The following is a 144,179-nucleotide window of genomic DNA, read 5'->3' on the forward strand; positions in this document are numbered from 1 at the left end:
AATTATAAGTTTCAGAGTCCATTTCCTTGTTTTTATAAATGTTCTGTAGGCCTCCATCATCTAATTGTAAACGTCAACTCTTCCCCTGCTCATATTATACTTTGTAACAACTGATGGACAAGAAACACCGACATACTATTTTTTTTTCCTTTTTGCTCCACTGTTCTACGTTTGTCACTGGATTGTATCCAAAACAGTTGATGCCAATGACTGTTCCTGTTACATACATTCCTTTTTCTCCAGGGCTACCAACATTAGAGTGACTGTAAAATATCTGTCAAAGAACAGATAAGAATCTCTCTTTGGTGTGTCAATCAACTGAAGCACAATACTAGGCCATGGGCCATTGTTGCTTTCATGCAATCTCAAAATCTAGGATTAATCCCTTACTCATTGCTAAAACAAAATTTTTAAGGCTCTTGGGTGTAGTTAGTTTGGTTCATATTGCTTTAAGGAACAACAACCAATAAAAGGTATCATCTGCTCATCGATAGAGAAATGGCCTCCACTGGGGGCAGGCAATATAACACAGGTATTGCTCACGAAATCTGTTTTAGGTTGAACTTTCCAGAGAGCACCCTTCACGTTCCCTTCTGGCAAACGATTTGTATCGACAACATGCAACGACTTTCGTACAGAAAAGAAACGATCCCTTGTGATTTTGTCTGCTATTAATGGAAGGCGAAATCCACATTGTCAATACATTCTCATGCGTTGGTATTTGGTACTGGCCATTAGAAAGAGAGCTTCAAGACTTTTTTACTTCCTGTGTGGCAACTCCCAAAATGTGCCCCATCTTAGATAAATGATACATGTTTGTGTATATGGACGCAAGCTCAAATATTCGTCAGGAAAGTATGTTTGAAAGTACTCCACAGGAGTCATTGGTGATTCATGGATAATAACAGAATTGGAGAGCCTCATGAAGAAAATCGACGTTTCCTCCAAAAAAGTTTTCTCGCTGTCACTAAATTCAGTTGTGCACACTGTGAAACCTGCTCATTTTGCATTTGCTCTTGTCTTTCATTTAAATTTGCTAGCTGCTGGTTCTGAAGGAGACTTTTTTACTTCCTGTGTGGCAACTCCCAAAATGTGCCCCATCTTAGATAAATGATACATGTTTGTGTATGTGGACGCAAGCTCAAATATTCGTCAGTAAAGTATGTTTGAAAGTACTCCACAGGAGTCATTGGTGATTCATGGATAATATCAGAATTGGAGAGCCTCATGAAGAAAATCGACGTTTCCTCCACAAATGTTTTCTCGCTGTCACTAAATTCAGTTGTGCACACTGTGAAACCTGCTCATTTTGCATTTGCTCTTGTCTTTCATTTAAATTTGCTAGCTGCTGGTTCTGAAGGAGACTTTTTTACTTCCTGTGTGGCAACTCCCAAAATGTGCCCCATCTTAGATAAATGATACATGTTTGTGTATGTGGACGCAAGCTCAAATATTCGTCAGTAAAGTATGTTTGAAAGTACTCCACAGGAGTCATTGGTGATTCATGGATAATATCAGAATTGGAGAGCCTCATGAAGAAAATCGACGTTTCCTCCACAAATGTTTTCTCGCTGTCACTAAATTCAGTTGTGCACACTGTGAAACCTGCTCATTTTGCATTTGCTCTTGTCTTTCATTTAAATTTGCTAGCTGCTGGTTCTGAAGGAGACTTTTTTACTTCCTGTGTGGCAACTCCCAAAATGTGCCCCATCTTAGATAAATGATACATGTTTGTGTATGTGGACGCAAGCTCAAATATTCGTCAGGAAAGGACGTTTGAAAGTACTCCACAGGAGTCATTGGTGATTCATGGATAATATCAGAATTGGAGAGCCTCATGAAGAAAATCGACATTTCCTCCACAAATGTTTTCTCGCTGTCACTAAATTCAGTTGTGCACACTGTGAAACCTGCTCATTTTGCATTTGCTCTTGTCTTTCATTTAAATTTGCTAGCTGCTGGTTCTGAAGGAGGGGCTGCTCCTAGGAGTCATCAGATCCATCAGATAAACTGCTACTATCAGCAATTTTCTTCTTAAGTGATGGCATCGAAGATTCGTCAACAATGTTGTTATCACTGCTAATGTCCTCCGCATCTGACTGAACGAGAAGGTATTCAATTTCTGCATCTGCCAGCGTATCTTGAAAGAGGGACACCTATTAACCACAAGAGCTGAAATTGTTAAAAAAAAAGACAACCTAACCCACACAATTGTGTTCTTTCATTATCGAAGCATCTAATGTGGAAATAGTGTTGAACAAATAATCTTTTTGCACTGCATTTGATTCATTCATCATCCAACTATTCTTCTAAATTTTAATACGCTTTCAACGCAAGTAGAACGCAATAAAAATTAACAATTCCTCCGTGATGTTGTCTCAAGGCCGCCATTGTCAGAGAAATTGAAACGACCTGGCTCACAGCGCAGCGGTGCGGACGAAATACCTACTAAAATTGACTGTAGCGTAGTCTCTGATAGTTGCACTATTGTATGAGCCAGGTCTCAACGTTCGCGCCTTAACCATGTCACTGTAATTTGCCAAAAAACGTAAGAGAACAATTGTGAATATACGGCCTAAAAGGGTTAATCACGAATGTGTAACTTGATGCGCATTCCATTAATTTCCCCAACAAATATATACTGTATAACGTATATTTGGTAAAATCTTATGCCTGGGGAAAAATTCCCCATTGTTTACGAATGATATTCGTGTTTGCATTGTGCTTCATACAAACGATAAAATTCTTGTATTCGTACAAGAATTCTTGTACCTATCACAACTCTGGGATTAACAAGACAGAAATACTGATGTGACACAACAAATTACGGCGGAAAGAGTATGGTCGTGACTGAAAGAAAATATATTATTGAGTTCATAATACATATTGGCGGTGTTTTTAAACATGTATTGTGGCAGCTTATTGCACAGGTCGATATTTTGTGAAGGTGCTACAGCTGTTTCTTGGACATCTGTGCTAGATGAGACGTACAGACATGGATGTGTGCTACAAAGGTGTTGCTACAAAGCTTACAATACTGGTGTTAGGATCCCATCCACGATTTCAAGTCTAGTAGCTTACACAGATGGTGGTGGTAACTGTTACCTGCAGGAAAACATTAAAGGAGGAAATTAGTAGCCCACACCTCTAACTGCAAAATAAAAGTGGCGCCACAAACTATAATTATTGTCACTCACAGAATAACTTACATTATGATCGAAAGTCGCGCTGTTTGGAATCCTCTGTTCAGTATTTTTCTTTGATTTTTAGCAGTTGAGGTTATGTCTTTTTGTGTGACACTTTCTTCCAAGTTATACAAACACCGAATCTTGGATAGTAGTATTTCCACTGTAAAGCCGTGTTCACACACGCAACGAAAGTATCGCCACAAGTCTAGTCATTTTGAAGTGGCGCTGTGAGCTACCGTTCACAAAGGACGCCACAAATTCTTCGTAAGTACACAGTTTGCAAAATGGCGTCACCTGTATCAGCTGATTAAACGTCTGTACATACTACTAAATAAGATGTTTTGGAAACATAATAAATGTAAAATATTACTTAACAAAGTGTTTCTCGTCTCTCTTGTCTCGACGAAATGTTTTAAGAACCGGTCTGCAGCTTCAAACCAAGCAAGGCTGGGTTTATAAATACCGTCTGTAAACGTACCACTCTTAAGTGATTTCAGTACTTTTTTATGTTCATTCATGTAAGCATTTCGAATGCTTCGAATTTTTAACTTTGTTGTAGCTACATCAATTCCAGGTACATATTAACGCATACTGTTTACTATTTCAATTAATGCAGCATCTCTCAAATTTGTTTGTATGATTCGCTTTTGTGGTTCCAAAGGCATTCTCGTTCTTCATACACATCCAAGAATCTCATAATTGTCGCTGTTGACCACTTTTTCGACATATTAATAGCAAACGCATAAACAAAAGAACTATCTGCGAACAAATACGCACTAGAAAGGTTTGAATCCAGCCGCGAGGTAGCAATCGAATGACGTTATTCGATTGTGGAGAAGGCAAAATGGCGCAACAAAGTAGAACCAAGTTCAACTTCTTGTGGCGTGACAAAAGTTGCGCTTCTTAAATGGCGCCACGGAAAACTAGGACTTCACGCATGTAACTACAAAGCAACTGCAGTTCGCCATTCGCAGTGGCGATACTTTTGTTGCCTGTGTGAACCTGGCTTAATGTAATTGTATCGTTTTCTCTACCCTTGTCATAAATCGATAGTCGATTGCGACCGCTTGAGAAAATCAACTGCATTTAGAACAGGAGTCAGGAAGGCTCTTTACTCATCAGATGTAAAATTCGACTACAAAGTGTAAACATTATTGGGTACCATGTCAGACTGCTTGAAAAGATCCGTTTCTGTACGTAAGTGCCCCAAGAACGACCAGAGACTTATTAGGACGACTTAGGTGTTTCGCGCAACTATTAGAGTACAATAATTTCAGATAAGAAGTGCAGGAAGGGCGCGTTGTTGGTCAAAGAAACGATTATATTCCAGTCGTGAACAGTAACTTCGTATCGTAATTAGTTTATGATGCACCCATTTTTAAGTTATTTCTAGTTTTCCGATCAACAGGCTAAGACTAGTAATACGTTCCTTCGTGTATGTATCGAGTTACATTTATTGTAGTCATTATTATAATGCAGTTTCAAACGAAAAGTTATTTCAATGATCGTAGGAAGATTTTGCTTTGTATTAACAGCCTGCACTGGATAGAATATCCTCTGATTCTACATTGAAGTCTGGAACATCCAAATTCACAATGGCTGATGTAAGGTTAATTGTTTGCAACAAACGGCTCAAGTATTTGGAAGCACAGTCTTGTACACACTAAAACTTTTGAATGTTAAAATTACAAAATTAGCTGTCTGTATATATGCAAATAGAGATGTGATCATTCTGGGACGCTTTGCACTGCTCCATGCAGTACTGAATGATAAATGCAGAGTATGTTTGGAAGGTACCGTTACTATTGCCTCCATAATATTTGAGGCTATACACTGAAGAGAAAAAGAAACTGGTACACCTACCTAACTAATATCGTGTATGGCCCCCATGAGCACACAGAAGTGCCGTGACACGACGTGGCATGGGCTCGACTATCGTCTGAAGTAGTGCTGGCTACCACGAATCCTGCGGGGCTCTCCATAAATCCGCAAGAGTACGACGAAGTGGAGTTCTCTTCTGAACAGCACGTAGCAAGGCATCCCAGATATGCTTGATAATGTTCAGGTCTGGGGAGTTTCGTGGCCAGCAGAAGTGTTTAAACTCAGAAGAGAGTTCCTGGAGCCACCACGTAGCAATTCTGGACGTCTGGGGTGTTACATTGCCCTGCTGGAATTGCTCAAGTCCTTCGGAATGCACAATGGAAGGATGCTTATGTACGTGTCACTTGTCAGAGTCATATCTAGACGTATCTGGGGGTCCCCTATCACTCCAACTGCGCAAGCACCACACCATTACAAAGCCTCTATCAGCTTGGTCAGTCTCCTGCTGACATGTAAGGTCCACAGATTCATGCTAACATTTCAGGTCCATGGATTCATGAGGTTGTCTCCATACCCGTACACATCCATCTGCTCAGTACAATTTGAAACAAGACTCCTCTGACCGGGAAACATGTTTCCAGTCATCAACAGTCTAATGTTGGTGTTGACAAGTCCCAGTTGAGGCCTAAAGCTTTGAGTTGTGCAGTCATCACGGTTACACTAGTGGGCCTTTGGCTTCGAAAGCCCATACTGATGATGTTTTGTTGAATGGTTTGCATGCTGACACTTGCTGATGGACCAGGATTGAAATCTGCAGCATTTGCGGAAGGGTTGCACTTCTGTCACATTAAACGATTCTCTTCAGTTGTCATGGGTCCTGTTCATGCAGCACATTTTTCTGGCCCAAGTGATGTTGGAGATTTCATGTTTTACCGGATTCCAGATATTTGCGGTACACTTGTGAAATGGTGATATCGGGAAATACCCACTTCATCGCCACATTGTAGGTGCTGTGTTCCATTTCTCATGTGCAGATTGTAACACCACATTCAGACTTGATAACCTGCTATTGTAACAGCAGTAATGGATCTAAGAGCTGCGTCAGAAACTTGTTATGTTATATAGGTGTTTCCAACTGCAGTGTCCTATTCTGCCTGTGTACATATCTCTGTTTTTGAATATGCATGCCTATACCAATTTCTTTGGCGCTTTAGTGTTTAAAGTGGTCTGAATGAAACTGGGATGGAAAATATTTGAGGCAGAAATGAAATAAAATGAGTGATCAAATGCAGAGGAATCCTTCAGCTCGTGAAACAGGAGGATAATTGTACTGAAGCCTCAGGTGATTACTTGTGAATAAAGGCGTCAGTTATACCAACATTGTTGTTTTGTTTAGTACATTTTCTTTCGTACAACCCTCATGCATTGATGTAAGTTAATGAACAGAATATACCAGAAGTTATTGCTGTTGGTATGACTGTTATACTTCTGTCACAAAATGTTTGTCTCAGAACAGTTTTATTTTGACCAACCTGTAATCATTTCCAACCCCCCCCCCCCCCCTCTCCTCTGGGACCATACATCTGTTCTGACTATTATTCCACTATAGCAGTCTAAGTATATTACTCCAGTATGTGTTCTCTGTACACAGTTTTCTGCTAACGTAAATTCTCTTTATTCATGTTACACATTGAACACACCCAAACAAATAAGTGCTATCTTTCTTCTGTGGGTTTAGAGTAAAAATACAAATGTCATTTAGTTCTGTAAACTAAACTAAAACACCACTCATGCATTAGGTCTTGGGTGTGTTCCAACTGGCTGATGATGCATGCATGGCAGTACAAGGAGGAGTTTAGTGTGGACTGCAAAACAGACTCATACTGATTTAAGTATGCAGAAATTGTGTGTTTAACATAGCAAAATGTGACCAGCTCCCTCAGGCCATTATTGCCAATAGATGAAGCCTAATTTTGCAGCTACTTCTTTATTCAAGCAGCTCCTCATTTGGCCTCATGAAGCTGAGTGGACTCTATTCCAGACATCCCTGCCACGTGAAATATCTGAAGAGGTATTGGGCATTGAACCCAGGCCCTTCCACACTGTGGAAATGTCTCTTAACTATTTGGCCACGCAGCTGGTCACATTTTGCTTTGTTAAACACATAATTTTTGCATACTTAAATTAATACGAGCCTGTTTTGCAGTCCTCGCTAAACTGCAATAGTTTATACCCTGCAGCAATTACATATTGTGTTAGCTGTTCATGCTAAATGATGCCACCCAGGACTCAGTGTGACAGAATTATATAGAATAAAACCTCCATGAACAGTTTTTAGTGATATGTTTATAGCTTAGCTAACAACTGAAATGTTACAGATAGTCATAGAAGGTGTAAGTTTGCTGAGAATAGTGGATTGTGTGACAAGGCCTCTACCCATACTGAAGTTGAGAGGATGCCCCTTATTAATCATCAGAACATCATGAGGGATTTTGGCATCAGCGATAATCAACACCTGACAGGGAAATACGGACTGCTTTTTCACTCTGATCATACATACTCTACGAATTAACTTGATCTAATCGTGATTCTTGTGCATGTGTATGAGCACATCACAATTTATAAACTTGTTGCAAAACTCACCAGGTAAGAAAATGGAGTTAGCCCTAACACATCAGGGTTGGTACACTTGACAACACAATAATTGACCATAAGATACACATTCTTCTAATTCAATGATCTGTTTATTAAGCCCTCTGTTTTATTATATGAAACACATTTTGATGAAGTACAGCTACGAGATAAAAAATCTACTCACCAAGTGGTGGCAAAACACACACACAAAAGAAAGTTTAAGTAGGCAAGCTTTCGGAACTAGTGGCTCCTTGTTCAGGCAGAAGGGTTGAAGGAAGGGACAAGGGGTGAAGGAAAAGGACTGGAGAGGTCTAGGAATAGATTTCTGGAAAGTCACCCAGAACCACACGGGATAAGGAAAGATTCTTTCTTTCCCTCTCATCCCGTGCAATGTCTCTCCTGACCCACAGTTCTGGGTGACTTGCCTGAAGTCTACCCCCTTTCCAGACTTGTTACAGTAACCATGGGGGTGCGGCTCTTGACACTCGCATTCCAGGAAGGTGGATGTGCAATGCTGACCCAATACCTTGGCCACCATGAAGCCCAGACTTAATCCCATAAAAGATCAGATACATCAATTATTTATGGGAAAGGATCATCGTGGCCGCTGGGACAGTTACACCTGAAATGTTGGTGAATACGTGGCGAGAAGTGGAATATCCTCTTGATGTGATGCAGGGCAATAAATGGAGCCCATGTTGAAGTCCACTGACAATAAACAAAACTTGATGGAATTCTCTTTCATGATATGTGTTCATTGATGTAATTTGTTATTAATTTCCCCATTAAATTTACATTTAAAACTAGGGACTTCCTTTTCAAACACCCTGTACTGATTAAAGAAATTAAAGAGTGACACAATATTGCTCTAAGCCAGACACAAACCAAATGTTGTTGCCAGGCAATTACCTTGTAGGCCACAGATTATGCCATTGAACTATGAATGCCGTATGCTACAGCTGCTAACATTTGGATATGTCTTACTGTTTTTGACTCTGCATCAAGAAATGGAGTGCCTTTATTAGGTCTGCAGTGCTACAAACAAAATGACAGTTTTACTATGTGTTTTTATAGGGTGCATCCATATGCTATATGACAAAAAAGTGTTAATCCTACTAGTAATTCACAATTACAAGGGATCTTTACTTTTATGAGCATATCTGTACACCTTCTTATGTTATTCGCTCATGCGTAACATAGTGAGTAATTCAAATTTCAGCCACAGACATTTTTTGTGCTGTCACGTGTACATCTGTGGTCATGTAGGAGACAAAGTGTTGTTAATAAAGAAAATGAATAATTTCTATGAATGTTTCTGTTCACACCTTTATCCCATTACATATAGCTAACATGTTTTAAGTGAAATATCCATTTGATTATTTCAATGTCAGTTAGTTTATAAGTATATTCTTTCTGCAAGTACCAGTAATCACTGAAGTCCTGTAAACATTACAAGTACATTGGTAAACACTGTGATACACTATCAGTAGTCATTTGTAGGTCTACATGACATACTGAAATCTTTACAATTCTATCTTTACTTATTTATTATTCAGTTGTCGCAACAGAAAAAGAAATTGCATTTGAATTGCTTAAAACATTACAGTATTCCTCGAGATTATATTTTGGTGGATTTACTTATCTAGTTTTCCAAATTTAACTAGGTCTGTAGAAACCCTGAGTCTAAAATACATGCATTTGTAACATTATTAACAAAGCACAGGCAGAAAATGCTAATTTCGCTATGAGGGATTATCCTGAATGTCTTGCTTCCTACATTGAAATATACAGGGTGTAAATAATAACTGTTTAAACATACAGTGGTGTAGGGGCAGTCACGATGAACGAATTGATGCAGGACACTTGTGATCTATGAAGTCCTCCAAAAGCCACCTAAGCTACAAGGCATGAATGTCATATGAGATTTTCAATATCCCCACACAAGCTTAGGCTGTTTTATTAACTTTATCAATTAAAACTTTCACAAAAGAGTAATAGAAGAATTTTTTTAAATGTTACGCATAAACTAATTATGTTTACAATTCAATCTAAACTTAAGCCTTACAAGCACACTAGTTTTTTGTAAGGAGAGCAGATAGATGAAATGATTTAATTTTATGCTGTTAAAATTCACAATAATCTGAAGTAAAATTTACACAAATGGCAATTACATGTTATGAAAGTGGCGAAACAACAGGTTCTTAATATCCAAGGAGGATTTTACCCAAAATCTCATGTGGCACACATGCTGCAATTGGGTGGCTTTTATACAACAACTTCACGCTTTTCCTTGGCTTAATAGACTACAAGTGTCCTATATCAATTTATTCATCTCGATTTCACCTACACTACTATGGTACATTGAAAACAGTTATCATTTACACATCTATATCTACATGATTATGCTCCAATTCAGTCCGCAGCTAAGTGTCTGGTGGAAGGTTCATCAAAACACTTAAGCTATTACTCTACTCTTCCACTCTCGAACAGGTAGCAGGAAATCTTTCCATGCAAAATCTGATTTCTCTTATTTTATTATGATGTATCATTTCTCTCTGTCTAGATGGGCAGCAACAAAATATTTTTACATTTGAGGAGAAAGTTGGTGATTGAAATTTCACAAGAAGAGACTGATTCAATGAAAAACACCTTTGTTTTAATGATTGCCACTACAATTCACATATCACATTGTGGCACTCTCTCCACAACTTCATGATAATACAAAATGACCTGCCCTTCTTTGGACTTTTTTGATGTCTTCCATCAGTTCTAACTGATGGGCATCCCACAGCGTGGAGCAATACTTCAGAAGAGGACGGACAAACGTAGTGTAAGAATCTCTTCAGTATATTACTGCACCCAGTATATCAAACACTTTATTTTTGTGGAAAGGAAATTTCTGCTCATTTCAGTTGTTCTAAAACAGCCAATTTTTGAATCAGTTATTTTGTAACATTGAAATAAAAAGTACTGCAAACCTAAAAATCTGCTAGGAGAAGTAGGTAATATTAGAGAGCAAGACTAAATATTAGGAGCTCAGAATTATTAAAATTTATTTTGTATTTAATGTTATGGCGTAAAATGCTGAAGTCTGCAAGCAACAAATTGCACTAATAAAGCAGCACAAGACACTTTCACTCTGGTTTCCTTCGGTCAGGACACAATTAAAATGAAATTACAATATTTTCTTCAACATGCTGGTACCGTATTATAAATGGCTTTTGCACTCCTGAATCTGTGAAAGGTTGTTTGACAATATATATTGCAACTGTGAATTGGTAAGCGAATGTAATAAAGATCCACAAGAAGTAAACCTGTCAATTAATAACACACATTGCCATGAAGATCACTCATAGTTACATGCATCAGCTGTAGTTTTAAGTAATTTACTCTGAATACTTCATTCATTTTATCATAAAGCACACTGCTTTACAGGCAGTTATGTAACAGATACAATGTGTGTATGAGATACACCTGTATATGCAAGAAATTGTTTCACTCAGATGCATAAACTTTGGCATTACATTCACTGTAATAGTATCCTTTGAGCGTAACACGCTTTTGAGAGCCAGTGTGGGAGAGGACAGCTGACATTTAAATAGTGTAGGCTCAATGAATCTTAAACTGCTTTAAACATTTGTAAAATAAGGAAATGCAAGAGAAATAACTGGGTGAAGAACCAAAAGTAGCAACTGAAAGTAAAAAAGTATAACTGAAATAAAACTGTATTGCAAATCACAAAGAGTAAATTATATTTCTCACTGCATTGGAATATAAATCAAGAAATTACAAAGTGTTCTCAAAATTTTGTTTCCATTGGACAGCAATTCACCTGTGAACTATTCAGTAATGAATTACACTGGGACAAGTTGAAGAATCACATCACATACTACGTCTATGGGGAAGAGAAGTATCACAGCATGAAAGGACCAGACAAGCTGCACTACTGAAGGAGCCTTCTGCTGAGTGCCTTGTCATTCCTTATGAGATGCCATGAAGAACGTGTGGTGCTGAACTTAACCAAGGTCTTGCATCACGTTGACTCAGGCCAAAGATTCAAGATGTGCTAGCCTAGCCTTTGTATGGTAGAGTGTATGCTCTACTTGCTGGTGCCTGGATCTGACCAATGAAGAACTACCGAATTTATATCTACAGCTGGACAATCTGTTCAGTTCCTGGATGTGGGAATGGATTGATAGAGTCACCTGAGACACAGTAGAACCTCCACAGAGAAAGGCCACCAGGTATCAAACACCAAAATTCTAGTGTATATCAGAGAGAATACCTTCTGATGCTCCCTGCACAGCCATTATCAATCATGTGGCCAAGCAACTGGATGAGGATGCAGTTTCACTTCTTAAGAAGGGGCTAAATCTTGTGCCAACTCCTAAAGTTGCTTATCACTGACATCATCAGTGTAATGGAGCAAGCAGCTGTATGACTATCGCTCGAAGCAGTTGAAAAAATACATTGCAAAGCCTGCTGTGCTCTCATATGAACTAAAGCTATGAAACCAGACATCTCTAGCAGGGAGGGGGTGGCGATATGGGAGCTAAGAGAAGACCCAGGTATAATTGTTTTACCAGCGAAGGCAACACAACTGTGATCCTAATCAACCACAATTACACTGAGAAGATGCAGTCTGCTGCAAGACAGTGCATACTGGAAGATTGACATTGATCCTAACCAGAGAGTTGAGAGGAAAACCACAGCATTTTTTCTTGAAGAGTCCAGCCTGCCAGAGAAAGTTGTTAAGCAGCTATGTCAGAAAGCACCTGTTCAACCAAGACTTATGAACTTCCTAAGGTTCACTAAGGGGAGGGGGAGGGGGGGTTCCTTTACACTCAATCGCTAGCAACATTGGTGCCCCAACATACTCATCCCAATATTCTCACTTCCTAAATAGCTGAAGGATATGCTCAGCCCTTGGTCAGAAAATGTCTTCATCATATTCCATGGATTCTATTGGGTCCCTAAGCAACTTCATTCTTAATGATTCTGACATCCTTGGGAGCTCCGACATTGTCTTGCTTTTCACCAGAGTGCGTTTGCAAGACTCTTTGGAACTTACTGTCCAGACATTTGACATGGAGACAACCAACCTTTTTCAGGAATGTCTTTATGTTGATGTACTTTCTATTCAATGCTGGTTACTACAAGCTAACAGAAGTACCAGTTGTTGCCACCATCTTCGAAGATGAAGTCCTAGAATCAGCTCAATGCAAAGCTACCTGTTTCTTCTGGTATGTCAATGACACTTTCATCTTTTGGCTACATGGAAGGGACAAACTGGTTGGTTGGTTGGTTTGGAGTGGAAGGACAAAACTGCAAGATCATCAGTCCCTTCATCCATTAAGTGGCAAACCAGGAGTGGTCGTCAAAGGAAGAAGGTGAAACCTTAATGTAACTAACACACTAACACAAAAAACAACAAAAAAAGACCAGAAAAAAGACGGGACAAGTCATTAAAATAACAGTCAGGACAAAGAATTATTGTCATGAAATCTAAAAGAATAAAGAGAATAAAAAGGTGGAAAGAGTGGAGGCCAGGCTGGGTCACCAAGCTAGGGTTCCCTACCATGGTTCTCACATGCTCGTTCCACTTCATATCACTTTGGAACCTTATGCACGGATATTAAAACGATTTGACTGCATCAAGCAGGACACTAGTAATACTATACCTGAACATTACAGGTTCGACCTTTTTGCATTAACTTACATTTTTCACATTTAGGGCTGGCTGCCATTCATCAAACCAAGTGGAACTTTTGTCTAAGTCAACTTGTATCTTACTACAGTCATTCAACTTTGACACATTACTGTACACCATGGCATCATTAGCAATCAACCACAGATTGCTGCCCACACTGTCCACCAAATCATTTATGTATATAGAGAACAACAGTGGTCCAATCACTTAGTGATAGGAGTGTCTGGCCTTCATTTCAACAACTTGTACGGGCCACTGTACGGAGGGTGGAGGGCGGGTTTGACAGCATAGTCCTGAGAACGATGTGTGTACACGATTGGAAGTCCTTGCGCACAAAGATGGTCTGTTTGACGTGGTGGGATGGCGCTGGGATGCAGACTTGTTGGATGTGGTCCCTGACCCGTTATACAAAGTTGCTGTCCAAGGGGTCAGGGTTTTGTGGTACGAACTCTGCTAGAAGGGTGATCGGTTTCCTGTAGAGCACATCTGCCAGTGAGGGGTCCATATCTTCTTTGTAGGCAGCTTGTATGCCCAGCAGCACCAAGGCGAGGGCCTCTGTCCACTCCTGGTCGTAGCATACGAGTGGTCGTGCAGGTGTGCTGCCGCCATCCACAAGTCCGTTGGATTGAGGATGGTAGGCTGTCGTGTGCCCACAGAGGTGGCAGAGCTCAGAGAACAGGGCTGACTCAAAATGCCAGACCTAGTCAGTTGTCAGAGACTCTGGGCAGCTCAAACGTGCAATCCATGGTGTGATGAAATCTTGGGCGACGGTGTCGGCCGAGATATCAGTAGGAGGTGTGGCCTTCACCCATCAAGTTCTCCTGTCTAAGGCTAACAAGAAGTACTTGTATCCATTTGAATCGGGGAGTGACCACACCAGGTCCATGTGGACATGTCTGAAATGGCCCTTCGGGATGAGAAATTTCCCAAAGGGCGGTGGGGTGTAACGTTCTATCTTAGCCCATTGGCATTGGATGCAGGATCTCATCCACACAGTGCAGTTCCATTTAATGTTAGTCCAATCGAAATGTTCTGTTATGTGTTTCCGTGGTGGGCATGCTCTGGGGTGAAACAAGTTGTGGAGGAGGTCAAAAACTGACGTTCCGTGTGACGACTGGTCATTGCCTACCGTGGGATACATCACACCAAACTACTTTGGTTGCACCTGCAATGGTGTGCTGCTCGAGTTGGAGGCCTGTTGTGTGTCCAGATAGCAGGTTTTGAAGGTCAGTGTCAGTTGCTTGTGCCTCTGCTAGTTGGTCAAAGTCAAGGTGCAAATGTGGTGGCAAGTCATGAGAGGTAGTCAGCCATCAGTTTTTCTACTCCCTGTACATGGCAGACGTCCATAGCATATTGTGAAATCAAGTCCAGGTGGCGGAATCGTCGAGGGGTGGTATTGTCTGACAGGTTTTTAATAGTGTCAGCCAAACGGCAGTGGTCCGGCCCTCATTGCCATCTCGGAAGTACCAAACCGATTTGTGTATCACCAAAAGCTCACGGTCAAAGCATTACCACATTTTCTGGGAGTCAGTAAGTTTTGCAAGAAAAACTGTAGGGGCTGGGTTTCGCCAGGGACTTCCTGTTGTAGTATCGATCCAATTGCTTGGTCACTAGCGTCGGCCATTATAACCATATGGGCATCCGGCAATGGGAGTGCCTGGGTGGTGGTAGTCTGAGCGAGCTTAGTTCTGATGTTCTCGAAAGCTGCTTGCATGTCAGGAGTCCAAGTAAGCTTACATTTGCCAAACATGTCCTTGCCGAGAAGTGGCTCTGTGAGTGATGGTAGTGTTCCTGCAGCATGAAGGAGGTGGTGTCTGTAAAAATTAATTACCTCTTAAAAATGGTGCAACTCTTGTAGTCTGTTGGGGGTGATATGGATTTGGTCTATCTTTTATGGGGTAGGGCAGATGCCCAAAGTGTCAATGAGGTGGCCTATGAATGAAACACGTTTTTGCTGGAGTTGGCATTTTTCCTTGTTGACCACAACACCATGCTCTGCTAGTTTGTCAAATACCACTCAGACATGTTTCTCATGATCTTGAGCTGTTTGTGTGAAGAAAATTACAACATCCAAGTAACATTAGCAAAAGTGCGTGGTAAAAAACAAGCCATCAATGAACCTATGCCAAGGCGGGGCTGCATTCTTTAGTCCAAAGGGCATAAAGAGGAATTCAAATGGGCCAAACGGTGTAATTATTTCTGTCTTTGGGATGTCCTCCATAACCACTGGGATCTGCGAATAAGCTCTCCTGCAGTCGATCATTCTAAAGATGGTTGCACCAGAGCCAGTTCCTGGGAGAAGTTCTGAATATTGGGGTCAGGGTAACTATCAACGACGGTGTATGCAATCAAATGCCTGTAGTATCCACTTAGGCACCACGTTTTATCTTTTGTCATTCTCATAGTAATCAGTGAGGCCGACACACTCTTCCTTAACAGTTCCTCGATCGCTGCCTTGGCTGTCTTTAGTTTGTGTTGGGCGAGGCGGTGGGGCTGGCGTCAGACTGGCGGACCAGAGGTAGTTTTAATTCTGTGTACAGTACCTTCATGTATGATATTAATCTTTTTATGGGGCAGATGTGGAGTAGCACGTGAGGCACACGATACACTCACAGAGGTTATATCACTGTTTACACCCTACCTATTTGTGAGGGCAATATCACTATTTTTGTACGGTGCGCTCGTGGGAGCATTATCACCAGAGGTAAGAGGCACTAGATTGACCTGTGGTTCTGAAGCCCTGGAGGTATCTCGCACACGCGGCTCTCTTTGTCGCTGGTGTGACGACAGCTGTTGCTATGTGATATGCAGTTGTGCTGTAGGCTCGGAGTAGCGGTTGCACAGGTGTTGGTTAGCTGTTCATGAGGTGGCATTGGTGCATTGGAGGTCGATGTATGCAGCAGGCGCAGTTTTAAGCTCCCCGAACAATGCCTAGCAGTTTAGCGTGAGGTCCAGTACATTTATAGAGGTAGAAGGAGACGGCGGAGTCTCGTCCTTCGGTAGATGGTCACTGTTTGCTCCACTGATCGGCGTGCAGTCGTCGCGATGTAGTAGTAAGGTCCTACCCAGGTCTGGCAGAAGTTTATAATGCTTCAAAAATTTGTGTCCAACACTGGCTCTACGCAGTCAGCCACGAAAAATGGGCAAGGGGTGTGGTTGTCCAGTTGAACTGTGATAGAGGCCATGCCTATCACGGGAATCACTGAATCGTTTGCAGCACATAGTTGTATAGTGGACGGTGTACGTTTCTCAGGTGGCAGCATGCTAACGTCGGCGCCCATGTCGACAAGGAGGTATGCTCTAAGATGGATGTCGTAGACAAAGAGCCGCCTGTTGTTACAATGTAGATGCGGTATATGATGAGTGTTGTCATGTTTCATAGCGAGGCAGCTTGAAGTAGAGGAGTGACCTGATGCACCTGTGTCAGGCCGCTATTCTAGTTTGGGTAGCTTCAAGGTGGACGACAGTGGTGCGCATTGGCACTGAAGCTAGCATGGCTGGTGCGGCCAAGTAGGCGCAGCGTTCTGGTCGGGTGAGTTTTCACGGTTAGGCATGGGTCGACGTCCGGTGATAAATGCAGTGGGTGGCTGCTTACATTTCGCAACAAATACAGCACCTGGGTCTGTCATGGCATCTGATTGTTGGTGCCTCGCCACAGTGGAGACTTGCGGGGCTGCTGTTGGCGTGGCATGGAAGGGCTCGGCTAGGGTTGGAGCAGCTTAGCGACTGTTGGTTGGCCATAGTAAATGCTGCGCCGTGGTCTCCCTGGGTGCGGCCATTGTGCAGGCTGACCACAGCTGCCTGTAGATGTAAATGGTGTTTATGTCAGATTCGGAGCTGATGCAAGTGTTTATCAATGTATTATGTTGCGGGGCAAAAGTTTGGTTCGCAAGGCATAACCGGGTTTCCAGTGGTCTGTTGTCATGCATTAGCATGGCCGTCTGTATGTTTTTAGGCAGCTTGAGAAGCCATAGTGACCAGAGAGCATGATCTGTTAGGTTTGTGTCGATTCGGAGGCGTATCAATTCGGAGGCGTAACCTGCACCAGAACGCTAACCAGGTATCGTGGCCAACGACGTTTTAGCGAAGGCTAGGTGGAGTTGTTGAGGTGAACATGACAGGTGCTGTAGTATGAGCATCTTTGCTGTCTTGTATCTGTCAGTGGTTAGTGCATGCAGTAGGAGGTGTCTGATAAGATCGGTGTTGGTTTGGAGGTGGATCAAAAGCACTAAAAACTTGTCATGGTCGTCTGTGATCCTGGCCAACTGCATCATGCCCTCGCAAAATGCGAATCATGCTTGTGGAGAATCAACTTGTAGAGGTGGCAGTTGTAGCTCAGTGTGTGCCTGGCGGTAATCTGCCTGGTGGCGAGGGGGCAGGACCTGCTTGAGGTTGTTGTAATCATGCAAAGTACATGCTGCGGGTTCATGAACACCATCTGGTGGTGCTGGTAGAGGCGGCAGGTGGCTCTGCGGCACTGTAGTCATGGTAGGCGTGTTGCTCATACGGGTGGACAGGTCCTGGTTGGTGACAATCATGGCGGATGGCGCATCAGTGTAGGTCACCCAACGTGGTGGCTGTTGTAGGTACTCCTCGTGTTCCCACGGTACGTGGGTCATAGTTGCAGTCAGGCTGTATAAGTATACTGTGGTCACGAGGTGTGAAAACCCTGCACTGTTGCAGGTACACATGGTGTGCCTGTTTCTTGAGTGACATCACGCGGCAGACGTGGCCCAGAGTGCACTCAGTCGTTGTCGGTGTGACGTTTTGTGATGAAGTGACGCGGGTCACGACGTGACCATAACAAGTGTGACGTCCCCTGGGTGACATACAAAATGCACAGAATGTAAAGTTCAGGCGGAGCCCATGGAAAGAGCATGGTCTGGCACAGGAAGGTCATTTGTAAAACGGATATGTCCACAATAACCCGTAAATATTGGTTGTCTGCAGTGGAAGGCGGTCACATATGTTGGTGATTGATTGTCAAAAATTGTGGTACTCTGGAGGGTGTCTGTAATTTCGTACGATGCATACGGTATGTTGCTATGCCCTGAGTCATTAGAATGAAAATGAGTGAGGCATACTTCATTAACACTGTCACTGACAGGTATATTAGTAGCACAGGTTAGGTGGGAGGTAGAGACGGTGGTAGGCATCCATTGTTGTCTGTGTATGGTCACTGCTGATGTAGCACAGTTAATTAACACTTCCACTGCCATGTGCATCATATTTGATGCACATCGGTTTTGCCTTTTTGCCTTGTGCATCATATTGGATCATGCGAGGGTTTGTGAGTATTTACCTGTGGTGCATAGACCATCACACCTGCATTGAAATCAAATGGGCGTCACATTGTGATGTTGGTTTTGTAGTGGCAGCAATGGATGACAGGCAATTGTTACCTGTTTACAGTGTAACAACAGTATGTGTTCCCTGCTGGCACCGACATTTTGTTTACATGTGTGACATTGTGTAGTGCTTGTTTGCAATAAGATTTTTGTGAATCTTCAGTGACAAATGGATTCAAAAGAGGAGAGAATTCGAAAATGATTGGAGGAAACAAAGTTTATCTGATGAATCACTGGAAGTGGTAGTGATTCCAACCCAGATTAGCGTGCTCATTCCTCGAGCGAGAGTAGTAGTGAAGACGAGTAATTCCTTTGAAGAAAAAAAGAGGTACATGTGCAAGTTACAAATAATAAGTCTACAAATGGGGAAACAAACTTTTATCTTTCACTGATGATGGCAGTGAAAATGAGTCATCACCTGAATAGATCTCTCATGCTGATGGGCTTCCTATTTCACGAATAAAGTGGTCTGATGTACAGGGAAACTTTAACAGAGAAAGTGTAACAGGTCAGGTGTATCAGAACGTCATTTTGCACCAGTCCACCTTTTCAGGGGTGCAGTGGTTCCCACCTTCCTCCTGATGGATGATAATACATGGCCCCACCGAGCTGACATCATGGAGGAGCACCTTGAAACAGAAGATATCAGGCGAATGGAGTGGACTGCCTGTTCTCCAGACCTAAACCCCATCGAACACGTCTGTGATGCCCTTGGTCGACGTATTGCTGCACGTCTTCAAACCCCTAGGACACGTCAGGAGCTCCAACAGGCACTGGTGCTAGAATTGGAGGTTGTACCTCAGCAACTGCTCGAGCACCTGATCCAGAGTATGCCAACCCATTGTATGGCCCATGTGCATGGTGATAATATCCCATATTGATGTCGGGGTAGATGCGCAGGAAACAGTGGCATTTTGTAGCACATGTGTTTTGGGATGGTTTTCTCAACTTATCACCAATACTGCGGACTTACAGATCTGTGTTGTGTGTGTTCCCTATGTGCCTATGTTAATAGTGCCAGTTTTGTGTAGTGCCATGTTGTGCGGCATAACATTCTGCAATTATCCTTAATTTATGAGCACAAGTGTAGATACACACAAACACATATGAAAACAATACTCAGAGAACCGTTACAAATTCACACACTGCCCATTCTTGATGTATGGCAGTTTAGGTTGACCCTTTTTTCATCCTTGCCTCATATTGGGAAGTCCTTTTCACTGTCCACATAGTATTTCAGGCAGTTCTCAGTCTCATCATTATTGCCATTTATTATTTTATTTATTTATTTTTCTTCACTACCAAGCAATACATTTCCTGGCAGTCCTCATTTTGTTACATCTGGTAGTTACACATTTGGTACAATATATTTCATTATTTTAAATCTGAAACTTATAAACAGGTATTAGCATTTGGTAACAAAAACCATTTCTTTTCAACATGCCATCAGGTAGTGTAAACATTATAGATATTCAAATTAGGCATCATATTCATGATAAATTCATTATTACGAGTTTACAAGAGAAGATGTATGCATTAAGAGCCCCAAATTTGTAATTTTCTCTCCCTACTTTCTCATCCAGCAAAATTTTCCCTCCACAGTTACTAAAAAAATGGTTCAAATGGTTCTGAGCACTATGGCACTTAACAGCTGTAGTCATCAGTCCCCTAGAACTTAGAACTACTTAAACCTAACTAACCTAAGAACATCACACACATCCATGCCCGAGGCAGGATCTGAACCTGTGACCGTAGCAGTCGCGCGGTTCCGGACTGCGCGCCTAGAACCTCTAGACCACCGTGGCTGGCTCCACTGTTACTACTCAAACTTCATGACTTTATACAAAGTTAAGTTATCACATACATTAAGATCAACACAACATTATTAAATACATTGCAAGTTATTTCTGCCAATGTCTGAGGCACTAAAAAAACAGCTCACATTTATTTTATATACATTTAGCAGGCCCATTTCCCCTGCCTCTATCACAAACTTTTTTTAACACCATATCTAACCCTTTCAAACACTTCTAAAACTAGACATATTATAGCATTCTTTTCATCTTATTTTCATTACTGTTCCAACCATATCATAGGTTCTACTCATTTACTTTCAACATTTGTCTTCATGTTACCTCCTTTACTACTGTACCCACTTTTCTTACTCTTGCCTCTCTATTCTAACAGGGAAGAAGGAAAGATGATAGATTCAGTTCATAGTGACAGAAGAGGAAGATTGACAACACAAAAAGAAAAGGAAGTAGTATTGTCAATAACTCAAACACCTGGTGTTCGTCAGACACGTAGCATTGCATAGATTACAATGCCCTCTGAGGGTTTCAGATCATTCATTTATATTAAGATATAGTTTTAAGCCTACACTATTGTGCATCCCTAACACTTTCTTCGACTTTGGGTACACTAGGAAGTAAGCATTGGCATGTAGAGTTCCTTGAACTTTGAATGGGCCACTGTAAACATATTTAAATTCTTAAATTTCATTATTAATCTCACTGGTTTTTTCGTGAGTTTTCACTAAAACTAAGTCAGCAATTTTGAATTTAGTTGTCTTAAGTCCCTTATAATGTCTTTTGGATCTGGCATCCGCCTTTTCTTTCATTCTTTTTCTAACCAACTCTTTTAGGTCAATAACTACAATAGGTGGAAACTGCGAAGTTGCTTCAATAACACATTTACTTTTGCAATTTAACAGGATTTCTTCAGGTGCGAAACCTGCAGTTTCATGATGAAGTGTATTCATGGTTTTCTCAAAATCTATAATAAACCTGACCCAGGCCTTGTGATTATGATAGCAGTAGGTTCTAAATAACCTGCCTAACTCACACATGTTCTTTCTACAGGGTTACTCACTGGGTGATAGGCTGAAATATATTTTACTTGTACATCATTCTGTTCCATGCCTTCTTTCCATACTTAAGACATAAATTTATTTATTGTAATTTTTTTGCATGGAGACACCAACTAGATTCTTTTGCTAACGTCATAGGATTTTTTTTTTCAAGCTTAGTACAGTCATATATACATATGTGATTACATATACATGATACAAATGTACCATTGTACCTAATAAGGCACAATATATATATATATATATATATATATATATATATATATATATATATATATATATATATATTAAAAACAAAGATTCCAAGACTTACCAAGCGGGAAAGCGCCGGCAGACAGGCACATGAACAAAACACACACACAGAATTACTGTCTGTGTATGTGCGGATGGATATGTGTTTGTGTGCGAGTGTACACCTGTCCTTTTTTTCCCCTAAGGGAAGTCTTTCCGCTCCCGGGATTGGAATGACTCCTTACCCTCTCCCTTAAAACCCACATCCTTTCGTCTTTCCCTCTCCTTCCTGAAGAAGCAACCATCGGTTGCGAAAGCTAGTAATTCTGTGTGTGTGTTTGTGTGTTTTGTTCATGTGCCTGTCTGCCGGCGCTTTCCCGCTTGGTAAGTCTTGGAATCTTTGTTTTTAATATATTTTTCCCATGTGGAAGTTTCTTTCTATTTTATTTACATCAACATATATATATATATATATATATATACAATAATTTATTTTAGTTTAATATTAATATTCACTTAAAGGATATAAACACTTGTCAATCAAGAAATATTTCAGTTTCACTTTGAATGAGTTCCCTTTGTGGCACCTTACAGAGCTCGGTAATCTGTTGTACCATATTTGACCACTAATGCATGGACTATGGTCTGTTGTTTTTAATTTTGTTCTTTGTCTGTAGTAGAAGTCTTTATTTCTTGTATTATAGGCATGCATATCAGAGCACTTTGTTGCTTTGTTTTGATGTGTCACAAAAAATTAATTTGTAAAGATACAGTGAGTAGACTGTGAAATATTTATGATGAACAAAGATTTCTCTGCATGAATCTCTTATACCCTAATCCATGGATAATTCTGATTGCTCTTTTCTGTAGTGTTAATATTTTGTTCATATGTTTGTCGGCAGCACAACCCCATATCTCTATCCCGTAATTAATCTGTGCAAAAATGGTTCCATAATAAATTGTTTTTAATGTCTGATGTGGAACTACTTTTGATAACTGGCTGATTAGATGTAATGAACTGCTGATTTTATTGCATAAAAATTTGATATGGTTTACCCATCTTAGATTTTCTTCTAGGTGAATACCTAGAAATCTGCATCCTTCTGTGTCCACTACTTCAATTCCACCTATGTTACTGATAGAGGTTTGGTATGAGTTCGTAAGTTTAAATGGCAATAACTGAGATTTACTGATATTAACTATCAAACCTTGACCTTGGAAATAAGTAGTTATTTGACGTAGTCCCTCAGTAGCTACCAACATTAACTCATCATTTTGTTTCCCAAGACATAACAGTGAGGTATTGTCTGCATAGGTTACCAATTGGGAGTTGAAAGGTTGCTCTATATCATTTATGTACACTAGGAAAAGGAAAGGCCTAAAATTGAGCCCTGGGGTACATGGATGCACCATTTACATTGTATGACTCAAGTTTACTTAAGAGTAACTCATGGTTTACCGAGTCAAAGGCTTTAGTAAGGTCTAGAAATATGCCAGCTGCTTGCATTCCTTGATCAAGGGCACCATATGTTTTGTTAAGAAATTCCGAAATTGCTGTGATAGTACTATGATCTTTTCGGAATCCATGTTGTGTCTCTGTTAGTAACTTATTTTTCAAGAAATAGTCACTAAGTTGTTTCAGCAGCACAACTTCAAATACTTTGCTGAAGACAGGTATTAATGATATGGGCGTGAAATTTGAAACCTCTTTCTTGGATCCTTTTTTATGCACTGGTTTAACTGTACTCCATTTCAATACATTTGGAAATGTATGTTCTCTGGTACCGCAGTTAACCAGTTGGGTGATTATTTTAACTAATTCCTTATTACCTTTTTTAATCACAATACTACTCAAACCATCCCGTCCAGATAAGAACTTATTCTTTAGGTTATTTATTATCCTGCCTGTTTCTTTTTCACTTACTTGTTTGAATTCAAAAGCTGGCTCTTCAAAAGGGCAGAGCTTTACCTCACTACTCACAATTGTGTTATTAACTGGTCTAACAGCTGCAGATATAAAGTATTTATTGAAAACATTGCAGACTTTATTCGGGTCTTTAATTGTGTTTCCTTCATGTCTTATATTTACAATTTCAGTTTCTGGCTTCGGTGTGCCATTGCGAAATTGATTTACAATTCTCTATGAGGTCTTTGCTATATTGTCTGATTGAGCTATTTCACTGCTGTATATCTGTTTTCTTAGATTTGAGAGCTCTTTCTTAAAGATTTTCTTGGCTTTGTTGTACTTGACCTTAAAAACCTGCAGGTTTGTTGACTTGTGTAACATGTACAGGTCCTGGATGTTTTGCCTGAGTTTTATCATGTTTGTTGGAAGTATCAGTCTGTTGGTTTTTGCACTTTGGTTATGGGTGAACACACTTTGTATTTTCTTAACAGGGCAGCACCTGTCAAAGTGTCTTAACATAGTATCATAGAATTTGGCCCATTTGTTTTCAGATCCTTCAGTCTGGTAAACCAGATCCCAGTCCTCGATAGCTAATTTATTTCTTAGGGCAAGGATGTTACCCTCTTTCAGGATTCTTTTATTTTCGATAACTTTTGCCATTTTTGGGATGCTTGTGTTTACATACTCTACAAGCTGGCATTTGTGGTCAGAGTAGTGAAAATCCATATTCCAGCACCTGTCTTTAATATGCTTACATAGTATAACGTAATAAATTCTGCTAGATGTGGACTTTGTTACCCTGGTATCACTATTTACTACATTTATGAGATTATATGAGTTAAGAGTGTCTATTAACCTAGGCGAGGTTTAATATTGGTCTTTGGTTGAGTTTGATTGGGCGGGTTGGTGGCGAAAAGTGTTTCCACTGTAGGGACCGGGAGAAGGAGAGAAGGTCTTTAACTAGTCCTGCATGATTGAATTTGGGAGTGAGGTAAAAGGTGAGGCCTTTGGAAAGGACTGACGTTTCTGTGGGACTAAAGCCTTTGGAGGAAAGGTATTTCTCTCCTTTCCGTTACTTACGCCCCCCCCCCCCTCCCCACCTCCTCTCCATCTAACCTGCAGCACTTCACTGTCCGTCACCCACACCATACTATCCCTCCCCCTCCCTGTACCAGCCTCCTCCTTAACCCCACCCAGTTGCCACTCCCATCATGCACTGGTGCTGCTGCTCACAGAGTGGTTTCAGTTGTCTGGTTGAAGGGAACAAACAGCAAGGTCATCAGCCCCTTGTTTCAAATGTGGTCCATTCGGACAGTTTGACATCTTAGAAAGACAAAAGGTAAAAGGCTAAAAATGTAAAAGTTCAGTTGTGTTGACAATGTGTGTGTGTGTGTGTGTGTGTGTGTGTGTGTGTGTGTGTGGGTGTGTGTGTGTGTGTGTGTGTGTGTGTGTGTGTGTGTGGGTGTGCGCGCGCGTCTATTGCTGACAAAGGCCTTAATAGCCACAAGCTAAAATTTTTGTTGTGCCTATCACGACTCAGCAACTCCGCTATATGGTGAGTAGCAACTTTCCTTCTCTGATATTGTTACATTCCATCCTGGATTTTCCCCATTGTTTGATATTCCTCTTGAGTCAGCTGCAACCTCCCACCCCCCACCCCTCCCAACCATCCAATGCCCTCGGCACTTAGCTACTAGGCAGCAGTACCAGTGAAACAATGTCTGCAGAGTTCTGTGTAGTCAGGTCAGGTCTATACTTATTGAATTGAAAAGAAATTCCCAGTCCAACAGTGAGCCACACAGCCTCCAGGGAAATGTTGAATTAAATGTCTCACGGGTGGTGCACCACATACAGCCACACCCAGGGTTTCACATGACACATGGCAACACTATAGTCAGTGCCACAGTATACAATTACCACCACAGCTTCAAGCTGCAGTTTTGTCTGCATTTCTATCACTACTACATTATTGTCTCGCTACCAAGGACGATACGACTCAATTTATTTACTCTCTGATCTTGTATGGCCTCTTAGAATGATTTGACTTTTCTTTATGACAACAATGTATCGTGTCCCTGGACTTGAGTGTGTATACAGTTTCGGACTTTTATTATTTTGAGCTGACAACCAATGCATTAAAGTTATCAGTCTGTCCAATATCTGAATCTGAATGTACACTGTGTTGCTAAGGAGTTTTCTTAAAGTCACAGGCAGCCCTTGCTTAGTAGTGTGCAGCAGCTACTCAATACAGGGAGCAGCCAACCAGACAGTAATGTCTAATTACTTCTGGAATATATATTGCTTACTTACTATGGTTGCAGTTTTCACGACCAACTGCACCTCTGTAACCAGTTATGTCATCTCAGCACATAGTGCACCTAGTTCAGAGTTTTGGATTTTTTGTTCTTCTCTTGCCAGATATGACAGCAACAGCTACATCGATTACTGCCAGGAGCCATGTGTGCCAAAAGTTCACAGGTGGTTGCATGTCTCATGGACCCTACCTAGTATCGACACGCTTGCCAAGACCTTAGACAGACTGGCCCCTGTCCACAAACAGGCAGTCCTGTATTGGAGATCTCTCCATGCATCCCACAGGCATGAATAAATTTCTATATGGGAAGTTCAAATGGAAGTATTAGATCATTTGCTGATTGCCCACCCTCTCATCCATCATTGACATAGATTCTCTGAATTAGCACTTGAAGGGTATAACAAACATGTTTCTGAGAACACAACGTAAGATTAGTGTAGATTAGATTAGCTGTACTTTTTGTTCTAATAGATTTATAGTGAGGAAATCCTGTAGAATGTAGAACATGTAAAAAAAAAACAAGAATACACAGTAAATATTTACAAATAAGAAAACATATACTAATGTTACTTCCACAGGTCCCAACTAAAATTGTCCTCATGGATGCATAATAAGTAAAACAACCTTAAACATTTTTCATTTAAAAGGTAATAGTACATTTATCACAAGAAAATGTAAATGTTCTATACACTGAGATGCACATGAGTACTATTAAGACTATTGTAGCCATGCATCCTCAAATAGGAAAATCATTTTACATCACTTATTTACATTAATCGCATTAACACACTGAATTCTTAGGTTATAGCAGCCATGTATCATCAAACAGGAATATAATTTTACAACACTTTTTTAAATTCATCACATTACTACACTGAATTTGTACAGAAATCAGACCGTACATTAATATTTGCATTATTTGATATTATTAACACATCTACACATGTCAGGTTCTGCTAAGTAGTTCTTCCGTGGATTAGTAGGCATTGGCCACCAATAAATCCTTTAGGCTCCTTGAACTTTATTAGTAGTTAAACTATTATGACCGCTGGCAAGTTATTGAAAATGGGCGTTTCTCAATAATGGACAACTTTCTGGGCCACAGTAAGTGACTATAATGTTTGTGGTGGAACAAATATAATGGGAAGCAGTATACTTAAACAGGCCTTTGCAGGACATTCTTGACTTCACACCACCAATAATTATTATTACAAATAAAACTTTAGTTTGCCTTAATGAGTTGCCCCAAAAAATAATCTCATATAATATTATGGAATGAAAGTAAGCAAAGCATCTGCACTGCAAATAGAGGTTTATTTGGGCACTTCAGTAGTTCTGTGGTATGCTTCTCCAATTTGGATTTATTATGAAACTATAAATCCCAAGAATTTAACACATATCAAATTCTACTATCTGCTTGTCATGATATTTTAGACATGTAAAAGGGTGGAGTTCTCACAAGTTCTAACCTGCATATAGTGTGTTTTTTCAACGTTTAATGACAAAGAATTGACTAGGAACTGTTTGTTAATGTCCATGAAAATTTTATTAACCAATCTTTCTAAGACCCCACCTGTTGTGCTATTTACAGCAATGTTTATATCATCTGCAAATAAAACAAACTTGGCATTTGGTATTGTTACTGATGTAGACAAGTTAAAGTTAGAGCACTAAGACAGAACCTTGAAAGGGGTCAATTGTAATTACTGTACTGGTCCAAAAAATAAGATGCACTTGATTTTCACTCTCAAAAAGGTAGGGTGCGGCTTATATCTGCTACACAGTTGTTTTGTTTTTTAAAGTTTGTTTGTGTGTGTTAGCTTATAATTCAGTTTCAGATGAACACTGGTAAGAAAGCTGATCTATGCCAATGCGAGTGACTGTTCAGACCTAAAAGCATCTTCAAGCCAAGGAATTCAGTGCTACTGTGCCAAAACCACAACCAACAGAGATGCTGTAAGAAAGTATGGACTGCACAAATCTAACATAAGACATTGCAATGCTTCAGAAGGCAATTGAGAGAAGGGTGTTTCACCAAGAAAATCATTCAAAGGACTGAAATGTGGCAAATATTTGGAACTTGAAGAAGGTTCTGTCCTACATGCAAAATAAGAAGAAAGATGGGGTACGTATCTCATGAGAAATAGCCCAACTGAAGGCCTTAGAAATTGCAAGTTATAAATGTGCCACAAGCTTGGTTTATGTAGAGAAATGGCCCTGCTCTCCAATGAAGTACCTTACTAGCACAGAAAATACCAACAGAATTCGATGAGAAACTGGTTAATTTCCAGAAATGTGTCATCAAGTTGCCAAAATGTCTCACAGTCCCTTTTTATCAAGTTGGCAATGCTGACAAAAAATGCCAGTATTTTCTGACATGCTGAGAAACACAACAGCATACATGAAAGGGACAAAAAATATCCCATTAAGAGGGACTGGGAGTAACTGTGATATTAGCTGTTATGACCAATGGGGAAAAGTTATCTCCTTAAATCATTACAAAGAGGAACACTGCACACACAGCAAACTTTCTTAAGGAGTTGGTGATTTGCTGCCAGGAAGAGGACTGTATGATAATGCAATAGGTTGTTGACTGGCTCTCTACTGTTTGGAATCCCAGACCTGGGAACTGCTTTCGCAGATAGCTATGTTAGGTTTTGATGCTTTGAAAGGACATCTAGCTGATGAATGCGGCCATAAACAATCCAATCAAGGACAACCTATGAAAAATGTATTCCTGGAAGAAGATCATGTACTTACACTGACTGGTAAGATTAAGAAGCTATCAGTAACCCTTCTGTGTGAGTGGATTCTTGCTTCATGGTCCCTCATATTATCGGAGTCCATCATCAAGAGGTTAAAAAAATGCTGGATACTGAATGCACTGGGTGGCACTGAGGATAATGTGACATATTGTAGGAAGAGAATGAAGAAAATGATGAGAGTGAGAGTTAGAGTGAAGAGATGAATACCAATACTTATAGTGATGAGACAGAATAATACAAAATATGCTACTGGTATGTGAAGCACCAATATATTGTCCCATATGTCAGAACAAATGTTGATGGTACGTATCTATGCCTTACATGTAACTATGAGTAAATTTCTGGTAATATCTCTCTTCTCAACCAGAGTACTGCTTATTTTCACAAAAAAATATTTTTTAAAATTTATTCTTCAAAATTTAGTTGGGAGAGGGGGGCAGATTATTTGTGTTGATAGCTTATTATTGGGTCAATATGGTAGTTCCCAGTCAGATAATGCCTAATATTTAATACATGTCTGTTTCCTATGGACACACACTGTTTCCTTTCAGAGATATAAGATTTTAACCATTTTGCAGCATTCTAATATTCTATTTTACTTAAAAGGATGTAGTGATTTATCAGTCAACTGCCTCTAAAAGATCACAAAATATACCAGTAGCTTTTAATTTATTGTCCAATGAATTAAATACATTCTTGCTGTATGTGTAGATAGTCGATATTGAAACCCTTTAGAAATCTGAACCGTGGCTTTGACAACATATTATTTGTTACCAGATAGTTAAAAAGCCTTTTATAAAATTTTCAAAAATTCTGGCAAAATTGAAACTGGACAGAAATCTGATGGTGTTTCTTTATTTCCTTTCTAAAACAGTGGCTTAACTTCAGAATATTTCAACCACACAGGAAATGTTCCATTGATAAATGGCTGGTTACACAAACAACATGTTACTAAACTCAGGAGCGTACTCTCAGATTACCTTTGTTGATATTTTAGCACATTCACTAGACTTTTTTATTCCAAAGATTTTATGGTGCACAATACTTCTGACGGTGTAGAGAGGGTCTATTCATATTACTGAATTATTTGTAATGACATGTCTGAGACATTCCATGACAGCATATACTGAACCTGACAATCCATCTTTTCAGTAACACTTATGAAATGCTTCTCAAAAAGTATTGCAACACAGCATTAATCTGTTACCCACATATCATTTATTCTTAATGCTACCTGCTCCTCTTCCTCTCTGGTTCTGTCAGTCTTCTCCTTCACTATACCCCAATTGTGTTAATGTTGCTATAGGATGTGCCAATCTTATTCTCATAATGTATTTGTTTTGATGTCTGTATTACAAACTTCAAAACTGTTTTCAAATAAGGTATAAACTTTATTAATGAAATTCTTGTTCTTTCATTCATGCCATAAGCATGTTATATGTCACTCCATATCTTGTTTTGGAGGAGATTCCTAGATTAATCAACTTTTGGCTTCCTGACTACTCTCCTGAATTCATATTTATTAGATTTTATATCTTGACCAGTATTAACTTGTAACAAAAGGAACAGCACGTCACGGGGTGAGAGGACATTGACAATTAGATCACAATATAATTTTGTTCATTAGACCTTTCTGTAATGATAGTATTATTGGCTGTTTTTGACCAATTAGGTACCCTAGTTGGGAAGTTCAGAGTAACAGTTAAGTTGAATGATAATGTTACTGACTATAATTAATTCTCCTAGGAAAAATTTTCAGTAAAAATCTACATTAAAAAAAAATCTTCATTTTTTGCTATTAAATAGTCCAACAGAGCTTAAGGTGATTCATGAACAGATTTAAACTACTTGCCGGTGATCAACATACACTTGCTATTGTGAAGGATTTATTATGGAACTCCAATTCTTTCACACATGCCTCCATATGCAGCTCTAGGCAAAATATATGAATGTCAAGGTTCTTAAATTTATGACAACTCATGATGGATGTGGCAATTACTCCTTTCTCCATTACTGTTCTACAAAAATGAGATGGTAACTTCAATCCTATAACACTTAACAACCTACATCAGTTGTCACATGATATGAATATGGGGGCAAGTTATATAAACTGGGTTTAATGACTAATTCATTGAAGCAGACATCATCATCATCTGCTCTGCCCAAAGGCAGGTGTTCACATGGCAACTCAGTGCTCTCCTGCCTTTCAACATACATTTCAGATCCAGGTAATTTTCACTTCTCTTAATATGTTGTCTATATCTTGTGTGTCCTCCTCCTCTTCTTCAACCTCCTCCCAGAAACCACACCTTCCAAAGTGTCTGTTATCAAGCACTCCCTTCTCAACATCTCATCCAGTATTTCTTCCTTTCTCTTAAAACTTGCAGCCCTCTTTTACTCTCACCAGCCTTTTCCAACACTATTTTCCTACTCAGTCTTTCCATCCAGCTTATCTTCTCCATTCTCCTCCATATCCACATCTCAAATACTTGAGCTTTTTTTCCCATCTTCTCATCTTATGTACATGTTTCTGCCCCACAGAGTGCCACATTCAAGGCAAAACACTTGCCAAGCCTTTTCCTTGCACCTTTATCTAGTTTACCACATAACAATCTCCTCTCTTTGGAGAATGTCTCCTTCACAACTGCAATGCGAATTTTCACCTGCTGGTGGCTTCTCAGGTCCTCAGTGATTGTACTTCCAAGATGTGTAATTACTCTTACTTGGCTAGTAATAATCTGTCCTATCTTAATATTTGCAATCTCCTTTCTGTGTTGATCATTATATTATTTATTTTTGCAATATTGATTCTCATCTCATGCTCCACACAAGCTTCACTCAAACCTTTTAGCATTCTCTTTGCAGTTTCTTCACTTTTTGCCAATAATACCATGTCACCAGCAAATGTTATACATTTTATTATCTTCCCACCAAGACATATTCTCTTTTTCCATCTAAGCCGTACTCTGAATTGTTCCTCCACAATCCATCTGTCCAACTTAGTATATAGCCTTCTGTTCAGTAATCTGAACAATACTTTTGTTGCACGAGAAATTAGACCAATAGCCCTATGCTTTTCACCTGTTTCAGCATTTCTCTCGTCTCACTTGGTATCATCACCATAGCAAAAAAGTTATCAGACCACTCCCCTTTGTTGTTATCTCATTACAGGTGTAGACTAGTTCCTTTCTTCCCCCGTTTTCCAAACTCTTCAACACTTCTGCTGCAAATTATTGATTCCACATACCTTCCAATTCTTCATCTCAATGCAAATAAGTAGTTTATTAATTTTACTTTTTAGTTCTTAAATATTTTGATACCATAAAGACAGCCAGCATTTCACACTGAATTTGGAGAAAACAATACTGCTGACTGCTACAAATATTTAATAAACAACTGTTTGTGCTGATATTGCACCAGGAAGGGGATCTCACCACCAACTATCCCTAAAACTGCCAAGTCCGGTATAATAATGCCGACCTCATAGCAAAACATGAAAATGCAATGAATGAGAGGAAGAATTAGAAGAAGAAGAAGAAGGAGGAGGAGGAGGAGGAGGAGGAGGAGGAGTGGGATGTGGAGAGAAAATTCTCAAAATGAAGATCTATTTCAATCCTATCCTCTCTTAAAGCTTTATTTATTTCTGTCCTCCCTACCCTAAAACAGGTTTTCCTCTGATACTTGTAACTACTAGTACTTTGTCATTCATGTCACTGCCTACCCCCATTAGGTTTCTTCTATTGGCCCAGCCAGTTTAAAGTTCTTGCCCTGTTGAGGTAAAGGCTATGCCTAGTACAATCCCATCTACTGACAGATATAACTTCATTGGTGTGGAAAGAACTATTTCATAATTAATCTGTAGTACACATAATAATCATCTATAGTGCAAAGCAAGCTTTGTAATTGCAGAAATTGAAAATATTTTATGAAACGTAGTAGTCTGTTGTTATTGTTGTGGTTGTGGTCTGCATTCTCAAGATTGGTTTGATGCAACTCTTCCATTAATCTAACTGTGCAAGCCTCTTCATCTCAGCACAATTACTGCAGCCTAGAACCATTTGAACCTGCTTATTGGCCTGTATTTTCTATCCACTCCAGTCATTATCAGTTATTTTTCTGCCCAAGCATCAAAACTCTTCTACTACTCTTGAGTGTCTCATTGCCTAAAATAATTCTCTCAGCATAATTTGCCATAATTAGAGTAATATAATATAATCCTCAAATTTGTTTCCCTTATATAGACTCCCTACATATTCCCTCTACCTTTCATCTTCATCATCTCTGTTTAGTACTGGCCTGCCATCTGAACTCTTGATATTCACACAGTTGCATAGACAATATCTATCTTTCCCTTAGTCATGCATGCTTTTACAGCCTTGCATTTGTCCTCTACTCATTCCTGCTTAGCCATTTTGCACTTTCTGTCAATCTTATTTTCTTTGATGTCTTTGTCCATTTCACCTACTTCATGTGCTGTATTTTTATGTTTTCTCCTTTCGTCAATCAAATACAGTATCTACTGTGTTATGTAAAGATTTCTACTAGGCCTTGTCTTTTTACCTATTTGATCGTCTGCTACCTTCCCTAGCTCATTTCCCAAAGCCATCCATTCATCTTCCACATCATCATGATTTATCTTGCAAATGTTCCATGCAACGTGAATCAAACTAACTAAATAAGTAAATAACTTGATTTTCCCCAGTTCCAGTGAACCATTGCCTAATGCTATCTTTGAAACTCTCAGCAACTTCCAGTACTTTCAATTTCTCCAGGTTCCATATCCTTAATTTCCTCCCTCTCTGCCATTGCTTCAGTTTCAGTCTAGTCCACGTGTCCCTGGAAATATTTGGTAGTTTAAAATCTGGTTCTGAAATTTCTGTCTTTATCATTACAAAATCAATCTTAAACCTTCTGGAATCTCCTTAACACTAATATTAGGATGGAAATATGAAGAATTTTTAAAAAAATATCACACAAATAATAACAATAATTTATGCTGATAACAGTCAAAGTTGTTTACAATAGCACAATTAAAAAGACGCATATCACTGTTTCATTTTCTTTTGTGTGGGTCCCAAATCTTCTTCCTCCATGTTCACTTCCTGGTCACACATGTTTGTTATTGACACTTCATTACTTCTTCCTGGTGATGTATCACTTTGTATACATGCAATGATCTTGCCACAACGTCGGCCATCTGTAAAATAAAATCAAGGAAACTATGTTAAATACAGTAAAAATCACTGCCAAATATTGCTGCAGTCAGAAAGGAAGGGAGGAACATTAGGGTTTGGCATGGCACTGACAGTGAAATCCTTATACAGGGTGTTACAAAAAGGTATGGCCAAACTTTCAGGAAACATTCCTCACACACAAATAAAGAAAAGATGTTATGTGGACATGTATCCGGAAAGGCTTAATTTCCATGCTAGAGCTCATTTTAGTTTTGTCAGTGTGTACTGTACTTCCTCGATTCACCGCCAGGTAATGTTGACTTCGGTGCTTGTGTTGAAATGCGACTCATTGCTCTACAGTTTGAGCAGGCATTGTTGGTGATGTCTTGATTGGGCCCCATGTTCTTCCACCTACGCTCAATGGAGCATGTTATCATGATTTCATACGGGATACTCTACCAGTGCTGCTAGAACATGTGCCTTTACAAGTACGACACAACATATGGTTCATGCACGATGGAGTTCCTGCACGTTTCAGTCGAAGTGTTCGTACGCTTCTCAACAACAGATTCACTGACCGATGGATTGGTAGAGGCGGATCAATTCCATGGCCTCCACGCTCTCCTGACCTCAACCTTCTTGACTTTCATTTATGGGGGCATTTGAAAGCTCTTGTCTACGTAACCCCGGTACCAAATGTAGAGGCTCTTCGTGCTCGTATTGTGGACGGCTGTGATACAATACGCCATTCTCCCAGGGCTGCATCAGCGCATCACAGATTCCATGCGACGGAGGGTGGATGCATGTATCCTCGCTAATGGAGAACATTTTGAACATTTCCTGTAACAAAGTGTTTGAAGTCAGGCTGGTACGTTCTGTTGTTGTGTGTTTCCATTCCATGATTAATGTGATATGAAGAGAAGTAATAAAATGAGCTCTAACATGGAAAGTAAGTGTTTCTGTACACATGTCCACATAACATATTTTCTTTCTTTGTGTGTGAAGAATGTTTCCTGAAAGTTTGGCCGTTCATTTTTGTAGCACCCTGTATATGAAGCACGAGTTCTGTTAGGTGGAGGACAATGAACAGAATTTGCAGTTTTAACCCATATGGAATCACTGGCCTTAAGTGATTCTGTCACTAAACAGAATACCTAAATCTGTATGGTTGGATTCGAATTTAAACCCCAGTCTTCCCATGTAGGTGTACAGAGTCTTGTTAATTGCACCATCTAACTCAGTACTGCTGAAGCAACAGTGTCCTGGTGACATACGAAAGAACAGTCTGTACCACATATGCTATTTCCCCCGCTACAGGTGGGAGGTAACAGGATAACGTGACAAAAAACAGTGCACAAAAGCTTCCCAACCTTAAGCAAGATAATCCATATAGTCCAAAAACTGATGTATTTTGATTTTTATTCATACATTAAACCAAAATGAATGAATAGTAGTTAAAGATTCACAGTGTTTAGAAATCAATACAGTTTCCACTTCTTGTGAAAGCAGCATGGTCCATTTCCCATTCTCTTGTTCAACAAGGAATACAGCAGATGTGCAAGCAGTATTTGTGGCAATAATATAAAAGTATATTGTACTTCATACCCTGTTGATGAAAGATATTTTTATTGTGTACATAAACACAACAGTGGTTGGCTGGTTGATTTGGTAGAGGGAACCGAACAGTGAGGCCATCAGTCTCATTGGATTAGGAAGGATGGGGAAGAAGTCGGCTGTGCCCTTTCAAATGAACCAGCCCAGCATTTGCTTGAAGTGATGTAGGCGAATCACAGAAAACCTAAATTGTGATGGCTGAACATGGGTTTGAACCGTCGTCCTCCCAAATGCGAGTTCAGTGTGCTAACCAATGCAATGCACCACCACACTCAATGTAAAGAAAAGGTTGCTTGTTCTATAATCTCGAATAACTATGCCTTTTATCAATTATATAAAAGTTGCAAGACATCTTGAGTTCATAAGATACTGTTGGGAGCAAGGTAAGTGACAAAGCACTTGTTTATTTAGACAAGAAAGAAGACGAAAATCATCTGTGGCATTTCAGATGAAAAATCTGGACACAGCCCTGAAGTGGGTTAAGGAAGCAATGGAAAACTAAAATCTAGATGGGTGTTTATAATTTTATGCCTACTATTTTCATAGCAAAAACAGTGGTTCAACAGACATACACCAGTAGGATCAGCTATGGTTTTTATTAAGAAACTATTCCATGACTCACTTGACACAATTCAAGTACATAAAACATAACAAACAGGGAAGTAACACTGGAAGTGAAACTAAGGGTATGCAATGTATAGAATATCTATCCCACTATCTTGCCTGAATATCCTTTTAAACAAATAATTATACCTTGCATAGGCAACAGTAACAGCATTATTGACACAAAGTAAGACAATGAATGTATTTAGGAGAATATATACTTACCCAATGACAAAACATGAACAACTAAACCAGGTCGGATCACACTTTAAAAATATTGATGACTATCAATATCATATATGAGTCAGCCTCCATAATCCCATACCAATAATCCATGCCGAATTTGAAAACCTAATTCAATAACCTCATCCCAAGGCTTAACTTATTTCTGCTTTAGTTGGTCAGCATCTAGTGGAGCAGGTTAGTACCCAGGACGTTGTGTAACATTTGCTCAATGAAGTAACACAGTTGCGTCTTAAAGAGATAGTGAAACTGAATGAAGAAGAGAAGGTGAAAATTTTGATAAGACTTGATCTTGAGGTCTTATCCCTGGTGTGTAGTGCTATAACTTTATCACCTTACTTTCTGAAAAACCTGCAGGCTGCATACATCACAATGTTTTTCAAGAACTGAAAACAGTAACAGCTCCAGGACAGTAGAGTGAGGAAAAGTTGTTAAGGGAAACACATTGTAAATCAGTGGGTACGGCATACAAATTTATGAGACGGTATGAAAAACTGAGGGATGTACTATGTTATTGGAAAAGAAGTCCGTATTACAGGGAACAATAGAACAATATCACACAGAAGAGCAGTGAAGGTCTTAAGCAGTTTATGGATTGGATTAGGAGAATAAATGCTCAGACCTGTGAGTTCAGGAGAAATGGAAGTGTGAATGAGGCAATAACCTACAAGGCACAGCCGTGTTCTTTATACATTATCCAGAGGGTTACCAGGTCATAGCTAACTGTTTTACTGGATGGACAGCAGAAGTGCCCTCTAGGTGCTAAAGCAGAGATAACCACACTGTCATAAGCAATTTCCGAAGGCCCAGGAAGCCAGCTAAACATGTGTGGAAGCTAGCCACAAAGGGTGTATGGTCCCTCTAGTTAAGATTTCCTGGATAAGATTCCACAGGAATGGGGAAGGTACTCTGGATTGCTGCTGGCACAAAAATGCCAGTGCACACATAATTTATGCTAGAGACCCTGCCAGAGAATGAAGAACTGGACAGGAGGAAATGTTTTATGGAGCAGAGTATATCATGTGCTGTAGAAGGGCATTCAGGTTTTATAATGCCTGTTGCCACTGACAATTTTGGTGAAGAGAAAGGATTGCTATAATGTGATAACCTAATAGACAGTTTGGAAGTAGTAGAAGTGGATGAATTCAGATGGGAGCTAGATGCACAAAGCTCATACCAGGGAAACCACTCCATCACATTATGAGAAAATCTGTATGCTTACAGAAAAGGGAGAGGAAATAATTTGTTGATTTATTAACATAATGTGCTGCACTGTTTGATATGGAAGACCCAGTACTGGCCACCTCTATAATGTACCACTGTATACTGACTAGGATTGCATTGCCTTTTTATAGGAAGCAGTACCACTACCAAAAATAGGTGGTGGAGGAGAGTCACAGCCTGCAGTTGCATGACAATGTCATAGACAAATGCACCAGCTCACAGGTCTCTCCAACTGTGCATGTGCCTAAAAGGTGCTGAGACAGAGCCAGACCTTATTGGTTCTGTTATGATTACTGTCACTTGTACCAGTGCACAACAAATCACAAAGATGCTACACAAACTGCGGCAATGTAGTTACTTCAACACTGTGACTTTACAAAATATATACCATCAACTACAATTAATGCCATAATATTGGAATAAAACATCTCCGCAGGCTATTATCAGTGTCATTGATTGCCTTCCAGGTTGGAGCACACTCCAGAGGCATTCTACAATATTTGAAGCCTGATAAGTGCATTGTGTACCTGGATGACATAATAGCATCTTTCAGTGACATTTAGGAACATACTAACCATTTGTGTCACTTACTGGAAAGACTAAAACATGTCTGACTGAAATGAAGCTTAGTGAAATGCCACTTTCTCAATGAAATCAGTTATCTACAGCATGTCATCAGCCACAAATCTGCCCTGACCCTTGGTTACTAAAAGCAGTGCAAGGATCAAGAATTACCTGCTCCTCTGAACTGTATGCTCCAACATACCACAGATACAGATATTGTGCAGTGCCCTAACAGCCTGCATGTAGCTTTTCTGTAGTATAATTTACCCTTGCAACCATTAAGGAATGGAAACAATAACCAAATGGGACAGGTGTAACTAAGCATAACCTTAGATTTGCATCAGGACTGTTGTTAGGCACAACTAAGAATACATGTCTTGTGCTTAACATTGAGAGATGCTCAACTAAATAACTATGTACTACTTCTGTGAGTTATAAACTACAATTTATTGATTTTGTGTAGAATGATGACACACAAGCAAGTTTAGCATGTGAGTTCGGTGTACATAAAGAAATAATTAGGAATGGATTAAAGAAGAAAATAACCTTTCAGGTTTTGTAAATTCAGTTGAAAGTGATGTGGGAATGGACAGGAAAAGAATGGAAATAGCAAAAGACAGTGAACTTGATGAACATCTTAATAGATGGGTTTTAATAAAGTAAAATGAAGGTGTCCTACTTTATGAGCCAACTGATACAGCCCAAACTACAAATTTTCACTTTGATTTACATGGCAATTTGAATCTGCTTCACACTGTCCTGAAATTCTATATAAAGCAATCGTAGCTTTGATCCCTGCCTATATAATAGTGACGAAAGAGCACTTTATTATTAACTGCTTCCTATCAGACCTTTCAGTGTAAAATGTTCAGGAAATAAGACAAGTTTTAAAATGAATAAAAACAGTACTGTCTTCTTTGCCATAAATAAATCAGATACCCATAAGTTAAAAACACTTTCTGCAGGCAACAGGAAAAGTCTGAGATACTTAATATGTAAACATGTCATCAATACAGTTCAATTATATGCAAAGAATGCTTGAATGACATGTGAAATCTTTGTAGAGAAGATTCAAGAGTTAGTTCCATCAGTCAGAAAGCACCGCTCATCACTCAAGCTGAGAAAAGAAGCTTACTGATCTTGGATCAATGTCTAGTTCATCCACCTGCTCATGTATTGCAGTCAGAAGATAGAAAAATAAAACTTTGTGTTTGCAAAACACACACACACACACACACACACACACACACACACACACACACACACACACACACACACACACACACACCATGTGAGTATATAAGGCTCATTATCACGTTGACTGCTCACTTCAGCAGATAAAAAAATGGAAATGTTCTTGAAATTTGTAAATCTGATGACTTGCTTATTCAGTAAGTGTGCTGTGGAAAAGAATCAGTCTGACCAGTATTAGGAATTGCTGGAACAAGTGTTTCATTGAACAATACACAGCAGATGAATAATATACTGACACAGGTTTCAACAACAATGACATCCAGTCTGCACATGAAGTTCTGTAGTATTGTACTGATCTTGAAGTCTTGAACTCTTGAGCAGTCATCAATGAGAAACTGAATTTAGAGATCACAGACGACAAATACATTACTGATGCTGTAATAAATTATGCTGCCAGTGCAGTCAAAAATAAGGAGGAGAAGGATGAAAGCATAGAAGATGTTCTCAGTAAATGTGAAATATTGAATAATATAAACAAAATAATTATGTGGATGGAAAGGCAAGGCAATATAAACTATACTCAGTTGCTTTACCTAATGAACATAAGATAATACCCATAAAAGAAAATTCATGAAGTGACTATCTGAAAAAAGTTAGTGGTCTTCTTTACAGCAGTAGAAAAATAAAACTACACAGCTTACTGACAGTGTTGTAAAAAGTCTGTATATTGAGTGTATTTTTTACATGGTAGTGCTGTACAATATTTTATTTGGAACTACTGTTGTGTTACAGTTCGGTCACCATTTGAGTGAAGTTTATTTAACTTGTGTATTTAGTAAATTTTTTAAATGTTTTATTTCTAATGCTCTTTAAATTTAAATACTGTAGAAAATACAGAAGCATATAACACTGCATTGTGTCCAAACTTTCCATACTATTTTTGTCATTCCACAGCTCACTCTTTATATATAGCAATTATGCTATAACGAGGGGGTTTAGCAAGTCCCCAACGCTTGTGTTATATAGGACTTCTACTGTATTACCAATAGTTCATAAGGAGGCTTTCATATAGCTGAAGAGTCATCTGGCGCCACAGACTGTTCTTATATAACCCAGCTACTAAAAGCCATTCATCTTGTCAAGTGGTGCAAGCAAATACACTTATACACGGCATTCCATATTTTAATGCTACCTTTCAGGGCATCATTTAAAAGTGCTTACAGGCCATGCTACACTTAAACGGCTATGAAGGATCCCAACAACTATTTAATGATGAGGTGCTGAAATCGAGCGAGTCTGAGACTGAAGTGGTACACTGCCTTAAAAAAAATGGCAAATGCAGAGGTGTTGAGTAACACACAAAACTCCAGTATTCATCTTCTCCATCACAGCACGACTTCATGACCTGAAGTTAAATCATTAATGGCTAAAATCCTACCTGCACAAAGAATTAAAGTTCTTTTATCAATGTTGCAAAAAACATTTAAAAATAGAGACAGTGATAAATTGGATTCATGCTTTGTCAGAAGGCACATGATCATCTAACAATAGCATGGAGGCACCGAGATATATCAATGCATATCTCAAGCACGCAGTCCCACAGGTTCACCAGGAAGATGGGTCAGTTGTTTTCTGGCTAGTATCACAACTATGGGTGAGTTGAGGGCTGTGCAGTATTTGGTCAGGGACCTCAATGTATCCTCTAGCAATACAGCCAACATTTTCACAATGGATTCATATATCACCCACCTCTTGAACATTTTACTCCAGTATGTAGGGATCTATAAAAGAAATTATTCAGATAGTGAAGGGAGACGAAAATTTAACAGTAATGGGTGACTGGAATTCGAGTGTAGGAAAAGGGAGAGAAGGAAACATAGTAGGTGAATATGGATTGGGGCTAAGAAATGAAAGAGGAAGCCGCCTAGTAGAATTTTGCACAGAGCACAACTTAATCATAGCTAACACTTGGTTTAAGAATCATGAAAGAAGGTTGTATACGTGGAAGAACCCTGGAGATACTAAAAGGTATCAGATAGATTATATAATGGTAAGACAGAGATTCAGGAACCAGGTTTTAAGTTGTAAGACATTTCCAGGGGCAGATGTGGACTCTGACCACAATCTATTGGTTATGACCTGTAGATTAAAACTGAAGAAACTGCAAAAATGTGAGAAATTAAGGAGATGGGACCTGGATAAACTGAAAGAACCAGAGGTTGTACAGAGTTTCAGAGAGAGCATTAGGGAACAATTGACAGGAATAGGGGAAAGAAATACAGTAGAAGAAGAATGGGTAGCTCTGAGGGATGTAGTAGTGAAGGCAGCAGAGGATAAAGTAGGTACAAAGATGAGCGCTGCTAGAAATCCTTGGGTAACAGAAGAAATATTGAATTTAATTGATGAAAGGAGAAAATATAAAAATGCAGTAAATGAAGCAGGCAAAAAGGAATACAAACGTCTCAAAAATGAGATCGACAGGAAGTGCAAAATGGCTAAACAGGGATGGCTAGAGGACAAATGTAAGGATGTAGAAGCTTATCTCACTAGGGGTAAGATAGATACTGCCTACAGGAAAATTAAAGAGACCTTTGGAGAGAAGAGAACCACGTGTATGAATATCAAGAGGTCAGATGGCAGCCCAGTTCTAAGCAAAGAAGGGAAGGCAGAAAGGTGTAAGGAGTATATAGAAGGCTTATACAAGGGTGATGTACTTGAGGACAATATTATGGAAATAGAAGAGGATGTAGATGAAGACGAAATGGGAGATACGATACTGCGTGAAGAGTTTGACAGAGCACTGAAAGACCTGAGTCGAAACAAGGCCCCCGGAGTAGACAACATTCCATTAGAACTACTGACGGCCTTGGGAGAGCCAGTCATGACAAAACTCTACCAGCTGGTGAGCAAGATGTATGTGACAGGCGAAATACCCTCAGACTTCAAGAAGAATATAATAATTCCAATCCCAAAGAAAGCAGGTGCTGACAGATGTGAAAATTACCGAACTATCAGTTTAATAAGCCACGGCTGCAAAATACTAATGCGAATTCTTTACAGACGAATGGAAAAACTGGTAGATGCAGACCTCGGGGAGGATCAGTTTGGATTCCGTCGAAATGTTGGAACACGTGAGGCAATACTGACCTTACGACTTATCTTAGAAGAAAGATTAAGAAAAGGCAAACCTACGTTTCTAGCATTTGTAGACTTAGAGAAAGCTTTTGACAATGTTGACTGGAATACTCTTTTTCAAATTCTGAAGGTGGCAGGGGTAAAATACAGGGAGCGAAAGGTTATTTATAATTTGTACAGAAACCAGATGGCAGTCATAAGAGTCGAGGGGCATGAAAGGGAAGCAGTGGTTGGGAAAGGAGTGAGACAGGGTTGTAGCCTCTCCCCGATGTTATTCAATCTGTACATTGAGCAAGCAGTAAAGGAAACAAAAGAAAAATTTGGAGTAGGTATTAAAATTCATGGAGACGAAGTAAAAACTTTGAGGTTCGCCGATGACATTGTAATTCTGTCAGAGACGGCAAAGGACTTGGAAGAGCAGTTGAACGGAATGGACAGTGTCTTGAAAGGAGGATATAAGATGAACATTAACAAAAGCAAAACGAGGATAATGGAATGTAGTCAAATTAAATCGGGTGATGCTGAGGGAATTAGATTAGGAAATGAGACACTTAAAGTAGTAAAGGAGTTTTGCTATTTAGGAAGTAAAATAACTGATGATGGTCGAAGTAGAGAGGATATAAAATGTAGACTGGCAATGCCAAGGAAAGCGTTTCTGAAGAAGAGAAATTTGTTAACATCGAATATAGATTTATGTATCAGGAAGTCGTTTCTGAAAGTATTTGTTTGGAGTGTAGCCATGTATGGAAGTGAAACATGGACGATAACTAGTTTGGACAAGAAGAGAATAGAAGCTTTCGAAACGTGGTGCTACAGAAGAATACTGAAGATAAGGTGGATAGATCACGTAACTAATGAGGAGATATTGAATAGGATTGGGGAGAAGAGAAGTTTGTGGCACAACTTGACTAGAAGAAGGGATCGGTTGGTAGGACATGTTTTGAGGCATCAAGGGATCACAAATTTAGCATTGGAGGGCAGCGTGGAGGGTAAAAATCGTAGAGGGAGACCGAGAGATGAGTACACTAAGCAGATTCAGAAGGATGTAGGTTGCAGTAGGTACTGTGAGATGAAGCAGCTTGCACAGGATAGAGTAGCATGGAGAGCTGCATCAAACCAGTCTCAGGACTGAAGACAACAACAACAAACAACAATGTAGGGATCTAGAGACTGAAATGGCTTGTGGTTACCTTCTGACATGAAACTGACTGAGCAGGCTTGGGGTCAGTCAAGGCTTCCTCAGTATCATCACTGGAACCCTCTTCACATACTGGGTGACATCAGAAGGGCTACTGTTCAAGAGTGGGACAATCTTGAGCCGCAATGTCTCGACATAATTGTGGACAGCAAGCCATGGACGATTCAAGCATGTTCCACCACATTGGAACAATATGGTGTTGAATGTCACCAAGAAGCCAGGTTTTGTTTCACAGATACGAACTTTCAAAACATTGTCTTTATTTACTTCTCTTGTTTTTATTTCACAGCGAAGTTATTTCTTTACATAAATAAGGCTTATTCTCTCATTCCCCAGATGCCTTGAGTCACACACACACACACACACACACACACACACACACAGAGAGAGAGAGAGAGAGAGAGAGAGAGAGAGAGAGAGAGAGAGAGAGAGAGCTCTCCTGATTTATTTGTAGCAAATCATTTTCAACATGATTACAACACCAGAAATCAAAACAATTTTATGCTGCCCACCCACCGTTTGAAGCTTTATGCTCAAACTCCACATTATATGGGTTTTAAAATTTATAACAAAGTGAAAGGAAGAGAACTTCTCAGCAAAAATTTAGAAACACTGAAAATGAATCCTTATATGAGAAATTAATGCAGAAATGTTACTATTCAGTAGAAGAATTAGGACTGTTATTCTTAAAAGTCTGTTACTTTTGAAGAAAAATTATTAATTGCTTAATTAAGTAATTATTCAGTACTGCATATTCTATTACTGGTATTATAAGAAAAAATGTAAACCAGTTTTTGTGTTTTGATGAGTCTCCTGTACTTCAAGTCAATGGCTCGAAATTGTATGTTACGAGACAATGAACTTCTATTTCTGAGTGATGGAGAGAAGGAGGATGCTGGGATGGCGAGGGGGAAGGAGAGGGATAACAGGATAGAGGCGGGGCACAGTAAAGGTTGCTTGTGGGAGTGTGCAGGGATGCGGTGGAGAAGAGGGTAGGGCAGCTAGGTGCAATCGGCAATTTAGGAGAAGGAACGGGGGTGCACGGGTGATGGGGCAAAGTAAAAAGACTGTGGGTGTGTTGGTGGAATAGAGGGTTGTGTAATGCTGAAATGGAAACAGGGAAGGGTCTAGATGGGTAAGGACAATGACTAATGAAGGTTGAGACCAGGAGGGTTACAGGAATGTAGGATATTGCACGGAAAGGTCCGACTTATGCAGTTAAGAAAAGCTCTTGTTGGTGGGAAGGATCCAGATGGAACAGGCTGCGAAGCAGTCACTGAAATGAGGAACGTCCTGTTGAGCAGTCCGCTCAGCAGCAGGGTGGTCCTTGTTTCTTGGCCACAGTTTGTCAGTGACCACTCATGTGGACAGACAACTTGTTGGTTATAATGGCCATGTAGAATGCAGCACAGTGGTTGCAGCTTAGCTTATCGATCACATGACTGGCTTCACAGATAGCCCTGCATTTGATGGGACAGATGACGCTTGGGTAGGACTGAGGTAGGTGGTGGTGGGACAATATATGGAATAGGTCTTGCATCTAGGTCTGTTACAGGGATATGAGCCCAGAGGCATGTGGTTGGTAGCAGGGAGGGGTAGGGATGAACAAGGACAATGTGTAGGAAGGATAGTGAATACGACATTCCTCATTTCAGGGTACATGAAAGGTAGTCAAAACCCTGGTGGAGAACATAATTCAGTTGCTCCAGTCCTAGGTGGTACTGAGTCATGAGGGGAATCCTCCTCTGTGGCCAGATGATGGGACTTTGGGAAATGGAGGTAGGTGAGAGGAGATATAATGAATTGGAGATCTGTTTTTGTACAAAGTTGTCACCCAGTACTTATGGTCTGTGAAGGCCTCACTGACACCCTTGGTATATTTTGAGAGGGACCACCCAGGACTTCTTGGTATGGAGTGGGTGGTAGCTGTCGAAGTGGACATATTGCTTGTGGGCACTGGGTTTGATATGGATGGAGGTACTGATGTAGCCATCTTTGAGGTGGAGGTCAACATCCAGGAAGGTGGCTTGTTGGGCTGAGTAGGACTAGGTGAAGCAAATGGCAGAGAAGGTGTTGAGGTTCTGGAGAAATGTGGATAGGGTGTTCCCTCAATCCACATCACGAAGAAGTCATCAATGAATCGGAACCAGGAGAGGAGTTTGGGATTCTGGGCGTTTATGAAGGATTCCTCTAGATGGCCCATGAATAGGTCAGCATACGATGGTGCCATATAGGAGCCCACAGCCATACCCCGGAATTGTTTGTAGGTAATGCCTTCAAAGGAAAAGTAATTGCGGGTGAGGATATTGTTAGTCTTGGAGATTAGGAAGGAGGTTTTAGGTTTGGAATCTGTTCGGCATTGGGAATGGCAGTGTTCTGTACCAGTAAGAATGTAAAGTGTAAAGGGAGATGGCATCAACAGTGCCGAGCAAGGCACCTTGTGGTAAAGGAACAGGAACTGTGGAGAACTGATGGAAGAAATGGTTGGTATCTTTTATATAGGAGGGTAGGTTGCGGGTAATAGGCTTAAGGTGTTGGTGTATGACAGCAGAGATTCCTCTGTTGGGACACAGAAACTGGTCACAATGGGGCATACGAGTGGTTGGGTTTACAGACTTTAGGAATCATGCAGAAGGTAAGAGTGCAGGGAGTGGTAGGGGTGAAGAGAGTGATGGACTTATGGAAGAGGTTCTAGAATGGGCCTAAGGATTTGAAGAGACTGGAGACCCTGTTAGATTTCTGGAGTAGGGTCCCTGTGGTAGGGTTTGTAGCTGAATGAATCTGGTAGCTGACGAGTCCTTCTGCCAGGTATTCCTTGCAGTTCAAAAGAACAATGGTGGAGCCTTTGTCAGCATGTAATATTATAAGGTCGGGGTCAGTTTTTAGGTGGTGGATTGTGATTGTTTCTGTGAATGTAAGGTTAGTTTGCATGTTGAAGGATTTGGGAAATGATGGTGAGGCCAGGTTCGAGGTTAAGAAATTCTGAAAAGTTAACAGGTGTGATGTGGGGGCAGTGAGGGTGGATCAGAGTTGGATGGAGGAATGAACTAATTTGGGCAGGGTTCAACATTGTCCTTTGGTTGAGTCTGATTGGTAGTGTTGGTGGCAAGAAAATGTTTCCACTGTGAGGCTGCAGGAAAGAAAGAATGTCTTTAACAAGTCCTGCATGACTGAATTTGGGAGTGGGTAACATGTGAAGCCTTTGGAAAAGATTGATACTTCTGCAGCACTAAGGCTTTTGGAGGAAAGGCTCATGACTGTATTCCAGATCCATTTGGATTCTGGATTCTGTATTCTGTATGGTGGTAGGAGGGAATTTTTGAGGGTAGGGTACATGTAGTAGGTCTGCGAATGGGGTTTCTCAGCTATGAGGAAATGTGAGGGAGGTTGTAGAGGTGGTGGATATTGGCAATCCAAGGCAGGACTAGAAAGTGAACAGAGTGGAGAGTTTTTTGAGGTGGCGTTGTGGATTTTGCTCTAGGTCCTGGGGGGGGGGGGGGGGGGCAATAGTTTCAACATGTGATACGAGATACTGGAATTTGGGAATGAAGGGCAGGATAATTTTGCTGATAGAGAGAGCTACTGCAAGGAAGTTTGGGCCTGATCGATATGGTTTTATAGGACTATGTTGGTGAGGGCTAAGAACTGGTGGAATCTGAACAGATGGAGATCACTGTGGAAGGATAGGTGGCAGCAGGAGATTGGTAATTTGATAGTAAGGCCATTTGGGGTGATTCCATGAGCCAAGCAACACTGCAGGAATAGTATGTGGAACTGGGTTCTGGCTAGGGATAAGGAAACGTTTCTGTACTGATGCATATAGAAGGAACAAGGATCATGGTGATGGATACAAATACATAAAAATATGTAAATAACATAGAAATATGCCTGAACAAATTCATAAAAACACCCAAAACGTGCGAAAAATCTTGAAAAGGATGAAACAGATTAAATAAGGCGAAACTAGATGAAATCAGAAGAAGTAAGCCGATAACAAAAGGAAAAAACCAACTGAAATTGGCTTGAATGCACAAAGAGATCAAAGAAAAAATAAAATAAAAAGATTGTAATTTGGGTGGATAAGTGTGAAAAAGAGGAACAGATGTGACTAGATTAGGCGAATTTAAATACTGGAACAGAGAGGAGAAAGAGTGGGGGGGGGGGGGGGGGGGGCTTGGTGGATGGGGCACAAGTTCATGTGGCATAGGAAGGTACAACAAATAATATGCAAAAATACTCAGAGTGACATGGGAAGAGTGATCAATTTGAAGGTACTGGTATAGGATATATGATATCGGCAGGAGTGATGTGGTCTTGTTGCTGTCTGTTATGCATGGCCAAGATGGTTCATATGGTGTGGCTTGTAAGCAGAGCATGCAGTTCAGTTTGCAAGGTAACAAGAAAAAAAACATGAAAGAAGAGAAAGAATGATGGACACTGAGTATAGTAATGCATTAGAAAATAGTAACAAAGGGAAACAGTACTGGGTTACAGGATGGGAAAAAAAAAAAAAAAAAAAAAAAAAAAAAAAAAACCTACAGGCACAATCAAACAATGGAAAATCCAGCATTGAATGTAAACACTATTATGAAAAGGATAGTTGCTACTGACCACGTAGCAGAGATGCTGAGTCGCAGATAGGTACAACAAAAAGACTGTCAGAAAGTGAGTTTTCGGCCAATTAGGCCTTCGTCAGAAATACATCACACACACACACACACACACACACACACACACACACACACACACACACACACACACATGGCCACAGTCGCTGGCTGCTGAAGCCAAACAGTGAGCAGCAGCGCATGATGGGAGAAGCAACTGAGTGGTGGGGATAAGGAGGTTGGGATGGGGAGGGATAGCAGGATAGGGGCAAGGGATGGTAAAGTGCAGCATGTGGATAGTACAGGGACGAGGTGGAGAGAGGGTAGAACAGCAAAGTGCAATCAGAAGGTTAATAGGAGGGGCATGAGAGGGGGGAGGGGAGTAATGGAAAAGGAGAGAAGTAAAAAGACTGAGTGTGTTGGTGGGATAGAGGATTGTCTAGTGCTGGAATGTGAATAGAGAAGGTTCTAGACGAGTAAGGACAATGACTAGCAAATATATATAGGAAGATGGTATCGTACTGTCTTCCTACAGATAAGGCTTACCAACAAATGATCTTCAGTGTGAATGCACTCACATTGCTCAAACTCTTACAAGAATCGGTAGCTTGATGGCCACAAGTAATGAATATAGCGAGCAGTGCCACTACAATGTAGTGTGTGGACAGTAAATTGGAAATGTGGGTCTCGTGGGGAGCGTGCTGGAGATAAATCCCTGTAGCTGCATTATCCTGTGTGTCCTCGTTGGCTCAGTCGGACAGAGCATCTGCATGTAAGCAGGAGATCCCGGGTTCGAGTCCTGGTCGGGGCACACATTTTCAACTGTCCCCGTTGATATTTATCAATGCCCGTAAGCAGCTAATGGTCTGTATTTCATTGTAATTTCATGACTAACAAAGGTTGAGGCCAGGGGGGTTATGGGAACATAGGATATTAATTTTAAGGGTTCCCCTGAAGATACTTCCCAAGGGAGTAGGAGCAACTGACCAACAGAAAGTTCTTTACATCAGTCTTGAATTCCAATACATTATGCACAAGACATTTGAATATCTTACTCCTGCATATCAAACACGTTATGGTGCCCCGTATCTACCTTATATCAAATTTTTGTGATTAATTTTAATAGGGTTCTATAGGTGGCATCAAAAGACTTAATGTCTCATGAATTTCCATTTACACAAGAGAACTTTTTTGGACATTAGTTTCTGAAAGTGAGTTAGGAAATACTGGTTACTTAATAAGGTTAGTTTTTTGCAGCTTTCAAGAAGCACATTTGTAGAATGAAAAACTGCATTCTTTACCTATTCAAAGAAGTTGTTGAAGTTGCAAAAAGCTAACACTGTCGTGAAAATTCAACAGAATCCAAAAGTTTGTCAGTAAGTGCACCTAGAGAAAACATGCATACTTGGAAGTAAACTCTAAATTAGTTTAGAACAAAACACTATATACTGGTACCTGCATGTGTAAGTAAGGATCTGCATGTAGAGCTAACTGCTTTCTTTGTCTGTTCCTCACTCAGGCCAAAAATTAACCCTCTGAGTCAGTGTTAAGGCAAAATATTAAACGAAAAATAAACTAAAAAAATTTCATATTTTAATTTTTGAGGTCATGAGATACAGATGTGCACCTACAAAAGTATGATAAAATTCTAGGCCTCAGACACTGCACTTCAGTTACAAACAACAAAAAAACACACACACACACACACACACGAGCAAGAGAAGGGGAAAGAGAGGGAGAGAGAGGGAGAGAGAGGGAGAGAGAGGGAGAGAGAGAGAGAGAGAGAGAATGTGCCCATGTACCAGCTCGTTTGTGCTAATAATTCTTTTCTACATGTCTCTCTGCTAATCAGTACATTTTCTATTTTGTGAGCAGTGATCTATCATCATACACATGATTATATGCTATTGTAGAGAACTGGTTGTTTTTCACTTTATTTCAGTTTCTTGGTAGAATTATGTTAAAAGAAGATACCTGTTTAACATAATACTATTTGCACACTCAAATAAACTCATTACAGTGCAGATATATAACTCAAGCATTCGAAATAAATATATGTAAATTAACAAAATGGAAAGAAACAGTAACGATAAGTTAAACAATATAGCCACCTAAAAAGTCTATGGTATTTTCTGTATCCGGAGAAAAATATTCACTCAATGCAGCTAAAAAAACATTTTCAAAACAAATTTTTAGAAAATACTATTTTCAGTAACAAAGAACCATAATAAACAGCACAATGACAGGGAGGTAATCAACCACAGCTTTCTGATGCTAAAAGTACTTAGAGGCCCACCACAAGACTTCTTACCAGTAGGTTCGATCAATACATGGGTATTATATAGATATTCTGTGAACTCAAATGGAAATCCCTGGGAAGAAGACATTCTTTTTGCAAAATACTATTGAGAAACTATAGAGAATCAGCATTTATGACAGAATGCAGAATGGTTATCCCATCACCAATGTTTATCTCACGTAGGGACCACGAAGAAGAATAAGAGAAATCAAACATTGTACAGAAGTTTACAATCATTTACGCCCCTTACTCCACTTATGAGTGGAACAGGAAAGGGAACGACTAGCAGTGGTACTAGATATCCTTGCCATACACCATATGGTGGCTTACAGAATATGTATGTAGAGCTACACTGATCAGCTGGTATGTCTGCCTTCGGCACATACAACAGCAGCGATGTGTTGTGGCTTGGAGGCAATGAGGCCTTGGTAGGTCACTGGAGGGAATTGGCACAGCATCTACACACACAAGTCACCTAATTACTGTAAGTTCCAGTTAGGGGGGTGATGAGCTTTGACACCACATTCAATCACATCCCAGATGTGTGTGATGGGGTTCAGATCTGGTGAGCTGGAGGAGAGCACATCAAGTGCAACTTACCGCTGTGTTCTTGAACCACTCCATCACACTCATGACCTTGTGACATGGTGTATTATATTGTTGAAAAATACCACTGCTATCGGGAAACACTATCTTCTTGAAGGGATGTAAGTCATCTGCAAGCAGTGTATGATACTCCTTGGCCGTCATGGTGCCTTGCATGAGCTCCACTGGACCTATGGATGCCCACATGAATGTTCCCCAGAGCATAACGGAGCTGCCGCCAGCTAGTCTCTGGGCCGCAGTGGCAGGTGTAAAGCAGTTGTTCCCCTGCAAGACTCATGCCTACCCATCAGCATCTCTACTCTGCATACCAGACTATGCAATGCTCTGCCGCTGTGTCAATGGTCACATGCTCATTTCAGTCGTAGTTGCCAATGTCACAGTGTTAAGGATGGTACATGCACGGGTCATCGGCTGTGGAGGCCCATTGTTAGGAGTGATCGGTGCACTGTGTGTTCGGAAACTTTTTGCACTCTGCTCACCATTAAAGTCCGATTTTAATTCCGCCAGAGTTCACCACCTGTCCTGTTTTACCAGTCTGCCCAGTCAACAATGTCTGACACCTGTAATGAGGGGTGGCTGCCCAACCCCATGATGTATGGATGTGGTTTCACCATATACTGAAGACGCTCCCCACAGCACTCCTCAAACACCCGAAAAGTTGTGCAGTTTCTGAAGTGTTTGTGCTAAACCTCTGGGCCATCACAATCTGTCCTTGGGCTAACTCAGATATATTGCGCACCTTCTCCTTTCTACACACAGACAGTACGCTAACTGATACTAAATGCACTGTGCATGTGTCTGACTAGCAGCCCTTCCTTCCCACATGATGCTGCTATTGCCTGGATGGGTTTATATCGATTGCAGGTCGGGGGGTCATAATGTTCTGACTGATCAGTATATATTCCATGGACAATTAGTGTCATGTTGTAACAAGATATCATTAAATATCAATCTACATTATTCCATTTGATAGTAAGCAGTAGTGAGTTTCGAGAAGTCTGACTAAGAAGCACTAGTGACAGCTGTTCTCTTTACCAACGGTGTCCTATGATCATGGGTCATAGCTTGTTGATACCAAACAACTTACTTTTTTACAGTTATCATAACCACCCATAAACATAAACCTCTTTAGTTATAATGAAGAGATGTTGCATCTATCCTTCATCACTTTCTTAATTTTCAGTTGATGGAAATGATTCCCAGTTTTTCAGAGTTCTATAGATTCTGTTAAATATAAATGCACACGCACAAACCTACCCACACAGATGTATGTTAATGCAAAAAGAAATATAAATTATATAATAAAAACAACAAAACAAGATACCCCATTCCATGCTAGAACTGAGCCATGAACTACAAAAACTTAATGCTACGTTTGCTGGACTTTTAAAAAGAAATGCAAAAGGATACAAGTTCACTATATCATATGGCCCTCTAATATATTTTGATTCTCGTGCACCACTTGAAATTATGACATTCTGAAATAAAAGAAAATAATTGTAAGTACGGCTTTCATACCAACTTTGAAAACTTGATTCCACCATAGTCTCCATGTTATATGCTAATAAGATGAACTGCTCTTGACTGCTACACAATTAGCAGAGTAGTTAATAATCTCTACTCTGCCCTTCTTGTTTTTACTTTAAGAATATAGAGGAACTCTGAGAGTAAAAGGATTACATATGGCTCAATCATAAAACAGTAATTTGTACAGCAGCATTCAGTGACATAATATAATGTAAATGCAGCTGATAAATTAGTATTCCTAGTACTTGTGTTAGAATAAAAATTACACCATTAAACTGTTAATTACCACAAGCTGACTTTTCAATAATCACTCAACATGAATAGATGTTTCCAGTTATTTGTCTTACATGAACAGATCAATATACACTTTAATTCACTGACAATAAAATGTTTTAATTTCTAATTGTATTCTTCATTTAACACAAAAACTGAAACAAAAAAATATACCTACCATGTAAAGTGGCTAATAATTAGAAACAGTTCAGTTAAAAAACCAAAATGGACTAAGCAACATGAATTGGGTTGCACATGTTTTTAAGGAGCGATCTGCCATTGGTGAATAGGAAAATCTTTTGCAGCCAAGATATCTCGGTGTTTTATTTTATTTAAAAATGACTGGTTTCGACAGAATCATGCTGAGTTTTTCCTGTGACATGCTTCCGTCACAAACGGGCCTTCTATGTGTGCACCTCCACTGCTGGGCACGCAAACGGTGCAATGCATATTTTATAAGTTTGACGAGCCAACATGATATCATTTCCTATGAGTGGGAAGTGTTCTCATTGTAATGGTGACATATATGCATGTTGATAAGAATTTTCCGAAGATGCAATGATAGCAGCAAGATTTTGATGAACCAATCACTGTGAAATAAACTAAAATACCAAGTGATCTTGGCCACAGAAAATTTTCCTATTCAAATGGTTTCCATTTTTACAAACTCATTTCATATGAATGGTGGGTTGTTTTTTCTGATTATACCACTACTGAGAGAACATTAAACCCTACACTGCAACTGTTCAGCAACCAAAACTAGTACAGTCACCTAAGTACCTTCTTTAGCTTTTACATACTGAATAATCTGTAATTAAACTTTGAGTTTTTACATCCAAGGCCACTTTATAACCTTTATGTATCAAAAAATATTTTCAGAAAATTAAATGTCTTTAATCCATTGTAAAAGACTTAAAACATTAACAAATTAATGCATGCAACTCAAAATTAATTTATTTATTTTGTTTACATCCCTCTGACTATGCCGTTTTATTCTGGGGAAAAAATTTCAAGCTTGTGAGGGGTTATTACTTTGGGTGGGAAGAAATATCAGAGCGACCATCCAAATTTAATGTTTATATTCAGTAAATCAGCTTATTCCTTCCCTATTTCACTCACTGGGAAAAGAAATCTGGTATGATTCAGCAAGTGTACTATTATTCTCTTTCTACCAATGTTATTTTTTTACTGGATGAAACTGGCAACTGTGTGTTCAAAAACTTTTTTTGTGATAAGTTTTTCTCTGAATTTTAAGAGTTCTTTATATGGCACATGGCATCTCTCTTATAATGCCTCTTGGGGCTTGACTGGCCCTCTCTACAATGGGACACCCGCCAGCTACACAAACCAGTCACAAAATCTACAGCCCTTCTCTGTGAAATACCAGAAACTACCACCAGTAATCCAACTGGCAGTTGGCAGTCCGTCACTCTCTCTAAACACTTTGAGATCAACACCATCAGTTTGGAATGCTAAGTGTTGTTTTGCATACATTACAGTGCTTTTCATAATTTTGGCATTGTGTCCATTTAATATTGTTGTTAATAATATGCTTTAGTCAGCTTTCATTCATTTCTGTCTTCTTCAATTTAAAACTTACAGTCAGTGAATATTTATGGGGTGTTCACATTTTTGTGTTTACGTCTGCCAGCCGTCCAATCATTGTGTGTGTGTTTCAATACATCCATATTTTCCTGATACCATTTGTATAAGATAGTTCTTAAAAATCACATTCTTTAGTTTCCATTTATTTCATGTATTCTGCAATCTTAAACTTACGCTCACAGAATATCAGTCTGGTGCGTATCGATCGCACACTTTTACTTGGCCCCTGACCAGAGGATGCTGACAGTGGAAGCTTTTGGTCAGCTCGTAGCACATTGGCTGCTGAGACAAGCAGCACCTTCTTCTCCCAGAGTAGCCAGCTTGCAGTTTATAAAGAAAACAAAAACGTAACAGGTTAATATGTTAAGGGACACAAAAGTAGATGGCAAGTTGATAGAAGGATCAGGTACAAGGTGCAGCCTTTTTGCTCATTTTGGCAAATAATATTATCAATCAATATGCACAACAGCACACATGGATCAACACTATATTTATAATGGCTACTTATTGTTCTAGTGCACAATACCACTACAAAGCTAATGTTGTAATGACTATATACACTGAAGAGGAGCCCGAAGTCAGCCTAATTCCACCGATCACAGAGAGGCCAAGTTCAAGTGCTGAGTTAGTGCAGTGTCATGTTTACATCTGCGATCTGGAAGTTACCTATGCAACTCATCAGAAGGTAAGTATTAACTAGTTCTTACTTTACTGCATTTCAAATGTATGTTAGCCTTTTGTGGTAGCATCACATGTGATAAATGTGGATGTTGTTGTAAGATAGTGACTATGGGAGAAACATGTTGGCACTTCACTGGAGCTGTTGTACTAGGGAGACCAGTAAAGTATCAGATAGGGCTCTTCCACAGAGTTGGATTATGCAGTCGAGACAAGAGAATCATGGAACAGTGAAGAAAGATTTGTGTCCTTCAGGCAGACTGAATTAATTTAAATTTTTTATTGAACTAATTGGTACAAATCCTTAGTATTCCTCGAAGTAGCACCCTTGTGTTTCAACAAAACACATATAACTTGATTCCTACTGCATGTATGCCTTCTGGAACTCACTTTCCATGATCCTCCTTAGAGACGCCGTCACGACATCTTGGACACCTTCTACAGAGCTGAATCGATTTCGCTTGAGGTTCTGCTTGAGCCAGGGAAAGAGGAAGAAACGTGACCGCACTACTGAATGAAGGATCACAAAAATTGATGTGCTCTCTCTTTGCTTCCCTGCAGGTGACTGGAAAAAATATCGGTCTCTCCGGAAGGCTCCACACTATCACATCCAAGCAGTCCAACTCTCTCCATTGCTCCGTTCGTGCTACAGAAATTCAGCCCTGCTACTTATTGATCACACCCTGTAGATACGGTGTTATTGTGGATTAGATAGGATGTAGAGGGAAAGAGACAATAAGAAATGGAAAAAGATAACAGGTAATATGCAAAAGGAGAAAACAACAGAAATCACATTTCAGATTCTGGTTACAAGTCAATTGGACTTATTACCTGAAATAGGAGAGGAGCCTCCAACAGTTTTTGAACAAAGTAGAGTACCACAGACTCTTAGCAACAAGTTTAAGGTTAGGTTGGTAGAAAATTCAAGTAGAAAGAAGAGAGTCCTGCTGCTAGCAGCTGTCATGGAGAGGTGCAGGCCAAATGCTACTGTTAAAGCTAGGTGTAGACTACCAGGTCACAAGCATAATGAAACCTAGTGCCAAACTTAGCCAGGTGACAGAACATATGATGTTTTGTGTAGAGATTTTGATGAAGAAGCAGAAGGTGGAGCAGAAAACAGCCTGGCTAGCGATTTACAGAGTACAGTATCAAGGCTCACCTGAAGAAAATAAGAGCATCAACAGCACACGCTCAAGCATGGTCTGTGAAGGTTTTACAGTGTCTTGGCCAGCACTGGGTTAACACAGCTGTCAGCAGCATAAACAAAGAGCTGAGTGGATTGCTTCTGACTGAAACAAAGTCTTGTAATTGTACCACATCTGTTGCTGCAGTTGGGAGATAAGGATAAACAAATCACGGTGTGCACCTGCACAGGCTGGGGAAGGCTAGCTTAACTGAGTATCTTGCAGAAATGTAAGAGAGACCATAAGCACACAAGGCAAAATACCTGTGATTAATGGAGTCAGAGGCGCACATTTGTTTAGGTTAGAGTCCGGCTACAGACAAAAATGTCTTTAAAGAGATTAGAACAGAAATGACCATAATATATGAAACAGTTTCCAGAAAAGTAAAATGATTGGTTTCATCAAACATTGAGAGGCTGAAAAACAAGATACAAGAGCGTCTTGTATGTCTAGATGAAGTGGAAAATTCTGAAGTGTCTTTCTGAACACCGTGTAACCACAAATATAGAAAAGTTAAATATCCGGGATTATAGAGTAGTGTCATTTTTGTGCAGTGTGAACATGGAAAAAGGAGGAGTTGCGACATATGTAAAAGTTGGACACAACCTCAAAAAACATTGAAACAAGCAGCTGTGGTGTAGATCAGCAACTACTAGAATGTACTTTTGAGTTGTTATTGCAGAACACTTCTTGTGTACTTGTAACAATCTATAGATACCATCTAGGAAACTTCTAGCTATTTATGTTAATGACTTTCCACTTAACATTCAACAAGCAGAATTGGTAGTTTTTGCACATGATACTAGTGTTGCAATAAAACCTCTTAATGAGAAAAAAAAAAATAAAAGAAGAGATTGCAAAGAATTAGTAAGTGGTTCTCAGGAAATGGACTCTCCCTAAATTTTGGAAAAAATACACTGTATTCAGTTCTGTACAACAATTACAATCATACCAATAATTGGTGTAGCATATGAGCAGGAGTCAGTAAATGGGGTAGAATGCTCCAAGTTTTTAGGTTCACATACTGACAAAAACTTGAAGTGAAAGGAGCATATTACTAAGCTTCTCAAACAATTAAGTTCAGCCACTTTTGCCCTTTGTATAATCACTGATCTTAGAAACAAATGAATTAATCTCCTGTATGATGTATGTGAGAGTTTGATGTATGTGTGAGTTGCGTTTGCACGTGTGTGTGTGTGTGTGTGTGTGTGTGTGTGTGTGTGTGTGTGTGTGTCGCCAAATTTTTACAAGGTCTTATTGGCCGAAAACTATATTTGAGACAGTCTTTTTGTTGTGCCTATCTGCAACTCAGCTTTTCCGCTATATGGTGAGTAGCAACTCTCCTTTTCAAAATACTGTTAAATTCCATCCTGGATTTTCCATTCTTTGAATTAACCTCCTTTCATATTTTGCATCCTTCCCCTCAATAATATCTTACAGAGTAATTTTCTGGGTTAACTCAGAAAGAAAGTATTGATTGTACAAACATGAGCAGTAATAGAAATATGTGATGTTCACCCACGAACATTATAAAGGTACCTTTTCAAGGGGAGAGGCTTTGAACTGCACTATCACAATACCTATATTTACTAATGAAATTCATCATAAATAATCTATCACAATTTGAGGAGAACGGTGATATCCATACCTACAACACTAAAGGAAGAAGTGACATTTATTACTCATTGTTAAAGCTGTCAGCACCTCAGAAGGAATCAATATACAGAAATAAAAATTTTTGATCACTTGCCTAATACCATAAAATGTCTGACAGGTAGCAAATCAAGTACACATATCATGTAAACTGACTGCTCCACTTCATAACTACTGAGCTATTTGTAGTATCGTTCCCAGAACCGATCACGGTCCTCTGGTTTGGAGACGAATAGAAGGCTTAAACCAGAGGTTCAGACGTTTCTGCAGAGATCTGGGGTGCAAATTTCTCGACCTCCGCTAGCGGGTAGAGAAATGTAGGGTCCCCCTGAATAGATCAGGCGTGCACTACAGGCAGGAAGCGGCAACAAGGGTAGCGGAGTACGTGTGGAGTGCACATGTGGGTTTTTTAGGTTAGAGAATTCCCTCCCTAGGCCCGACAAGACACCTCCTGAGACAGGTAGGAGTAGGCAAAATGCAACAGGGAATAACAATATTAATGTGCTAATAGAAAACTGCAGGAGCGTCAATAGAAAGGTCCCAGAACTGCTCTCATTAATAAACAGTCACAATGCCCACATAGTACTAGGGACAGAAAGTTGGCTGAAACCAGACATAAACAGTAATGAAATCCTAAACTCAGACTGGAATGTATATCGCAGAGACAGGCTCGACAGAGAAGGGGGAGGCGTGTTTATAATGATAAGAAGTGCAATAGTATTGAAGGAAATTGACGGAGATCCGAAATGTGAAATAATTTGGGTGAAGGTCACGTTTAAAGCAGGCTCAGACATGGTAATTGGATGTCTCTATAGGCCTCCTGGCTCAACAGCTTTTGTGGCTGAGCACCTGGAGGATAATTTGGAAAATATTTTGAGTAGATTTCCCCACCATGTTATAGTTGTGGGTGGAGATTTTAATTTGCCGAATATAGACTGGGAGACTCAAACATTCATAATGGGGTGGCAGGGACAAAGAATCTAGTGATTTTTTTTTTTTTTAAGTGCTTTATCTGAAAACTACCTTGAGCAGTTAAACAAAGAACCCACTCGTTGTGATAACATATTAGACCTTCTGGTGCCAAATAGAACTGAACTATTTGAAACAGTTAACGCAGAACAGGTAATCAGCAATCATAAAGCGGTTACTGCATCGATGATTTCAGGCGTAAACAGAAATATTAAAAAAGGTAGGAAGATTTTTCTGTTTAGCAAAAGTGACAAAAAGCAGATTTCAGATTATCTGACGGCTCAACACAAAAGTTTTGTCTCAAGTAGAGATAGTGTTGAGGATCAGTGGACAAAGTTCAGAGCCATCGTACAATATGCGTTAGATGAGTATGTGGCAAGCAACATTGTAAGAGATGGAAAAGAGCCACTGTGGTACAACAACCAAGTTAGAAAACTGTTGTGGAAGCAAAGGGAACTTCACAGCAAACATAAACATAGCCAAAGCCTTGCAGACAAACAAAAATTACGTAAGCGAAATGTCGTGTGAGGAGGGCTATGCGTGAGGCGTTCAATGAATTCGAAAGTAAAGTTCTATGTACTGACTTGGCAGAAAATCCTAAGAAATTTTGGTCTTATGTCAAAGTGGTAGGTGGATCAAAACTAAATGTCCAGACACTCTGGCCAAAATGGTACTGAAACAGAAGATGACAGACTAAAGGCTGAAAACCTAATTGTCTTTTTTCAAAGCTGTTTCACAAAGGAAGACTGCACTGTAGTTCATTCTCTAGATTGTCACACAGATTACAAAATGGTAGATATCAAAATAGACGACAGAGGGTTAGAGAAACAATTAAAATCACTCAAAAGATGAAAGGCCGCTGGACCTCATGTGATACCAGTTCGATTTTACACAGAGTATGCGAAGGAACTTGCCCCCCTCCTTGCAGCAGTGTACCGTAGGTCCAAAGGATTGGAAAAGGGCACAGGCCATCCCCGTTTTCAAGAAGGGACGTCGAACAGACGTGCAGAACTATAGACCTATATCTCTAACGTTGATCAGTTGTAGAATTTTGGAACACGTATTATGTTAGAATATAATGACTTTTCTAGAGACTAGAAATCTACTCTGTAGGAATCAGCATGGGTTTCAAAAAAGATGGTTGTGTGAAATCCAGCTCATGCTATTCGTCCACGAGACTCAGAGGGCCATAGACACGGGTTCACAGGTAGATGCCGTGTTCCCTGACTTCCGCAAGGCATTCGATACAGTTCCCCACAGTCATTTAATTAACAAAGTAAGAGCATATGGACTATCAGACCAATTCTGTGATTGGATTGAAGAGTTCCTAGATAACAGAACACAGCATGTCATTCTGAATGGAGATAAGTCTTCTGAACTGAGAGTGATTTCAGGTGTGCCACAGGAGAGTGTCGTAGGACCATTGCTATTCACAATATACATAAATGACCTTGTAGATGACATCGGAAGTTCACTGAGGCTTTTTGAGGATGATGCTGTGGTATATCAAGAGGTTGTAACAATGGAAAATTGTACTGAAATGCAGGAGGATCTGCAGTGAACTGACGCATGGTGCAGGGAATGGCAATTGAATCTCAATGTTGACAAGTGTAATGTGCTACGAATACATAAAAAGAAAGATCCCTATCATTTAGCTACAATATAGCAGGTCAGCAACTGGAAACAGTTAATTCCATAAATTATCTGGGAGTACGCATTAGGGGTGATTTAAAATGGAATGATCATATAAAGTCGATCGTCGGTAAAGCAGATGCCAGACTGAGATTCATTGGAAGAATCCTAAGGAAATGCAATTCGAAAACAAAGGAAGTAGCTTACAGTACGCTTGTTCACCCACTGCTCAGCAGTGTGAGGTCCATACCAGATAGGGTTGATAGAAGAGATAGAGAAGATCCAACAGAGAGCAGTACGCTTCATTACAGGATCATTTAGTAATCGCAAAAGCGTTACAGAGATGATAAACTCCACTGCAAGACTCTGCAGGAGAGACGCTCAGTTGCTCAGTAAGGGCTTTTGTTGAAGTTTCGAGAACATACCTTCACTGAAGAGTCAAGCAGTATATTGCTCCCTCCTACGTATATCTCGCAGAGAGACCATGAGGATAAAATCAGAGATATTAGAGCCCACACAGAGGTATACTGACAATCCTACTTTCCACAAACAATACGAAACTGGAATAGAAGGGAGAACCGATAGAGGTACTCAAGGTATCCTCCACCACACACCGTCAAGTGGCTTGCGAAGTATGGATGTAGATGTAGATAACTACGAGAACTCCATATACATTATTGAGCTACGTATCACACAAGAAAAAACAGTTAGTAGTTTGTGGAGATTTCAATATACATTCCTTAAAAGATTCTTACAGGAAAAATTAACTGAATTAGTAATTGGTCATTTCATTCTTCCAACTTATGTGCAGCAAGATAACTGGTAACACTTTTTATAGACAGTACTCAGGATGAAACAATTAGTGTGTATCAAGTACAAGAGGCCGAAAATATTATATGTACAAAAATACCAGAACAAAGCATGGATGACTACTACACATTGTACCAACAAACTTATGATATACAGGAGAGTAAGTGGATGTATCATGGGAGCTGAAGTTGGGAGGTGCACAGCTGTGTCAGGTGAAGCTTAAGACTGTACAGTAAATGTACACCAAAGCCCTCAGGTAGGGTCAAAACATACTGCTGTGTGTCACTAAACATTTCATTTATAAAAAGAGAGTGTATGTACGCTTTTATAAAACATGAAGAAGTAACAAAATCTAATGTAAAACTTACAACAATATGGAAAGGACAGACTGTTACTCTTTACACAAAGCAGACATCCAGTCACATGCAGGCAACCTGAAAAAGTATGCTAGAACTGTTCAGCTTACAGACTATGTCCCTCACCAAAAAGAGAAAACACGCACGCACGCACGCACGCACACCCACACCCACACACACGCGCGCCCACACACACACACACACACACACACACACACACACACACACACACACACACACAGTCATCCCCCAGTGCTAAGGCCCGACTGCAACTCCATCTCATGTGAACAGCATTCTAGCTGATTAGACAGATGGGATATGGAAGAGGTGTGTGGCAGGGAAGGGGAAGGATAGCAAGGGGTGGGAGAAGATGCTAGTGCGGTCTGTGGGAGTGTGCAGGGACATGGTGAGGACAGGATTGGGCTGTTAGGTGCAGCACAGGGAAGCTGTGCTGCCAGAGGAGGGGGATTTTTTGTTTTGTTTTGTTTAGGATGCAAAAACAACTAAGGTTATATGCACCCATGTCAGAACACTAAGAGAAAAAAGGATAAAAGCAACTACACCTTAAGCCCAACTGACAAAAGGAAAGACAGCTAAAAAAAGGGACTTCCCCTCAGAAAAAGGTCCATAAAATACGCTTTAGAGACAGTGGATGTTCTGAACTAAGGATTAAATGTCCTTTGCCATTACTATGAATAAAAAGTAAAGCATCGTCAACAGCCCGTGCATCATTCATTAAAATGGCCAATAACTGTGACGGCAAACATAAATTAGAATGAAACTTCCTGGCCAGATTAAAACTGTGTGCCTGATTGAGACTCGAACTCGGGACCTTTGCCTTTCGCGGGCAAGTGCTCTACCATCTGAGCTACCGAAGCACGACTCACGCCTGGTCCTCACAGCTTTACTTCTGCCAGTATCTCGTCTCCTACCTTCCAAACTTTACAGAAGCTCTCTTGAGAACCTTGCAGAACTAGCACACCTGAAAGAAAGGATACTGCAGAGACATGGCTTAGCCACAGCCCGGGGGATGTTTCCAGAATGAGATTTTCACTCTGCAGCGGAGTGTACACTGATATGAAACTTCCTGGCAGATATCAGCACACACTCCACTGCAGAGTGAAAATCTCATTGTGGAAACATCCCCCAGGCTGTGGCTAAGCCATGTCTCCACAGTATCCTTTCTTTCAGGTGTGCTAGTTCTGCAAGGTTCGCAGGAGAGCTTCTGTAAAGTTTGGAAGGTAGGAGACGAGATAATGGCAGAAGTAAAGCTGTGAGGACCGGGCGTGAGTTGTGCTTCAGTAGCTCAGATGGTAGAGCACTTGCTCGCGAAAGGCAAAGGTCCCAAGTTAGAGTCTCGGTCGGGCACACAGTTTTAATCTGCCAGGAAGTTTCATATCAGCGCACACTCCGCTGCAGAGTGAAAATCTCATTCTGGATAAATTAGAATGTAAGTCGTTAAAAAGGGGCATTCGGTCAGGAAATGGCAAACCGTTAAAGGTTGATGACAATGAGCCAAAGTGGTGGGTATCACCACTTACCAAATAGCAATGGTTAAAATGACAGTAGCCAATATGCAACCTAGCTAAAATAATTTAGTCGCAGCGAGAGGGCCAAGAGGAGGTCGGACAAGCCGCCAGGAGAAGTTCAGTTCCTTGGAGCTCATTTCCATGAAGGGAACACCAGTGGTGTTGCCAAAGTGACACCATCTGCTGACAGATGGCAACATGGAAGATCATCAGAAGGAATGGAGAACTAGGGCACTGAGGTAGGAGGACTGCAGCCTTGGCAACAGTGTCAGCAGCCTTGTTTCCCATCAGACCGACATGATGAAGGGCCACATAAACATCACAGTGGCTCCATCAAGAGTGAGCAAGTGGAAGCTTTCTTGGACCCACTGCATTGCGGGATGGACTGTGTACAGCAAACAGATGCTCCGAAGGGCACTGAGAGAGTCAGAGCAAATTACACAATCTGAAAGCCTGTGTTGCCAGATGTATTGTGTGGCCTGAGAGAGAGCAAAGAGCTCCACTGTAAATACTGAGCAGTGTTCCAAAAACCGATACTGAAATGACAAAAGCATACCTGACACCACGGTCAGTCTAAGAACCAGCACTGTACTCAAAGGTACAATCACGAATTCCTGTGTGAAAGTCAAGAGACTTATGGCAATAGATCAAGTCTGTAGTAGTGTCCTTAGGAAGCAAATGAAGTCTAAGCTGAACACGGACCACTGCATGAAGCCAAGTTGGTGAAGGGCTCATACCCATCGGGTAAGTGACAGGTAACATCAAGTTAACCCTTTCACAGAAGCATTTTTTGTAGCAACTCAGTGATGATAATTTTTTTGCTATCCTATTAGAATTGTGAACAATTTACATGTTAATTGTTTGATAGTTTTATTTTTGTGATTTAGGATAAAAAAACTATGGTAGTACATACATCACCATAGCACCTTTGTGAGGTATTAAAACTGTGGTGGTAAATTGATTTCCACTTCCATTTTGTGACTTTTTATGTGTTGTAATTACACATTAAAAAATAATGAACAGTGTTTTCTGATTTTATTGTATATTTTCTTTTACTTTATTTAAAAAAATATTTGTTACCAATATTAAAGTTTACTTACCAAAATGTGAAAACAATCCTAGAAACTTTATCAAACAAAGATATGAGCTGATACAGATAACAATGATGTATATGGCAGAAGCGAAGCAATGTATTCTGATGACAGAAGTGATCACATGACAAACAGAAATTGATTGATTAATTTTTGTAGCAGTTTTCACACACCTGGTGCGGTGTACTACCAACAGATGTCGGGCGTTGACAGAGGTGGTAAGATCTATTCCCAAAAGCTTTGGGACGCACCTAATTTGGTTGTTTAAGTGCTTCCCAAGGACTGCAAATGAGAGATTAATTTTGTGGTAAAAATACTTCCCAAGCCCATTCCAGAAGCTACTTTGATGGTAACCATAGTATACTTCCCAAGCCCCTCCCAGAAACTACTTTGGTGGTAGCCACACTTCCCACTAACCATTAAAATACCATTGTTTGGTGAGATATATGCTTTCCACAGTCCTGAAGGCTATATTTCACAACAAACAGAAACTATAGCTGGTGCAGTGGACTGCCATTAAATGCCAGTAGTGTACAAAAGTGGTAACACATATTTCCATAAATGCTGTACAGAAATACATATAGTGGCAAGTATATCCCCTACAGCTCATGAATGGGTTTAGCTGCCAGAACAATAACCAAAAGTGAACCAGAAGGTAACAGGGAAGAGGTATGTGCCCCATATTGGCGGTTAAAGGAGTTGTTGAAGAAGGATGCATACGATGGATGGCCAGGCATGGCAGACAAATGGCATGCGTTTCCACTGAGGAAAACATCACATCGGCATGACAACGGTAGTTTGGCAGCTTCTGCATACAGACTCTCAACCAGGCTACTGTAAAAATCACCAGTGGCCGAACATATGCCACAATGGTGGATTGTATTTAGATGTCATAAGATGGACAGATGTCTAGATGGGTAAACGAAACACCCATAGTCTAGTTTCCATCACACAAGGGATTGGTACTGTTAGGTGTCGCTCATACTAAGGTGACATAATATAAGTGATATGTAGTAAGAAATATATTGTGACGATACATTGCTAGGAAGGTTCATGACAGCAGGCGATAAACCGGTGTGACATGGGCAATAAAAATGTGGTGTGAACACAAGTCTCATTACTTTAGTTACAAATATGAGCTCAAGTGAGGAAGACATTGTAGTGGCTTATTGGCTTAGGCATAGGATGAGAAAAAGAAATACTGAGCACATCCCTACAATCTTACAAACGTGCACCACAGTTCGGCTTTTGTTTTTCGACCTGTCACAAAATGAATCAAAATTCAGTGAGATTTATCGAATGAATCCTGAAAACTTCCATATTCTGAAGTGCCTAGTATCACAAACCCTTGAAAAGAAAAAAGATACACACTTCAGGAAGGCTATTTCTCCAGATGAAAAACTTCTGATTACTATAAGGTAAACAGAAATAAATGTAAACAGTAGTATTAATGAAATTGAGCAGTTTTATTTTTATAGTGATTAAATAATATTTTACAAATTGTACCAATTAGTTTCACTTTCTTGCGGCACTGGGGTAATTAGATTGAATCCCAAAGTCAATGCAATATTGCTCATGTCAGCCTGAGTTTGTGAGATGTCATGATGGGATGACGAACTCAAAGTAGAAGGACTGCAACCAACTGTAACACTGGATTCCACATTCTATTGTTTTTGTCTTCTTCCAACAACTTATGTAAAAAGATACATTGTTTTTATTTTGAAAATCCTCCTCTGACAGATGCTAAGGTTTTTCAGATCATGTAAAAGAGAAAGTAGGAAATGCTGATCAGTATCTTTGTCACCTTTATTAGCAGATTTTTTCATTTTCATCCATTCTATAAAAGCATCGTCGACTTGGTCTTTTCCCTTTTGTTTTTTGTGTGTTTCACTTGAGCTTTTACAAGAGGGTTTTTCAAGTAATTGTGCGGAAGAAGCTTTGTCAGGCATTTTCTCTTCAACAAATGTGTTGCTTTTATCGTTTTGAGTAATATTGGACTCATCTACTCCTGTATGTTCAACACGAAGATTGCTGGACATATTTCCTCCTTTCAAATATGGTTGCAGAAAAGCTCAATGCTCAGTCAAATAATAAGTTTTCTTTGAATTCTGGTTAGCGCCAGACTTTGGTGGTCTCACCGAATGCACATATGCTGTTCTGACATTCTTCCATTGCTCTTGACAGTTCTTTTCTGAGACAAGATTTTAAAAAGTAGACATCAGTAGGAATTATTTAAAAATTTTGTTTAATAAAATGAAAACACAGTGACACTTATGCAACAATTTATGATTTAAAACCCTCAATTTAGTTAACATATACGTTATAGCTCTAATTTTGTTTTTATTGTTGTATCAAACTTGTTGAAAACAAAAAAAAATTTTGTAACTTTTTCTGGTATCTAGCTACTGGAAGCAGTTTTCAGGATCTTTCCTTGCAATTTTACAGAGGTAAATCAACTGTCAGTTACATTGTTCATTTGACTTGTGCTGCTATATGGTCTCACAACTGCTGATATGCCACAACCAATGGAGGAAACTTGGAGGCAAATACCAAACATTTTTATGAGTAATAGAATTTACCAAACTGTATTGGTTCTCTCGATGGCAAATATTTCCGCATTCAGTGTTCCCCAAATACTGGGTCCACAGATTATAATTATAAAGGATTCTTTTCAATAGTTCTAATGGCTTTGTCTGACACAGATGGAATGTTCACCGCAACAGAGGTTGGAGACTACGGTCAGAATAGTGACAGTGCTGTGTTCCACAAATCAACACTTGGAGAATTATTGCACAGTAATAAATTGAGAAAAGCCGAAGCAACTCCCTTGCCGGGTGAAGCAAATTACAATCCTTTTCCGTTCTGGTTTGTAGCAGATGAATCATTCCCTCTCCAGCATTATAGAATGTGGCCCTTTCAAAAAAGAGTTTTAAATGATGCCAGAAGAATATTCAACTTTCGACTATCGAGAGGCAGAAAAAGTGTGGAATTCAGGTTTTGAATGCTAACCTCAAAATTTGGTCTATTTGACCAATCAATTTATACCAACAGTAATGCTGTGCAAACTATTAAGGCAGAATGTGTGCTTCATAATTTTATATGCAGACGAGAAGGCCAATCGTATGTTCCACAACAATTTAGTAAGTGTTCTGTGATACCAGCATTACCAGATAAAAGTGCATTCAGTCAAAGCAATAATTTGAATAAAGCAAATCGCTTATGAAATAAACTGGTGAATACTTTCTGAAACCAACTGGTGGAATCCCTACACAATGGAGATGTGCAGGTTTACAAGACCAAGTCATTTAGTACAACAAATTCTTTATATACCTGTAAACAGTTAAAAATGAAATTTAAAAAATGTGAAAATATAAAATAAAACAGTTGGGCATACTTTATTATTTGTTAATTTCAAATAACGTTAAGTTCTTAAATTTATCATGTTAATGAAAATTTAATTTGAAGCAACATTTTTGTAAATGAATTATAATTAATCTTTGAAATATAATGAATTACTTATTTCGTGTGAGGATTTCAAAATATTTACAGTATGAGTTAATAATATTACAATTTAATTACTTATTTGTCTTTTACATAATAAATAAATAAATAAATAATGCACTTACCTGTGTCTTTTATTTCTGATGAAATTTCCCTCCATGTGGCACTCATCATATCTGTCTTACTGTATGTGGCAATGGAATAATTCCAGATGCACTAATGAAATGAAGTACAGATTGTCGTCTCTTCTTCCTGTCATGTTAACAGCTCGAAATATCGTACACTACTAATCGCCGCAGAGACCAGCAAGCGGCACTGGGAGAGACATGTCACTTACGATATGTCACACAATTGCGCCGCTGTGAACATTTTCTATCGCCACCTTTTAGATTTCAAGTATCTGTCCATTCGTGTCATGTATTGTATGCCACTTATGATATATCGCTTATCTTATATCACCTTAGTATGAACGGTGCCTTACAGCGTAAAGTCAAGAGCTGGCATGCCAGTCAGGAATGACAGAATAGAGAAGGCTGTGAGAGGAAGTCAGCCAATCGCACGCTGACCAGACCTCCCTCAAGATGACAATGCGACGGCAGCAGCCCCTAGGTGAAGAGGACATAAGTGTGCCCATGACTGGTTGCAGCCCAGTTCAGGAGTAGCTTTAAGACTAGTGACTTGTACAGCAGCGATAGGACTGTTCATACTGCAAAACATTGCTTATTTTGCATGTCACCCTTTGCTTGAGACACATCTGTGTAACACAAGTTAAGTATTATAACTGCTCCTTTTGTAGTAAAACTCATTAATACGATTTGCTTGAATTGTTGTCTAGTGATCGGAGAAGGCGTTTCCTAGACACCTCATATTTGAGGACTAGGCAGGATTTAACATTTGGTGACGAGAGTTCAACAGATCCCATAGCGGCAACCCAGTGTCTTATAGTGTTTTTGCTAATCAGGGTTTTCAGGTAGGTGTTGCACAAATTTTCTTTGCTTTTGTGCTTATTTTTATTGCTTGCATTTTCTGTTTATTGCATTTGTCTATTACAAGATGAAAAACCCACCCCCTGCTCAGGCACTGCCTTTTCGCCAGTTTAATGAACAAGAAGAGGAATGGCTCGAGTGGTTAGTATGAAGCCCATGTAATTGCTCACAACGTACCAGGTACTGTGAATCTACGTTACTTTTTGTCCATGGTAGGAAGTGCAGTATTTCGCCTCATTCAGAAATTATTCCCTAACACCATTCCACATGAACTTTCCTATGATCACATTGTAGATTTGCTGACTAACTATTATGACCAACGAGTGAATGTGGTGGCAGCTAGGACCAATTATTTTGTTGAAAGAAAAAGCCAGAACAAACTTATCGTGAGTGGGTAACAGATTTGCAGGGTATGGCAAGGAAATGCAAATTCAAATGCCCTTGTGGTGCTTTATACTCAGATATTATGCTGCATGATGCGATCATGGACAATGCACCTGATGTCAGACTTGGAGAACAGATTTTGAAACAATCAGATTTATCATTTCAGCACAAAGTGCAAATTCTAGATCAGTATTATTCAGATGCTACAGGCACTGATAAATATGAGTGAGCACCGATTTGTCGGGTTGAGTCGGCCCTTACTTAAAACTGGCCCAATAGGCAGCAACAGCCCGACTTGCCACGCCACGTAAACAGTTCTCTACACAGGCGAATAGAATTAAGTTGTGCCCTCAGTGCTATTCATGGCACAAACACCAAGACTACCCATCCCAACAAGCACAGTGTTACACTTGTGGCAAGAAAGGTCACGTACAATCCATTTGTTTTCAACAGAACTAACACAAGAATCCTACCCACTCACAAAAATCTAGTCACAGGACCCATGTAATTAATGCAGTGTATTCAAAGCCTGCTGCAGGCATTAGCAAAACTAGCAAGTGAACAGTTTCTTCAGTGATACGCCAATCTAACAATTTTTTTGTTCATTTGCATATTAGTGGAAAACATATGAAATTGAAACTGGACATGGGTGCCCCTGTTACATTGCTGAACAGTAACACACATGAACTGTCAGGCTCCCCATGCCCATCTAAAACTAGCACGCACCTCACAGCTTATAAAGGACAAGACATTCCCGTTCTCAGAAAATGTACTTTGCACGCCATGTATCGCTTGCATATGCAAACTGTGACTTTCACTGTGCTACAATCATGCGATTGTGAGAATTTGGCCTTGATTTGTTTGGATTTAACATTCAGGACAATGTGTTGTCAGTGACTGCGTTCAATGCTAAAGACAGTGAACTCTTTTCTGATGGTTTAGGCACACATATCACTATAAAAGACAATGCTCGGTTGAAATTTTGCCGGGCCACAACTGTTCCCATTGCATTATGGAACAAAGTCGCTGCTGAACTTAAAGAATTGCAAGACAGCAGGGCTATTGCGCCTATACAAGCTAGTCAATGGGCAAGTCCACTGGTTTTGTTCCCCAAACATTCAGGTCACATTCACCTTTGTGTTGACTTTACGTCTACAGTCAACCCACAAACTGCCACGCCCAAAGTATCTCAGGGACAGATTAGACGCTGGTCTCTACTATTCAAAAACTGATTGTGTGGTGCATATCTTCACGTACTACAAGATGAAAAATCTCATAGCGTGTGTGTTGTGAACAATCATTTGGGCTTGTCTGAATATTTGTTTTTGCCTTTTGGCAGTACTTCCGCAGCCACCATTTTTCAATTTTTCAATGGTATTTAGAACAACTGACTCCTCAAGTACCAAAATGATCCAACTATTTTGAGGATATTGCCGTAACAGGTCTTACAACTGAAAACACATTGCAAATTTGCTTTGTTTCATGTGTTATCTGATGTAAGACTAAAGTGCAGACTGGACAAGTGTGATTTTTTTAAACCCAAGTTACAGCATCTTGGTCAGGCTATAAACAGTCAAGGTGTACATCCTCTTCAGTCAATTTGTTAGCCATATGTGACCTCCCAGTTCCTTGCAACGTCATAGAATTGCTGTCAGTCTTGGGCAAAATGAACTATTATATTTGGTTAATACCAAATGCTGCACAAATCACTGCTCCATTGCATTGCTTGCATCCCAAGAATGTTCCCTTTGTTTAGACAGATGAGTGCAAAGAAACTTTTTAAAAACTTAAAGATGCATTGCTCAGTGATTGATGCTTGGTTCACTTTGATCCTGACAAACTAGTTGTGTTGCAAGTTGACACTTCCTCACATGGAATTGGTGCAGTGATTTCGCAGATTTGGTGATAAGACCGGCCTACTTCTTTTGCATGAAAAGTGTGTCCAAAGCTCTGTGCAGCTATTCACAAACAGAGAAAGAGGCATTGGTTATTGTGTATGGTGCCACCAAATTCCACCACGATTTGTATGACAGAAAATTCTACAGTAATGGATCAAAAGTCATTGCAGTCCTCGTTTCATCCAACGAAGCCATTTCCTGTACGAACTGCCCAAAAATTGCAAAGAAGGGCTTTGTTATAGTTTCAATAACAGTACAAGATTGTGTATCGTCCGACAGCTCAACATAGTAATGCAGACACACTATCCTGTCTTCCAACTGTCCCTGATACAGACTTTGACACTTCTGTTGTATTTTGTTGTCACATCGATGCTCACGATTCTGAATTGCTTCGATCCTTTCCTCTGAACTATAGGAAAATTGTACAGGCCATGGAAGCTGATTCAGATTTGAACATTTTGCTAAAACACCTTCACACAATTTGACCTCGCTCATTGCATAGCGTAAAGAACTCTGTAATGCATCACTATTTTGCACATCGACATAGCCTCGCTATATAGGAAGGTGTGATTCTTGTTCAACATGCCAGTGGATAGTCACATGTGCTGATCCCCAAAGTTTTGCAGAAGTAAGTGTTGCAGTTACTTCACCAAGGACACTGAGGGATTGCTTGTGCAAAACAGCACGTCGACACTGTATTTGGTAGGGTATGGACACTCAAATAGAACAAATGACGTCACAGTGTCACGCTTGATCCAAGTCGCAATCACCTTGGCAATGTGTGCACATAGACTTTGCGGGATTTGTTTGGAACACTCGTTGGTTAATTTGTGGTAGACTCTTACAGCAAGTTTCCTTTTGCTGTGCCAATGAGCCCAACAATGTCACATAGCACAAATCAGGCATTGTTCTCTATTTTTTGCCTTGAAGGTCTGTGTGAAGCCCTAGTGTCGGACAATGGCCCTCAGTTCACGTCAAATGAATTTAAAACATTTTGTGAACGCTGTGGCATACAGCATCTAACTAGTGCACTGTTCCATCCACAGTCGACCCAAAGCAGAACATTTTGTGAGAACCTTCATGCAGCAGATGGCCAAACTTCACACCACACACACCAGTGATCAAGCACTGCAACTGTTTCTCACCTCTTATCGTTCGCATCCAGGAGATAGACCATCGGTGGCGGAATTGCTTCACGGCCGCCGCCATCAGACACTGTTCCACCTTCCTCAGCAACCAGTGCTGAAGGAAGGCCGCAAGTATCATTTTGTGTCACATGATATTGTGTTTTACATGGTTTTTAGTGGCAGCAGATGGTGAGCAAGAGGCAAAAATCCTTCATTGACTTGGCGCATGCGTGTATCTCATTTCAGGCCCAGTCGGATTGCAGTGCCTATATCACAATCAAATTTGCCACTGTCATGTGCACGGTGATCCTTCTGTATCTCTTCCACCAGATTCACGGATACTGAGGACAGCACAGCCACAGCAGCTGCCAGAGGGTGGCAGCACGACACGCAGGATGAAGCCATGGAGACAGAGCCTTTGTCTCTTCCACCTCCTCTCATCCTACTGATGGAGCTGGACCCGCCCGTGCCAAAGCAGCCAAAACCTTCTACATCTTGTTAGAAGCCTCAGGAGGTGGACATGTACCCTTCTGGATGTTTTCCATAGGATGTTTCCACCAGAGCGAAGGCCGGATGGTGGAGTACGACTGGAAGTCTGACATCCCCTGCAGCCACAGATTCCAGTCCATTACGGCATCCACACTCCTGCCTCCCCTCCTGTTGTCGTGCTCTTTATATGATGATGATCTGTCACTATGGGGGGGGAGAGGGGGGTTATGGCATAAAGTCGAGCATCAGCACACCAGTACACCAGCCAGGAACGAGAGAACAGAGAAGGCTGTGAGAAGAAGTCAGCCAATCGCACGCTGATCGGACCTCCCTCCAGGACGACAATGTGACAGCAACGCCCATAGGTGAAGAGGAGATAAGCGCCACAGCCGACTGGTTGCGGCCCAGTTCAAGAGCAGCTTCAAGAATAGTGACTTGTATAGCAGCAACTTAGGATTTTTATATTGAAGAATATTGCTTATTTTGCATGTCGCCCTTTTCTTGTGACAAATGTGTAAAGCAAAGTTAAATATTGTAATTGCTCATTTTGTAATAAAACTCATTAATATGATTTGCTTGAATTGTTGGCTAGCGATCCGAGAAAGCGGGTTTCCTAAACACCTCATATTTGACAGCTATCAAGCTTAGAAAGCTACCAATTGTGTTTACGTGTAGGTGGGGTAGGGGTCAGCAAATGTATAGTACACAAGTTATGGTTGCTCGAGCATGTGTCAGAGAGAACAAACCACTTGAGATGATGGGCAAACTGGGCAGTGCATAAAGATAGGTCCAAATGGGAATAGGAGTCCGAAAGGAATGTGGGTGCTTCTCTTAAGGCAGATGGGGTGAAGTTGGTTGAGAAGGTCGGCCAAGAGGATACCTCTGTGAAAGATGCTGGGAGAGAGCCAAAGGAGATAGTGTGCATGGAAGTCTGTCCTGTGACACTGAATGATGGAAGGATGTAGGTGGTACAAAGAGAAAAGGTGAAGAGAGGAAGGAAAATATGGACTGCAACAGCTTTCAGCTAGGTGTTCATGAGATGGTTTGACTATGAACGTAATTCTGGATGAGCAGCATGACTTCCACATGAGATGGAATGTCATCCTTGGGGTGGAAGTGTCAAAGTGTATCAGAAAGAAACGTGAAATGTCAAAGTGGTCATGAATGCAATTTAGGTTCCTGGAGGCGGAGATCAAGTGGATGCTATCATTCCAAGAGCAGCCGTAATTCCTCCTTGTTGGATCTAAGGCTGTGAGAGTGGGGGTGGGGAGTCATGATGGGGAAAGGGGAGGAGGGAAAAAATGAAGGGGTGTCACCTCAGCAGTTGCCAAGTGCCAACTTTTAAAGACACTCTGCTAAAGGAGGCAGAGGCTGGAGGATCCTACTCCATGGGATCTACAGAGGCATCTGTGTTCTCTCTCGGCTGGTCTGTAGATTCCACGTGTGCACCAGCGACATGGAGGTCGGCTGGATGAGGGTATCACATGGCGACATCACTGAAGAGGATATCCAAGTTGAGGGCATAAAATGCGTTCGCATGAGTATTATTTCCATCCTGTCAGACCTGCTGGATGCGTAGCAGATGATTTTGCTGTGTGAGGTGAAAATTTGGTGGCTTATTGCACAGCTGGAGGAGAAATAGACAGTGATGCTACCAGGACACAGGGCAATTTTACAAGTGTGGTGGTGAATTTAAGGCCGCAAGTCTGCAAGGCCATGTCGGAGCATAGTCTGCTTTGATCCTTGATGGAAGCACTACTCCATCAAACATGAGAAAAAGAGTGCATGTGAGCACTAAGGATGCATTAACCTCTTTATCACTCAATGGACTGCAGTGGTGCCCTGATCAGAAAGGTAAGTTTCGGTTTCTGCCATGGTCGCACCATTGAGCAGCTTAGTGTAAATAACATCATGTGAAGAATTCAGCGTTGGATGGGCCTCGACATGAGCGGGGTTGTAGTACATTCCTACTAAAGCCAGTTTTTGAAATTTTGTTCAGTCTTTCTCAGGATAGTTTGTGTCTATCTTCAGAGAGTGCCAGTTCAGTTCCTTCAGTATCTCTGTGATACTCTCGCAAGGAGAAAAGAAACCTTTGACCAGTTTTGATGCCCTTCTCCGAATACATTCAATATCCCCTGTTAATTCTATTTGGTAGAGATCGTACACACTTGATCAATATTCTAGAATCTTTGTGGAGTGAGTTTGTAGCAAGAATGGTACTGTAAGTGCCACATGGTAAAACGCATGGCTTCCAACTAGCCAACAACTTGCGAATAATAGGGTAACCCATTTTTCCTTCACCTGGATCTCCTGAATGGCCTGCTCATCGAGATACACAGAACATTCTTGGAAGGATGCTACACTGTCATACTGTAATTGATACAGTGGGGAGAAGAAGGCAGGCATCGTCCTCGTGAGCATCCCTTCCAAAGAAACACTTTTGGCCAGGTTTCAACAGAACATTTGAGAGTGGCTGTAGTGGTGACACTGGTAGCAGTGCATTGGGTTCGGGAAGTATGGTCGGAGCATAGTCTGCTTTGATCCTTGATGGAAGCACTACTCCATCAAACATGAGAAAAAGAGTGCATGTGAGCACTAAGGATGCATTAACCTCTTTATCACTCAATGGACTGCAGTGGTGCCCTGATCAGAAAGGTAAGTTTCGGTTTCTGCCATGGTCGCACCATTGAGCAGCTTAGTGTAAACAACATCATGTGAAGAATTCAGCGTTGGATGGGCCTCGACATGAACAGGATAGCCGTGGAGAAGCTAAGTTGCAAGCAGTTGTTGTGCTTGAGAATCACAATTAGTCTTCAAAAGCAAAGCGTCATTTCATAAATGAGAGGAGAATTTCACAGGGCAATTGCATCAATACCTTTCTGAATAATAAGTGGATTAACTGTAGCGAAGCCGCATGGGATTAGTCGAGCAGTCTAAGGCGCTGCAGTCATGGACTGTGCGGCTGGTCCCGGTGAAGGTTCGAGTCCTCCCTCAGGCATGGACATGTGTCTTTGTCCTTAGGATAATTTAGCTTAAGCTTAGGGACTGATGACCTTAGCAGTTAAGTCCCATAAGGTTTCACACACATTTGAACATTTTTGAATTGTAGCGAAGGACTGACCGTCTTCAGTATGTGAAACCACGAGGAACCAAGGTGCAGCTGGGAGGGGGTCTTTGAATCATTAGTCTCATTCCATTTATGTTTAGTACATGTAGACTGAGAAGAAGGTGACTGGCTCATTGCGAGAAAATCCCCCATGATTGCCAGCATCTCCAATGACACATTACTTCTAACTGCCCCCCCCCCCCCTTTCCCTTTCAGAGGGGGGCTTACCCGTCTTAGGTTATTGCTCACACCCCCCGCACTCCTGACAGAGGGACCAATTGGCAATTTGGGAAGGTAAAAGCTTGGCAATCACCTCTCCCTGGGCCTGGCCTGTACCAGGGATACATGTGAACCCTACCTGTCGACCCGGGCTGGGAATTACATGTTACACAGTCACCTGTTATGTGTCAGACATGTGAGCAGGCCTTCAGGAGCACACAAAGAGGAAAAAACGGAACCTCAAATGCTGAAGTAGAGGAAAGATAGGAGAAGAGGAATGAGGAAATGGAAATAAAAAGGAACGAAAAAACAGTGGAGGGACTGTTCTGGTGCCAGGCCCCAAGGGAGGGGAAAGGGTAGCAGAAGGATAGACATGCAGCACAGAAGGGAAAAGTGGTGAAAAGGCTGCAGGTCCATGATGCCAAGCACGAATTCACCAAAGGGTGATGAGCCCCCTTGTGAGAGGAGACGGGGAGAACAGAGGGGAGAAAGTGGGGGGAAAGGACTACATACATGCATCAGCATGATATAAGGCGTGTGTAGTACTGGAATGGGAGCAGGGAAGGGGATATCCCAAACCTACAAGCTCCTTCTTGGTCCCCAAAACTAACTATATCCTCACATACAACTACTTATCCTCTGAAGGCATCACTTACAAACAAATACTTGATATAGCAATGGGCACATGCATGGTACCATACTATGCAAGCGTGTTCATATGCCATCTAGAGGAATCCTTCATAACCACCCAGAATCCCAAATCTCTTACCTCATTTAGATTAACTTATGGCATCTTTTATGATCTGGAATGAGGATGAGGGCACCATACCTACATTCCTCCAGAACCTCAATACCTTCCCCCCCCATTCACTTCACTTGGTCCTCCTTAGTCCAACAAACCACCTTCCTAGGTGTCAACCTCCACCTCAAGGATGGTACAGCAGCACCTCAGTCCACATCAAACCTAATATCACTAACAACAACTACACTTTGACATTTACCACCCATTCCAAAGCAAGTGTCCACAAACAGATCTCTGGTGCCTTGTCTCTGCAGCCACCTACCAACCCCCACATGCCAACTGTCTGATCACAATGGAGCACTCCCCGTGTGACTCAGAAACACCCAAGACTGGAACAACAGAATCACATTCTCTGCCAGGGTTTCATGTCCTGAAATGAGAAAAATCCTCCTGACCTCTCAAGCAGTGGTATTCTGCCATCTAGCCAAACCACACAATGTCCTTGTCTGTTCCTACTCTAACCCTGCTTCCAATGCCTTGCCTCATGGCTCGTATCCCTGAATTAGACAGAGTATGCAAGACATATACCACTGTCTTCCCACGGCCATCCAATCCAGTCCCATCACAGGCATCACCTATACAGTAAAAAATGGGCCATCTATGAAAGCAGCCATGGATCTACAAAATTGGCTGTAACCACTGTGGCAAGACCACTAGTAAGCTGTCTGTCTGCATGAATGGACTTCATCAAACTGTTGCTGAGAGACAAGGTGGACCACCCAGCTGCTGACCACACTGCTTCAGTTTGATGACTGCTTCACTGCCTGTGTCACCAAGGTTGCTTTTCATAACAACACACATGGTAACTCTTGCTGCAACATATCCTTCATTCCTGTAACCCAGCTGACCTCAACCTGATCTATTCCTTGTCATCCACCTGCCTATCCCCTTCCCTACTCCCCCTCCAGTATTACACACACCTTCTATCCCGTCAATGTGAGTACATAGTCCTTATACCTCCTCCCCACCCCCTCCCCAACTCTGCAGCAAAACATTCTGATACCCATCCAGCAGCCCTATCCTGTCCCCACTACATTCCTACATGCTCTTATAGGCCATCCTCTCCCTCTTACCCTGCCCCACCACTATTTATCCCAGGTAGATTGCTACTCACCATACATGCAGTTACATTCAGGCCTTAGTGTCCTGAGATGACTGTACCTTGTGTGTGTGTTGGTATTGTCTGTGTGAATGTGTGTGTGTTCTCTCTTATCCAAAAGCTGAACAGTGCTAAAATGCTTTTTACTGTGCCTGTCTGTGACACAATGCCTCCTCTATGTTGTGAACAGCGTCTGTCCTTTCCATATTGTTGTTATTCCTTCCAGGACTTTCCACTATTTAATAAATAAGACTTACCTTAGACTTCCCAAATGTGTGATACATATGTGCCACATATATAGTGTTTCTTCTGGCTGTTGAATCAAGTATGGCAGGTGCATACGTTATTTCAAAGAAAGTTCCTCTTTCCACTGCTAGGTTATACATTTTCCGGTTAATTCGTATAGAAGTTCGGGTTTCACAATCTAGAGATATAATATCAATATCCAGATTACTGCAGGCAGTCTGAAATGTTTGAGATACTTTCAGTTAAGTCAACTAATACGATTAATTTTGATATTTAATTCATTCACACACTACTTTCTATGACAATGAATGATATAAGCACAATTCAAAAAATTGCCTCCAAAATTATTTATGGATGAATGAGTTATGGTGGGTCAATGTTAGAGAAATTATTTCTTTGGCACCATTCCATACTGTATTGGTATAAATACTTAACTCATTCAAGCATTTACAATAGTACAGAATGCTGTACATAGTGTGATTGCACAAAAGAGCTTACAGTCCATTCAACCAATGCTTCATGATGGTTAAATATTGGATATGGTTTTCCCCTTTTAAAAAGCAGGTAAATGTCCAATGCCATGTTATCATACAGATAGCATGAAGCAATTTCCCATTGTTAGCATGTTGTTTATGTTATAAAAATAAGGTAGCATACCCATAGATCAAGTAATAAAGGGTACAAAATGTACAAGGAGAATATCTTATACATCAAATGATGTTAAGCTCGGCAAAACATATAGACTGTTTTAAAGCCAAGGTTGCATAATGTGAGAATGTGACAGAAAAATTCCTCATGCATCTACTAATTTCTCTTAATACTACTAATTTCTCTTCTAATACTACTAATTTCTCTTAATAGTAGGTATCACAGCCATGAACATTAGGACACAGACTTTTCAGCCAAAGCTAGATAGATAGATATTCAGCGATCACAGGCCCTGCAGACCATGTGCTGCTTCCACAAACTGCCTCCATTCCTTCCTGTTTTGTGCCTGGTTCCACTAGGTGTCTTCAATTCCCAGGGCTGCTAGGTCCTTCGCCAGGTCATCCATCCAGTGCTGCCTTGGTCGTCCAATGGGGCGTTGGTTTTTGGTTCCTCCGCTAGTGCCACCTTTGCCTGTCTTCCATCTGGCATACGGGCTATGTGGCCCACCATTGTATTCTTTTGCTCTTTATCTTCTGTAGAATAGTTGGTTGTCGCATCAGAAGGTAGATTTCTTCATTTTTCCTCCTTCTCCATTCTCCATTATTTAAAACTGGTCCCCATATCTTTCTCATTACTCTTTTTTCAAATATTAATAGTTTTTCGCTTTCTCGCTTAGTCATGCTCCATGTTTCTGAACCATACATTACTGCTGGGCATATCACTGTGTTGTAGATTTTCATCTTCTTGTTCACTGAGATCGATTTAGAGCCAAGTGTCTCTCTGAGGTTATGCATGCATTTTGTTCCCACTGCTATTCTTTCCTTGATGTCCATTTTATGTTGTTGTCCGTGGTAAACCATGATCCCAAGTATTTGAATTGGTCTACTCTCTTGAACCTCTTGCCATCTATCTCAAGAAATTCTATCTGCTCTTGTCTTCTTCCTAATTACATGAACTCTGTTTTGTCTCGATTCACTTTGAGCCCTACCTTCTGTGCATAATTGTCCATTTGCTGGTACATTTTTTTCAACACGTGCTTTGATTTACTTAATAGAACTATGTCATCTGCTTTTTTTGAGACAATTGAAGTTACCGTCCATCTCTACTCCAGCCCACTCCTGTTGCCTGCACTCTTTTATTACTTTCTCTACGATGACACTGAACAGAACACATGAGAAAGCATCCCCTTGTCTGACGCCTGTCTCAATCTCGAATGTTTCTAATTGTGTCTCCTCGGAAACGTACTGCTGCCTTTGACTCTTCCATACAAGCTTGCACCATTCTCACTAGCTTCTCAGGGATTTTGAAGTCCCGCATTGGATTGTATACACTATTCCTGTAGATGCTGTCATATGCACTTTGAAAATCGATGAACAGGCTGTGGATATCTTTATCAAACAATTGTCATAGTGTGAAAATGTGTGTTATGTCCGTACTATAACACAACAAATATTCCATGATAACCAAATTTATTTGACGTTTCTGTCACTCAAAACAAAACTTAAGTTCGACTATATAACACTTCGCTGGCTGTAGCGTCAAGGAGAAATCAGAGTCACTAGTAGAGAATAAAAGTCCAAACCACTGCCAACCAGTCAATACCGATGCGTCGCAAGTTTCCAGCCAGGGAGGCCACAGTACGGTTCGGTCGTCGTGAATCCAGCAGCCAGCTAGTATACAGACATTGGCGAAGATTGAACTGGTTCAACGGGCTCAGCAAACTCGCTTAAATCCGCAGGTCCGGCCAATCAGAGTGTTGGTAGATGGCGCCCTTATACGGTTGCTCACTCTGGTGGCAAGGGCAGTGCCGCCAGGGTAATCCGTATCGACAGTGGTGTGTACGCTGCTGCTAACCCTGCAACGACACTTTCACTTGCGCCAGTTGTTGACATCGTGTGCGGCACCAGCGGTACTCACTGTGTGCCGCGCGTGTTGTAGCACGCTGCGCCGAGTTCACGGTGGCTGTGCGGCGCCCGATACGACAATGTGATCTATTGTCAATCTGTTTGGTCGAAAGCCAGCTTGGTACTCCTGTATGTCATTCTCTATGAATGGTTGCAATTTTCTGAGGATAATGATGGACAGCACCTTCTACATTTCATTCAACAAGCTGATTCCTCTGTAGTTACCGCATTCCATTTTGCTTCCCTTCTTGTACAAAGCTAGTTGAGTAAATAAGAAGAGGTCTTAACACACAAGGCTCTATCCAAAATATCCAAGAATTTCATTGTACTGGTCAAACTAGTGGCAGTACAACATCCTTCTGCTAGATGTCTCTAAGTACATGGCTTTGCTACTGTGTAATAAATTTATGTCATCTTCGGTGCCCACAGTTGTGAGTTGTAGTGGTGCATGTCAGGACATGTTTCAGTGCTTCTACAATTGTCAAATGGATAACGTAAAGCAGCAATGGATTTGCATAAAATTCTGTTTCAAGTTGATGAAAATTGCATCCAAAACCCACCGCATGCTGACAGAGGCATTTGGTAAGAATGCACTGAGTCAAGCAAGATCATGTGAGTAGTTCAAGTGCTTCCAGGAAGGCCGAGAATCTGTGGAAGATGACAAACATTCTGGTCAACTGTCATGATGCACAACATCAGAAACAAACATGAAAGTGCATGATGTGAATCACGAAGACCGAAGGCAGACAATTAACAATTTCTGTAACACACTTAACCTGTTCTATGGTACATGTCAATTAATTCTAGCCATCGAACTAAACATGATACAAATTGTACTCAAGTTTGTCCCTCGCCTTCTCAGTGTCAACAAATGAAACCCCAGGATTCATACACGCACTGAGCTACACTAAAGAGTTTGAGAGTGTCCAAAATTCGTATCCAGAACCACAATAGATAATGTATCTTGGGTCTACAGTTATGACTCTGAAACAAAGCAGCAATCATAACATTAGAAAATGCCAGTTTCTCCAAGGCCAAAAAAAGCTCAACAAGTTCACAGCAACATGAAGTCAATGCTGATATCCCAACCCCCCCTCGATGTTTGGGGAATAGTGCAAAAGGAGTTTGTTTCACGTAGTCAGACTTTCAATGGACAGTTTTACTGCGAGATTTTGAGGTGACTGAAGGAGAATGTTTGTTGTAAATGTACAGAGTTGTCCAAATAGAAAGACTGGTTGACACACCATGATAACACATCTGTGCAAACCTCACTCGCTGTGAAGGAATTCCTGGTCAAAAACAATATGGCGATGGTCTTCCACCCTCCCTACCTGCCAGACCTAGCCCCGAGCAATTTCTATCTGCTGCCCAAGATGAAAATTGAATTGAAACAGGTGATTTTTTTACTCGATTGAAGACATCCAAGTGAAATTGCAACAGGTCCTGAACACCCTTCACCCTGCAGACTTCCAAGAGTACTTCCAAAAATGGGACAAATGCTGGAATCATTGGACACATATCCGAGATTAGTACTCTGAAGGTGATGGAGGACATAAGTACAGTTTTCTAATTTTTAAAATGAAATTCTAAGATATTTTGGGTAGCACCTCATATATACAGTACGAGTGGAAAAATGTTGCCTTCATTCATCTACTAAATGCGTCATCAGCACATTCTATCCCACTGCTACTATCACAAATCAATATACTCAATATCAATATATCAATATACTCATATATTATATTTAGTGCAGCTGTTGCTCAGCACAGTGTGTGTGCACAATTAAAAACTTTTATAAGGAGCCATAGTGGTTGCCTTCTAGTGGGCGAGCTTGCTACACACAACAAGGTGAGAAATTTCAATAACTGTTGATTTCCAAAAGTGTCATTTGGTTTCATGTCTTCTCAACACAGGCTCCTCTATGATTGGCCACTAGAAATCATCTTCATTCATCCTCTTCTTCTGCATCCTTTCTGGCCAAAATCTATACTAGGATCCTGTATTTGCCCCTCACTGTCTGGACTTTATCCTACTTCATTTCATTACATTACACCCCTCCTTCCCTCCCTTTTCCTTTCCCTTGTTTATTTCTTCTATTGTTACTCTTCTTGTACATAACCCAGTTCCTTTCTCGGCCTATTATGGCTTCTCTACCTCTTTCCACAATTATTTCTTAATAGTCTTCCAATATTTTAATAGTCTCCCCCTGCCCTGCTACTCACAACCCCAAACCCCACAGTCTTGTGGATGACCTAACACTTTCCACTTGCGAATGTAAGAGCTTCCCCACCTTAGATGAGATGATTATTCAGCCACCCAAGTCACAGCACTGCCCCCCTTTAACATAAAGTATAGAATTTTCTTGGTTCATCTCTCATCCATTCACCTGGTTACATATGCCAGTCACCTCCATTTCATTTCCATTCCATTCACCTGGTTACATGTCCCGTGTCTCCATTTCATTTTCATTACCGTCATAACATCTTCCAGCGTAGCCTGTTCCCTAAACCATTCGTTTGTTTTCCTGCCTTTCTTGATAGTTCCCAATATGCATACTTCCATTGATCATTGAGCACCCCTTGATTTTTGAATGGTTTTCACATTAAAAGTCTATGTCTCACACTGATAACTCAAATATACACTGTGTAACATTACAGGACATATTGGGACATATTGAAGTATTCGATACTGTAGACTTTTAGGGGATGTTGATACAGATATGCAAAATGTAAAGGGAAACTTTGGTGATGTTTAAATATTGTGTGTCAATATTAGGACATTTTGCACAGAAAGAACGAAAATAGAATTAATGTAAATATATATTATTGTTAGTAACCTATTTCCATTCAATTTTGTAATTATATTTCATTTTGTAAAAGAAAGACTCACTGTTTGCTGTAGCTCTGATTAATTGTATAAATTATCAGTTTTGAGCTAAATTATTTCGTATAATATGGACAAGATACTTTTAAAAACTCACCAGCTAAAGAGAAAGTCTGTGAATGATCGTTTAATGCACACTTCTGGAACTTTCTATGGAGAAATTCTATATTATGATCGCAAAAATACGAAAACTTGTGAAAACTGTTTCATAACCTAATTTCGAAAGACGATTTGTATCAAGAAATATTGCTAAAAAAGATTTATTTACGTTTTGAAACACGATTTAAATTATTTTACATATAAATAGTTGTTCTAAATCACTCAAGAAATATCCAGAATCAAATGTCAAGATATTTCTGGAAATATCGGTACAAATCTGGTGAAGGTTATCCAGAAGCTGGTAGAAAAATGTTATAAAATCTATTTGGAAATTATGCTTGTAAGAATTTATGTGTACTGATCCTTTTACTTACTTTAATCTGTACTAAAATTCTGTAATGTATAATTTAGTTTTAAGTCGTGAATTGCTATCGTATTGTAAACAAAACATTGTCAAAGACTCTCATTGTTTGGAAAGATATTAATACACCTAGGAGTTGTCAGTTGCCAGTTCAGTTCGGATATGCAGTGCGGTTAGCTCTGAGAGTCAGTTGTTGAGTCTGTGAAGTCTGTCAGTTCTGTTTGTAAATAAACGTCTGTAATGAAGAATTACTTGTTGTCGTCAATATGAACTCAAGACCTTTTGCACGAAGCAGACACCTCCTAATGCAACGTTTTAATTTGGTGTTGAGGAGCTGAAATGTTATAATTTGGTTGAGGAAGCTGGGATGTTTTAACTGACAATAGACTTTTTCTGACACTAAGGAATTGCCAATTCTGACAATTCTACTTAATTTTAAAAAAGTGCTCTGCATTATTACTATTCTTTGTTTACTTCTTTTTCTGGTGATCCCATCATTCTCTTTAACTATCTTAAATACAAAAACTCATCAACTTGTTCTATGACTTCACTGTCAATGTGTACTTTTTTCTGTGTGTTTTTAATGTTTTGTATATTATCTATCACAGTTAAAGATGCTTACCAAAATTACAGATTGATTTGGTAATGGGCCACACTTAGATTGTTGTCAGGCTGTGATTTGTAAATGAATTACCAGTAACGATCCTGAATTGTATCTACATGAATTTTATTTCAGTTGCCAGAGAGTGCCTATGGGCTGGTCTACTTAGTTTGTTGACAAAGGAGGTTGACAATATCTGCACCACATTTTCTGGCTGTGTGGGTAGGTCAATTTTCATCTGGTACTGCACAGTATTTGTACTGTGAAACATACCCCTGTCTTCTTGTTGAAGGATAGTGTATGCATCATATGTTTCACTTAGTCATAGAGAGTGCCCACTTGTATTTTTATCTGAGCAAAGTATCTCATACTTTTATGTGAAGATTTTTGTAATATAAATCAGTTGCATAGCACATTCTGGATGCTACCATATTTCTACATCTGCGTCTACATCTATACTCCACAAACCACCATGAAGTGAATGGCAGATGGTATGTCCCATTGTACCAGTTATTAGGGTTTCTTGCCATTCCAGTAATGTATGGAGTGTGGAAAAATGATTGTTTGAATGTCTCTGTGCATTCTGTAATTATTCTAATATTGTCCTCACGATCCTATGTGTGCGATAAGGAGCGGGGTTGTAGTACATTCCTACAGTCATCATTTAAAGCCAGTTTTTGAAATTTTGTTCAGAGTCTTTCTCAGGATAGTTTGTGTCTATCTTCAGAGAGTGCCAGTTCAGTTCCTTCAGTATCTCTGTGATACTCTCGCAAGGAGAAAAGAAACCTTTGACCAGTTTTGATGCCCTTCTCCGAATACATTCAATATCCCCTGTTAATTCTATTTGGTAGAGATCGTACACACTTGATCAATATTCTAGAATGGGTCACAAGAGTGATTTTTAGGCAATCTCCTTTGTAGACTGATTGCTCTTCCCCAGTATTCTACCAACAAATGGAAGTCTACCATCTGCTTTACCCACGACTAAGCCTATGTGATCATTCCATTTCATATCCCCACAAAGTGTTACACCCAGGAATTTTTATGAGTTGGCCAATTCCAACAGTAACTCATTGATATTATAGTCCTTGTATACCATTTTCTTTCATTTTGTGAAACTTGGTGCACAATTTTACATTTATGAACTTTTGTAGCAAGTTGCCAATTTCTGCACCACTTTGAAATCTTATCAAGATCTGACTAAATATTTACGCAGCTTCTTTCAGACAGTAAATCATTATGGATAACTTCATTATCAACAAAGCATCATTAATATACAACATGAACAACAAGGTTCCTAACACACTTCCCCGGGGCACACCTGAAGTTACTACCACATATGAAAATTACTCTCCATCCTAGATAACATACTGTGTTCTTCCTACCAAAAAGTCCTCAATCTAGACGCAAATTTCACTTGATATCTCATATGATCATACTTTTGACAATATGCATAGGTGTAGTACTGAGTCACATGTTTATCCAGGATCAAGAAACACTCCATCTACCTTACTGCTGAGATCCAGCACTTCCAGTATGTCATGTGAGAAAAGTAAGAGTTGGGTTTCACATGATTGATGTTTTCGGAATCCATGCTGGTTGGCATTGAGGAGGTCATTCTGCTCAAGACACCTCATTATGTTGTCAGGTTGGAATATGTTCTAATAATCTACAACAAATCAATGTCAAGGACATGGATGGTAGTTTTGAGAATCATTTTACTACCCTTCTTCTAGATGGGTGTGACTGTGCTTTTTTCCATGAACTGGGTATGGTTTTTCGTTCAAGGGATCTAGGATGGATTACAGTTAAAAAAAAAAAAAAAAAAAAAGGGGGGGCAGGGGGCTAACTCAATTTCAAATTCAATAAAGAATCCCATAAAGATTCTATCAGGTCCTGGAGCTTTGTTCAGTTTTAACAATTTCAGCTGTTTCTCAACACTTCTGACACTAATACTTCACTTATCTTTTCAGTGGCACGAATTTAAACTGGGGCAATTCTCCTAGGACTTCCTCTGTAAAGGAACATTTGAAAACGGAGTTAACCATTTCAGTTTTTGCTTTGCTACCCTCAATTTCAGTTCCTATCTCATTCACTAGGAACTGGATGCTAACTTTGGTGCCACTAACAGCCTTTAGATACAACCACAATTTCTTTGGGTTTTGTGGAAGATCAATTGACAAGAATCTGCTATGGACTGAATGCTTCAAGCATTGCTCTCTTGGCAGGCATACACAGAGTGCATATTGTGTCCTTTCATGTCCATTACTGCCATTTCCCCAAGGGGTACCACAATTTGCCATGTGTTTCAACTGACAAGCAGTATTATAGTGAAAAGTGATTAACCTTTGAAAAATAGGCAATTGAAATGGAACTGCCACTGGTTATTGACTACAATGCCATCTATATTAGCGAAGTAAGTAAAATAATTTATATTTCGACATATTTTGCCAGACAGCTATCACTCAAGATGATACATCAAAAATTTTTTATTTACCTTCTTGTCAGCTGACACACACTCATTCGCTAAAGTCATTTCACTCCTACCGCTGGACTGTGGCAGACCTTATATAATGCATACCTAGACTCCTCCCTATCCTCCTCTGTGAACTTCTGTCTTGTAACTGCTACAAAGCAGGCAAGCTTTAGCAGTGCACAATGCACTGGATTTCCTAGGACACTGTCAAACAGTTGGCTGTGCTTTTCAGTCCTGCCCAGAACATCCCTACCAATTTACCCACCAAAATTCCCCATGCATCATTCGTTATATAAAATCTTCCTTACAATAAACCACAAGCATAAAGCTGTCAGCACCAGCATTCAGCTATACTGCGTCACAGATGTCTGTTTCACATTGCCTTTCCTTCCTCTCCAGTCTGTAATACTGACGATTGAGCCTTACACTGTAGTATTTCAGATTATAAATGCCAGTTTTGATTTCTCATGAGAACCAGGATTTACTCCTCTTAGTAACAGACATCTGTTCTTAGTGCATGTACCATTAATCATTACCCTACTCTGTTTTGGTCATGTGCTTGTCCCTGAAGCCCCATGTTACTCTGGTAGCGATTTGCTGTTTAACAGCTCCCATTGTGGTATCATCACACCCACTCTTAAACTAAATTACCCTTGGTGGTACACTCTCGATGCCACTCAGTTTTACTGATGACCATCTGTTACAAACATTTGACAACCACATCACTTATGATTCTGATTCTTATTGGATGTTAAGCTGACCAAACAGCTAAGGTTGTCAGTTTCCTGTTCACCCCCAAGAACAGAAGCAGTGTTTGATTTGATTTGGTTTGGTTTGGTTTGGTTTGGTTTGGTTTGTGGGGTGCTCAACTCCACTGTCATCAGCACCCGTACAAAGTCCCAATTTTTACACAGTCCAATTCTTACACAATCCAATGTAGCCACTGTCACGAATGATGATGATGATGAAATGATGAGGATAACACAATCACCCAGTCCCCAGGCAGAGAAAATCCCCAACCTGGCTGGGAATCAAACCCAGGACCTGATAATCCAGAGGCAACAATGCTAGCTACTAGACCAGGGGCGGGCAGGAATCCTGCACGTGTGCGGTGCACTTGCACGTGTGCAGTAAACAGGTGTTCTGCGTGCACACAGGGGCAATCTGACCACCCGCTTCTCTCCACTCCCCACCATACCGTCTCTTCACTTCTTTCTCTGTAATGCGTTTTGTTTCCTGGCCTGCTTTATTGAATGAAGGAATAAGGTTAGTACAAGTGCTTGAAAGAAATCATGGTTTGAAAGAGTACCTATTACCTATGATACGTTGTATTTAATTATCACTGGTGGAGTTTACAATACGTTTAATGTCTGGAACAAAATTTCTACATACAGACAAACGGAAACAGTAACATAAATTTTCATTAATGATGTTTGCTCTTAACCGAGACTTATTAATTTTCATAACAGAAAAAAATCTCTTGCAAACGTATGTCGAGCCAAACAAATTATCTTCGCGGCTTCACGATGGAGACAAGGAAACTCTTGCTGTGGAAAGCTGTGATAAAAATCTATTACACGTCTTGCCAAAAGGAACTTGTCTCTCATACGAGAATTATGCTATAGAATCTACAGTGTAGATCTATTAATTCCATTTGCAAACTGGGATGAATATCATCTACAAAAACAGCAAATTGTCTCGAGAACTATTCAAAACCTTGGGATAAGTATGATATATTCCCAAATCGCTTGAGAATTTCCTCTTTTATTACACTAAGTACGGGAACATATTGAAATTTATTATAATGGCGTTCAATATTAAACTTCCGCTGACCGGTGAGAATACTGTCACATACTATACATTTCGAATTTTCACGTTTTTGCACAAAGAAAAAATGATTCACCCATTCCTTTTTAAAAGATAGCAAATCTCCACTTCTCCATTTCCTTGATTCACTCTGCATTTTCCGGTTCTTGAAATACAACATTCCCTACATAGTGGTCGCTTTGCTTCAACGTCCACAGCTTAGCCTGGTACTACACTGCCGCAACCTGTCAGCTGTCACCACTGTCCCATTCGACGATTGCACACGAGCAACACACGTGCAGCGCTGTGTGCTCATGAGCCGCATGCAATGTTTGCCCACCCCTGCACTAGACCATGAGCTGAGGCCCAGAAGCAGAAGCAGTGTACCCAATCTCTTTGTGTACGGAGTACATTGTGTGTGCAAGTGTGAGAAAATATTCTAAATGTTCGCGCAGCATGTTTCTGAGGTGGAACATGGGAACCATCCTGGTATTCAACTAGTGGGATGTGGAAAACTGCCTAAAACACCACATCCATGGTCGCTGGCACACCAATACCTCAATGTTAATCCACCACGCAGATGCAATCCAGGGCTGGCATACCCCTCCCCCCCCCCCCCCCCCCCCCCCAATCGCAGAAGCAGGTCATGTTGACACATATTTCTACCTGGGCTATATAATGAACAATGCACTGGAGGTTGGTTTGTGGGGGTAAAGGGACCAGACTGCTACGGTCATTGGTCCAATACACTGGATTGCCTGGTACATTAAGTGATACTTGGTATAAGAGACCAGATGCATTTTCCAAAGTAGATGGCCTTGTACATTGCATAATTTGTTTTCACCTTAAAGGGGCTAGGTTACAACTACTATAACAGGGACTAACAGTAGATAAAACACTTTCACATTTACTCCCCCTATTGCGCATACTGCTCCAAAATCTAAAATTAGTTTTAGCATCAATTGCAATTGTTCTTTTTCTTAAGCCTCCTTTGGTAAATAGAATAGGAATTTTAAAGATGCCTTTGACAAAAGGAGAAGTATTAACAAAACTGTATTAGTTATAAGATTCACCCCTCCATACTCCTTTCTTGTGGAACCATTGACAGAATTCAATCATTTGGTAACTCATTGAAAGATCTCTCTATAAATTTGAGGGTACCGATGACCTAAACCACCAATCATCATTTAAATTGGACCTCTTTACTCTTTAAACACCACTTAATTTCCCTCTAATGCCCTCCAGATGGAGTGTTGCATTTCCTATAGAATATGGTTCATAGGGCACAAGCAGCCTGACAGGCATCATCAACCCTCAGCAGCCACAAATCTGTTCGACTTTGTAAGAATGATTCTTTAATGACAATTCCCCTGTAACTAATTGTGTCCCAACAAGCACTTAACGACTATAAATATTGTAAATCTTTGTCTCAAAATACAATATTAATATTGCATAATAACAACTGTTACGCTCCTGCAGCTTGTACGGCCTCTATCAATGAAAAGTCTGTCCGAAAGAGCCTTCCACAATTCACTACTTTTGTAAACTCGATGCTCCAATTCTACAGTAAAGGGGGGGGGGGGGGGGGGGGGGGGGGAGAGGAATGCACAATGGACAACCCAATTGGAGGTGTCAGGAACAAAATATCCAAATTTTTTATTTCCTGGATTGTTCCAGTAATTATGTTTGATACCGTTGAGAAACAGCTCACAGCGTTTTATTGTCCCACCCACTAGGCTTAGTAGGATTCTCATGGTGAGGATTGCTGGTGGATAGATGCCTTGGCAAAGCCTTGGCCACAATCCTTAACCAGTAGGAGAGTAGGAAACAATCACATGTTCACAGATCTGGGCAGCTGAGGGCCAATGCAGAGAATTTCCAGTCTCTTGGTTGCTGTCTTCTGACGTGTCCCTCCCCTGCTCTCCTAGGTTCCCTCCAGAACTCTGGCCATAACAGCCCCTCTAAACTCATGGCAACTTCTTTAGGTGCACCATATGCATCCCTTATAAATAAAATAAATGCCAAGGGATTTTTACCAGATTAAATTTGGTCCTCATTTATCCAATTATGTAACTATCCCGGATGCCCACCTATCTGTCACTCTTGTCCCACTCTGCACACTGATGCACACATGCACACACACACAGTATGTGCTGAGAACACCCGTGGGGAAATAAAAATAACAGTATCGATTTTATTCCCAGTTGCAGGCCACAGGATTGGCATATGTGACTTACAGGGGTTGGTGCTGATGTAAGATTTGAGAAAAGGGTAGTTGGCTATCATCTGTTCATCCAGATAGGATACAAGACACATGGCAGATATAGGATTCAGGAGAAAGATAGTATCAATTTCAGGCGATGTTTTAACGTTAAAAACCAGTTAAAGCAAGTTACCTGAAATGCTGATTGTGTTTTTGGCACAGCTGCTAGGATCTTATACTTCTTCAGGTTTTTCGACTGATTCTGAAACAAAACCATTAGAAATTTCAACATATCAAAATTATGAGTATTACACAGTTCTTCCTTTTATTTATCATAATTTTTAAAAGGTACTTTTAAAAATGGTAGCTCAGAGAGACACAATTTTATTTTGATAAACAATACGCAAATGTACACAAAAGAACCACTTACTAATATGGTTTGCAATAAAACTCATGAAGGAATCAAACAGTAAGTATTCAGACCCAGCAAGTCCTCTGTCAGGGAAAATACTAAACATAAAAGTATGTCATGAACGACAAGGAATACCAGCTATCTGTACGGAAAACTGTGGATATGGGATTCCCTGACAGCAGTTTCTTTGGGACACATTTTTTCATGTAACACATACTTGATTTTCATAGCAATTCTCAATCAAGAAAATCTCTACTTTTTGTACATAACGAAAATTTAATCATGACTATGTCAAATTTAGAACTTAAATAAATAACAGCATGCAAAACCAAAATTACAAGCCTTTCACCACTGTTGCCTTTATTTATATTAAATTTTTAAAGCTGAATGTAAAAGTCATCAATGGACAATCTGATATCCAAAACTGGTTTAATATACCGGAACTGCTACTTAACTTGAGAAAATAAAGTGTAGAAATTTTGAGTTTTCAACAACAATCATAAAAATATGCACTACTTTAATATAATTTTAATCTGACAAAAGATTGTAGTGGTACACAACTTACAATTTCTTGGGATCAATACAGACAACAGGCCACACCAGAATGGACACACTTTGAACACCAAAAGCCATGAGTAATGTTTTCTTTACCCAAAGGGTATTAATCAAAACTGCAGTGAAGAGAATGCAAAATTTATCTATGCTTACTTGCAACCTTTTTGTAAAGGTTGCGGCATGGAATAAACTGCTAAACCAGCAAGTCGCGTGAATTGTAGTAAAGCTGCTATCATTGTCCTTGTGCAAACCTGTGGCTTCCATCAATATTTGTGCACTTGCCAAACAGTATGCCTTTATAGACTGACAAACTATAAAAACAAATACTTTCACTGTGATGATTATCATTCATTGTTTTGGTACACACTGTGCAACACATCACTTCACCCTAGTAATGCATAGACATTCTCCTATTCTAAAAGGCAACATCCTCATGGACTGTGTTCAGTAGCACTGGGGTTTAATTTGTGCATACTGAGAGATTGTAGTGTTAGTGATATTTTTGTCAGAGTAACTGGCAATCAGACAGTGGTCAGAAGACTGTCTTGCATTGTCTGTTTTGACGCTACAGACACTTTAGGCATGCAGGAAGCTGGAAGTCTATCAACGGATTACTGTACACGTTGGGCAGAATATACTGGTGCTATGTCACTGCTTTCAACAGCGGTCTGTGATACATTTCCGCATCTCCATACCTGTGGACTATGTTCTGAACATTCGCATAGTACAGGCAGTTGTCAGGTTCAAAGCATTGTGCATGCAGTGGTGGCTAACCTAACATCATCCAGGTATGGTATCCGGGCACATGATGCACCTGCTGTATCATCCGGGCCAATGGGAACCATCTGCTCGCAGCAGAATTAAGGTCACATGTGCCTCTGGCCAGGCTACCACAACACCACCAAGCACAGCTACTCTGGAGTCGGGGAAGTCAGACTGGAGACTGGAATGGTGCTTTGTTGTCTTCAGTGATGAGAGTAGGTCCTGTCTGCAAGTGAGTGATGGATGTACATGTGTTTGACATAGAACAGGCAAGCTGCTTATTCCAGAGGTCACGTGCAGATGATGCAGAGGTCCAACCTCAGACTTCATTATATGGGGGTGGCAGGTGGGGGTAGGGGCTGGAGGTGTGGGATGGGGGGAGTGGGGTGGTTGGTGGGTGGAGAAGCAGCAGTTGCTTAGTACAATGTGGGTTACATTTGGCATTTCTGCTGGGTAAAGTGACAACTGCCTGCTACATGTTACAGCAGAGGTTCCCAACCTTTCTTAGACCATTACTCCTGAGTGCAACCATACCTCAGCTTCTCGGAAACAGTGCAAGCTAACTTAAGTCCATATTCCAAAGTAGCATCCAGTCCACATCCTATAAAAGTTCCTCAATATTAACACCTTAGTCAAACTCTATAGCACACTTGCTGCTCACTCTACAGATCGCATTGCAACTCACTCAGGCATTCCCTAGATCAGCTTACATGGTCTCATCAGAGGGCACTTCTCTTGACAAGTGCCACTCGAGTCACGGCTCCACGGTGGTCGACAGTAATGTTGTGCAAGCTACCTTGTTTCCTTAGTAACGTCGGGTGGTGCCACTACACAATCGGTGATAAATTATGGAATATTGCAATACGGCTTCTGAAAGCCAGGCTTTCACTATGTGTTTAGACAGCAGTTACAGGATAGTATGAAAGACTGCAATGATAAAGAGAGTGTGTTAAAAACTAAATAAAAATAAAAAAGGCTACAAAGATAAACTTATGAATAGTATGTAAATTTGAATAGAAAAGAGTCTGGTGGTGCACACCAGGAACACAGTTTATTCTGCCCTACATCCTGAGCATGCTTCCTTATGCCAGAATTCAACCAAAGACCATTGTGTGTGTGTGTGTGTGTGTGTGTGTGTGTGTGTGTGTGTGTGTGTGTGTGTGTGTGTGTTTATCAATACAGCATACAGTCTCACTCTGCAGCTGGAGATGGCCTCATCGTCGCCAGGGTGGTTCACCTCACGGTGGAAATGTCATATCAGAGTAACTGTTGTCAGCATGTGTACAGCAATGTATAAATATACTTTTTTTAAACTATGCATTTTATGATTGTTTTGTTCATTGGGCAGTTTGCTCTTTCAAATGACGAGTTAAAATTTCAGGCTCCTGCAGTAAGTTAAGGAAATACTTCTATGGGGTAGCATGAATCACTTTCATTCGCTGGTGTATATTTTGCATGCGCTGCTTTGCATGGTTTATGGTGTATACCTAACACAGTTTTATTATTCATGCCTACATGTTCCTTAAACCAAGTATAGAAACTGTTAGGACTGTCCTATGTAGGGTTTTTTGCACTCTATACATTTTATTTTTTATGCTACAACCCCATAAATATGTAGACACCTGTGATTGGTGACCATCTCATTAAACCTGTTCTGGGTATACTGCCACACAATCTCATAAAATTATTCAAATGCTAAAATACTAGTCACATTTCCCCCATGTTGAAGCAGCTTTTCTCAAGGTGTAAACTGATTTAGCTGAAGATGCTTCAATAGCTACACTTAATTTTCCCACATCATAGTCAATACTATTGTGTAGTCTCAATTTAATGGAAACTTGTTTATGAAATGCTATACTGAGGTTTTAGAAAAAAATTTCAATTTTTTTTCCTCTGTATGGAAGCATTGTATTTTTTGTATTTCTGTTGCATATGACTTAGCCTCTTGGAAATTGTTAAATTTTGCTTTTAATTATTTAAACCCTTTGATTATGTCAGTCAGTATAAAATCATTGGCTGTTGCAAGCTGCTTAAGCATGTCTCATATGTGCTGCTTTTCAATTTCTATCAAGAGTGGTTTACAAAGTCTGTTACTTCTCTGCTAAAGAAAGCCATCTTGTGTTGTCTAGGGTGGGAGGAATTTGTGCTCATTATGTTATCTTAAAAGCTTATTTACCATACATTTTGAGCATCTGCCCTCCATTATTTTTAGATATGATAAGTCTAAAACATTTAAAGCTTTATATTGATCATGTTCAACTGTAAATATGATTTTTTTTAATATAACAAATGATCTGAATGAAGTGGTGCAACTGCTGCGGCACCATGAATAAGATGGCACCTGTTGAGAAGAGTGCCCTCTGGCAAGACCACGTACGTCAGCCCAGGGCCTGCCTGAGTGAGTTGTGATGCGACAGGCATCAAAACAAAAATTGGCTGCACAATTTCAATGAAATAAATTCAAAACAAAAACATGGAAACACCACAACCTCTAAAGCAGATAAAGTATACCTGTTAATCATTATAGACAAACAAGAATGTATACAGAAAACTTAGAAGTTTTTTATGGAGAATGATAGAGAACACATGGATTACAATCCTGGAAAGATGATTCAAAATAACCTACAAAGCGAACTGTGTAGCACACAATTTTTATTTGTTCCTGCAGGGAAAAGTAACTTTGTAAATATGAACCCCAGAACACACATAAGAAAAGTGTAAAAAACATTGCACAACAGACCAAAATACTAGCATAAAGAAGCTGTCTTGAAGTGAAGTGCAAGAGATTATTCTATTCTAATTTAACTTTATATACTGCCCACGAACTTTTCTTTGTAACTGTTTTATTTAAAACACAATGACTCTAATCCTCTTGATAAGACACATATAAAGTGTAACATCTCCTAAATGTACATCCTTCCATTCTAAAACCGAAATCAACTAGTTGCTCCGCAAATATAAATGTAACCATACACACTGTTTTATTTACCATGTGCATGTTTCAGGTTAGTTAGGTAAAATCAAACACGGTATGTCTCTAATTTATTTTAACATATCTGAAGTAGTTCAGCAAGGAACAAAACTTCTAATAAATGTGACAGGACATTTCATTAAAGGACATTATAGCATGCAACTGTAACAATCTAACTCATTTTTGTAATCCACTGCAATAGCAGTGCATCAAGCAGAACTGTTAACTATGATGTCTGGTGGATGTGGATCTTATTGTTCATATCAGTTTTAAAATAGTTCTCACAATTCAGATAGAGTGGTGAATGTTTTATCAGAAGAGTTCCCTGAACTGTTTTTTGAAGAGTTCCCTGAACTGATTTATCAGAAGATTTCCCTGATATTTAAAGATTGAAATTCCAAATTTCTCTGGCCCAGTTTCTGATTTATGCAAAAGCAAGTTTTAGTTTCTAGTTTTCAAAATAAAAAATGACATACTTCGAGTTGCATAACACTTATTAGAGATTATTCCAAGTTCAACTAGGATTGAAAGATGGATACACATAGACAGGAAACAGATAATTCTTATTTGTTAAAGAAATAATGTTCAATTGTAATACTATGTAACACAGTAACAGCAGACAAATTTAAAATATTTTATTATAAACTTCATTCACACAGAGAAAATTCATAATAGATAAATAGTAAACATTATAATATCATTAAAAAAAGAAAGTAAGAAGGAAAGCAACAAACTGATAAGGCCCTGAAGACAATGCGATAGTCAAGAGAGCACCATAGGTTTGTTAAACTAAGTCAAATGTCAGTACATGAAAATGTGCACAAAGTTACGGTATTCATAACACTAGAGTCACAATTGGAAAGTTATAGTTTTAGTAACTCATAACACTTTTATACAATAAATTGATAATTATTCATTAGTCACCACACCAACAAAGAGCTACTCTAAGGCAACCAAACTAACACAATAGATGAAATTTATGCAGTGTCAAGCCTTTGAAGACACGCACAAACACAGCGTGCTGCATTATTTCTTATGTAGTGGTTGATTATTATCTAAATGTAAGTCAGCAAGTGTGTTGCCCAAAAGTTAAGCTCTGGCACAGCATGACCAAGAAAGAAGTTTGATGGGATCGTATCTATGATTATCACCTGGCACTGTGTGAGCTGGCTGTTGTTTTCTAGTCAAAATTGTATCTGTCAAATGAGGCCATCATATCGTAACATATGGTGAGTGCGCATCTCCAGTTGTTATTCAAGGGGACTGCACATCTTCACTTCACCAGCGCAGTTATTCATCAAAGTCATTTATCTGAACTTACGGTGTGAAAATTAAGTTCAAGTTTCCCCTCATTTCTGGCAGTCCATAGGATGTTCACAATGACAAAGTGACAATGGGTGACAGAAGAACGAAAATCTGTTTGTTGTGTGATTGCAGTTGTGTTGCTCCTTTAATTCTTTCCCAAAAGCATATCTAAGGTTATGTACTTTCTTCACTACACTGTCATGTCAGGCTCCAGATATTTCAGTTTTCCTATTTGGAAAACTTAAGTGAATGGCCCCCTTTTTTCACTGGACTGGAATATGAAAAACATTCTAGATCTCAATGAGCAGTAAGATCCTGGTAGCCTTCAGTAAAAGCCAAAGGTGCATTACAAAAAGAAAAAGATATAGGTAACAATACGAGAGAAGGTAAGTTGCTACTCACCATATAGCGGAGATGCTGAGCCGCGATAGGCACAATAAAAAGATTCACACAATCATAGCTTTCGGCCATTAAGGCCTTTGTCAGCAGTAGACACACACACACACACACACACACACACACACACACACACACACACACAAGCGCAGCTTGCACACACACCTGCAGTCTCAGAGAGCTGAAACTACACTGCAAGCAGCAGCAGCACCACCAGTGCATGATGGAAGTGGCAACTGGGTGGAGGTAAGGAGGAGGCTCGGGTGGGGAGGGAGAGGGATGGTATGGTTGGAGTGGTAGACAGTCAAGTGTTGCAGTTTAGATGGAAGGTAGGAGAGAAGGTGCGGAGGAGCTAAGTAGCAGAAAGGAGAGAAATAAAAATAAAAGAAATTAAAAGACTGGGTGTGGCGGTGAAATTACGGCTGTGTAGTGCTGGAATGGGAACAGGGAGGGGGATGGATGGTTGAGGACAGTGACTAACAAAGGTTGAGGCCAGAAGGGTTACGGGAATGCAGGATGTACTGCGCAATTCAGAAAAGCTGCTGTTGGTGGGAAGGATCCATTTGGCACCGGCTGTGAAGCAGTCACTGAGATGAGGGATATCATGTTTGGCAGCATGTTCTGCTACAGGGTGGTCCACTTGTTTTTTGGCCACAGTTTGTCAGTGGCCATTCATGCGGACAGACAGGTTGTTGGTCATGCCTGCATAGAATGCAGCACAATGGTTGCAGCTTAGCTTGTAGATCACATGACTGGTTCCACAAGTAGTCCTGCCTTTGATGTGATAGGTAATGTTAGTGAGCGGACTGGAGTAAGTGGTGGTGGAAAAATTTATGGGACTAGTCTTGCATCTAGGCCTATTACAGGGGTATGAGCCATGAGGTAAGGGGTTGGGAGCAGGGGTTGTGTAAGGATGGACGAGTATATTGTGTAGGTTCGGTGAATGGCAGAATATCACGGTAGGAGGGGTGGGAAGGATGGTGGAAACGCTATTTCTCATTTCAGGGCACAACTAGAAGTAATCGAAACCCTGGCGGAGAATGTAATTCAGTTGCTCCAGTCCTGGATGGTAGTGAGTTACGAGGGGAATGCTCCTCTGTGGCCGGACTGTGGGACTTTGGGAGGTGGTGGAAGACTTGAAAGATAAGGCACAGGAAATTCGTTTTTGTACAAGGATGGGAGGATAATTATGGCCAGTGAAGGCTTCAGTGCGACCCTTGGTATATTTAGAGAGGGACTGCTCATCACTGCAGATGCGACGCCCATGAGTGGCTAGGCTGTACGGAAGGGACTTCTTGGTATGAAACGGGTGGCAGCTGTCAAAGTGGAGGTATTACTGGTGGTTAGTAGGTTTGATATGGATGGAGGTACTGATGTAACCATCTCTGAGGTGGAGATCAACATCTAGGAAGGTGGCTCGTTGGGTTGAGTAGGACCAGGTGAAGCAAATGCGGGAGAAGTAGTTGAAGCTCTGGGGGAATGTGAATAAGGTGTCCTCACCTCCAATCCAGATAGCAAAGATGTAGGTTGTGTAGCAGCAGGCTCAGTTCAGGTGACTGTTGATGAGAAAATTGTGTGAACTGTACAATTATCAAAGCGAGCTGCACAATGTATTATTGAAAAAAGTGAGACTCACACAAGCAAATGGATTGCCTAAATTGCACAGTTCTGGCAGTCCGCTGCATGCATAAACAAACGAGACTTTGTATGGCTGGCATTCTGCACCTCTTTAACACTTCTCCAAAAGCAGAACTGGTGCACTGTTCTATGAATCACCAATCGTTTCTAGCAATGTGAGAGTTGTACTCACATCCGGTGATGGACCAGGATTAGTCTCTTCATTCATTTCAAAATAAGAAAACAAAAGAATGAGCAACAAACAATCCAAAGCATTTAGTAAAAGCTAGCATGCAATTGCTTCCTTAGGCTGGCAGTGTTCTAAAAATGGTGGTTCAGGCATACTTCTAGTGATATCTCATGCAACTATAGTTCAAAACATCCCCCACCTAAAACTGCCACATGAATATGTTTGAATAACATTTCTGTGTTGTGTTTCTGCCCATTGGTCAACACAAGCTTTAACTTTATGTTCATTGTGATGTCTGCAGCAAATCACTCTCACTACTGGTTCCACCTGCCTTTTCATAATTATAATGAAATAAATATAGACTAAAATAGCTTTACTCTTCTGGTAATAATTTAAGGTTTATTGTAGTTCTCTCTCTTTAAAATGTAGTACTTTGCTATTACAAATATGATATCGCTTTGGCCTTCACACCCACTTCCATTCACTGACACCAACTGAAGAAATTAGTTCTTACCTATATGAGATCACATATTGCAAATTTACTAATTCATATAAGTTTATGCTCTTACCGTGGCATTTGTCTTTGACTGGGGGTTCAACTTCCTACATATGCAATGGTTTTTCTCCCAAAAGGCTAATTTCAGCAATGCTTTCTATGCGAATAACCATTATGCTTTTAATAAGGCACTCATGAACATTTGTTTAATATAGCTTTTTGTTCAACACTTCCATTTCATTATAATTTGTTACCTGGGTACCTTATCAGTGACAAAGTAATCCACCTGTTACAATAATTTTGAGGCATAATGTAATCAGCATTTCATAATAATTTTGAGGCATACTTCCACCATTAACTTGAAGTAACTCATGCCACAAAGAACAATAATAATGATGTAAGGTTTATTTTTGGCAACCATTGTTCTAATTATTACAAAACAGAATGAAATGACAAATAGTGTGTCACCCCTTTTTATACATGGAAGTACATTACAATACTTCATAAATGTGAAACAATAAGTTTACTACAGTGTCTTGGCTCCAGTGGAGTAAGAAATTTTCTCAATTTCACAAAAAAAAAATTGTAGCTTTGCTTACAATTATTTTAACGTCATTTGAGTCTCTTTGTATTAGACTAAAATTTCGGAGCAGAAAATGTAATTACTATTTCATTCATTAACTAGAAAAAATATGAAACAAACAGCCACACTTCTCACCATTTGGAGCACTAATGTCACTACAGCTGTCAAACAGTAACTACTTCCATAACAATACGTGTCATTAGTGTAGATGTTAGACTGTATTTTGAAACACACATTCAATTATAGATTCTCCTGTAACAGGTTGGACGCGGTAGTTCCTCTGTTCAGAAGAAAGGAAGTATTAATACATGTTTAGTGAAGCACCATGAGTTTCAGTCTGACCATCAGTTGTTGGCTGCTTCACTTTTCTAGTTTTATAATTAACTACACAGTGAGCACCTTTAGCCAACTACATTAAGCAACACTGGCATAGTTCAGATGTGCATAAATGTTTACTTAACGAATCCAATGCTGAATTTCACACTGCTGAAATTAATTCATCATTTAGGACTCTTTATACTGAAGAGCAGTACTTCTATAACAAAATACTCGCTCCCTCGGTCCCCACAAGCGCACGAACGCTCGCTCACATGCACACGCACACACAGGATTGTATGTTCAGCTGGAACAATATACACTGAAGCGCCAAAGAAAATGGTATAGGCATGCGTATTCAAATACAGAGATATCTGAACAGGCAAAACATGGCGCTGCATTCGGCAATGCCTATATAAGATAAGTGTCTGGTGCAGTTGTTAAATTGGTTACTGCTGCTACAATGGCAGTTTATCAAGATTTAAGTGAGTTTGAATGTGGTGTTATAGTCAGCACATGAGCAATGGGACACAGCATCTCAGAGGTAGTGATGAAGTGGGGATTTTCCCGTACCATCATTTCATGAGTGCCCCCTGGATATCACGAATCTGGTAAAACATAAAATCTCCAACATTTCTGTGGTCAGGAAAAGATCCTGCAAGAACAGGACCAAAGATGACTGAAGAGAACTGTTCAACATCACAGAAGTGCAACCCTTCCACAAATTGCTGTGGATTTCAGTGCTCGGCCATCAACAAGTGTCCATACAATGGAACTACATCGATATGGTCTTTCGGAGCTGAAGGACCACTTGTGTACCCTCGATGACTGCACGACACATAGCTTTACACCTCGCTCAGCCTGTCAACAGCGACATTGGACTGTCGATGACTGGGAAACATGTTGCCTGATCAGACAAGTCTCGTTTCAGATTGTATCGAGCAGACGGACGTGTACGGGTTTGGAGACAACAACAAACCCTGCAAGTCAACAGGGGCAGTTCAAGCTGGTGGAGGCTCTGTAATGGGGTGGAGGCTTTATAATGGTGTGGGACATGTGCAGTTCGAGTGATACAGGCCCTCTGATATGTTTGGAAATTACTCTGACAGCTGACAAGTATTTAAGCAACCTGTCTGATCACCTACATCCATTTATGTCCATTGTGCATTCTCACAGACTTGGGCAATTCCAGCATGACAATGCAACACCCCACACATCCAGAATTGCAACATAGTATGTCCAGGAACATTCTTCTGAGTTTAAACACTTCTGCTGGACACCACACTCTACAGAAATGAATGTTACTGAGCATATCTGGGATGCCTTGCAGCATGCTGTTCAGAAGGGATCTCCACCCCCTCGTACTCTTATGGATTTATGGGCAGCCCTGCAGGATTCATGGCGTCAATTCCTTCCAGCACTCCACACTAGTGAAGTCCATGCCATGTCGTGTTGTGGCACTCTGTGTCTTCACAGGGGCTCTTCATGATATTAGGCAGGGGTATCAATTTCTTTGGCTCTTCAGTGTAGCAGCACTAGTGTGTGAGTATGTGTGAGGGGCAGGAGGGTGAACCTGACTTTATGCGTACTTTGGCTCATTAAAGGATCCATCTTTTCATTCTTTTTCTGTGCATGTCAGACGGTTCAATGCCTCCATTATTTGGTAAGTTGTCTCCTTCACTCTTCAATTATTTCCATTGAGCTAGAACTTTCCTCTTGATAAAGATACAATTAATTAATAGTGAAAATGTGGCTGAAATAATTTACCTGAAATAATTTCTATCTGCTGTATACGAAATTATAATTTAAAAACTATATATGGAGGGATCAGATAAGTGTTCTTACTCTTATTGTTATTGTGGTCTTCAGTTAACAGACTAGTTTGATGCAGTTCTCCTGCTGTCACAGTTTTCTAAATAATCGGAAACAGTTAAGATCCATTATACTAAAGTGGAACAAGACTTGTAAATCACTGCCATGTATTTCAGACTTTGAAAATTCATGACAATAGAGTAAAATGTGGTGCTAATGAAGTTTTGTTTTTAGAATGTTTAACAGTCATATATGATTAGATTATGAACCTTTGATGTTACTAAAATATTTTCACAAAGCAAGGAATACTGTACACATACCAGCATGTGAAATTGTTGTTGATCAGAAAATGGAAATGTCAGCCTGTGTACCAGGGTCAATTTGTCACCAAATTCCTGAAACAAAGAATTTCTTTATTGTGCACACAGAAAATGATAGCTACAGTCATTCACTGTTCTAACTAATATTTAGCATGTAAGATACACAAATCCAATAGATAAAGAAATTTTAACCTATAAAAATTGAGTTCTTCAGTTCATATCAAAATGTTTTCATGCTTTCACAGCAGACATCAGTAAACTTGAAGGCAGAACTGTTGCTCACAAAAGGGAATTGCAAATTATTACGTTTAAACCACATGTAACCTCAACATGTGTCAAATATATGTGAACTCTGAGACATTCAGAATGAAAAGTTAGTTCCAATCCAAAAGACATGGAAATGAGTCTTTTCGACAAATTAAAACTATGAAAAAGACAACTCAAAGATATTGCATACATTCTTTTTCACCATCAAAGTTTAACATAAACTTTGGCTAAACAATATAGCATTTTTGGTATCTCTATATCTGCTCTTCAAATGTGATTGCAGTCAAAACATATGTTTTCCATTTCATATTTGCATGTTGTTGCTTCATGAGTAGTTTCCTAGAAACAACAAGAAAAATTACTAATTGCGGCCTAATGAAACACATGATTACACTCCTCTGTACAGATTTTAGTTGCACTGATATCTACAATTTGCTTTTCAGTAACAGCATGTATTGAATAAAATTCATCATTAAAAAATATGCATGATTCTTACCTATAGCAGGAATGATGCATGCAACTTAGACGGATAGTATTTTCAGAATACAGAAGCACATTACAAGAATTATATCTGGTCTTAATTGCAGAACATCCTGCAGGAAGTTTTCAGTAACCTTGGCATTTTGTCAACTGTTTCACACACATGTACTCACTAATTTCCACAACTATTCCTCTTTGTTCAAAATATAGTAAAGCATGCATATAACACTAAAAGCAATAAACCTTCACAAATACTTCAAGGGTGTAACATTAGTATAAAAAGGAATCACGTAAGTAGGCACACATGTATTCAACAACCTGCCAGAGTATATTAAATACATCAATAAATAAACAAAAGAGAAGAAGAAAAGAGTCCGTTTATAGTTCACTTCTCTTTTTTATTTATTGATTTATTTATTTAACATTTCATAGTTTTAGAGTATATTAAATATACTATGGGTAATGTGGCGGAGTTTACAACTGAACAAAGACCTTTTTGTCGAGTAACCCCTTCTACTCCGCTGAAGAGTATCTTCAAAGGATTTAGTAAAAATCATGTTTTAGTTTATTTAGTAATTAGTATTACAATACAATTATATTTCATGTAATCTTATGCAAAGTCACTTCATTTCTCTTAAATAAATTGTACAACCTTGACATATTTCAACATCTTAAAGATGTGGAATGTGACTAATGTAAGGTAATGTGCTGTGCTGATGGGAATCCTTTGAAAGACTCCACAAATAACAATTCAAGAATTGGACAAATTATCTTTGAATGTCTTCAACATTACCTTAACAAGTGCACTTATTTCTAGCGGTTCCGGCACAATATCGGTAACTTCACGTATTTCTCCTTTCTTCTTTTTCTTCTTCTTTGTGTCACTGCCTAGATCTTCGATTTCATAATTGAGAGCTACAGTCTTGTAGCCATCTGAAATAAGCCACAATAACACTTTTAAAAAATTAAGACTAAAAGAACAAGACATAGATTATGTTGTTGATGTAATTTAACATTACTCCTTTGCATTCCCAAGACGTTTTATTGTTATTTCAGTTTTGCATATTGACATGTCACATCTAAACTTTATTGTGCACTACCTTCTGCTTTGTCACACTTTAGCATGATGTTTCTGCCATTCTTTCATCTGGGTTTTTTTTTTTTTTTTTTTTTTTTTTTTTTTTTTTTTTTTTTTTTTGAGAGGATTTTCAGCCCCAGAGCTTTATAGTAGTTTGTACACTTTTACAAGATCTGTCCAGAAAGTACATGCCACTTCGTTCTACCACCACTGTAGCATTAGTGTCACAGTTTTGCCAGCTGAAATTCATCATCAACGTGTGGAGATTTATGGTAAAAATTTAATGACTGATGGTGAAAACATGGGCAAGACAATTCAATGATCAATGAACCAATGTTCATGATGAAGCAAAGAGTGGCCAGCCTTCTGTTGTCAATGATGGTTTGGTTGAGGAAATGAATAAGAAAATACGTGAAAAACGGACTTTTCACAATTAGAATACTCGTGATGACTTTCCACAAATTTCAGAAACTCTTTTTCTTGAGATTGTCACAAATCACTTAAATTTTCACGAATTGTGTCCCTGTCGGTTTACAAAAATGCTTACAGATGTTCACAAAATGAAGCGACTTGGCAGTGCCTTGACATTTCTTACCTGAGACAGTGATAAAGGAGACAAGTTCTTAAACAAAACTTGGGTTTGTCATGTCATTCCATAACCAAAACAACATTCAATGGAATGGTTGCTAAAACAAATCAACAATTAGTTGTGATTTGTTTATCTCAATACAGCAGTATATGCAAGCTGGTTTTCTGTTAGGACTTACACAATATATAGAATCAAATCTAGGACTTTATTGTGTATATGGAAGGACAGAGGGGGGGGGGGGGAGGGGAGGGGTCATAGAGCTTTTGTATCATTTCTAAATTCTCGTAAGTAAATGAAGGCATTTTCTTAATCTATTACAATAACAACTATTATCGAGACTGTGAAGTGTGGAAGCTATACTGCAAAGAATTTTTTTATTTATGTTAAAAAGACAGGAATGTAACTTGCGGACATTGGGAGAGGTGGACTGTAGCACCACAGCTCTCCTCACCCTTCCCCCGTATTTGCCTCTGTGCATATGCCATGATCTGACTATGAGGAAAGGGCAACAGAGAGGCGTTTCCATCAGTTAGCACATGGTTTTGATGCACTATGAGAAATACAGTCACGTCACAACTATTATTGAATTTTTAAACTGATTCAACAGTGGGTTCATGGAGAGACATTGTATTTTGTATTAACTACATGAAGCACTTTTTCTCTGGTTCACAAAACTTTGTATGACTTTGGTTTCGTATTGTAAGCCCACTTTCCAGTACAAAACTGTTTCCAAAGATGTCCACTACGTGAAGATAAACACATCAGTTCTCAGACTATTGCTTTTCAAGGTAACTGTAAAAGTTATCTCTATTGACCATTTGTCAGAGGTACATTTGCATTTTAAAGACTTTTGACATCCATTGTAATAATATTTACTGTCATTAAGACTAAACAGACAATACAATGGAGTTATTAGCACAGGGATAATTAAACTGAGTATGCTCATTCAGTAGTAAATGTGGAGATGCACTTATCTTTTCTTTCTTTCTAAGGGAGTGAGCTTCCCCTCTACATCTGTTACATAATTGTCTTCATGATTTACGCAATGTGCAGCAAAGGATCTAGTGTCTTTGACATTCAGCTTCAATCATGCTCTCTGAATGATGCAATTTGCCTTCCCCATGAACCATGAATCTTGCCATTGGTGGGGAGGCTTGCATGCCTCAGCGATACAGATGGCCGTACCGTAGGTGAAACCACAACGGAGGTGTATCTGTTGAGAGGCCAGACAAACGTGTGGTTCCTGAAGAGGGGCAGCAGCCTTTTCAGTAGTTGCAGGGGCAACAGTCTGGATGATTGACTGACCTGGCCTTGCAACATTAACCAAAACGGCCTTGCTGTGCTGGTACTGCGAATGGCAGAAAGCAAGGGGAAACTACAGCCATAATTCTTCCCGAGGGCATGCAGCTTTACTGTATGGATAAATGATGATGGTGTCCTCTTGGGTAAAATATTCCGGAGGTAAAATACCCCCATTCGAATCTCCGGGCGGGGACTACTCAGGAGGACGACGTTATCAGAAAAAAGAAAACTGGCATTCTATGGATCGAAGTGTGGAATGTCAGATCCCTTAACCGGGCAGGTAGATTAGAAAATTTAAAAATGGAAATGGATAGGTTAAAGTTAGATATAGTGGGAATTAGTGAAGTTCGCTGGCAGGAGGAACAAGACTTTTGGTCAGGTGAATACAGGGTTATAAACACAAAATCAAATAGGGGTAATGCAGGAGTAGGTTTAATAATGAATTAAAAAATAGGAATGCGGGTAAGCTACTACAAACAGCATAGTGAACGCATTATTGTGGCCAAGATAGGCACGAAGCCCACGCCTACTACAGTAGTACAAGTTTATATGCCAACTAGCTCTGCAGATGATGAAGAAATTGATGAAATGTATGATGAGACAAAAGAAATTATTCAGTTAGTGAAGGGAGACAAAAATTTAATAGTCATGGGTGACTGGAATTCGAGAGTAGGAAAAGGGAGAGAAGGAAACATAGTAGGTGAATATGGATTGCAGCTAAGAAATGAAAGAGGAAGCCGCCTGGTAGAAACAGTGACCCACACGAGATGTATAAATCACTGGATATAGTTGCAGTAATTACTGAGAGGAGACTGAAATGATAGGGCCACATAATTGAGCGAGAACGCCAAATCACCAGGCAGATGGTGGAATAGGAAATCTAAGATAACAGACCAGAGCAAAATAGAGTGATGGGATTACACAGGGTATGAGTATGATGGGACTAGCTGGACAAGAATACGTGGACCGAAGAAATGGAAAAAGACTGATTGGTAAGACCAAAGACTGACTACAGTTTGTGTGGCCACCACAGTAAATAAGTAAGTTACCTATTCTCCATCAAAATATGCAGTCTATTAAAAATAAAGTACAATAGCCTGAAACTGAATAATAGTCTCTGAACAGCATAGTAGTATATACTAGGCAGCACTGAAGCAGAGACACGGAAATACTTTACACAGCCTTGTCCTTATATGAAACAGCAAGATGCTACTGCAAGACTAAGTTAAAAGGTGAGGGATTGTGTATTTACATCAAAAACAGCACATATTTTAATGCTAAAGAAATTCCGATAGCAATTTGTGCTGATAAACATTTTGCGCTATCAGCTGTTCAATTAATGAGCTAGGCATCCTTAAAAAGTTAATCATTTTGTGTGTGTACGTTCACCTAGTGGTAATATGAACACTTTCTGCAACAACTTAACTTAAATCTTGGAAATGAATATCAATATCGGCATTGAGGGTGAAATTAGTGATAACTTCCTAAATATTCTAAACATTTTTGGAATGGTATGAATACAGTATCATAAAGTTTAGCATCAACCTTATACCATGTAATTACAGGTATTGATGGAGAAAAAGTGTACAGTTTTTATAAAAGATCTTGGTCTCTCTGCTCATTACTGTCAGATAATACAGCTCAAGAGAAGTTTGGTAAAAGCTGCAAAATTGCAGTCTTTGAACGGATCTTCACAAAATAAAAATTGCAAGGGCATACTGCCTTCCAAATCTCTGAACACGGTACACTCACCAGTCAACATTAGTGTGACACTGTACTCCTTCCCATGTGCACGGGCAAGAGTGTATTTGGCCCCAACTTCATTTTTATGGAAGACAATGTCTGATCACATTGAATTGTGCAGGTGGAGACGCTTTTAGAAGAAGAGGATATTCAACAAACGGACTGGCCTGCCCATACCCCAGACTTAAATCTCATCAAGCACTTGTAGGACACATTGGGGAGACATAATATTGCAGCATGTCCACAAACAAGGACTACCATCCGGCAGTACTCAACTCCGTTGGTGTAGGAATTGAACACCCTACCACAACCTTGTAGTAAGCATGTCGCAGAGCATGCACTGCCATCCACGATGATGACACATACTGTCTCATCTTTTGTAGAATTCAGGAGCCCATAATGAATTGTGGAAACTTCAGTATAATTATTGTCTCTGAATAGAAGTGTCATTTCCATTCATCTCATTGTGTATTCCATCAGTTACCTTCTGTTCTATACCACAGCAGATTTTTCCATGTTTGGTTCAAGTTTCACCAAGCTATGTTACCTGGAAGTGACACATCATGCAGAAGGTACTTGCATCCTTTTACATTTAGCAAAAATTAACCCTTTAGTTTCATCTGAATTCTGAGGACACTAGTAATTCTGCTAGCAACTGATCGTAGTTTTGAGAAAAAAGACTATCGCTGGCAACTGCCTGATTCTCCATATCAAGCAACTCTAGAGAGGACATTAAATGCATTTGTGGCATTGAGCCATGCAGCAGGATCTTTGGCTCCACTATATGACGTGGTTGCTGTACTGAACAACACAAATGAGAGACAGATTGAACTTCATACATTCAATGTGTTCCAAGTCAACTAATTCTAAGGAACAAAATACTAGCAAGTCGTTTTTGGACATTCCCACACGTCACATTCACCCCTGGTTGTGGTAGGATCATCTTACCCCACAGCACTTTTATGCAAATAATTTCCTCTGTATACACAAAATTTGGGGAAACTGGTTCAGACATTCCTGAGTTATGGTTTTATGTTATGCCTTTTCACTCCAAACCCTCAGCATAGAGAGCTATAGAGGTGTTACTGTCACAGTAAATTTTTCCCAACAGTAAGTGAAACTGGTAGAAATTCCTTCACGTATTACACAGTTATGCCGATATGTCACTGTCTTGCCCCCTTCAGTGAAATCTTGTACTGAAACATCACTGTGACTGTCACCAGTAAGTCTATGAACCCCAAAAACTATGGAATCGATACTAACATCAGTCAACATTGAATCATAGCTTCTTACAATAATACATGTATTACAGACATCTCCTCCTCCCCCATCTCTCTATCACCACTTTCCCTCTCTAAATGACCATCTCCCTGCTTTCTACAAGCATATTCACTTCATCCCTCTCTATGACCATATTCATTCCCCACTCCCTTTCTGTCCATCTCCACTTCCACCCTCTCTCTCTGTCAATTTCCTCTTTCCCCCTTTCTCTGGCAATTTCCTCTTTCCCCCTTTCTCTGTCCATCTCCTCTTCCACCCCCCCCCCTCTCTCTCTCTGCCCACCTCCTTCCCTCCTCCCACTCATTGTCCATCTCGTCTTCGCTCCTCTCTCTCACTGTCATTTTTCTCCATGCCCTTTTCTCTCTGCCCATCTCCTCCTCTCTCCTCTAGTGAAAAACCAAGTCTTGAATACAGCAAGAAGGTTCAAACAGATGTAGGCTGCATTAGTTATGTTGAAATGAAGATGCTTGCACAAGATAGACTACTGGGGAGACCTGCGTCAAACAAGTCTTCGGGCTGAAGACCACCACAAGGACAAGAAAAACACAGTCATTTTTGCTCCTCCTACATCTACAACCATACTCTGTAAACCACAGTAAATTGCATGACAGGAGGTATATCCCTTGGTTCCAGTTATTATGACCTTTTCCCGATGAAATTGCCAAGCTACTCTTTTTCCACAAAACATGCAACTATTACGTGATATTTGCAATGAAAACAGTTTTAGGGGAGAGTGGTGAGACTTGATCCCTTTTTTACATTTTATTTTTTAAAGCGGTACGTATAAACATCAGAAAAGAACTAAAATGTATAATAAATAGTAAGTTTTTAACTCTTTCTGTTCCTATTTTTAATTCAATCTTTTACCATTTACTATCATCATAAAAAATTAAAAACTAAAGCCATGCAGAATGGATCAAGTCTCACCATATGTGGGACACTTGATCCCTTCTATAGGGAGACTTGATCCGCCACTTTATTGTGGTAAATAAAACAATTTATTCATTGTGATTCTTGAGTTTCTCCCGGCGTATTTGATAATCAAAATATCCACGGGTGTACTGCCGGTCTATAGTGTCCAACGGGCACAATATTTCGGCAATCAAACATGTCCATCAGTTCACCTGATGATGGTGACATGTTTGATCGCCGAAATATTGTGCCCGTTGGACACTATAGACCGGCAGTACACCCGTGGATATTTTGATTAATTTATTCATTATTCAAACCAAATTTTGTTTTGTCTATGAGATTTATAAGGGGAACTGAGGTTTACTAACAGAAGAAATTCACATAATAACTTTAGAAAACAAATTCATTCATGATCTCTAGAGGCATTGCTTGAAGTGCAATCTGTAGCCTACAAAACATGTTATGAGATCATAAAAAAGTCACTAAGTTATCAAATATATTTTTTAAATAGTTGAAATTACTGTCAAAAAATTAGAATTAGCATGTTTAGTGTATCCAAGATCATATACGAGATAAAGCACATTCATACAAAGAAAAAACATATATACTTCATGAGAAAGTCAATAACGGTTGCCTGTGTTTGAAGTATTCAACATGATGAACTTATAGACAAACATACAAATTATTGGATATTAAAGCCCTCAAATTTGACACTGTCAAAAATGAAACTGGTAACACTGTCATTCTTTGAAGAAACTGCTGGAGATGGAATGACTCGTACAATTTGGTTCCTTTCAATGTCACGTATGTCTTCAGTTTCTGGCCACTTGAAGCGCTGGACCTCTATCTTTCTCGCACATTTTGTAGTGAAATTTTCTTCGTCAGGAACATTGACAATCTCTCCCACATAATGTTTTTCAGTTTTCTTTGTTTGGAAGGTAGCACTGATCCATTTTCCAGTGCCTGGTTCATCATTCAAAATTTCATCAGAATCAGTGTTACTCAAACTCTCCAAGTCATTATCAAACTCACATGGAAACAGTTCACTTTCAGAAGTTTCTACTTTCGGCTTATTCGTTTGTTTCTTGTTTTCGAAGTACAGCCTCTTAGGTCTTCCCACAGGTTTCAATCTTTGTTCATTTCTTGCTCTGAGCTCTTCCTCAAGTTTATCTTTTACCGGAGTGTTTGTTAGGATTGCGGTAGATGCTCGTTTCCTTCCTCGTCTAGTTGTAGTGTGAGCTGCTGCCGTAGGATGTGGTCTGATATCTTCAAAGGATCTGTATCCAATAGGGCTAGGTCTAATTCTGGAAGATGAAGGTGTTGATACTGAAACAAACTCTTTTTGAGAATCACAGACTTCCACACATTGTAAGTGGTCTGTTGTATATGCAGGCAAAAATTCATCATCCGTAAATATATCAGAGTTAAATGGCCATATGCCTGAAACCCTAAAACCACTAATCACGTTGCTGGGTGTAAAAGCTTTAGGGAAAGCTCTACCAAAAATCTCGGATATATCATAGATATAGTTTTCCCTGGATGTGCTGTCATCCAATCTCCTGCAGCAGAATTGTAATATGCCTTCAGTGGACCATACACTGACCTATCAAGGGGCTGCATTTTATGGGATGTATGGGGAGAAATTGTCAATAGAGTCATTCCATTTTCTTTTCCAAAATGTAAGGATTCCAAACTAATATGACTATCATGATTGTCCATGATGATAAGTGCTTTGTGTTGAGCACTGCATTTTACATATTTATGAAAATGTTTTAAAAACAAAACAAAATTATCAGCTGTCATCCAACCGCTGGAATGAGTGGAACCACTGGTTCCAGGAGGAGCTTCATGCAGCATCCTATCCTGCCAGTTCAGACGTGGAAAGATCATGAAAGGTGCGATGTAGCCTCCTATAGCATTTATTGTACAACATGCTGTCACAAGTTCACCTCTCTCGGCAGAAGTCACTTTTCCTACCTGTTTCTCTCCTCTTACAGCCACTATTTTTCCTGGTTTCCTCCGCCACACACCGTCAGGTGGCTTGCGGAGAATGGATGTAGATGTAGACTGTAGTAAGGCCCGTTTCGTCTATGTTCCAAATAGATTCTGGTCCAAGAACATCCCTAGTGATAATCTGGCAAAGATTATCAAAAAACTGTCTAACATTGTGTTTATTAAAGCTGCTTCCTCTGCTTATACTGGTTCCTTCTGGTGTACGAAGAGAGTGTTTAGGATGCCTTCTCATGAAACCTCTGAACCAGTCATTTCCAGCTTTGCCCTGTTTCTTCCAATTTTCAGGAATTTTCTTTCTATTTTCAGAAGATAATTGATATGCAAATGCACGCACACTTTTTGCACTCAGGCTATGGTGTAATTTGCTTGCCGTTTTCATGTATTCACATAAAGAATTTTCCTCCTCAGTTGAAAACACCTCAGACTTGTTGCACGTTGAAGAATAAGAAATTTCAGTATCTTGACTTAACTGCTTCCTAACATAACGTTTTAAGGTCATTAGTGGGATTTGAAATTTCTTTGATGCTCCTCGGAAACATTTTTCCCCCAAGGCATGCCATTACTGCAAGTTCCATACTTCTAGAGTCAATTTTTTCCTATCTTTCCTTTCATATGTACGACCAATAGTGCTGCAATATAAAGCAAAATTATGATACTTTTTGTTTTAATTTATTAGACCTAAGTTTCATTTTCACCCATAATGTATAATTCAATGCATTATATTACAATAAAATGTCTATATAGGCCTAATATCATTTGTTGGGTGTTGTATATTTTACAATAATGTGATACCAGGAAAACAATTAAATCTTTGGGAAACATTTGAATAGGGACACTTGATCCCTGGATCAAGTCTCACCAAGTTCTTGAGGATCAAGTCTCCCCATAACACACAAGTAAACAAAATTGCTTCTGAATGCTCCCTAACATACAGTTACCATTTATTTTCAGTTATACTTTATGCCTTAAAGTATGAACTTTTATAGGAAACAGTTACCAGCATTATTTCTTACAGAATTAATATGTAAAAATAATTGGATTCACTTACCAAAATATAACTTAATTCGGTGAAAAATCTTTCTTTCCCTCTTACTGGACAGCAACAACAGTTAAACTCACAGATTCAAATTACCACAATGGAAAGTGGATGGCAAGAAACACTGATACGTTAAAGTAATATAGTAGAGTCTCAATGCGAAATCGTTATTGCACACTTTTGAAACTTGATTCATTCGGTATTTTACTGTTTCATTGTGGTTTTCTAGCAAAACGCGGCTTCTCCATTTGAGAATGGAAGACACACTGAAACTATGTCCAGACCTTAAGCCCAAGCAGTTCTCTGCAGTAGGAAATACCGATGGTATCCTGCTAATTTAATTTAGCCAGCTATGTATAGTTATAATCACGGTGTGTTTTTGCTAAACACATACTGAAACAGGACTTTTTTTTCTATTTAGCAACAACTGACTGTTATATAAGTAGTATAAAGTCAGCTAACGCCAACATTCTTTTAGTTTATTATTATCATTATTCTCGTTTGGGCCCTATGTACAGCAATGGGCTTTTCGGATTTTGTTTTAGCCAAGACAGGACTAACCCGTTCTGCTTAGGAAACTGGTTGAGTATTCTGTTGCAAGCAACTGTCTACAAAAGTAAGTTAAATTACAAACACAGTATTGTCTGAAACAATTATCAACTGGACATCATTTGTTTATATGTTATAATTTATAAGAAGTAAACTTACAAGTCACAAGTGTATCGCAGATATCACGTAATCTTGTCACATCTTGTTCGTTTATGGCGATATTTAAATCATAAAATGCTTTGTAGTTGTTCATTTTTCTCTTCTTTATTCACGGCTGTATATTCACCAAACACATGTAACACATAGTGTTTACAAACAAAATTTCGCTCCCAAACGGTGTTGCCAACACTACGCACAAAGATCTCTCTGGTCTATGCAAGTCACGATATCACCACTTGTAACTATTTTTTAGCCAAATAGCAGATAAACATTTATTGCCGCTATCACGCTTATATATAGAGATTACTGTTCCCTGTACAATACATTCTATTCCCTCACGGCTGTGATGACACGCTACAGTCTTGTTCATGGCGGTAGATTGTTGAACTAGTGCGGCTTGCATCCAGGATGAATTGCTTGCAATTAGAGATTGAAAATACATGGTGGGGCAAATAAGATTGGCACTGAGAACAGAGTTCCAGGGTGCAAAGAAACACAGCAGAGGATCCTGGTCAGCAAGATGCTGGTTGTTGTATCTTGGGCTACATCACCTGTTGTACTTTGGTCCATGGCCCAAGGTACAACATGATGTTTTAAATATTTTTGTTTCGATCTCCTATACAACTGTCCATATTCCACCAAAAATTGTTGTGAGAAAGGCACCAAGCAGATTGGTAGCATGACTTCTGTAGAGAGGCGAGTGAATATTACGACGATAGTTGCTGTCAGTGCCATAGAAAATCCTGATCCACCAATGCTAATATACCCACGTGTGCACTTTAAGGACCACGTGTTATTCGGATCCCCAGCTGGAAGTATCAGACGAGCAAATCCATCAGGATGGTCAAATGAAGTACTCTTTCTAGGTTTTTTAAGCCATTTTATATCATGTCAGAAGCCAACTGTCATGGAACTTGCCCTGGACAACCACGAGTCTCACATTTCTTTGAACGCAATTGATCTATGCAGGACTAGTGGTGTAGTTTTATTAAATTTGCCTCCACATACATCGCACAAATTGCAACCACTTGACTGCACAGTGTTTGGACCATCTAAAGCTTTCTACAACACTACCATGAATGTATGGATGTTGACTAATCCTGGGAAACCGGCATCAATTTATGATATCTCAGGCATTGTAGGCAAGGCATTTAGGATAGCGTTCACCAAGGAAAATATTGAAAAGGGCTTTAAGATTACTGAAATTTATCCAGTAGATGAGATTATTTTTGGTGACTTTGAAATCCTGAATGATAGACCTTATGAGTCCGATGAACCAAAGGAAATTGAAGAAATTGTCCACACTGCTGTCTCTCAACAGGGAGCCCAGTTGACAGAAGATAATCACATATCATCATAAATGTTGCGTCCATAACCCAAAGCAGGACCACGGAAGATAACTTGTGGACAAAGAGCTGGAAAGACTAGAATCCTAACGGATACACCAGAGACAAATGAAATTGAAAACAAGAAAAAAAGACAAGAAGAAGAATAAATTCCCAGTCATACGTTGTCTGGAATTTCCAGACCCTTCCTCAGAAGACGAAAATTGTGAATTAAATTTGAACACTACAAGTGATGATGATCTGGAAATATTAAGATCACAGTTCCTCGAAAACGAAATTGATGATTTTGAAATTGGAACAGAACTGGAAGAAGGAGAATATGGCGTGATCTGTCTTGCTGGAAAAAAGAATATTTCACACTATGTATCTAACGTCATTGGTAATGAGTATGAAGTTCAGTAGCTAAAGAGAATTGGGAAAAGCAATAAATTCTCTCTGCCAAGACCGGACACCATGTACCTATGGAAGATGTTGTACTGAAGCTTCCTAAACCTTCCACTGTTGGGACATCCCATTGGCAAAGTTCATGGTTGTATTTCCCTGTAGACTTCACCACAATGTGTGATGTAAAGTGAAACATAAAGAGTGCCATAATGTATTATACTATACACATGTAAAATGTATGGTATTGATGTAATAAAAACTGTATATTTGTGTTTTATTTAAAAATATAATTTAGTGGTCCAAGGTACAACTTCCCCTATTTGTCCCATCCTGCACATCCCTGCAATGTCCATGTACAAGCAGGGGAGCTGATTTATTCTTCCTAGGGGTTTTGCTATGGTTGCTGATTTCCATTCGTCTCCAGGTTCTTCCTTCGCCTACCAACATTTACTTTTTTTTCCATTTTCTTCCCAATCCATATTTTCCTTCCATCATGGATGACACTTCCTCACCTCCAAAACACACACACATACACACACATGTGTGCACGGGCACACACCATGCGACTCGGTCACTTTCTTGCAAGTATACAATTGTCGAACATGAGGCCCTGAGCATTTGCAGTAGGTTTTATACTACTTTTCTTTTTGTGTAGCAAGTCTAACATCCTACTGGTCTATACACTCCCCTCCGCAGGCCTAGCAGTTTCAGAGCCCTGCAGGAGGGACTGCCACTGGGACATGTCCATCATTAACGTAATCTCTGGTCATGCTTCAGTGGCCACTGATACAGGGCCAGTATGGGAACATTTTTCCACACAAGCGAATTGTTATATGCCCCCCCCCTCCTTCCCCCTCCATTGCATACTTTCTCCTAAGTCAGTTTCTTTACTAATTGTGATATACACTCTATACAAGTCTTGAACTTGGGTGGTCTTTCTGCCTCTCAGTGTGGCGTCCCAAGCCATCACTGTGATACTACACTACTGGCCATTAAAATTGCTACACCACGAAGATGACGTGCTACAGACGCAAAATTTAATCAACAGGAAGAAGATGCGGTGATATGCAGATGATTAGTTTTTCAGAGCATTCACACAAGGTTGGCGCCGGTGGCGACACCTACAACGTGCTGACATGAAGAAAGTTTCCAACCGATTTCTCGTATACAAACAGCAGTTGACCGGTGTTGCCTGGGGAAAGGTTATTGTGATGTCTCATGTAAGGAGGAGAACTGCGTACCATCACGTATCTGACTTTGATAAAGGCTGGACAGTAGCCTATCGCGATTGCGAATTATCGTATCACGACATTGCTGCTCGCGTTGGTTGAGATCCAATGACTGTTAGCAGAATATGGAATCGGCGGGTTCAGGAGGGTAATACGGAACCCTGTGCTGGATCCCAATGCCCTCATATCACTAGCAGTCGAGATGACAGGCATCTTATCCGCATGGCTGTAACGGATCGTGCAGCCACGTCTCGATCCCTGAGTCAACAGATGGGGGCGTTTGCAAGACAACAACCATCTGCGCGAACAGTTTGACGACATTTGCAGCATCATGGACTATCAGCTTGGAGACCATGGCTGTGGTTTCCCTTGACGCTGCATCACAGACAGGAGCGCCTGCGATGGTGTACTCAACGACGAACCTGGGTGCACGAATGGCAAAACGTCATTTTTTCAGATAAACCCAGGTTCTGTTTACATAAAGGTCACATCTGTGTTTGACAACATCGCGGTGAACACACAATGGAAGCATGTATTCGTCATCGCCATACTGGCTTATCAACCGGCGTGATGGTATGGCGTGCCATTGGTTACACGTCTCGGTCATCTCTTGTTCACATTGATGGCACTTTGAACAGTGTACGTTACATTTCGGAAGTGTTACGACCCATGGCTCTACCCTTCATTTGATCCCTGCAAAACCCTACATTTCAGCAGGATAATGTACGACCGCATGTTGCAGGTCCTGTACGGGCCTTTCTGGATATAGAAAATGTTTGACTGCTGCCCTGGCCAGCACATTCTCCAGATCTCTCACCAATTGAAAATGTCTGGTCAATGGTGGCCAAGCAACTGGCTCGTCACAATACGCCAGTCACTACTTTTGATGAACTGTGGCATCGCGTTGAAGCTGAATGGGTAGATGTACCTGTACACGGCATCCGAGCTCTGTTTGACTCAATGCCCAGGTGCATCAAAGCTATTATGGTTGTTGAGGGTACTGATTTCTCAGGATCTATGCACCCAAATTGCATGAAAATGTTATCATGTCAGTTATAGTATAATATATTTGTCCAATGAATACCCATTTATCACCTGCATTTCTTCTTGATGTAGCAATTTTAATGGCCAGTAGTGTAATTTAATGCACCAAAATCTTGTGGTGCCTCTGGCACCCCTCTCTGCTTGATGCCCCAACTGATGTCTTGTACCTCTTAGTCCTGGAACCTACCACACATAGATAGGTGTCAGTTGAAAGTCATTTGTCACAGAGAATAAAGATCTTGGCTTAATCATCAGATTGTGTGAAATGTGTATTCTCTATCACAAAATCCTCAAGCTCAAAGTGTGCTGCAAACCAATGGAGTGAATAGCTACTGATGCATGACTGCCATTAGTGGGCAATCTCCAGGGTGCCTGCCACTCCTTACTGCATAAGCCTTAATGCAGGTAAGTGCAGCCCTGCCTGTATGGCCTATATATACCCCTAGCAGTTCATGGTAATGACATGGTCCTTGACCTTGTAATTGAAAACAACTCAGTGGAATGGGTATGTTATCAGGGGGTATAAGCTCCCAAACAAAAAAGGGACATGGCACCAGAGTAGTGTATGCTGTAATACAGCATGTTTTTATAGTAATAAAAAGTCAAGAAGGATTATTTGTTACGCATTGCTTCCCTACATAAACAGGAAACAGCAGTCATTCGATTCATGAAAATGGTCCTAAATGGCTTGGATAGGAATGAAGTAAACTGTGGGATATTCTTAGATTTAACCAAAGCCTTAGATCTAATCAGCCATGACTTACTGCTTAGTAAGGTCTTGCTTAGATTGTTATGTGGTCAGGGGACTGGCCTTCAAATGGATCAAACCTTATCTCTCTGATAGACAAGAGAAAAAAAAGAAAGAAAATAGCTATGGAGAGCCCCATGGTTCTTGGTATATTTAAAAGATTTGCCAAACCTTGTGAGCACTGCAGACACATTGATGTTTGCTGGTGACCTACAGCAGAATATCTCTGAGGCAATCAATGGTTTAGGGATAACATTTTGATCATAGATAAGGGGAAAAAAGCAGTATGAATGTTTTTAAGTAATATTAAGAGTAAAGCTAAAAGCAGCATAAAAGTCAAGTTTGGTAATTATTCTATTGTGCAAGCTCCATACATAAATTTTCAAGGCATGTGGGTGGATGAGCACTTGAGATGGGACAAGCATGAGTAAAAAACTGAGTAAATCCTGTTATGTGCTGAGAATGCTTCCTACAACTACTACATCCAAACTCTGCAGATCACCGTGAGATGCATGGCAGAGGGACTGCCCCATTGTACCAGTTATTAGGGTTTCTTCCTGTTCCATTCACAACTGGAGAGCAGGAAGAATGCCTCTGTGCATGCAGTAATTATTCTAATCTTATCCTCATTATCCATAGTTTATGTCTATCTTCGAGAGTGTTCCATTTCAGTTCCTTCAGTATCTCTGTGACACTCTCCCATGGATTAAAACAAACCCATGACCATTCAGGCTGTCTTTCTCTGTATACATTCAATATTCCCTGCGAGTTCTATCTTGTATAAGTCCCACATGCTTCAACTGATCACACGAGTGATTTGTAAACAACCTCCTTTAAAACTGATTGCATTTCCCCAGAATTCTATCAATAAACCAAAATCTAGCACCATGATTGAACCCTTGTGATCATTCCATTTCATATTCCTGCAAAGTGTTACACCAAGATATTTCTATGAGTTGGCCAGTCCAACAGTGACTCATTGATATTATAGTCAAAGGACACTACTTTTTTTCATTTTGTGAAAAGCACAATTTTACATTTTTGAACATTTAAAGGAAGTTACCAATCTCTGCACCACTTTGAAATCTTATCAAGATCTGATAGAATATTTATGCAGCTTCTTTCAGGTAGTATTTTATTATAGATAACTGCATCATTTGCAAAAAGCCTGATTTTACTATTAATGTTATCTTCATGGCCATTAATGAACAACATAATCTGCACTGGTCCCAACATACTTCACACAACTGACAATGACTCTTCACCCATGATAAAATGCCGTGTCCTCCCTACCAAAAAGTTGTCAGTCCAGTCACAAATTTCACTTGATACCCCACATGATCTTACTTTTGACAATAAGCATAGATGTGGTAATGAGTCAAATGCTATTCAGAAATCAATAAACACTGCATCTACCTGCTTGCCTTGACCTGAAGTTTTCGCTAGGTGATGTGAGAAAAGTGTGAGTTGGATTTCATGAAATTGATGTTTCTGAAATCCATACTCATGGCCATTGAGGAGGTAGTTCTGTTCAAGATACCTCAGTATATTTAAGCTCAAAATATGTCCTAAGATTCTACAACAAATTGATGTCAAGGATAGATTTATGTTTGAGCTCAGACTATGTTCTAGGACTCTATAACAATCTGATGTCAACGGCTATTGGCCAGTAGTTTTATGGACCATTCAACTACCCTTCTTGCAGAAGAGTGTGACCTGTGCCTTTTTCCAAGAACTGGGCATTGTGTTTTGTTCGGGGATCTATAATAGATTAAAGTTAGAAGATGGGCTGACTCAGCCATAAATTCAGCATAAGAATTTGACATGGATTCCATTGGCCCTGGAGCTTTGTTCAGTTTTTAACAGTTTAATCTGTTTCTCAACATCACTGACACTAATACTTATTTCATTCATCTTTTCAGTGGTACAAGGATTAAATTGGGGCAATTCTCCTTTGTTTTCCTTCGTAAAGGAACATTTGAAAATGGAGTTTAGCACTTCAGCTTTTGCTTTGCTGCCCTCGATTTCAGTTCCTGTCTTATTTGCTAGGGACTATACACTAACTTCGGTGACACTAACAGTGTTTACATATCAACAGAATTTCCTTGGATTCTGTGAAAGATGACTTGACAATATTCTTGTATGATACCTGCTGAAGGCATCATGTGTTGATTTCTTGACAACCAAATGTGTTTCATTCAGCATCTTTCTTTCCATAGCCCAATGCTTTGTTTTACACTTATTATGCAGTAATCTCTGTTTCTTTACAGTGACTGTATACCATGGAGGTGCCCTCCCATTATGAATTGTTCCACTGGGTACCTATATATCCAGTGCATGTTCAACTATTCTTTTAAACTTGAACCAGAGTTCCTCTGCATGTTCCCGCTCCTTGCTTGAAATTTCAAGTTCCTCATTGAAATTTGACACTACTGACCTTTTTTTCTACTTTACTGAACATATATATCTTTCTGCTTGTTTTAGTTGTCCTTTGTACTTTGCTAATCATTGTTGCTATAACTGTGATACCTGTTTTGATGTGGAAATCCTCAAAGAGGTCAGGTCTATTTGTTGCCGTTAGATCAAAAATATTTCCATCTTGTGGAGGGTTCCTAACTATCTGTTCTGCACTGCTGCAGCACTGCATCATTGTTGTATGCCTATTTTGCTGATATGTATAACTTTCTTATATATGGTGTGATCTTCTGGTATAATGCACCTATGTCAAAACAAACTTTCAAACTTAAACAGAAAACTGTTAGCATAATGAAAGAAGTTTCCTGTAGAGAGCCAGATAGGGAACTTTTTAAAGTATTTAAAAAAATACGCTTCCTGGTTTATACATTTATGAACATGTGTGCTTTCTGAAGGCTCACCACTAATTTTCGACATTGAACAATCAGGTTCATAACTGCAGAACAAGAAAGAGAGATGACTTTCACAGAGACACCAACAAAAAAGCACTTTACCAAAAAAGTGTACATTATCAATTCAAAATTCAATTTAGTGCATTACCTACTACAATAAAGAAAATTAAAGAATTTCATAAATTAAAAGTGAAGCAAAAACGATTTTTAATAATTCACATCTTTTACACTGTCGAAGATCTGAATATGAAAAACTAAAATTATTTACATATACTGATGTAAGATAATTGTATTTTAATGTAAGATTGTAAACAACTTACAATAAGAAATTTTATCACAACTAGCCTTGCCTATGAATTGCCTACAACTACACAATGCATATTGTTAACAAATAAGTAAAGAAATTTAATTAACTTGAATTGAGAGGTATAGTGTCTATGGATGATACACTAAGATCACAGGAAATTAAAATATGGCATTTTCTTATCAAGACAATGACAATTCAGTAGGGAACAAAATTTTTAAAAAAGTGAGAAAATTGAAGTCAAGCTGTGTACAATATATAATTCAAATATGGATGTAGTGAGATATCAATATTCAGGGTATCAGGGAGGTAAATAATATAATGACATATTTGATGGGATACTAAAGAAAGTTACTATGTTTGTGTTAACTTCCACTCCACTGATGTTACCTGTTTCCTTCAACTGAGCATAAGAGCTTTTATTCTAAATAATCTACAGTGCTTTAAATGCCATAGGTTTGGCTTTACTACACACATCAAAAAAGTTTTGCATCACCCCAGTTCCCAGAACTCCTGAAGATAATCATTGACAGTGGATATTGTGTCACAGACACAGTCCTTTTGACTGTTCAGAGATGTTACTAAACCAGCCCAAAGATGTACACAACCATGCATGAGCATCACCTATTAGACAGAGTGCATCTGTCAGCCAATCAGCTCCAGTCATTCCACCAGGAAGGAGGTACACGGCTCATGTTGTCTGTAGTTAAACCATGCCTAGACGGTCAATACAATGGTTCAATCATGTCTGCACTGTTACTTTATGCCATGAAGGGCTCTCAACAAGGGAAGTTTCCAGGCATCTTGGAGTCAACCAAAGCATTGTTGTTTGGACATGGAGAGGATACAGTCGGACAGGAACTGTCAATGACATGCCTTGCTCAGGCTGCCCAAGGGCTACTACTGCAGTGGATGACTGCTACCTATTGATTATGGCTCGGAGCAATACCGCTATGTTTAATAATGCTTTTTGAGCAGCCACATGACGTTGTGTTATGACTTAAACTGTGCGCAATAGGCTACATGATGTGCTACATCACTCCCAACGTCCATGGTGAGGTTCATCGTTGCAACCACAACACCATGCAGGGCGGTACAGATAGGCCCAACAACTGTTGAATGAACAGCTCAGTGGCATCAAATTCTCTTCACCAATGAGTGCCACATGTGCCTTCAACCAGAAAATCATTGGAGACATGTTTGGAGGCAACCCAGTCAGGCTGAACGCCTTAGGCACACTGTACAGTGTGTGCAGCAAGGTGGATGTTCCTTGCTGTTTTGGGGTGGCATTATATGGGGCTGACGTATGCTTCTGGTGGTCATGGAAGGTGCTATAATGGGTGTACAATACGTGAATTCCATCCCCTGACCGATAGTGCAACCATATCGGCAGCATATTGGTGAGGCATTCGTCTTCATGGATGAGGATTCGAGCGTACCACTAGTTCCTGCTCCTAATAAAGCGAGTATACCATTTGCTTGTTACATATTTTTATGAGCTTCAAACAGGAGCGACTTATTTTCAGTTATCTGTGTAGGAACTAGTTTATTTTTGTAATTTCTTGCGTATTTGAGTGCTTACTAGGCACTTAAATAACAGTGTAGTGTACAGTACTGCTGTTGCTATCGACCCTCGTATCATTCAGGATTTTGTTTGTTTGGTTACAACAGCTCAGTGTCAGTGGAGAGCACTTCGATTTCCCCCTGCTAATAAAGTGAGTACACCGTTCGTTTGTTGCATATTTTTCCAAGCTTCAAACAGGAGCGACTACAGTAATGGTTAGGAACTGTGATTGTTGTGTACAGATGTGAGTTGAGTTGGTGACCCTTCGCTCACAGCTCCAGGCTGCTTTGGCTTCCGTCACACAGCTTGAGGCTGCTGCCAAGGGGTGTCACTGTAGGTGATCGGACGCGGGGATGCGAGGGACGTCGAGCACATCCCACGTGTCCTCCGAACGGTCCACTGCTGTGGCCACCCCAGGTACTGCCTGCACTGAGGTTGACCCCTCACCTGCGGTCGAGTGGGAGATCATTTCAAAATCTGGCACGCAATGAAAAACTTACCAAGGGGCCGATCATAGGGCCTCCCCTGTTCGTTTGACAAACAGGTTTCGGGTGTTATCTGTAGCTGATGATGTCTCTGAGCCAGATACAGTCATCCACCCTGTTCCAGAGGAAGCTTCTCGGCCCACAAGGTCTGAGCATTCACAGAGGGTGGGTTTGTTGGTAGTTGGGAGCTCATTTTCCATAAAACTAAGTGGTACTGACTCTAACCTACCAGTTTGTGGTAAGTCTAACTCATCAGCAAGTTCTATGATTTGATTACTCAGATATTTGTTTCGAAGTTTATTCAGATGGAGGCCATAAGTTTTATGAAAGCTTTTACCCTAGTCAGTTAAGTCTACAAAAGAGACATTTTTAAAGCATTTACAAAGTTTCCTTATTTCTTTATTTACTTGTGCCACTTCTATGCTCATTCACAACCAGACTGGAATATCTTGTCAAAACTGTTATAGCAAGAAGAAACACAATTTATGGAACACAGTATTTTGTAGAGCATTAGCTAAGATACAATACAGATTATGCATTGCACTACACACATTGACTGGACAGCAGTAATGCAGGCTGCAGAATAGGCCTAGCACTTGCTGGCGAGTCCGCAGCTCATGGTCATGCAGTAGCGTTCTCGCTTCCCACGCCCAGGTTCCCTGGTTTGATTCCCGGCGGGGTCAGGGACTTTCTCTGCCTCGTGATGACCGGGTGTTGTGTGCTGTCCTTAGGTTAGTTAGGTTTAAGTAGTTCTAAGTTCTAGGGGACTGATGACCATAGCTGTTAAGTCCGATAGTGCTCAGAGCCATTTGAACCATTTTTGAACTTGCTGGCGATCACTTAAATAACATTGTTTCCTTCGCAACTTACCAGAGTGTGCCTGGAGGCCAACCCAAGTGGCCTCCATAAGGAGGCCTGTGAGCTGTATGAATGAGCAATCTCTTAAATCATGCATATCTTGAGTGAAGATACATCACCCTTCTCATCTGTGGGGGTGGGAAAATGACATAAATACATAAAAATACTTGGCACAAAAAAATACATGGTACTGAAAAAAGTGCACTGGAACTGAAAAACACTGCTATCGAAAAAGCAATGTTACAATGAAAAAAACAGCACTGACCTCACAAGGCACTGAGATTATGAGTCATGGTAAGCACCAATGATGTTCCTTACATCAGTTTCATTGCCTGATGATGGTGGTCGCTGCAGCATGTGGTGGGCAGGCACCAGCAAGTAGGAGCGGAACTGATGACGGGCAGGTTGGCGTGTTGTCTTCCCTCTCGTGAGAGGCCATAGGGCAGGACCAGGGATAGTAACACCCCGTTGAGGTCAGCAGTCAGTGCTGGTGGCAGTAATGGGGGCATCATAGATGACAGCCACACAGGACCCAGTGACAGAGGTGGCAGTGCCTGCAGCATCAGATGCAGCAAGGGTTGCACTGGCGATGGCAGTCAAGGAGTGGGGGCAGAGTCAGGAGACCCAGACAGTGATCTACCAGGCAGTGTCTCCTGCTGCAATGTGAACTGAACCATCTATGACACAGGAACATGCACTGGCAGTGGCAGGGGTAGGGGAGGTGATGGACCCTCCGAAACAGACCCCACTGTACGTGACTGGAGCTGGTCAAAGTGACAGGATGTCTCCAGACAGGAGTGCAGACAATACACAGGCACTGCTCCCAATGATGCTTGATGATGGTTGGAACCCAGTTCAGCTGGCGACCAAAACCACGAGACCAGACAGGCGTACCTGGCCGGAACCATCTCAAAGCCAGCTATGCCGACAAATGTGACGTCGGATGCAGCAGGGGAAGGAGGGTATATTGTTGGTGTCCATGTAGCAGCCCAGATAGGCTCTTGTCCCCCACCAGAGTGAAACAGTAAAATCTCAATACAAGGTCTAAAGCAGCTTCAGGGGGCCTGCCAAATACATACTTCTGCATCTGAGTTTTAAATGTCCGAACCATGCATTCGGCCTCACTATTGGATTGAGGTTGAAATGGGGGAGCTGTAAGATGACACCCACCACTAGCCTGACAAAAAGATGCAAATTCTTGAGAAACAAACTGGAGGCCGTTATCGGTAACCGTGTTATGTGGAAGACCCTCAATTGCAAAAATCTCAGACAGGGCCAAAAGAGTCGCCGCCATAGACAACAAACCATGTATGTAAACTTGGAATATGCATCCACTACAATGACCCAATACGGATTTAGGAAGGCCCAAGCAAAATTGAGATTTAGACGCTCTTACAGGCACTGCAGCATTGTCCAGGTGGAAAAAGATGCCTGCAGGTGCGCCTGTTGCTGAACAAGGGGAGTGCAAGCAGTAATAAGGCATGTAATGTCACTGTCTATGCCTGGCTAATACACATGCCAGTGGGCCAAAGCTTTGGGGCCTCGTGTTTTTCTGGCCAACCGTGCCACACAAAAGAGAGGACCTGACTTAAGTATGGGATCTGCAGCAATGTGTGATGCTATCGTGGTACTAGTGATGAGAAAACCATTGAATGTGTTCTGTTTCTCATTTTCTAAATAGAAAAAAAGCAACTCATCCTGATTGAACACCATTTCTGGCCCAATGGGAAGGTGAGATAAGGCATTGGTCTTGATGTTGTGCTGTTGGCTGGTAATAGATCTTATAATGACAATGGGAGAGGAGGTGATCTCACCACAGCAAACAATGTGCTGCCTTGTCCAGCATAGAAGCTGAAGAGTTAAAAAGAGCAACCAATGGATTGTGATGTGTGATTAAGTGGAACTTTGAACTGTACAAGAAGATGTGAAATTTCTTGAGTGTGAACACAATCACTAAAGCCTCCTTCAATCTGAGAATACTGCTGCTGAAGTCTTAGAAGCATAAGTAATCTGTCATTAAGACCTGTCTGCTTATTTGTGTGCCAACACCACCCCAAGATGAAGTTAAGGTGTGTGTGAAAAACCTCAAAACCTACACTCTCAACTGATGGCTGAAAAAACTGAGATTTGGCAAGATTGGACTTGAGATCCACAGACTACAAAACAGAAAACAATGATCGGAGACTGCTAAGATGGTCTTCAGTGGAAGAGCCTGAAACAAATATATCATCAAGGTAATTTATGCAGCCAGGCACAGAGGCTGTCAGTTGTTCTAAAAAATTCTGAAAAATTCTGGGCATGCTAGCGATGACAAGAGGCAAGCATTGAGATTGGTACAGGCCAAAAGGTATATTGGCAATGAGAAGATGATCAGTGGTAACATGCAAGGGGAGAAGGAGGTACACTTCCAACAAATCAATCTTGGGAAAGTAGTGGCCATCTGATAATTTTTTGAGCAACTTATTAGGATGGGGCAAAGGGTATGTATCTATCAAGGGACTTTTGTAATTCCCTTGCTCATTTGGCCATTGTAGTATCGATGGACATTACACATCAAGTAATGACCTTCCAGCCAAAATAATATTTGATAGATTTTTTTAATGCATTCTTGGCCCTATTTAACCATAGTATTCCCATAAAGAAAATCAAAATAATGGACAGCAGCCACAAATCCAGATCTCAAAACAGACAAAATATATGGTACACTAAACAGCTGACAGATCTAAAGAAACAAGTTTTGTTACTGTACAACATATACAATAGTATGAAGTCTGACGGTGCCAAATCAGCAGGAATGAATACAAAAAAGCCATCCTGCAAGCCCAAAAAACTTACAATGCCAACAGCATACATAATTCCACCAATAAATGCAAAACCATTTGGAAAGTAATTAACAATGCTGCCACAGATACTAAAAAAGACAAAATTAATATCCAACCACAAACACTCAATGAGTTTTTATTAATTCAGTGAAAGAAATAGGAGACGCAATTATCAAACCAGACATTAGTCCATCAGAGTTACTCTCCCGAAATTGGGCTAGACAGTCACTAGATAGAAGCATGCTAATCTTCTCCAAAGTATCGCCTAGATATGTACAAGGGGTCATAAAACAACTGAAATCATCTGATAGCTTAGATATATATGGCATATCATGCAACTTGCTAAAAAAAGTGTGTGATTGCTTTCTCTACCTTTTAACCCATTGCATAAACAAGTGCTTAATTGAGGGATATTTTCCTGATGAGTTAAAACTGTCTAGGATCATCCCAGTATACAAGAAGGGAGATAAAGACCCTACATCTAGTTACAGGCCCATTTCAATAGTACCAGCATTCTCAAAGGTAATAGAATGCATCATGTATCAACAATTCTCATCTCACTTTGAGAATCTAGGAATAATTAATGCTACACAATATGAGTTGAGGAAGAATTTGTCGATCATTGATGCAATCAACACGGTATTCAGTTACATCCTCAAAGTTTTTGAAAACAAAGGCTTTGCTCAGGTCTCATTCCGTGACCTAAGCAAGGCCTTCGACTGTGTTGAGCACTTGCCACTACTAGAGAAACTAGAATTCTACGTCATCAAAGGAAACGGTATCAGACTATTAAAAGCTTATCTCAACAACCATAAACAGGTAGTCTGTGTTGGTGAGGAAATGTCAAACATAGAAAATGTTAAAGTAGGTGTGCCTCAGGGATCTGTACTGGAGCCCTTCCTGTTTCTGATAATGATCAATGACCTCCCCTCGTTTATTAGATCCACCACTGTATTGTATGCAGATGATATGACTTTTCTTCATAGCAGTAATAATCTTAATGGTCTTAAAACCTGTGCTGAAAATACACTCACTCATGCAGCATATTGGTTCAGAGCAAATGGTTTCCTGCTAAATGAAAATAAAACTCAGCAGATAATCTTCACTCTAAGAGACAAGCCACTATCTGATGACCCTAGTTCTGTTAAATTCCTTGGAGTTTATTTAGATGAAAAGTAATCCTGGGGCCAACATGTTAACTATATTAGTAGTAAGCTATATAGAGTAATTTATTTATTAAGACAACTCAGAAATTGTGTACCTGAAACATACATCAGATCATCTTGTTTTGCATTTTTCCTAAGTATAATATCCTATGGCATTATCTTGTGGGGTAACTGTAGTCATATACATGACATCCTATTATTGCAGAAGAAAGCCATTAGGATAATTACAAATTCTTCACATAAGGCTCACCGCAAACCCTTATTTACTAAACAAAAAATTATGACTGTAATAAACCTCTATATATAGAATGTCTTAATCTTTACGAAGAAGAACCTACAAGATGTGAAACGTAGAGAAAATGTACATTGTTACAACACAAGAAGCATCAAACACATATACATGCCTTACCACAGACTATCAAAATCAATAAATAGCTATGAAGTCACAGGGCACAAACTATTTAATAAGCTGCCACATACCATACAGGATCTTTCTGAACATACATTCAAAGAAAGACTGTATGAATGGTTTATTGCCCACCTGTTCTATGATATCAATGAATTCTTCAACTGTAAAATCCAGTAATCCAAAAGATGACCCACTGTACATTTATTGTAAAATAAGCTAAAATATTTCAGTAGTCAATACCTTATCACACTGTATTACAAATTGTAACTTCATTTGACGTTGTCAATTGCTGTAATGGCCTAAAGACAATAAAATCTTTATTATATTATTATTATTATTATTATGCATCAATCATGATACTGAAGTCGCTGCAGAGGCAAAGCTTACCCACTGGTTTCTTAACAATGACCAGTGGTGTAGCCCATTCACTGGAAGAAACAGGTCAAATTACATCAAACAATGCCAAATGGTCTAATTTGTCCTCGACAGAGTTGGGCAATGTGACGGGCACCTGCCATACCTGAAACAAGTGGGTTCGGTGAGACTCTTTCATGGTAATGAGTGCCTGAAACCCTTGAGCACAACCAAGCCCAGGGGAAAATAGAGAAGAAAACTCAGAGCAGGGGGATTCCAGCTGTTGATACAGAACTTCATCTGACACTAAATTTACCTCATCAACAAAGGAAAAACTGAAAGCATTAAAAACACATTTAACCCAAACAAGTCTGCAGCATGGAGATGATTCCTAACAAGGAAGGTGAGAGGGTGAACAATAGATTTGTAAGAGACAGGAGTGGAGAACTGACCTATGACTGGAATCTGCTGTTTATTGTAGCTAACCAACTTCTGTGGAACTTATGTGAGAGGAGGGGACCCCAACAATTTGTTCAGGGAGACAGTCTGAGATACACTTTATGTCCATTGGTACTGCTGTGTCCACCAAGTTTGAAGAGGAGTTACATACTGATGCAATGTGGCCTTTCTTTCAACATTTGTCACAAACAGCCCAAAGCTTAGGGCATGCAGCACACTCATGCTGGATCATGCAGCACAGGCAAGGTGAGGGGGGCACACGGCCACTGTTGTGATGTGGCCTGTAGCTGATGTGGCCATAGCCAATGCTGGATGCTGCCCCATGTGACACTGAGTCAAAGATTGTACTGCAACTATGGCTTCCTTCTTGTCCTGAATACTTGCACTGTGCCTAAAAAGGTTTGACTGAGCATGCAGTGTCAGATGAGAGTAAAAGCTCAAGCTTTTGAAGATTAATAACAACTCTTTGTCAGGAGATGACTCTCAGCTGGGAGAAAAATCTGCTTCCTTTACAGTGGCATTCCAGTTAGTCATCAGTTGGACGATGTTGCTTGGGGTTCCACCACATTGCCATTTTCCTGAATTTCACAAGCAAATCCCACCCTTCAATTGATGTCACTGCCAATAGAAGTTGGAATTCTAGGTGATGTCACCTGACCAGTTACAAGCTCAAATTCCACTATACAGAAAGCAGACCTCACTCCCAGCAGACAGTCATCTCCTGACTAAGAAAACAGTGTTAATCTTTGGAAGCTCAAATCTTAACTCTGATATGATGCAGTTCAAACACAAGAAGATTTTGTGTCATATGAGATTCTTCTGTGGGGAGAATATAATGTACCATGTTCACCAACTGGAATAACTGTGCATGAAATGTTTGCAGCTGCTCAGCACATTAGCTTTCCTGCAGTGCTGCAGGATAAGAAGACAAGTAGCAGAGATGAAACATCATATTCATTTGGTTTCACAGACAGGATTCTAAGAAGGACAAGCCATGCCATTGTAATAGAGAGAACTCAAAACACCAGGTAGGTCTACAATCTTGACATTAATTCACATAGTTTATTTAACTGTCATCTCTTTCTGTTGACAGACTTGTCTGCATTTCATTGGAACTGGGCAGTTGCAACATCCACTGCTCAGTAGCACACCAGCCTAAGAAAAGAGATCATAAGGGAAATAAACAAGTTTGAATGGCTCACCAGAAGACATGGAGTGCATGAAAAAGCAGGGGCTTAGAACATTCTTATCAATCTCTCTGACCAAGGTTTGGATGCTGAAACTATTTTGGCCCTGAGTAAATGTTTAAATTTTGGGTCAGTGCTGCAGCAACTGCCACATCATGGACATATCAATGGAGTGCAACAGTCTGTTAGGCACCTCTCACAAGATGCAGAAGATGAGGTAAGATGAGCAGCAGGCTGTGCTATGGCTATGGCTAAGCAAACAAAGTTCAACATCAGCTTTGCAGAGAGGCAAGGTCTTATATTGTGTCTGTGGTCCTTAATTCTGCATGCACCATAAAAAAAGTCAGAGTTTCTGATAGCACATATCACTTACTCAAGAGGGACCCAATGTCCACAAGCAGCAGGTAAATAGGACAGCTTTTGAAAAACTCTAGCTTCCTGATAAAGCTGTTAAGGGCCTCATATCACATACTGCCAGACCACCTAGACATGTGGTTTGCCAAAACTACAAAAAGAGGGCATTCCACTCAGCCTAATCATTAATACCATAGTGTCTCCCAAATAAAAATTGATAAAACATCAGACTATGTTCTGGGCACCTAAAGTCATCAAGTGCAGCCATCACATCTGGAACTATGGAACTTTTGTTGAGAAAATTAAGGGTACTGTTAGTTCTTAGCAGCATTATGGTGAACCTAGACACGGTGTCTTTATCTAGAAAAGCATCAATAGTAGACACATTGGAACTTATAACTGGCCATTTTCCACCTGGCATTATCTAACATTTTCAACACATCTTGACAACCACTCACTTTCTCTACTGTTGGAAACATTATGAAATGGCTGATGGTAAGGCCTATGGGCTCTCCATTGTCATCAGACATTGCTACCTACTTTTTGGAAGATTTTGAAGGACAAGCTTTATGTTCTGCTCCTCTCTGGCCAGTTAGTTTTTATAGGTATGTGTGAGATACATTTTTAATCTGGTCTCATGGAATGAGTGCAATGCATCAGTTTTTGGATCACTTGAACTCCATACATACTGCAATAAAATTTACTGTAGAAGTAGAAATGACAAGCAAGTTGCCATTTTTGGATGTGTTGGTTGAATGTAAATTGAATGAATGGTTAAGTCATTCTGCTTGTTCATTTTGTTTTTAGGGTGCAAAAACAACTAGGGTCATACATGCCCATGTCAAAACTATAGAACACAAAGACAGAGACGAGTTAAAAAATGACTACATGTCAATCCCAATTTATGTAAAAGAAGACAGCTAAAACCAGGGACATGGAGAAAGATCTATAAAATACACCAGAAAGAAATGAAAGTCCAGAACTAAAATTTAAATGGACTTCACCATATTGCTATGATGGATAAAAAGTAAAATGCAGTGGGCAGCCCACTCTTTGTTTACTAAAATGGCTGATAATTCAGACAGAAAACCCAAGTGGGAACATAAGTGGCAATAAATGGGCATTCTGTCAGGAAATGGTGGACAGTTAAAACTTGGGTGCAATGCTTACAATGTGGTGCGGGAGTGCCACTTAACAAATGTGATGGCTAAAAAGGCAACCTAGTTAAAATGGCCTCCTCATACCGGGAGAGATGATAGGAGATTGTCCAAGCTGATGGGAGAGGCTTAATAACTTGGAGCTTATTTCATGAAGGGAGGACCAGTGGCAATACCAAAGTTACACCACCACTGACAGATGGCAATACAGAGATCATTGGAGGGAATATAAGAACTAGTGGGCTGAGGTATTAGGACTGCAGCTTTGGCAGGAGTGTCAGCAACCTTTTTCCTGTCAGACCAACATGACCAGGAATTCACATAAAAAACAGATTGGCTCCATCAAGAGTGAGCAAATGATACCTTTCTTGGATCCTTGCACTAAGGGATGGATGGTGTGGAGCACACAGAGGCATTGAAGGGCCCTGAGAGAGTCAGAGAGATGATGCTGTTGAAAAACCTGCGCTGCATGATGTACTGTGTGGCCTGATACAGAGTGAAAAGCTCTGCCGTAAATACTGAGCAGTGATCTGGGAGTGGATACCGAAAAACATTGGTGCCAAGGATGAAGGCACACCCGACACCATGGTCAGTCTGAGAGCCACCAGAGTACACAAAGGTACTATCGAAAAGTTCCTTGAGAAGGCAATAGAGTGAGGCTGGAGTAGCTTACACAAAGGTACTATTGCAAAGTTCCATGCAAAGGTCATGAAACTGTAGGTGATAAAGCGAGGTTGGAGTAGCGTCCTTAGGAAGTAAATGAACGTCAAGGTGAAAACGGACCACCACATGAATCCAAGCTGCTGAAATGTTCACACCCACCGGGAAAGTTGCAGAGAGTGAGAAGTTAAGCTGCAAGAACCAAAAGTGAACTCCAGAAGGTTACAGAGAAGAGGGATGCACCCCATACTGGTGATAAAAGGTGTCATCAAAGAAGAAAGCATAGGATGTGTGGCCACGCATGGCAGACAAATGGTAGGCATACCTGCTGTGGAGAAAGTCGCAGCTGTAAGACAGCGGTAGTTCAGCAGCTTCTGCATACAGACTCTCAACCAGGCTAGTGTAAAAGGTGCCAGTGGCCAAGTGGAGGGCATGCTGGTGGATAGTATTGAGATGACATAAGGGAGATAGATGTGCAGATGCATAAACAAGGCACCCATAATCTAGTTAAGAATGGACTAGGGACTGGTACAAATGGAGGAGAGTGGTTCGATCTGCACCTCAGGAAGGACCATTGAAGGCATTTAGGACATTGAGGGGCCTTGTACAGTGGGCTGCCAGGTAAAACATATGGGAGGAACAAAAGACTTTCCTATTGAGCATGAGCCACAGAAATTTTGTATTTTCAATGAATGGAAGAGCAAGAGGTCCAAGATGTAAACATGGTGGGAGAAACTAACTCCATTGCCATAAATTCATACAAACGCTTTTGTCAGTGAAGAAACGCAAGCCACTGTCGATGCTCCATGAGTAAAGACAATCAAGACACTGCTGAACATGCCATTCAATGAGATAAGTCTGTGGAGAACTGCAATAAATGGCAAAATCATCAACAAAAAGGAAGTCGGAGATGCCTGGCAGGAGACAGGCCACTATAGGGTTAATGGCAATAGCAAAGAGGATGACGATGAGGATGGAACCCTGAGGCACACGGTTTTCCTGGATGAGCCCACCCAAGATCACCTTGCAGACATTTATTTAAGCAACTTGGGATATTCACAGAACCTTTGCAATACATATATTTGCATTATGCAATTTGTCATTAATAACCCATACCAATTCATAAGTAACAGCAAAGTGCATAGCTACAATGCTAGAAGGAAGTATGATCTTCACTATTCTGGATTAAATCTCACTTTGGCACAGGAAGGGGTGAATTATGCTGCCACAAAAAACTATTAAAAGAATACCTGAATGACAACTCCTTCTACTCAATAGATGGATTCTTATATATGAAGTAATAACTGTAAATAAATAAAAAAATAAATAAAATAAAAAATTTAAAAAAATGAAAATAAAAATAAAAATAAAAAATAAATAATTTTGTGTAAAGAAAATTTACACTAAAGTGACACATTCCACATCATCATGAAATGTTGTATTCATGATCTATGGAACAAGGATTAATGTATGTATATGTGTATGAAGATGTCTGACAAGGCAGAACCCACACAGATCTTGAAAACTTGGTCTGTTAAAAATTTCTGAAGGAAATGGGGCAGGTGCCCACATAAGCCCCATGTGTAGAGAGTACGAAGGATACCAGTCCTCCAGGAGGTGTCGTAGACTTTCTCCAAATCAAAAAACATGGCCACAGTCTGGTATTTCCACAGAAAACCATTCATGACAGGGGTGGACAAAGTGATGACTTGGTCAACAGCAAAATGGCGTGCTCAAAATCCACACTTTGCAGTGGTTGGTAAATTGTGAGACTTGAGCCATCTACTAACTGGGTGTGAATCATACGTTCCATCATCTTGCAAACACAGCTGGTGAGAGAGAAGGAAGGTGTTTGTACTTACTGGGCTTAGGTATGGACATCACAGTGACTTCATGCAAGCCTCTGGGAAATGTACCCTCTGCCCAGATGTGGTTGCATGTATTAAGCAGAAAGTTCTTGCCCACAAGAGAGAGCTGCTGCAACATCTGAATGTAAACAGCATCTGGCCCTGGGGCAGAGGATCAGGATGAAGTGATAGCATGATCTAGCTCCCTAGGTGGCTCTGCAGCACTCATGATTCTGAGAAGATAAGGATATCACCTGAGCCTCCTCCCCTTGTTTCTGATGGAGAAAGGCAGGGTGATAATGAGAAGAGCTCAAAATTTCTATAAAATGGCGGCCCAAGGTCTTGGAGATAGCATTAGAGTCCATGATGACATCATTTGATACTGTCAGGCTGGAAATGGGGGAGAGAGCCATTGGAGGTTGGCCCACACAACAGAGTAGGGAGCAGAACTGTTAGAAGAACTGGTGAATGAAATCCAGCTAGCTTTCTTGCTATCCTGAATAATGCAACAACACTGTGCACACATCTGTTTATAATGAATTCAGTTTGCCATTGTGGAGAGCACATCTCCATGCACATATTGCTTCACAGCATGCCTTAGTCGGCCAAGAGACTGGGACATGGTGTGGTAAAGAGGAAATGTGGAGAATTGGAAAGTTCGGCAGTGGTAAGGATAATGTTTGTAAGATAGTCCACCTTGTATCACAACTGGGAAAATCATGTTTGTCGAAGGTTGCTAGGGGGTAGTAAAGTCACCAGTTGCCCTTAGTAAGCTGCCATTTGGGTGTTAACTCAGGTGGGGTAGGAATTAGAAAATGGATAGCACATGGGAAATGGTCATTTGAGGAAGTGTCAGACACAATGGACCACTCAAGATGACAGGCAGCGTGGGCAGTGTAGAAGGACAGGTCCAAATGCGAATAGGTATGCAAGGAGTCAGAAAGGAATGTAGGTGCTCCTGTGTTAAGGCAGAAGGTCAGCCAAGAGGGCACCTCTCTGACAGGTTCTGGGAGAAACCCAAAGGGGATGATATACATTAAAGTCACTGAGCAGCAGAAATGGGTGAGGTAGCTACCCAATAAGCTGGAGGAGATCTGCCCTGCTGACATCGAATGCCAGAGGGATATAAATAACACAAATGGAAAATGTCAGGTGAGGAAGGAAAAGGTGAACTGCAACAGCTTGAAGATGGGTAGCCAGGTAGATGGGTTGCCTATCTACATCAACCTGTATGAGCAGCATGATTCCTCCATGAGATGGAATGCTGACCTCAGGGGGAAGGTCAAAACAGACTGGGAAGAAATGCGAAAGCTCAAAGCAGTCATGAGGATGAAATTTTGTTTCCTGAAGGCAGAGTACAAGGGGATGCTGCAATTCTAAAAGCAGCCATAAATCCTCTTTGTTGGATCAAAGCCTCCAAACAATCCATTGGATGGGTCATGATGAGGAAAAAATGAAGGAGTGTCACCTCAGCAGCTGCCAAGTGCCAGCCCATGAAGATTCACTGCTACAGAGCACAGAGGCAGGAGGATCCTGCTCCATGAGGTCCACAGAAGCATCTGCAGAGTCCAATGCAGAAAAATGGTTGGTGGTGTGCACTACCGACACAGAGGCCGACCGAGCGAAGGTATCATGTGGTGCCAACATCAAAGAGGATCCTTAAGTTGGCAAAGGAGAAGACCGTTTGCCATTGTTGGACTTCTTCAAGACTTTTCAGTTAGCAGAAGATGACCCAGGTGTTTTTTGGCTGGAAGGACATAGGAAGTCTTCATGGGAGTATTCCTTCTGTTCTTTCTGGTCTGCCGGTTGTGTAGCTGGTGACTTTACCCCTTGAGGCAAGAGTTTGATGGCTTGTTGCACAGTTGGACAAGAGGATAATGATGCTACCTTGACACTGAGTGATTTCACAACCTCAGAACTAAATTTGAGGTCACATGCCGGTGTGGCCATGTCCTTTCACAGAGCGAGATGTAGCAAGAACAGTACTATAAGTGCCAGACGATATAACGCAGGGCTTGGGACTAGCCAATAACTTGTGAGCGACTGGGTAAGGAACTTTTTCTTTTAATCACATCTCCTGGACAACCTACTCATTGAGATACGTGGGCAATCTTGAGATGTGATGGCATGGTTGACATTGAACTTGATACAGTGTGAAGAAGGAGGCGAACAGTCACCCTTGTGCACATCCCTACCACAGAAACACATTTGTCTGTGTGTTGACAAGACATTCAAGTGTGGTTGAAATGATGACACTGGTAGCAGCGCATCACAGTTGGAATGTACAGTCATACTGTGATAACTTCATAACCTGCTTTGATCTCAGACGGTAGCACCCCTCTATCAAATGTGAGAAAAGGAGTGTGTGGGCAGTAAGGAGGAATCTACATTTTTCTTCGTCTCATGGATGGCAATGACACTCTGATCAGAGAGGTATGTTTGGATTTCGGCCGCAGTCAGGCTGTTGAACAGCCTAGTGTAAATAACACCACAAGGAGAATTCAGAGTTCTATGGGCCTTGAATGAACAGGGTAGTCATGGAGATGTGAAGTGGCAAGCAGTTGTTGTGCTTGAGAATCAGAAGTAATCCCCAGTACAAAGTTCCATTCAGTAAACAAGAGCAGGATTTCACAGGGCCAGCAATTGTATCAACACCTTTCTGAATAAGAAACAGATTTGCCATTACGAAGGACTGACTGTCTTCACTATGTGAAACCATGAGGAACAGTGGTGCAGCTGGAAGGGTCTTTGAATCATTAGTGTCATTCTGTTAACATTTTGTAGACATTGACTGTGAAGATGATGGGCTCATTGTGAGAAAATCCCCCATGATTGCCAGCATCTCCGATTGTGTGCTCCTTCCAACTGTAGGCCCACCCCAGAGAGCGTTGCACCCACCATAGGTGTTATTCTATGCACAGTCAGTTCACACCATGATCACCTCAGAACTGAACTGAAACAACTTAAGATTGTGTTTAGGAAATATGGATGTAAACCACATCAAATTAGAGCTGCATTTGATGATAAATGTAGGCAGAAATCCATCCAGATAATGGAAAAAGACAAACCCATAGTATTCCTTCAATTCTGTGAGGTGACCTCAAGCAAAAGTGGACACATATTATGCCCATATGGTATTAGATCAGTATTCTGACTTCTGTGGAAAATTAAGGATTTGCTACACCCAGTGAAAGAGAGCCTGGATATGAGAGTATCTTATGTCTATAGTATGACGTGTAAAGGTGGTGAAAATAACTTAGGGCAGGCAGTCTGCACCATAGAAAAGTGCTGTGCTGAACATAGATGACACATGAAATGTACAAATCTTGAGAAATCATGGGTTAAGGAACACAGCCTTATGGAAAGGGACAAGATCAATTTTGGGAAAACAAAAGTCCTCTCCCATTATCAACCTACTGGGATTTTGTAATCAAAGAAGCTACAGAAATTTGCATATGCAATAACAGTTGTAACAGAGCAGGAGGTTACAATCTGCACTGTGTCTGCAAATAAACAATTGAGACAGTGTCTTCAAAGAAATATGACCAAAAATAATAACTTTTAAGGAGATAGATGAAGCCAGAGCTGGTCTCTATTCTCCTCCCAGCAATTAATCACAGGCCTTCCAAATAACTTCCAGGAATTCAGCCAGGTAACACTTTCAGTGACCGCCGATATTTCGGCGGGAGAACACCCCACCATTTTCAAGGCAAACTGCAACGGACAGGTGACCTACATGCAAATTTAAAACCTCGGTTCTTGGACTGATGCAGGAAAGATAACACACACACTGAACACTAGTTCCAACACACATGACCAAAGTCAGAGGTATCGATAGTGACACTACAAATTCGCAGGTGAGGTAGCATTGAATCTGTCCCTCTGTTTTTTGACAAGGGAGAGAGCCAGATACCAAACAGAATTTAAACAAAAACCTCCATCCCTGTTAACAAGGTTGCTTGCTAATTTAATCTCAACTGCCTCCTTAATAACACTGTCCCAATAGCTGGATGTACATACCAATATCTTGGTGTTATTATATAACATGGGGTGAACAGTATGCAAGCAATGTCTGGCAATAGCAGGTCTACTTGGCTGCTGTAATCATGTGTGTGGTTTATGCTCAGTACATCGGTCCTCCACAGTCCTGCTAGTTTGACCAATATATGCCATGCCACATCTATAAGAAATACGATATACACCCACCTTACGCAGACCAAGATCATCCTTAACAGAACTCAAAAGTGCTCTAATTTTAGATGGAGGTCAGAAAACACATTTCACATTGTATTTCCATAAAATACGACTGATCGCATTGGAAGTGTTTCCTACGTAAGACAAAAAGGCAGTAGATTTAGGTGTCGACTCAGAATTATCATTAATCACCCAATGTTCAGTTGGTTGATAGTGCAACACACATTCAGTCTGTCTATCATTTCAACCATTTTGACAAAATGTAACACCAAGATAGGACAGCTCAGCTGGCAAAGTCTCAGCGTCAGAAACAACATGTGCCCTGTGTACCAAGGTGCGAAGTACCCATTCACTCTGAGCCGGATGGTGACAACTATTAGCCTATAAGTACAAGTCGGTGTGAGTATGTTTCCTCTAGACTGCATGTCCCAATGATCCATCATCCTTCCTCCTAACCAACAAGACAAGAAAGGGAAAGCAACCATCCTCTTCCACCTCCATCGTAAAACGAATGTTCAGGTGGATCGAGTTCAGATGTTCTAGAAAGTCATTCAAATAATCCCTACCATGAGGCCAAACAACAAAGGTATCATCAACAGATCTAAAGAAACAGGCAGGTTTCAAAGGCGCTGACTCCAATGCATGTTCCTCAAAGTCTTCCATAAACAAATTTGCAATCACAGGAGACAACGGACTACCCATCGCAACACCATCTGTCTGCTCATAATACTGGTCATTGAATAAAGAGTAAGTTGATGTCAACACATGCTGAAAGAGATTAGTTAAGTCAGCACCAAACCTAACCTCAATTAACCACAACAAATCAGACAGAGAAACACAAGTGAAGAGAGAGACACATCAAAACTCACTAAAATATCAGAGTCATTAAACCGCAGTCCCTCCAAACAATGTAAAAAATCACCTGAGTGGCTGATATGATGTTCACACTGACCTAATTGTGGGCTCAACAGGAAAGCAAGATGATTTTAAATTTGCATGTACATTGCCTGTCCATTCCAGTTTGCCTTGAAAATGGCGGAGTGTTCTCCCGCCAAAATATTGGCGGTCACTGAAAGTGTTACCTGGTTGAATTCCCAGAAGTTATCTGAAAGCTGTATACGCCAGGAGAAACTCAGGTCTCAAATCACAGGCCTGCGGGGCAGAGCATACTACCATGTTACTAATTTCATGCACTTGCACATATGTATCCTGCCCTCCAGGTCACCACCAACATAACTTAAAATTTCAAATGACAACATCCAACTAATTACAAGCTTGAACACCACTATAAGGAAAGCAAACTTTGCTCCCAGCAAACAATCCTTTTCTGACAAAGAAGATTGTGTTACTCTTTGAAAGTCTGAGTTTTAACTCCAATTAGTTGGAATCTGAACACTGAAAAGATTTTATACACAAATCTGGAAGGTCTGTACAAATCTGGATGATATCAGGTTTTTGCTGAAAAAGTTCCTTATACTATTATGAAGATCATGTCACTTTTGAGTGATATGAATCCCCCTCGATGAAGCATTATATGGAATATGTTAATGCAGACCTCCAGGACAGAAGGACTTTCACACATGGGTATTACTCATACATTGCCCTTCACTCTGTCTCATCATACACAGCATAGTTTGCAAACTACGTGCTTCTAGTAAGATTTTACCTGCACAGTTAAATGGCAGAAGCATCAAGTCGGACTAAAGTTGCATCCATCTTACGCAACTGCCTTCTGATGTGTTCTCTAAGGATTTTTACGATAAATGCATCTGCAAAAGATAACTGTAGAATCAATATAGTTACAGTTCAAATAGCTACTAACACTAGCAAAGTACTGTAGCTTGGCCAAAGCCTGGATATTAGAGAAAAAACATTTTTATGTGTGGACCACAGCTTTAGCTCCCTCACTAGAAAATTATTCGTAATTTAACTTCCATGTGGGTGACTGTAGTGGTATGAGAATAAGGGAAGTAAATGAGACTCATCAGTGGTTTTGTAGGATTTGTAGTAGAGATAGGAAGATACTAGAACAGGAGGAGAAAATCGCCGCCCTTCAGGCTGAGTTAGACAAGGCCAGGGGAGATCTTGACAGGTTAAGGAGGGAGAAGGGTAAATAGAGGTGGGAAGTGGCAACAGGCAACAGGAGGAACAGGCCTAGAACTTTGTCTGACAGCTTCATGGTGAATGTGGAAAATAGATTTGACCTGGTGCTTCAGTTAGAAGCTGGTGAGCCTCAAGCAGTTGCAGGTGAACACAGGGCACAACTAACTTTTGGCAGCCAATTGAAAAGTAAGAATATAGGGAAATCAGTAAAGAGAAAGAAAGTGTTGTTGTTAGGTAGTTCCCATGGAAAAGGTGTTGGCCAACTTTTGTAGGATGAACTAGGATCAGAATACCAGGTCACCAATTTTTTTAAACCTAGTGCTTGTCTGGAGCAAGTGACAGAGGATTTAGGATCACTTTGCAAAGATTTAACTAAGGAAGACACCATGGTTATAGTGGGTGGGGCATGTAATAGTATTCACAGAGATCCTGGGTACAGTACAGAGTGTGACCTGGCAAAGATTGCATCAGCATTGAAGCATACTAGCGTTGAGTTTGTATCTGTTCTTGGGTGCCATGACCGAGCTCATTTGAACCCTTCTGTCAAGAGAGTTAATTTTGAGTTGGAACGGCTGCTAATCAGGTGCAGGGTCACACATTGGTGTGGTTCCTGTTGATTCTCTCAATAGGTAGGATTATACTAGGCATGGCCTTCACCTGAACAGGAAGGGGTAAGATAAACTGGTTGGAAAAATAGCAGCAAAGTTAAAGGGGGGAGGCACTGTCATGAGTGATAAAATACCAGTGGTTACAGGGTTCAGAAAACCCTTTTTTATGGTAGGGAGGACAGAAAGAAACCAAATTTTAAGAGAGGTTCAACTTGAGAAAGAAACCAAAAAGTATAATTCTAGCTTATTACATCAGCAAAAACAGCTATTGGTAAATATTTTCAACAGTCAGCAGATATTTTAAGTCTATCCATTTTTAACTCAGTCAATGTGAAATGTCAGCTATCTTTATTGCAACAAAATATTTGAGGACTGAGAAATAAAATTAATGAATTAATTATCTGCATAGATGAATTAGAGTCTTCAAACTCAGCTGACATAATCTGCCTCTCTGAACATCATGTAACCACTGGTATAGAAATTTTAAGTGTTACAGGGTTTAGGTTAGCATCTCACTTGAGAAGATCTGAAATGGAGAAAGGAGGAGTTGCCACATTCATCAGGAACTGTCATAAATTTAAGTACATAGACATTCATAAATTTTGCCTATAACAGGATATGGAAGCATGTGCAGCAGAAGTAGAATGTCACAAAAAAATCCTTCATAATATTAAGTGTATATCGAGCACCTGCAGGTAACTTTAATCTATTCATAAACCACCTTGAAGCTGTACTGGACCATTCAACAACCAAAAACAAAGAAATAGTGGTTGCTGGCAATTTCAATGTAGATTTTCTTAAAGACTCTTGCAATAAGAACTTATTTGAGTTAGTAACAATATCATTCAATTTAATTCCCACTGTAGAGCTCCCCACTAGGGTAGCCAATTGCTCACAAACAGCCATTGATAATATCTTTATAGAGAAGTTCAATGAACAAAATTATATCACAAAACCATTAGTCAATGGCCTCTCAGACAATGACATGCAGTTTCTTCTGTTAAATGTTAATACTGAACAGGATATAAAATCTGTTAAATATGATCTCAAGAGGGTAATCAATAAACCACAAATTGATTATTTTAGGACACTCCTCAGAGAGAGTCACTGAACTGATGTTCGCAGTGCTCATGGCATGAATGAAAAATACAACACTTTTGCTAATAAACTGGTTACCTTATTCGAACACTGTTTTCCCCCAAAACTTACCAAGGCTGCAAAGTCTACAAAGAAGCCATGGATAACTCAAGGAATAGGGCTATCTTGTAAAACAAAAAGAAAACTGTATCAGTCAATCCGAAACAGTTCTGATGTTGATGCTATAGCACATTGCAAGAAATACTGCAAAATATTGAAGACTGTAATACGGACATCAAAGAAAATATATTACAAGGAACATCAGATAACAAAATAAAGATGATATGGGATGTAGTGAAGGAGGAGACCAGTAGAGCCAGACATGAAGAGGGACAAATAGCATTAAGAGTAAATGATA

At 40.2% G+C, this 144,179-nt stretch overlaps 1 protein-coding gene across 2 annotated transcripts; it reads right to left on the reverse strand.

The window, feature by feature from the left end:
* Nucleotides 1-33,764: 33,764 nt before the first annotated feature.
* On the reverse strand, nucleotides 33,765-114,928 carry LOC126337012 (ribonuclease P protein subunit p30-like). 2 transcript variants are annotated; one of them, XM_050001260.1, is made up of 8 exons: nucleotides 114,536-114,844; nucleotides 104,667-104,806; nucleotides 103,127-103,201; nucleotides 91,586-91,654; nucleotides 78,423-78,629; nucleotides 52,658-52,725; nucleotides 49,798-49,877; nucleotides 33,765-33,983 (listed from the first exon to the last, which is right to left on the reverse strand). In XM_050001260.1, exons 1-8 carry the CDS (start codon nucleotides 114,627-114,629, stop codon nucleotides 33,832-33,834), a joined length of 885 nt encoding a protein of 294 aa, XP_049857217.1. In that variant the 5' UTR covers nucleotides 114,630-114,844; the 3' UTR covers nucleotides 33,765-33,831. The 2 variants fall into 2 exon arrangements, with proteins under 2 accessions (XP_049857217.1, XP_049857218.1); XM_050001261.1 differs by lacking the exon at nucleotides 78,423-78,629 and having other exon boundaries at nucleotides 114,536-114,928.
* Nucleotides 114,929-144,179: the final 29,251 nt, after the last annotated feature.

The sequence above is a fragment of the Schistocerca gregaria genome, chromosome 2 (assembly GCF_023897955.1).
Source record: "Schistocerca gregaria isolate iqSchGreg1 chromosome 2, iqSchGreg1.2, whole genome shotgun sequence".
Classification (NCBI taxonomy): domain Eukaryota; kingdom Metazoa; phylum Arthropoda; class Insecta; order Orthoptera; family Acrididae; genus Schistocerca; species Schistocerca gregaria.

What these genes read in the sequence shown, in the direction of transcription:
- LOC126337012 (XM_050001260.1), bottom strand. Translation starts at nt 114,629, where the DNA reads ATGAACAACTACAAAGCATTTTATGATTTAAATATCGCCATAAACGAA. An exon ending in AACAACAATTTCACATGCTG is followed by an intron (nt 91,655 to 103,126) that starts GTATGTGTACAG and finishes GTTTTGTTTCAG; the next exon opens with AATCAGTCGAAAAACCTGAA. An exon ending in ACACATTTGGGAAGTCTAAG is followed by an intron (nt 52,726 to 78,422) that starts GTAAGTCTTATT and finishes CTTTTATTTCAG; the next exon opens with AATGTCATAATTTCAAGTGG.